The sequence below is a fragment of the Rattus norvegicus genome, chromosome 7 (genome assembly GCF_021556685.1).
Source record: "Rattus norvegicus strain SHRSP/BbbUtx chromosome 7, alternate assembly SHRSP_T2T, whole genome shotgun sequence".
Lineage (NCBI taxonomy): Eukaryota > Metazoa > Chordata > Mammalia > Rodentia > Muridae > Rattus > Rattus norvegicus.
Window position 1 is genome coordinate 142,056,229 of NC_141540.1, and position 140,232 is coordinate 142,196,460.

General features: G+C 51.1%; 4 protein-coding genes, 2 long non-coding RNA genes and 1 pseudogene across 11 annotated transcripts in view; 4 read left to right on the plus strand and 3 right to left on the minus strand.

Moving 5' to 3' along the window:
* Positions 1-23,287: 23,287 nt before the first annotated feature.
* Positions 23,288-29,922, plus strand: LOC148004991 (uncharacterized). Its single transcript, XR_015626058.1, has 3 exons — positions 23,288-23,350; positions 27,532-27,687; positions 28,327-29,922. It is a non-coding gene; the product is annotated as an uncharacterized LOC148004991 (long non-coding RNA).
* A 3,886-nt stretch (positions 29,923-33,808) lies between these two features.
* On the minus strand, positions 33,809-55,738 carry Krt80 (keratin 80). The gene is given in 9 exon segments (NM_001008815.2): positions 33,809-35,524; positions 35,653-35,708; positions 36,630-36,850; positions 37,314-37,439; positions 37,832-37,996; positions 44,175-44,270; positions 44,828-44,888; positions 49,873-50,081; positions 55,331-55,738. Coding segments are annotated over 9 exon segments (1,359 nt in total). The 5' UTR covers positions 55,631-55,738; the 3' UTR covers positions 33,809-35,399.
* LOC120093741 (uncharacterized) lies at positions 50,376-76,552 on the plus strand. 3 transcript variants are annotated; one of them, XR_015626056.1, is made up of 3 exons: positions 50,376-50,490; positions 74,065-74,173; positions 74,679-76,552. It is a non-coding gene; the product is annotated as an uncharacterized LOC120093741 (long non-coding RNA). The 3 variants fall into 3 exon arrangements; XR_015626057.1 differs by lacking the exon at positions 50,376-50,490 and adding an exon at positions 55,823-56,095; XR_015626055.1 differs by lacking the exon at positions 50,376-50,490 and adding an exon at positions 66,180-66,319 and having other exon boundaries at positions 74,679-76,393.
* A 15,058-nt stretch (positions 76,553-91,610) lies between these two features.
* Positions 91,611-92,518, minus strand: LOC103692999 (40S ribosomal protein S25 pseudogene; annotated as a pseudogene).
* Positions 92,519-99,449: 6,931 nt separating this feature from the next.
* On the plus strand, positions 99,450-115,727 carry Krt7 (keratin 7). 2 transcript variants are annotated; one of them, NM_001047870.2, is given in 11 exon segments: positions 99,450-99,529; positions 99,790-99,833; positions 100,300-101,032; positions 102,274-102,485; positions 104,365-104,425; positions 106,645-106,740; positions 107,794-107,958; positions 108,695-108,820; positions 111,604-111,824; positions 114,986-115,020; positions 115,416-115,727. In NM_001047870.2, coding segments are annotated over 9 exon segments (1,374 nt in total). In that variant the 5' UTR covers positions 99,450-99,529; positions 99,790-99,833; positions 100,300-100,726; the 3' UTR covers positions 115,568-115,727.
* Positions 115,728-118,506: 2,779 nt separating this feature from the next.
* On the minus strand, positions 118,507-125,686 carry Krt87 (keratin 87). 2 transcript variants are annotated; one of them, NM_001101675.2, is made up of 9 exons: positions 125,269-125,679; positions 123,502-123,710; positions 122,466-122,526; positions 121,660-121,755; positions 121,052-121,216; positions 120,745-120,870; positions 120,135-120,355; positions 119,407-119,438; positions 118,507-119,009 (listed from the first exon to the last, which is right to left on the minus strand). In NM_001101675.2, the coding sequence occupies exons 1-9, from the start codon at positions 125,650-125,652 to the stop codon at positions 118,816-118,818; spliced, it is 1,488 nt and encodes a 495-aa protein (NP_001095145.1). In that variant the 5' UTR covers positions 125,653-125,679; the 3' UTR covers positions 118,507-118,815. The 2 variants fall into 2 exon arrangements, with proteins under 2 accessions (NP_001095145.1, XP_087415151.1); XM_087559025.1 differs by lacking the exon at positions 119,407-119,438 and having other exon boundaries at positions 118,798-119,009; positions 125,269-125,686.
* Positions 125,687-136,647: 10,961 nt separating this feature from the next.
* Positions 136,648-140,232, plus strand: part of Krt88 (keratin 88) — a 5,930-nt gene continuing 2,345 nt past the window's right edge. Inside the window, exons 1-2 of one of the 2 annotated variants that reach the window (XM_087558545.1) lie at positions 136,648-136,762; positions 139,466-139,591. In XM_087558545.1, coding sequence (XP_087414671.1) covers positions 136,760-136,762; positions 139,466-139,591 — 129 coding nt within the window. In that variant the 5' untranslated portion in view covers positions 136,648-136,759. The remainder of the gene's footprint in view (positions 136,763-139,465; positions 139,592-140,232) is intronic. The other variant, NM_001014267.1, reaches the window with a different exon arrangement.

Here is a 140,232-nt window from a genome sequence, read left to right on the forward strand (position 1 = left end):
AGTGACTTGAAGCTGACCCCCTAGGCTTCAGGTGAGTGTCCCCCGGTGTCTGGCAAGCCATCCTTCAGGTTTCATTCCTTCCTACACATTAATGCCAGGTACAGAATGGCCTTCCAGAGCTGTCTCAGGTTCCATTCAGCACCTCCTCCAAGCTCACTGGCTCTGGCTCCTGTTCTGGGATGAGAGAGTTAGTTATTCCAGAGACCAGATCTGTGGTCCTTCAGGATGTCCCCACCCCCAGCACAGTAGCCACTAACCACCTGCAGCTATTCAAATCTAAATATATGAAAATAGAATCGTAATGTTAGTTCTTTAGTCTTTTTATTTTATGAATATGGGCGGTGTCATGATTTGAATATTCTTGGCCCAGGGAGTGGCACTATTTGGCGGTGTGGCCTTGATGTAGTAGGTGTGTCACTGTGGGAATGGGCTTAAGACCCTCATCCTAGCGGCTTCCACTAGCAGCCTTCAGATGAAGATGTAAAACTCTCAGCTCCTCCTGCACCAAACCTGCCTGGATGCTGCCATGTTTCTACCATGATGATGATGATGATGGACTGAACCTCTGAACCTGTAAGCCAGCCCCAATTAAATGTTGTCCTTATAAGACTTGCCTTGGTCGTTAAGAGCACTGACTGCTCTTCCAGAGGTCCTGAGTTCAAATCCCAGCAACCACATGGTGGTTCACGACCATCTATAATGGGATCCAATGCCCTCTTCTGGTGTGTCTGAAGACAGCTACAGTGTACTCACATACATAAAATAAATAAATACTTTAAAAAAAAAAAAAGACTTGCCTTGGTCATGGTGTCTGTTCACAGCTGTAAAACCCTAATGAAGACAAGCAGTTTGCCTGGTGTCCCCCCAAAGCCAGTGGAACTGGAGTTAGAGATGGATGTGAGCTGCCATGTGGGTGCTGGGAATTGAACTCTGGTCCGTCCATCTGGAGGAGCAAGCACTCGGTCCTCTAACCACTGAGCCACCTCTCCCACTCTAGCTCTTCAGTGTTTCTGGCCTTGTTCTGAGCCTCAAAAACCCCACAGCACCCAAAGCCTCCAAATTGGACACCAGAGCTGTTTCCCCACCACCGAGAACTGTGTTTGCAGTCTCTCTAGAAACTTCCACTCATCATTTGCCACCTCAGCAGCTCCTCTCCTCTCGTCCCCCCACCCTTACTCTTCCAGACAATCTGCAGAGGCATTCTGTTAGGTCCCCCATCTGCCTGTCTGGCATGGTCAGTCCCCAGCTGGTTCAGAGGAGGCTCCCAAGGCTCACCCAAGGCTCAGAGGAGGCATTGTCTCACCCCAGGCACTGCACTGGTACTGTTGCCCTCAGCCACACAGTACCCCAGTGACCTCTGGTGGGTAATTTGCTTCTCTGGCAGGTTCAGTGGTGTTTCCTTCTATCTGCATCTTAGATCTAGTGGGTACCACGGGTAGCTCTCTGGGACAATCTCTGCCAAGGTGTTGCCCAGGAAACAGTTCAAAGACACACCCCCTTTAAAGGGACACATCTTGAAAACTGGCTTAGGGTTCGGAGCTTACAATCATAGTCCGTCACTGAGGAAAGTCAGAGCAGGAACTCAAACAGGAGCTGATGCAGAGTCACAGAGGAATGCTGCTTACTGGCTTGCTCCTCACGCTTGCTCAGCCTGCTTGCTTAAAGCTCCAGGGCCTCCAGCCCATGGGTGGCACCACCCACGGCGAGCTGGACCCTTCCATTCATTTGCAAAGAAAAGCATCTCTCGCATTGTGTTGAACAGTTGACAGGTTACGCCAGTTTAGCAGGCTAATCAGTGTGGTGAAGGGTCCCAGGGTTGGTTTGACTCTCTGCCTAGGATTCTCTGGTTTCCAATGTCCCCCATACAGCACACGCCCAAGACTGGCGCCCCCGTGTGGTCTAAATGGCACAGTGCCTCCTGAGGCCACTGTTTCCTGGTGTCTAAAGAGTGGGAGGGGCTTCTGGAGGCTTTTCCTAGGAGACTCTGGAAATGGCTAAGATGCCCGCAGCAGAACTCTCTTGGACCTAGATGAGATCCCAGACCCATCCTGAGTTTGCTGACCCAAAGCATAGTTGACGCGGGCAAAAATAGCGATGATTTTGCCTGTACAGCCTAGAATAGGTGAAGACCTCAACAAAACACATAGGCTGTAAGTGTGTGTGTGTGTGTGTGTGTGTGTGTGTGTGTGTGTGTGTGTGTGTGTGTGTGTGTGTGTGCGTGCGTGCATCCCTGCAATGAAAGAAGAGACGTTTATCCCTTTCAAAGAGGAGAGTGGAGCGGTTGCTGGGGAGGCATCTGAGGGCTAGTGCTGCCCTCTAGTGGATACCACGGGTGGCTTGCTGGGACAATCTCCACCGAGGTGTTGCCCAGGAAACAGTTCAAAGACACACCCCTTTCCTACTCCCAACCCCACTCACACTGACTTGAGCCCTTGCCAGTTTCTTAGGGAGCTAGCCAGCCGGTTTGCATGTCTGAGGCCATTAAGGGAGCCCACCTCCTCAATTAGCTTTGAACGTTGTTGTGCTCGGGGTAACAGTAATGTTAAAGGAAGGGGTAGCATCATAGCGGCCATTAAAATACTATGTGAAAGGGAGGAGCTGGAGGGAGGAGGGATCTCTCATTAAAAAGGAAAGCTGTTTTGCCATGCTTATTTTATAGATTTACCTTTTATTTTTCTTTAATGTTTTTTAAAATTGCATTTTATTTGTGTGTGTGCTTGTTCTGGACTAGACCTCCTGATTTTAGGCTTGGCGGTTGTCGTCTTTTTTTAAAGATTTATTTATTTATTTTATGTGTGCGAGTACACTTCAGATACACCAGAAGAGGACATCAGATCTCATTACAGATGGTTGAGAGCCACCACGTGGTTGCTGGGAATTGAACTCAGGACCTCTGGAAGAGCAGTCAGTGCTCCTAACCGCTGAGCCATCACTCCAGCCTCAGTTGCCATCTTTTACCCACTGAGCTACGACAGCACAGGGTCTCACAGACCTGGCTGTCCTCGAACTCAGAGATCTACCTGCCTCTTCCTCTCATGTTCTGTCACACCCAGCTGCAAGATTTGGACTTCCAGACACCTGCCCCTTCTCTTGGCACAGCTCCTTATAGAGCCTCGCTTGAATTTGCCCACGTTCTGAATAGAATTAAATTTTCCTTCTCTCACTCTCTCCCTTGTTTTTACCCTCTGTAGATTACTGCTGTGTTTTGGTGAGCTGTGGTGGGGACATACTCTTCAGAACTACAGACCCCAGTGTGTGCTTTCACAGACCCCAGTGTGTGCTTTGTGAGCTCTGACACTCCACAGACAACACTGAAGGTCCTTGGCACACAGCAGGTCCAGCCCTGAACTGGGTGTGCCAGCTTCAGGATGCTGGGGCTGTGGCACAGGACTCCAGGTATTCACCTGAGCCCACAATAACAATACAAGGTGTTCTGGCTGGTTTTGTGTCAATTTGATACAGGCTAGAGTCATCAGAGGAGAAGAAGGAGCCTCCCTTGAGGAAATGCCTCCATGAGGTCCAGCTTTAAGGCATTTCCTCAATTAGTGATTGATGGAGGAGGAACCCGCCCATTGTGGGTGGTACTATCCCTGGGCAGGTGGTCCTGGTTTCTATAAGAACACAAGCTGAGCAAGCCATGGAGAGCAAGCCAGTAAGTAACACCCTCCATGCATCAGATCCTGTGTTGGTATTCTGTCTAAGCTCCACCCCCAGCAACAGCCAGGTATGCTTTGCCCCACAGTTACCTGGCAACAGCCAGATATGCTCCACCTCACAGTTACCTGGCAACAGCCAGGCAAGGCTGACTATAAAAGGGGCTGCTTACCACCTCCTCATTCTCTCATCTCTGCTCTGCTCTCTTCCCCTCTTCCTCTTTGTCCCTTCTCTCCTCATTCCCCTCCCCCCTTCCCTCCACCTGCCTTTATTCTTCTCCTCTTCTACTCTTCTTCTCTCATTAAATATTTCCATGTGGAACCATGTTGGTTTGGTGTGGTTTGTCGGGATGCCAGCCGAGATTTAAACATCCTGCAGCAGGATCCTGCCCCATTTGAGTTCCTGTCCTGACTCCCTACAAAGAGGAACAGCAACATGGGAGCGTGAGCCAAATAAACCCTGTTCTTCCCAACTTGCTGTTTGGTTCTTCGTCACAGCCATAGAAACCCTAAGGCACAAGACCTGTCTTAAGTTACTGTTCTATGTTTGTAAAGAGACGCCCATAACCAAGGCAACTTAGAGAAGAAAGCATTTGACTGGGGGTTTCAGAGGGTGAGTCCATGAGCACTGTGGCCAGGAGCATGGCAGCAGGCGGGCACGCATGGTTCTGGAGCAGAAGCTGACTGCTTACATCATGGTCCTTGGGTAGGAGACAGAGCTAACTGGACCTGGTAGGAACTTTTGAAGCCTCAAAAGTGACCTACCTCCTCCAATGAAGGCCATACCTCCTGACAGTCTCTAGCTTGTCACTCAGATCTTAGCCTGTGCCTCAGTTTCCCCAACGGACTGTGAAGTCCCTGGCAGGGGAACTGTGCTCTTTGAAGGTCGAGGCTGATTTTAGAAGAGCCCAGTGCCCAGGTGGCTTCTGGGAGGAAGGGTGACCGACACTATTTCCCAGGTGGCTCCTAAGGGAGACATGAGTCTGTGGGGTTTGCCTACTGCATTAGCTTCACAACAACAGTGGCCTAAACAGGATGGAGTCTTAGTTTTCCTCCCTCATCGGAAGGGACCATGTCAGCCAGGGTCTTCCACAGCAGCTCCCTGGGCCCATAGACTGATTGTCAAGTTTGAGAAAAGCCAAGCAGCTACCACCACCTCTGGAGAGGGACAAACAAAGAAGGTATATTCTTATCCATGAAGTCTGTTAACATCCTAATACCCAGCACTCAGTCAGGTGACTGCCCCAGATGCAAGGGGTGCTGGGAAACTGGGAGACTGAAACAGGAACAATATACCTTGCCTGCTAAGGGTTCTGTTTGCAGTTAAGAATATGCTCTGGTTTGTCCTGTGTTACATCTTTGCAATTTAAGGTTTCTCTTTGTAACTAAGAATACGGTCCTCTTTCTTAGAGCGGTTGTAACTGTTGTAGCAGATGTGTATCCTTCCCCCTCTGCCTTTGCCTTTGCCTTTCCTTGTTTCTTTCTAGCAGTGTATTAACAGCCAACTCTCTCCCCTGTGAGCATCTTATTTCTCATAAAAAAATGACCTCAAGAGGCTGGCAGGGACTGCTTTCCCAAACCCAGAGTTAGGGTGAGAAATGGCTGGCTAGTTATGGGTGTACAAATAAACAGTTGGTTTTATTGGACAATCGAGGATTTTGTCTTTTCTCCACAAAAGTTGTGAGTTTAACAAAACATCACAATGTTCCCTTCACCTTAAAAAAATGTAGCTTGGGCAGGCTTCACTACCTGACTCTCTCTCTATGCACCTCTCAAATAAGGTGTGGGCTCCCTCACCTGCTAGGGCTTATTACCTTTACAGAAGCAAAGAGCCAGCCAGTTGGGTTTGGTGGCTTATATTTGTGTTCCTTACACCTGGGACACAGAAACAGGAAGATGAGTAGTTCAAGGCCATCAAAAGCAAACAAACAGAAGAAAAAGAACAGGATGACGAAGAGGAGGTGAGTAGATACTGACTTGGTGTCTGCTTAGATCTAACATAAACCAAACATAACCCAAGCACCAGGTCAATGCAGATGACAAAAAAATAATATTGTAATCAAACTGCTACTGATCCACTGGGGCTACAGAACAGAGCTAGGAGCTGAACTGTGACTGGAAGGGACGTTACAGCAGATTTAAAAGATGATATCAGGAAGAGAGAGGGAGCCAGGTGGGCTGTAGCACTGTCCAATCATATTTTGCCATAAGAGGGTGAGCAAGGGAGTTTCCACCAATCAGGTTAGGAGTAGAGTCATGGGCCTGAGAATGTGAACTTAGTTTGACCCTGTCAGCAAGATGAAAAATTTGTCCTTGAGATGTCTGGAGTCAGGCAACTGTTCCCTTACAAGTTGTCCCTGAGATGACTGGACACAGACAACTGTTCCCTTACAAGTTGTCCCTGAGATGTCTGGATCAGGCAACTATTTCCTTAGAATAGAAGCTGTTCAGTTATTAGGAAGTCCCCAGCTCCCCAGGGGCCTGGAACCTTGAACTTAGTTTCTCCCTGTTTTTAAATGGAGTCTGAAAAATGAAATGGTAGTACTGAGATTTGCCTCTTCCCAGCAGATACTAGAGGCAAAAGAAGAACTGGTTATATCAGGCAGGAGGTGAGGCCCTTCGGCAGGCAAGGAGCGGGAACTGGGAGAGGAGGCAGAAAGCTTACAAATGCTGACAATATGTGCACGCAAGCCTCAAGCCACTTGTCACTGCTTAGTTAAACAGAAAAGCAGCAGCAGACTGGAAGTGTTATAGCTCAGTGGCCGGGAGCTTGCTTAGCATGGGCAAGGCCCCCCAGTTTGGTTTTCCAGTGCTGTAAAACCGAAACAAAAATCCCAACATCCTAGACACAAAACCAGAGGAAGCAGGTCACACTGACCCAGGTCCTCCTGGTATAAAACCATCTAAAGCTGACAGGATAAACAAGCAGTAAATCTGGTTAGCAACTCCTTTCTTTAATACCTACCCGTGGTTTTAGGACAGCAGCCTCTGACTGACTGCGAAGGTAAACCATCAGTAATAGAAGGTGGTTACTTACTGTCCTCAGTTGGCTTAGGAGGGTGAACTGAGCCCCGCTTTCATGCCCAAGGCTCAGGCCATCCTAGGCAGAATGAGGGTCCCATGCCTACTTCTACAAAAAGCCCTAGGCAGCAGGGTGGTGGTAGCACCCAGGAGGCAGAAGTAGGAGGATCTTTGTGAGTTCGAGGCCAGCCTGGTCTACAGAGTGAGTTCCAGGACAGACAGGACTACAAAGAGAAACCATGCCTGGAAAGTCTGGATGGGAATGGCTGTTCTTTCTCACAGTCTCCGAGAGGCTGATATCCTTTTACTGCTTCAGCGAAAACTCTGTTTAAAGGCCTGCCATTAAGATACTTCCTCCTTCTCTTGCTCAGTTTGGTTTTATCTGGTGAGAGGCCACAGGAGAGACCCCCACCAGAGGACCTGCATGGTTCTCCAGGTCCTCGATTACGAGACCAGACTCAGCCATGCGTGGCCTTCTTCACAGCATCCTAGCTGTGCAGAGTTAGAGAGACGGGAGAGTTCATTCTGCTCTCCAGGGCTGGCCAGTGCCTCAGAGCAGTATAGTATCTGTGCCAAGCACTTAGCATGGGTTGTCAGGCTGAGTTACCCAGCCAGCTCTGGGCACTCTGGGTCCTGAGCCTGACCTGACCATCCCGTTCCGAGAGTCTGTTTCGAATGCTGCAGGCTCTGGAGTACTTAGTGTCCCTGGGTGTTACGAGTGTGGTGTCCTCGGCCTCGGTCAACATTCCCATAAAATATGGTTTCCTTTTTGCTTTAAAAATGTTTTTCTTAGGGCACAGCCAGTCCACCCACCCCTCAGCTTTCTTCCTAGCAAGACCTGCGTGAGCAATTTTTATTGCAATGAGATAAAGACTTTGTGGCCACAGAGCAAACAGCCTGCTTCCTGCAGATAGTCCTGGGTCAGATTTCTCCTCCCCACCCGGCTGCCTGGAGACTTAGTCACAACGTTCTTGCCACCTCTGTTTCCCAGGGCTAAGTGCTTTTCACTTCTGTGTGTTCGTTGGGACTTTGAGATGGATTGCTTCCCACTTTGACTATTGGGAAGAAGAAGCAGGCTGTCATTGATGATAAAATTAAGAATGAGAACCCCCTAATTGTAAAGGAAATATCTGTGTTCCCGTGGCAGTGGGTTCCACTGCTGTACTTGAACATCAGCCAGGCAGAGTTTATCAGAGGTGGGGCAGAAAGAGAGAGGAGACAGCCTTAGAAGGCAGGGGATGGCCATCTTGTAAGAGAGGTACAGCTTTAAGGCTGGAGCTGGCCAGAGGGGGACCCTGAAGCAGTCCACTTGTAGGCTGATGGGAAACAGGGCCCTGACCCCAGTCCTATCATTCAGAGCTGTGTGACCTTGGGTGACTCACTCAGCCTTTCTAGCAATAGTGACTGTCACAAGGGATGTTGGGAGGACTAGGTGCTTAAATTATTATACATGAGGGGCAAGAATAGAGCCTGGCGTTTTAGTAGTGAAAGGATCTTGTGCTGTGGTTGAATGGGTGGAGGGAGGATGCAGGAGGAGGAGGAAGGCTAGGAGGAGGAGGGAGAGGAGGGCTTGCAGTGAGCACTGGGGAGCTTCGACTGACTGGGTGGATAGATGGAGGAGGGTTCACAGTGAGCGCTTGTGTGTGTGTGTGTGTGTGTGTGTGTGTGTGTGTGTGTGTGTGTGTGTGTTAGTGTTAGTTTGGAGTGAGCTGACACAGCTGTGAGGTAAAACATGTCCTGGTGTAAAGCTTCCTGTGGACTCTGGAAGGATTGAAGAGGGGGCAGTAAGGTGTTTTCTTTGCATGGACTGTCTAGGGCCAGCCACCTCCTTTTGATGCCCAAGAGGCCTGGATTCAGGATGTTGGGCAGATAGAGGGGGTTTGAGATGGGCACACCCCCTCTCTCCACTCAGCTGCTCTGACTTCCTTCTCTCCTTGGCTGGCACCCAGGAATTTCGACAGGGAGCTCACCGATAAAGGACCAGGATTGCCCTGTTTAGCAAACACCACTAGCGAGACCCTTAGCAATGGCTCTGTGACCATGCTGTAGGTCCAGCCTCCTTGTGACAATGAAGCTCACACAAGCTCGGGGGTGCCACCAGGAGGATCCAACCTGCAGAGACCGGAGGATGGCTAAGAACCTGGTGTCCCCAAGCAAAGAGAGGTGCAGCAGGCGCGGGAACTCCTCCGTGTGTTGTTCAGAACGATGCTCAAGAGATTAGGCAACTTCACCAGGCTCTAACCTGTGTGAATGGAGAGTGAAGGGGGTGGGGGTGGGGACAGGACGAGTGAGATAGTGATCTGAGATGCAGCAGTACTGACAGACACACTTCACAAAATCCTGCCATTAATCAGACATCTACAACCCAGGGAGAGGGGTCACCCAGACACTCTAGTCCTGTAGGACATGAAGTGACATTGGGGGACCCAAGGCATCACTGCCACCTAACACACTGGTGTGTGTGTTTCTCTGAAACATCTTGGTGGGGTCGGGGGGAGCTTCACTGCTATTTCCTGAGAGTGTGGGCACTCTAGGACTCCCTTCCAAATGACGAGAAGGACACGATGTTACTTCCAAGTCTGGATGAGGAGTTGGCAAACTTGGGATAATCTAGAGTCACTATTCTAATGGCCTCTGCTGTGACGGTGTAGCTGTGCCAATGATGTGAAGGGTACGGAGACACAGCTTGAGGAGAGGGTTCGGCAAGCTCCTGCCTGGGTTCATACAGGCACCATGGCTCCCCCAGGATCTCTTCCCTCTGAGAGGCAAGCTAGCTGTCACAGCACGGGGATGTGTGGGCAGCCAGTGGCGTGACCTACTTTGGGGAGGCTTAGGACCCGATGCCTCTTGCTAGTGGCCACACGGAGAGCTCTCTCAGCCATGTTCCTGTCAGGTAGTCAGCAGCTGCCTGGCCAGCACCTTGATCAACCTCTAGGGAGCTGAAGCCAACCAGCTGGGCTGCTCTCAGTTCCTACCACAGAAACGGAAACGTGTCTATTGTGGTGGTTGACAAAGATTTGGGACAATTGGTGGCACAGTAAAGGGATAATGTTTGGAGGATCAGCAAGAGCTAGGTAAGTGGATGTCCTAGCCAAGATCCACTTTCAAGTGTTTTATACTTTACCGGACACTTAACTGCTTTTTATTGATCTCTAAAAATGAACTTTGACAGTCCTTTCTTTTTAAATGAATTCATTCGTTTTGCCTTTTAGATGGCATCTCACTGTGTTGCCCTGGGTAGCTTGGAGTTCTCTGTGTAGACCAGGCTGGCCTCAAACTCACGGGGGCTCTACCTGCCTCTGCTTCCATATACTGACATGGGCTTGACATTCTTAGAGCAGGTACAACCCCTTGCTGAGTGAGCCAGGGCTCAGTAGGGCTGCCAGGGTAGGAAAGGCGGGTGGGGCTCTCAGGTGCTCCTTTCACAGCCCCCGAGTCAAGAGCGTCAACTCACAGGTCTGGAGAGGTGGCTCAGTGGTTAAGAGCATGTACTTGCTGAACATCCACATGGGGGCAATACACAACTACCTATAATTCCAGCCCCAGGAGATCCAGTGCCCTCTTCTGACTGGTACTCATAAGCTACCTCTCTCCCCAGACACAGCTACATACACATGATTAATATTAAAACTAAAGTGAATCTTTTTTTTTGGTTTTCTTTTTAAGAGTGTTGACTCTTGGTGGTGCATGCCTGTAATCCCAGCACTTGGGAGCAGGAGGCAGAGGGATTGAAAGTTCAAGGCTGGTTTGGGCTGCAGATCTATCTATCTATCTATCTATCTATCTATCTATCTATCTATCTATCATCTACCTGTCTATCTGTTTGTCTATCATCTATCTATCATCTACCTACCTGTCTGTCTATCTATCTACCCACCTATCAATCATGTATCTATCTATCTATCTATCTATCTATCTATCTATCTATCTATCTATATCTATCCCATAGTCAACCAATCAGACAAACTAAACTCAAGTCCGGGGAAGATGTTTCAGTAGGTAACCACTTGCCATGCAAGTCTGATACCTGAGTTTTGTTCCTGTAACCTACATAAAGGCAGGAATAGAGAACCCAGTCCATAAAGTTGTCCTCTGACCTCCACACTCATTCCAAGGCAGATGTATGCCCCACCTGGACATACAGGATAACAAATAGGACTTTCAGATCTTTCTGGAACTCAACTGCTCACAATTATATATCATCCCCATTTCCTGAATAAAGATTTTTCTTTTAAAAATTAATTAATTAATTGATTGATTAATTAATTAATGGTGGTCTTCAGACACACTGGAAGAGGGCATCGGATCCTATTACAGATGGTTGTGAGTCACCATGTGGTTGCTGGGAATTGAACTCAGGACCTCCGTAAGAGCAGTCAGTGCTCTTAACCACTGAGCCATCTCTCTAGCCCTAAAGATTTTTCTTAACCCTTTAATATTTACTAAACAAAATATAAAAAGTCTTTAAAAAACAGTGCAAATGTCAGCCAATATTTCCTCCCAGGAGCACAGATTATCAGTGCCACCCTTGGACATTGGAAAAATGCAGGGGTCATGGTCCCTAGGGCATCTCCATTAAATTCACCATCCTGATGGGCAGAGAGGTGACGGAGCCTGACAGGTGGATGCAGACAGCACATCTGTGACCAAGGAGGAGCCCAAGCACAGCTGTCCTAACGTCTGGAACATTCACCCAGGCTAGAGACTTAGCATAGAACATCAATTGTCAACAAGCAGGAGAGAGTTCAGGAGGGTTTTCATGTGGCAAAGTGGGCGGGTTTGTCCCTGTCCCTGTGGTGGTTTGAATGAGAATGGCCTCCACAGGCTCACAGATTTGGCTACTCCCTCCACAGTTGGTGCAACTGTTTGGGAAGGATTAGGAGGCGTGACCTTGTTGGAGGAGGTGTGTTCAGGGGCCAAGGTGTACTTGGAGGTTTCAAAAGCATTCAAAAGTCATTGCAGTTGGTGCACTTGTGGATCAAGATGTAAGTTCTCAGCTGCTATTCAAATACATGTCTGCTTGCCTACTGCCGTGTTCCCTACCACAGCAGTCATGCACCCTAACCCTCTGGAACTGCGAGTCCAAATGAACACCTTATAAGCTGTCCTGGTCACGGTGTCTTAGCCCAGTAATAGGAAAGTTACTAGAACAGCTCCCAGGACTGTTAAATCTCAGGACGTCTGCAGTCTGCAGAGTGAAGGTGACCCGTGTAATGAATGACACGATGATATTGTCAAAAGATCCCCCCACCCCGGCTTTGTCGTGCTGAAGACAGAACACAGAACCTCTGCTACGTAACGGCTCTGTTGCTGAGCTGTATCCTGGGCCTGAGCTTCTTGGAGCTGCCCTCCAAGGGCCTGTTCTACTTGGGAGGGCTAAACCCATAGTCTCCTCCCCTTTCCCCTGAGCCCATAGTCTCCACCCCTTTCCCTGGGAGGGCTGAGCCCATAGTCTCCTCCCCTTTCCCCTGAGCCCATAGTCTCCATCCCTTCCTGGAGAGATGGCTTGGTTTTCTGTGACTGTCCTAAGGGTTCACCAACTTGGTGGCTTAAAACGCCAGAAATCGATTCCCTCACAGTTCTGTGAGTCCATGTTTAAATCAAGGGGTCTGTAGGGCTCCGGCCCTGGTGAAGGCTTGGGAGACAGATCCTACACTAGCTTTTAGCAGCTTTGAGGATTCCACAGTCCACGTGGCTTTGCTCTGAGCTCCCCAAGTGCCCGTGTATTCTCCTTGTCAGTCTCTCACAAGGACACCTGTCATTAGATTTAGGGTTCACTTGGGAACTGGGGGGAGGGTCTCACTTGCATACCCCAGATGAAGTCATCCTTCCGGGTAGATTTTTCTGGGGCCATTGGTCAACCTACTTCAGGGTTTTTGATCTAAGCCATGTATGTTTCATAGGTGGGAGAATATTCTGTGGAATCCTAACGACCCCACGTGGAGGCCTGCTCTGGCCCGTTCTGGTGCAAGTTCCTCCATTTCTCTTGTGTATGCATCTGGTGTTAGGGTGCGGGTTGAATGGCTGCCTCTCTCTGAGTGGCTCACAGGGAGGGAGCTCCCTCAGAAGGATGTTTAGAGAGGAGGACCGAGTAACTGGGTTATATAGAGAGATCTGGTTAAGTCCCACTTCCACTGGCTAGAGGGGCTCCTCAGTTAGGCCCTCATTCTGTACAGACTCATTGACAGGGAGGGAACCCTTCCGTTGGTTCCCTCGCCTTTCAGCCCAGGCCCATGTCACAATCTCACTCATCAGCTTCAGGGTACTACTCTGCCGTCTTTTCTAGCTACAGTCCAGCCATCACTGAGTTGAAGGTAGACTCCAGCTGCAGCACGGCTGGCCTCTGTCCCCAGCTCACCCTCACCAACTGCCCAGCAGTGCCCCTCCTTTCCTTTCTTCTCCAGTTCTGGTTCGGCCTAAGGAGGTCTGGTCCCATGTTATCCACTGGGGGGCGCTCCTGCCTCGTAGAACTTGCCAGTTTCCAGTGGGGGCAGGGCTGCAGCAGCTTTTCTGCAGGAGGCGGGGGATGGGAGCTGTACAGCCTGCCAGGCAGGTCTGGGTGTGGTGTGAGGAAGCCACAGGCTTGGGAGAGCTGAGTTATACAGACATAGTTTAAAAGGTGTGTGTGTTGGGGTTGGGGATTTAGCTCAGCGGTAGAGCACTTGGCTAGCAAGCGCAAGGCCCTGGGTTCGGTCCCCAGCTCCGGAAAAAAACAAAAAAAAAAAAAAACAATAAAAGGTGTGTGTGTACATGAGGAGAAGGGTTGTCAGTGATGGTGTCAGTTGTATAGAAATGTCCTGGTTCCTCTGACTCCCTCAGGCCTAGGGCCCTCACAGTTGTGTTGTAAGAACTCAGGCAAAAGACTGGGCCTGGCCCTGCCCACCCTCTTCCCCAGGGCTCCACATTTTCACTCAAGGAGGGAGGGCTTTGGGGTCTTCTGTCACTCTACCATATGTGGATTCATCATTTCTTATAAGTGAGATTTGAGCAATGATACTCCTGCGACAGGACCATCATGGGAATGAGCTGGGAATGCAGGGGAGTGGGGTGGGGATCTAGCTCTGAGTCAGGGACTGAGGGGGTATCAGGTGGAGAGTCATAGGCCATCCCTGAGAGTTGGTCAGAGAACTGGACTGGAGAACCTGTTGCTCAGAGATGCAGATGTGAAAGAGTGCCCAGGTGTGAAGAGTGTGTAGGTGTGAAGAATACCCGGGTGTAAAGAGTGCCCAGGTGTGAAAAGTGCCCAGGTGTGAAGTGTGTGCAGGTGTGAAGTGTGTGCAGGTGTGAAGAATGTGTAGGTGTGAAGAGTGTGTAGGTGTGAAGTGTGTGCAGGTGTGAAGAATGTGTAGGTGTGAAGTGTGTGTGGGTGTGAAGTGTGTGCAGGTGTGAAGAATGTGTACGTGTGAAGAGTGCCCAGGTGTGAAGAGTGCCCAGGTGTGAAGTGTATGCAGGTGTGAAGAGTGTGCAGATGCAAAGAATGCCCAGGTGTGAAGTGTGTGCAGGTGTGAAGAATGTGTAGGTGTGAAGTGTGTGCAGGTGTGAAGTGTGTGCAGGTGTGAAGAATGTGTAGGTGTGAAGTGTGTATAGGTGTGAAGTGTGTGCAGGTGTGAAGAATGTGTACGTGTGAAGAGTACCCAGGTGTGAAGAGTGCCCAGGTGTGAAGTGTGTGCAGGTGTGAAGAGTGTGCAGATGCAAAGAGTGCCCAGGTGTGAATAGTGCCCAGGTGTGAAGAGTACAGAAGCTGTTGCTGGGAGTCTGAATGGGAGGAAGAGGGCCTTTGGAGCTGTAATCTGGGGCCTGCTTAGGGGTACAGGGAGGCTTAATGTGGGCTGAAGGAGTATGGAACTGGTCTGGGAGGAAAGATGGCTTTCACTGCAGAGAAGGCCTGGGCACCATTTTGTACATCATGGGGTCCTGCGGTGTTTGGGTGTAGGTGGCAGGCAGTGGATTCTTGGTTGCTGCAGTGGGTTGAGGTTTTGATGCTAGTGGTCACTCCGTGATGAGGACTGCAGGCTCAAGGTGGAAGTGTTTGGAGGGTTATGTTATCACACTGGACTTCTGGAAGACCCACGTAGTGACAGGGAGAAGTATCCCTCTGATCAACATGGGGTGGGTTGAGGGATAGTGGGGGCAAGAAGGGCAGGGACCTGGACCATGGTGTCTGCTGGAGAGCAGGGCAGGTTTCCTAGGAGGCAGAACCTCTTCACTGAACTGAACTGAGGGATCCGTGTGGGATGGCAGCAGGAACTTCCTGCATCTCTACTTGGGTCAGCTTGGCCTGGGACCTGGTCTCGCCTGTCCCTAAATCTCCTGTCATCCCTGGTTCCTAGTGCCCACAAGTGGCTGTGACTCCTGGCTAGGCTTCTGGAGTGAGCCCTGGTTATGTAGAGACCTGGGATTGGGCAGAAGAGCTTCAGCCTTAACCCCACTGAGTGACATGACATGATAGGGACTCGTGTATGTGTGTGCGTGTGCCCTTGGCTCACCCCCTCTGTAAGCCAGGGCTCTTGACATGACGGTGACAGGCCTAGAAAAGATTCCTCAGGGATGGTCCTGTCTCCTCAGGGCTGAGGCTGGGGGGAAGCTGAGGAGACTGGTGGTGGGGGTATTGTGGAATGTGGCCTCGGGCTAGTGGTCAGTATCCCCTCAGCTGGCTACCGTAGCTGGATTGGAAGTGGTTGAGGTTGTAGAGGCTCAGACCAGCAAGCTAGCCCCATTCCTCTCTCTACATAGCAGCTGGCAGGGGCTTTAGGATGGAGAGGGGATTTCTGTAGCAGGAAGAGCTGGGGTCTGGGAAGAACTCTTGGCTTTTATGCCAGGGGTCTGGACATGACCCACTGCTGAGGGGTGTGGTATGGGAGGGCGTTGTTACAGAGGGTTTCTTTTTTTTTTTAAATATTTTATTTATTTATTATATATGAGTACACTGTAGCTGTCTTCAGACACACCAGAAGAGGGCATCAGATCTCATTACAGATGGTTGTGAGCCACCATGTGGTTGCCAGGATTTGAACTCAGGACCTCGGGAAGAGCAGTTGGTGCTCTTAACCACTGAGCCATCTCTCCAGCCCTACAGAGGGTTTCTAGCTGTGAGGCAGAGGGCTCCTAGCTGTGAGACTCAGTGCACTTAACTGTGGGAAGATGGCAGGTTGCAGCAAGACAGTAGGTCTGGAATCTACACAACTCTTTGGAGTCCTGGAATGGAGCTGCTGGGAGCCCTAGGGGAAAGATTGTCTTGTCCCAAACCCTTGCTCCTCTGTGGTGACTCACAGCCTGGGCATGTGGGCATCTCTCCCACTGCTCTGGTCTATCCCAGGCACTGCTTTCTGAAGAGGGCTCTAGACAGCATATGTGGGGTGGGCCCAGGTGGGCAGTCGGGCTAGAAGTAAGGTTCATGGGGCAGCTTGGAGCTTGGAGCTTGGTGTCAGTGGTGGAGACAGTGTGCTTCTAGAGTATGGACAGGTACCATGGAGGAGGGGCTTCGGAGTAGGATCAGGGTTGGGCTAACATTGGAATTTGGGGTGTGAGTGTGTCAGTCTGAGAGTCAGGGCTTGGGATGGGATGGGTTTATATCTGAAACATGAAAAGAAGGAAATATTGTTTGGAGAGACACACCTGTCCCCACCCCTCTCTAATGGTCTCAGTTGACCATCACCACCACCACCACCACCACCACCACCACCACCACCACCACCACCACCTCCACCACCTCCACCTCCACCACCACCACCTCCACCTCCACCACCTCCACCTCCACCACCACCACCACCACCACCACCACCACCACCACCACCACCACCAACACCACCACCACCACCTCCACCATCACCACCACCCTACCCAAGTTCCTGCAGCAGAGGCAAAAGAGAGACAACCTCTCACTGACCAGGTCTGGCTAAGGAACTAGGAGCTGAGCCAGGAAAGACTGAATGGTTTGGGTCAGGCCAAGATGGCAGCCTACCAGGACACCCAGCCTGGGCATTAGAGTCCAGTTCCTGGCTTCTCCAGGGGCTAACCCTGACAGGTAATAAAGGCAGAAGAGAAATTCCCCATGAAGGAATGATCCAGCCCCAGGCCAGACTGCATAGGCATAGCCCTGATCCTCTGTCCCCCTGATCCTAGCCCCTCAGCCAGGCCCTTGAAAAGTGAGAGCCATGACAAGATGGGACAGCCATCAGGTAATCTTTCTGGTTAAGGTGAGGTGAGGTGAGGTGAGGTGCTGGCCCTCTCCTGGAGGTGAGAGAAGGAAAGTCCTCACTCTGCTGAGCCTGAGCCCACCAGTCATGGCTCAAAGGGTCCAGAGTGGGAGAAGAGGCCAAGGCAGAAGCACAGATAGTAAGGAGGACAGAGCCACAGCTCTCCCTGAAGAGGAGACCCAGACTCCAGGTCCATCGTGGGCCTTGTTCCACATGACGCTAGACCTAGTGCTTAGGGCTCTTTGCAATACCCCCTTCTGCATCCCACCCTGAACTACAGGGTGGAACAGACCCAGCCAAAGGGAGACAAAAGGCCCAAAGGGCACTGAAGAGGTATTTGAGGCCAACCCTGCCTACTGTCCCTCATTCAGAGACCCCTGTCATCCCGCATAAAGGCTAGCTAGCCCCAACTCCAAGTCTGAACCGTAGGGGCTCAAGACCAACAAACTAGCCCTGTGCCTCTCTCTAGATAGCAGCTGGCAGGGGGATTTAGGATGGAGAGGGGGAGGTTTCTGTGGTAGGAAGAATTGGACTCTAATGCCCAGGCTGGGTGTCCTGGTGGGTTGCGATTTTGGCCTGACCCAAACTGTCCAGTCTTCTCTGGCTCAGCTCCTACTTCCTCAGCCAGAACTGGTCAGTGAGGGGTTGTTTCCCTTTGCCTCTGCTGCAGGGACGTAGGTGGGCTGGTGGTGGTGGTGGTGGTGGTGGTGGTCAGGGGTAGGGAAGCCTGTGATCCCCTCCATTGGGACCAATAGAGAGGGGTGGGGTAGGTGTGTCTCTGAGTGATTCAGGTTAGATGCCGAGGCCCTGAGCTGGTGGCTTTTTTCTCCCACTGGCCTAGCAAGTTAATTCTCCAGCTCTGAGTCACCAGGGTGTGGCCAAGCAAACTGGCAGCACAGTAGATACACGTGGCTACACACCTGGATTAGGCCATTGTGTCCTGGCTGCAGAGGGGCCTGGCTGGTGGTGTGGTATTGTTGTTGGTAGTGTTGTGAGTGTTCCCAAGGTGTCCCTTAGTGACTAAGGGCCCCTGCCCCAGGGGCAACATTGGCTGGGTTCATCCTCCCCCCTGTTCCCTACCTGAGAACCAGGTGGGCTTATGGCAGGGATGAGAGGAGTTGGCTGGGGTTTGCCACCTGCAGGTGCAGCAGAGACCCCGAGAGGCACACAGGTTTTCCTAGGCACCCTGGAAAGGGCACTCGTGGGTTACTAAACGCTGATTGCTTTGGTGTCAATTCTGGGTGTTTCATAGCTCTGTGTGTGTGGTGGTGGTTTTCCAAGTTTCCATGTCACAGAGGAAGATCTGGGCTGTGGGAGGCTGTTGCTGTCCACTCACATGGCCAATGAGGCCTGAGCCAGATGTGTGGACATCAGTGTTGCTGCCCTGCCCCCTCCCTGCCCCCCGTTGGTCCACCTCACTGCTAGGCCCCCTCAACATCCTTGTTTAGGGTTAAGCTGGACTTGGCATTTGAGACTGGTTTCCCTGAAGAGTGTTGGGGCCAGCAGAGCTGCCCTGACTCCACAGGCTAGGAAAGGCCATGCCTGTCTCTGAGGGAGCAAGGGCTGGCCATGGCTGGCATGGTCCAAGGCTTTGAGTATCAGGCAGTGAGGGGACCCTGGTCTATTGTTTACATTTTCAATGTGTCTTGGATAGGAGAGGTCATTTGGCTAAGGTGACACTGTCACCCCGCTGACTGTCTTGCTCTGGCTGCCTCTGAGGTCTGCCCTGGAATCTGGACAGGCATGACCTGGCATTCTGTTACAGGAGGTGCCTTCTGGAACATCCCCCTTCTTCGACAGGGACAGATCACATAATGTGGGTCTCTAGAGGATCACCCCTTCTTCACAGGTGACTGTGTGATCCTGGGTAGGGGTCAGGAGGGCCAGCACAGCTATGAATCAGGTATGAGGAGGGGCAGTTCAGGTTAAGGGGCTTTAGGAAGGGCTCCTTTTCACTCAGAGGGCTCTTGGTGGCCAAGGCAGGCTCCAGGTCTCGGGTCTGGGAACCCCTAGAGGGTCCCCAGTAGGAGGGTGGCAGGTGAGGCTCCAGCTTGAGCACTGGCTCCACCCCCTCCACCCACACCCTGCAGGGTCTGTCAGAAGCTGTTCCAGCACAGGAGAAAGTACCTTATTAGGTAATCGGTGTCTCTGCCAGGTGGGGCGAAGACAGGCTTCCTGCCAGGCCTAGGCAAAGCCCAGCCTCTGTGGTGTCTCCGAGCTGGCCCTGAGCCCGGCTCTCCTACACCCATCTGCCTGTGCAGCCCCTGATGTCTTGCTCGAGACCCAAGGGGGCACATGGGAAGTAGGAAGGTGGCTATGTCACCCTGGCCACTGTCATATGAGTGGAGAGCCAGGATGCTTTCACTTTTCTCTCGCAGGCCCAGGCCATGGCAGCTAGGCTGGTGCTTCCTCCATGCTGGTGCTCCCTCCCTGCTCGTGCTCCCTCCCTGCTGGTGCTCCCTCCCCGCTGGTGCTCCCTCCCCGCTGGTGCTCCCTCCCCGCTGGTGTTCCCTCCCTGCTGGTGCTCCCTCCCTGCTGGTGTTCCCTCCATGTTGGTGCTCCCTCCCTGCTGGTGTTCCCTCCCTGCTGGTGCTCCCTCCCTGCTGGTGTTCCCTCCCTGCTGGTGTTCCCTCCCTGCTGGTGCTCCCTCCCTGCTGGTGTTCCCTCCCTGCTGGTGTTCCCTCCCTGCTGGTGCTCCCTCCCTGCTGGTGTTCCCTCCCTGCTGGTGCTCCCTCCCTGCTGGTGCTCCCTCCCTGCTGGTGTTCCCTCCCTGCTGGTGCTCCCTCCCTGCTGGTGTTCCCTCCCTGCTGGTGCTCCCTCCCTGCTGGTGCTCCCTCCCTGCTGGTGCTCCCTCCATGTTGGTGCTCCCTCCCTGCTGGTGTTCCCTCCCTGCTGGTGCTCCCTCCCTGCTGGTGTTCCCTCCCTGCTGGTGTTCCCTCCCTGCTGGTGCTCCCTCCCTGCTGGTGTTCCCTCCCTGCTGGTGCTCCCTCCCTGCTGGTGCTCCCTCCCTGCTGGTGCTCCCTCCCTGCTGGTGCTCCCTCCCCGCTGGTGTTCCCTCCCTGCTGGTGCTCCCTCCATGTTGGTGCTCCCTCCCTGCTGGTGTTCCCTCCATGTTGGTGCTCCCTCCCTGCTGGTGCTCCCTCCCCGCTGGTGTTCCCTCCATGTTGGTGCTCCTCCCTGGTAGTGTTCCCTTCCTGCTGGTGCTCCCTCCAGGTTGGTGCTCCCTGATCTCTCTGGTCTGAGGTTGTGAGGCTTTCGGTAAAGCTTTTTCACAGCAGGAGGGCTCGGCAGGGACCAGGTCTGAGTTATACTGGGCACAGCTTCTTGTCTTTCTTTTTTTTTTTTTTGGTTCTTTTTTTCGGAGCTGGGGACCGAACCCAGGGCCTTGCGCTTCCTAGGTGCTTCTTGTCTTTCTGATCTGCCACCTTCACTACCCCCTTTCTGGCTCTCTCCCAAGTTCTCCTTGGGAGGCTGGCCTCTCCAAATTCCCAGGCCACCACCACCTGCTCACTCAGTCCTTGATGGACCGAGTTCTGCGTCACCCTGTGCCCTGGCCTGTGTGTACCAGGGGCACCCTTGAAGGTTGGGCCCAAGATAAAAAGTACTACTCTGTAATGCCAGGGACTTTGGGGGCAGGATTTGGTTTGCTTTCTGTGGCAGTCTTAGCACAGGACTCTCTGGAAAGGGCTTTAACAGCAGTCTCACGCTCTGCTGACAGACAAGGAAGCCCTGGATGATCTGTGGGAAAGTGAGGGTGGGTGTAATTTCCCAGGAGCTGGAGACAGCTGGGAACTCAGAGTCTAGGTCACGCCTCCCATAACCCCTTGCCCTGGAGTCTAGTGCCTCTTACTACACCCACCATGATTGTTTGGGTCCCCGTCCCTTACCTCAGCTTCCCTGGCTTCTTGACTTGTACACTCTGAGGACCTTGGTTACTGAAATTTTTGCAGGGTGGCTTTTTGTGTGGAGACAAGCTGAGTATGTGAGTGCCTCTAATGCACAGATCCACCTCCTCCCTTCCCCAGTCTCCCATGCATGGGGAAGAAGGGACCAAGCTCCTGTGCTCATAACTGCCACAAGCTTTGGGACCCCAGGAACATCCCCCCACCCCCTGTGTCTTGTAGTTTTAGAAGTTAGATAATTCAAGCAGGCAGTTTGGCCCACTGCCTAGGCTCTAATCTTTCCATTATAACACACTCCTCTCTGCCCCCTGCCTCTAGCACAGTAGTTTTCAAGAACTTCCAGAAGCTTCGGCCTTTTAACACAGTTGATCATGTTGTGCTGACCCCCAACCATAAAGTTACTTTTGTTGCTACATTTTAACTTTAATCTTGCTACTGTTACAGATCACAATGTAGACATCTGTGTTTTCTGATGATCTTAGGCAACCCTGGTGAAAGGGTCATTTGACCCCAAAGGGGGTCACGACGCACAGGCTGAGAACCACTGCTCTAGAGGACAGGCTGCCTGGTGCTTCAGGCCATGGTATCCTGGAGGTTGGCTTAGAGGTGCCTTCTCCCCCTGGGCCCATCTGTGTGCCTTGGGGAATAAGTTGGTCCCATTCTGAGCTTATTGGGGTCACTCTTCTTTCTCTTTCACCAGCCTGTTGGGCCAGGAGATTTTTACCCTCATGGCTCTGCTCTTCAGGGGTGCTACCTGCTGCCCACCCTCTTGTCTTGACACCTGGCATTCCATCTGTGTCTCCTGCTAGCCTGACACTCAGTGTATCATGACAGCACCTGACACTAGTGGATACAAAAGCTGAGTAGTCCCCACTGCTGGGAGCTCACATCCTCATCGCGGTCACTTGGTGGGAAGCTTGATGTGGGAGTCGAGTCCTGGTGGTCTGGACCTGGTTCTGCTCATTTCCCAGTACCCAGCCTCTTAATCCTGCAACCCTTCACACACACACACACACACACACACACACACACACACACACACATGACCAGTCAACTCTTTTTTTTTTTTTTTTTTCGGAGCTGGGGACCGAACCCAGGGCCTTGCGCTTCCCAGGTAAGCGCTCTACCACTGAGCTAAATCCCCAGCCCCCAGTCAACTCTTTCTGTTGATACATATTCCAAAACAGACACTGCCGCTGCAACTCACTGGGACATCTGTGTCACCGTTTTATAAATGGGGCACCTGGCTATGTGTGAGCCTGGGCCATCCTTCTCTGCTGGCTACAGGCTCCTATAGGCCTTGAAGAATTAGAGGAGAACTCAAGTTGTGTCCTTATGTTACTCCTCCATTAATGGGGCATCTTGGGCCCTGGACAAAGTACACTTAGAAGGTTCTAGAAGCCAAGAGTGCCAAGGCATGAGTAGTCATTTTGTATTATCCCAAGAGAATGTGCAGCTCAGATCCATTTGCTTTTGTAAAATGTATATTATGTCATTACACTTCTCAAGAGCCCACTGACTGAGGAAAGCGAAGTCCATCCAGTGTGCCTGATCAGCTCTGATAACATGTATATGGTATGGCTTCTCTTAGGACTTGGACTCAGAGGAGGACTGAGAGAGCAGGGTCACAGTCTGTGAACAACGATCCATGTGTGCAGTTAGTGAGCACTTACTGTATACAAACAGTGGCAGGTGACCACATTGTATGAACTGAGTCCGTGTCTGGCGTGGTCCTTAGTAATGGCTGATGTCAGCCACCTCTGGTTAGGGCCAGAAATGGACACATGGTGTGTCACACAGCAGCTCATGGTGCCTGGGATTAGAATCTGTGCTGCTTCCTCAGCGTCTGTAGCCCTAGGAACCTCCCTGAGCAGTGCTCTGTCAGCAAAGGGAGGCTTTGGCTAGGGAATAGCTGACTGACTTAAAAAAATAAAAAAGAGCGACTTGTATGAATGCTTTGCCTGCAGTGGGCAGGTACACCATGTGTGTGGCTAGTGCCCATGGAAGTCAGGAGAGGACCTTGAATCCCTTGGAACTAAAGTTAGTTATGAACCACCCTGTGGGTGGTGGGAGACAGACATGGGTCTTCTGTAAGAGCAACAAATGCTTTTAACCATGGAGGTACCTCTCTAGCCCCTCCCTTTTAAATTAAAATTATTATTATTATTAATTATTAGCATTCACACGTGGAGATCAGGCATAAACCTTAGGAGTTGGTTTTTTTTTCTCCCACCATGGGCTCTAGGACTTGAGGTGCCATCTTGCTGGCATAGACTGCCCAACATTCTGAAACACAGATGTCCAAGGGCGGAGTGGGGGAGTGGAGATGGGCTGGAGGTAAGCAACCCACGAGAACCAAGGCTACAGGACTGGGAGGTTCCGTGTGTGTGTGTGTGTGTGTGTGTGTGTGTGTGTGTGTGTGTGTGTGCGCGCGCAGGGTGGCCTGATCAGTGTGTTTGAAGTGGGTGAGGGTCAGGGATCAGTACTGGTAGCCTCCTGGGCAAAAGGTTTCCCTAAGTTGAGACACAGTGGCTGGTGGGTAGGGACCGGTGAAAGTGGAGACCAAGAGTCTTAGCAGGTAAGAGGTCAAGGAATGTTTCTGTAAGCCCCAGGCTTCATCCTCCTCACCTCCTGCCCAGCAGGAACTGTCTAATGAATGATTGATGAGGGTGGTGGAACGGGGGTAGGGGGGAAGCCCCGTGGGGCTGGGGTACAGGTAGCAACCCCCTCCTTGTATTGAGACTTTCAGGCCTGTAGCAGCCTGCAGCAGCCTGGTAAGGGAGGTTCCATCTCAGCTTTGGGAAGCTCCTTCCTTGTCCCGGGCGCGGTGCCCTGGAATGCTATGCTCAGATGTGGCGGCACCGCCCGCGTCGCGTCCAGTCCCATCTTGTCCAGTCTGGGCCGCCCTGAGCAGCCTCCCTGCCCGGGCACGCGGGCTGCAGGCGGATACCAGGTGTCTGCAGGAATAGAAGCTGCCAGCCCCGCCCCGGGATCCGCCCTCTGCCCTGCCTCCACGGGGGTACCTGGGGCTCTGTCAGGGTCGCGAGCTCACTGCTTGAGTTGGTGGCTTCTCTATGGGAAGGAATCCAGGCGGCATGAGCCACACCTAGCTTAACTACTTCAGAGGTTTCTCACATGCCCGGCCTCAGTTTTCTCCTGTTAGGAGAAGGTCCTAGCTGCGGTTGTGCTAATCAGGAGAAAAAGCTTGTCTGTGTTTAGGTCTCTGCTAAGCGCCTTACAAAGGGTCCTTTCTTAGTGTCTTAATCCTCCTTCCTTCCTTCCGTGGGCTGTGGTTCTTAGGCTGGGGAGGGGGGAGGATTGGGGGGGGGGTACGGAACCAGGACTGTATTGAAACAGAAACCTTGGTCTGAGCTGGCCTGACCTCTCCTATCTGGTGGCTCTAAAAGGAAGCTGGGGGCAGGCTAGATGGCCAAGGAATGCTCACCCAGCCCTTGCTTTCTTTGCTTTGGCCCTGCAGGGCCTAGCCAGAGTGGCTATACGCAGGCACACACCAGGCTTTTGGAGGTAGAGGCTCAAACTAAAGAGCAGTCTCAGCACAACTTGACAGCTGGGGTAAACTGAGGCTGGAGTTCCTCGGGTTAGGGGCCTGAACAAGATCCTGGGTCAGTACTCTTTCCTATCTCTGTCTCACACTGGTAGGCAGGTGTAATGTTTTCAGGGCCATCGTTACCTGGCTGTGACAACTCTCTTCCTGATCCACCAGCCTGATAGGAAGCTCTAGAAGGGGCTCTGTTATTTCAGGCTGGCCCTGGGGAAGGCTCCCTACAGCCACTCCTCGTAGCAGAGGGAGTTTCATGGGTTTAGGGTACATGGTCCCTTTCCCTGTCTCTCTCCCATCTCACCACCAGCTGGGCAGTGTACCTGAGAAAACTCAGAGGGAGAGGTCTACCCTTGTCTGCTAGTGGGGGTTGGTCAGAGGTCCTCCTGCTGGCCAGTGGGCTGTGTAGTGTAGAGCCAGGCCCTTTCTCTGCCTGGCCTTCAGATGAGCAGACAGGATACACTCATGGTTCTGGGATGTCACCTTGTGAGGGAGGTCTGTGCCCCAAAGTTAAGGTGTCCATTTATAGAGGGAGATGGCCCAACAAGGATGGTACTGGCTATCTTGTGGTCTGTTTACTTCAGTGGACAGATGAAGGGGTGCTGGGCACGAAATCTGCTAGGTGCACCATTTCCTGGCACTGCCTGTCAGATCCTAAGGAGAGAGTCTCGGATAAGTTATTTGGGGCCTGTGTGTTGGGAGAGTTGTGGCTGAGATCTAAAGCCTCCAGGGGTGGCCTTGAAGCCTCATAGACCTTATGGCTGGCTTGATGGCTCTGAGGCTTTGAGTTAGTACATGAACCATGGTCCTTTTCCTCTGACATAGGCCATAGGGTGTGGGGAGGACATGGTGGGGTCAGACTCCAGAGCTTTGCCTTGCCAGAGCCATGGTCTTAGCACATGCAGCTTATGCAAACAGGGAGTGGGGGAGCAGGCTATAGAGCCCCCAGGAGAACCCTAGGCTCTCCACGTCTCAGGCCAGAGCCTCAAAGTATCAAAGCAAAGCCTTAGTGGCCTAGAGGTTAAGTGATCCCTAAGCTGTCTAGTTTGCACCCCATGTCTGTAACCAAGAGGAAGTGGAAGCAGCAGGAATGCCGGAATCCAGCCAGGCCATGTCCCAACAGGTCTGGGAGGGTTGGGCTTCATGGGCTCTGAGCACAGTGGTAGCTAAGCAGCCTCAGTAAACAGTACAAACACACAAGTGCCCCCAAGTGTGTGCGTGCTCCTGGTCACATGTGTGCCTGGGCTGAGGCCACAGTGTTTCACATCATAGATAGGCACCATGTCCCTTTCCAATCTGGTCCCACAGAGGCCTGGGATGTGTTCTGTCAGCCACCAAACACTTGCTCCATACCTGGTGAGCCACACACACATTATCCCCTTTAGACCCTATCTCCCTGGATGCAGGTACCCTTAGTACCCATTCTCACAGGAGGGGAAACTGAGGCTCTGAAAGTTGTACAACCCCAAGGGCAAGGGCAAAACCAGGCTTCAAACTGAGCTCCATCTCACCGTGGAATCATCTCAGCACTTTTGGGGTGTGTGCATGTGAGTAGTCCTGGTCAGGACATGTGCACACATTTGCAGAGATGGGTGCTTTGCTGGCAATCTGTGTCTGTAGGATGCCTCCACTAAAACATGTATGCTTACATCATTCATAGAACCCATATGTGTGTGCTTGCATATGCGTGTGTATACACGTGTAAGAACACGTGTGCAATGCATACCTGTGTTCACTAGTGCAAGTGTGTGATATGTATGTACAGTGCCATGTGGTTCTCTCAAAATGCTGACCTCCCGGGGTTGGGGATTTGGCTCAGTGGTAAAGCGCTTGCCTAGCAAGCGCAAGGCCCTGGGTTCGATCCCCAGCTCCGAAAAAAAAAATGCTGACCTCCTGTCAGCCCACGTGTCTTCTCTCCTTGGCTTGGGACACAAGTGGAATATGTTAATGTTTCATGTCGGGCTACCAGACTGGCACCACATGGGTGTGTGGTGGCCTTGTAGATGGCACAGGAGCTTTTGGGAGTCCACAGCTTGGTGGGAATGGGGTTGGGCCAGAAAGGGCAGATGTGTAGAAGAAAGGGAATTCTCAGCCTCCAACCAGGGACAGAAATCCATAAGAGACTCCATTATGGAGCTCCAAACCTGTACCCTTTACCCCTCTCTCTCTCTCAGGATTCAGCCTCAGAACCTCAGACGATTCTCTGTGATGCTGCAGGGGGTCCAGGGTCAGGGCACCTGTGGGCTCTCTCAGCACAGATCTCTGCCAGACAATCCCCCTTGGTACTGGGAGGAGAGAAGGGAGAGGGGGACCCCAAATGGTGCTAATCCTCCTCTGTGGCTCACAGAACAAGGGCAGAAGGGTGTTGTCCTAGTCCCTAGACAGCAGGAATGCACTCTTGCTCACTGTGCTGGTGCAGATGGGGTGATGAGCAGCAGGGGGCGCTCGGAGCTTGCAGATTGTAGATACAGCCTCACAGGCAGGCAGGGGAAAGGAGGGTAGGACTGTGTGTGTGTGTGTGAGAGACAGAGAGACAGAGAGACAGAGAGACAGATATAGAGGGACATAGATGTGTGTGTGTGAGAGAGAGACAGAGACTGAGAGACAGAGATAGAGGGACACAGATGTGTGTGTGTGTGAGAGAGAGACAGAGACAGAGAGAAAGACAGAGACAGAAAGACAGAGACAGAGACAGAAAGACAGAGAGAGACAGAGACAGAAAGACAGAGGCAGAGGGAAACAGATGTGTGTATGCATGTGTGTGTGTGAGAGAGAGAGAGAGAGAGACAGAGAGAGACAGAGAGAGACAGAGAGACAGAGAGCAAGGTAGAGAGAGACAGACAGAGACAGAGAGAGACAGAGGGAAACAGACAGATGTGTGTGCATGTATGTGAATATGTGTGTGTGTGTGTGTGTGTGTGTGTGTGTGTGTGTGTGAGAGAGAGAGAGAGAGAGAGAGAGAGAGAGAGAGAGAGAGAGAGATTGGGGTGTCCATACCCTGGCTCTGTTTGCTTTCCTTTGGACCAAAATTGAGTGGCTATTGTGACGGCCACCAGATTGAGATATCATAGCAGACACCCTGAAAGCTTAAAAAAATGGAAGCAAGCCAGCAGAGGAGGGCGATCTTTTATGTCTAAGTGGAGGCTCTGGCAGGGGACCTGGAGACATTTCTCACATTCTCTCCACCCCTCCCCCTGCAGGTCCAGAGTCAGACACCTCGTCAGAATGCCATCCAGCCTTCGATATTCAGCTGCCCCAGATGGAGGGAGGAGATTGTGCTCTCTCTAGTCCCATGACCTCAAGTCCAAGTAGCACCATGGTTTTCCCTGCTCAATCCTGCCTCCTTCAGTTCTGGGGTGACTTTCTGTGCTTTCTAATCCTAGGAAGTGACAGGCAGTCCCCCTTCACCTCTGTGTCTTAGTGAACTCCCCATCAGCCCTCTGTGGGAAATCCCAAGTGTGGTTCTCCTTTAAAATATTTTTACCAGCACATATTAATCATACCCAACAATGGGTTTCATTACGTTTTCACACGTGCATTGATTTTGATCATAATAATTTTCTTCTCAGGTAGCTCCCTTCCACTTTCAGATCCCCTCCCCCTTTTCTGAGACAGGGTCTTACTGTGTAGCCTTGGTTGGCCTAGAACTTTCTATCTAGACCAGGTTGGCCTCAACACAAAGACTGCCTCTGCCTCCCTAGTGCTGAAATCGAGGGCGTGTGCTGCCACATCCAGGTTTATGACAGGATCTCCAGGGGCCCAAACCTATGCTGACTCTGTGCAGGCAGTCACAGCCGGTGTGAATTCGTGAGTACAGCAGCCACATCGCGCCAAGAAGTCAGCCCTCACCCAATTCCCCATTTTCCCTAGGCCCTTACATTGTTTCTACTCTTCCTTTTCTCCAAGATGTTTCTTGAGTCTTGGAAGGGATGACACAGACGTCCCATTTATGGATGAGTGTCTGATGATCATTTCTTGTCTCTGTTTTCGACCAGGTATCAATCTATACAGCCACTGCTGATCACTAGAGTCGACAGGAGCAGTATTCTATGGACACAGAAGGCTCTTCTTGACCACATCTTGCCTATTTAGCAAGCCAACAGCAATAGTTTCCCCCACTAGGGTCTATGATCTCTTCGGCCACGGGCTTCTGACTGAGTTCGCAGTATCAGATGTCAATTCTCTCTGGTGGCGTGGGCCTCAGATCCGATCTAGCACGGTTCCTTATTTTGTCTGCATACCAACCAAAGCACAAGAAAGGGATCAGAAGGCTGTGCAGGCTATGCTGCTGCGTGCTGGGTGCACAACCCAGAGATGAACAGGGGACAGTGGAGTCTCAGAGGGGGATGGTACCTGGACAGGCGTGTCTATGGGGAGACGATGTTACTCCAGACTTGACCCTTAGGAAACAGATAGGCAGGGGAAGGGTTTCAGGTGAGTCACCACTGTAGCCACTGTGAGGTCTGGGCGTTGTGGCAGCCATTCAGTGGATGGTGTTGGGGAGGAAGCAGCGCAGGGAGGAGAGGGGCGTCGGTCCTAAGAGACTCTCAGAACTGAGGTCTAAAATTGGAGCCACGTATATGTAGTTCTGAGGCTGGCATTTAGCTCTTCCAAGCTCATCCCTAGCTGCTTTCTTTCTGCCTTTCCTGGAGGCTCCAGAGACATGCTGGTTTTGCCTCTGCCAGGAGAGGGCAGTGGTGGCTGCTACTCTGGTTGTCTGGGCGGGTAAACCTTTTTCCACTGGAGAGCAAGGGTGACTGCTTGAGAGAGAAGGGGCCATTTCTCTGACCCTCGCTTTCTCTAACTATATCTCCAAGAATGAACAGGTAGGCTTAATCGCTCCGACGGACAGGCTCCTGAGGCCTGATAGAAAGCCCATCTCACCTCCACTGGGGATTCGGAAAGCCGGTTAAGGCTTGTGGTGGCTGTTAGCAGCATTATTAAGCAACCGTTCTGTGCCAGGCACCGTACTGGATTCTTTTCTCACGCGTCATCTTAAAAAAAAAAAAAGAGAAGAAGATTTATTTTTATTTTATGCATGTGGGCGTCTTGACCGCGTGCGCGTCTGTGCGTCACGGAAGCCAGAAGGAAGAGCGTTTCACGTTTCCCTAGACCTGGAGTTAGAGATAGTTGTGAGCGGCTCCTCGTGGGCGGCTCCAACTTGGGTAGGAATCCAACCTGGTTCCTCTGCTAAGAGCAGCGGCGAGCGCTCTGGATCGCTGCACCATCTCTCCAGCCCTCGAGTCTCAGTTTTTAAAAGCCTTACAACAAACTATGCAAGTGTAATTCAGCTCTCGGAGAACGACCCAACCCCTCCCATCCAGTGCCGGGATACGATCAACTCGGTTACTATGGGCGCAGCCCCCTTGGGAGGGGTGCGCCACCCCCGGAACTCAGATAACCGAAAGCTCAAGGTGCCAACTGGTATGCTGAACTCGCCATACCTGAAACGCTGGGTATTTCAGCCTAAGAAGATTAGGTATTGACGAGTGATATTTGGGAAGGGGTTTTGTGAAGGACCCTTTCCTGCCATAGCCTGTAACTAGGCACTGCGATGGTGGCAATGGTTCAAAATAAACAGCTTACCCATCAGTCCCATCTTCCCCTTGCTCCCTGCACCCATAGGTCTCCGAGGGACTCATAAGGCCCCAGGATTTCCCTGTCAATCTGCTGTGTCAGCATGGTTCCTAGCATAGCTGAAGGCCCCACCACATCAACCCAGATGGATGGTAGGGGCGTCTTTAGCTCCCCCCTCATACAGAGACTTCACCTTCAGTGTCATTAAAACTCTCAGGAATGTCACAAGCCTGAGACCCCACAAAGCAATCACAATAGAGAGAACTTGGCACAATGGGGTCAGGCAGGGTAGGGACATGCGTGGATCCTGGCGTCTGCTCCAGGCAGACAAGACCCTCTTCCTCTCTCTCCTCACCAAACACGCTCCACGATGGCACTCTCTGCGGTTCTCAACAGCTACGGCCCCTGGCTCTCACCACCCACTTGTTCCGTCTTCCAGAATTTGGCACGCGCCAACAACATCCTAGACTCCCAGGGGACGCCAGGCTGCAGTCTGTGCTTTTGGGCTGTATCCTGGTGAGCACTTCAGGGACCCCCACACATTACAGAAGCTCATAGTTTTCCTCGTTCACCTTCAGGAGCCCTGCTGGTCGCTGGGCAGTCTTGGCCCAGCAAGGTCACTCTCTGTGTCTTCTGTGTCACTTCTAGTGCTCCTTTGACTTGGCCTCCCTTCTTCCGGGAACCCCCTGTGACAGACTTTGCACTGCATTGCAGCCTCCACTGTGATGCGGGTGTCAGTCGAGTCATCTCTGGTTTGCCTCTTTCTGCTTCTGCTTGTGTATGGGTCCCCTCCAGCAGGAGCAGAGATCCCCAATCTTAAGGACATGCCTCTTTTATGTGTGTCCCTCAGATTTGAACTTGCCAGAACTGGCGTGAGGGAAGGCAGTCTCACTAAACCTCAGCCTGCTGGGCCTGCCTGGATGCTGGATGAGGACTCAGGCAGACACCTCCTCTGGAGCCTCAGGGGGCACTGGCCTCTGCGCGCTAACCACCAGGCTGACCCGAGGACTCAGCTTGTGGTACCTGTCCAGCTCCACCCACCTTTTGTGACTTAGTCCACCCTTCCGCCCGCACCGACTATAGCCTTTTACATGTAGTGTGTAAGGCTCTGTTTGAGCTCCGGGGCTTAAGAGTAGGCATGACCTTTGTGCAACTGTGGGGCTTGGGGATGGTGACTAGGGGTGGGGTGGTCGAGCTGATATTTATTGGAGATCCATTATTATCTGATTCCTTCAGGGGAGAACAAAATTAGTACCTGCTCCCAGACACCCACGGCTCAAAGGATGACTTACCCAAGCTCATTTTGATGAGTAAAATGAGTTTATTAAGATCTACTTGTGGATTGGTGGATGACTAGGGACAGCTGCATTTTCCTGAAGTCTCCACCCCATACCAATCTCCTAGAATATGCCACTGTAAGGCCATAGCAGAGGGGTGCAAACCTAGCTCCGGGAGCTCCCTGGCATTAAGTCTAGAGGTGACTACAGGCTCAGCCTGGTGTGAGGCACAGCTGATCCAGTCTGTGGAGAAGCTAGATGTCCACCCTTGCCCTTTTTAAGGTTTCTGCTGGTTTTGACCTGTTGTCCAACTGTGGGAAGGATGGCTTGGGTCATCTGTGCTGCGGTCCGGCATGTAATCCCGTGACACAGTGGCTCACGGCAAGAGTTACTTTCCCTAGGGTCTGAAGACCCTGGAGACAGAGTGGGTCAAAATTTCTGCCCTCAGGATGCTTAGAGTTAGCCAGGACAAAGACAGCAAGGTAGCCACCTCCAGCCTGCTCGGCTGAGGTTCTAGGAGTGACGATTCTAGAGGTCAAACTGGGGGAATTTAGCATGCTGCTGTGCACACCTGGAACAGGGCCACACACGAGCTAAGTTTGTGTTTAAAATAATGCTTGTAGGGTTGGAGAGATGATGACTCAGTGGTTAAGGGCACTGACTGCTCTTCCAGAGGTCCTGAGTTCAAATCCCAGCAACCACATGATGGCTCACAACCGTGTGTAATGGGATCTGATGCCCTCTTCTGGTGTGTCTGAAGAGAGCAACAGTGTGCTCACATATATAAAATAAGTAAATCTTAAAAAAAAAAAAGCTTGTAAATGAATTACTTGGGTGTGCGTCATAGATTTCTGAAGAATTCACGAGTCAAATAAACATCGTTTTAACTCCACAGTAAAGAAAGTGCTACAAATGAGAAGTTTGGGGAGCAGCCAGGATGGTATGGATCAGGAAGTGAATGATCTTCAAAGAAAGTTATATTGGAAAAGGTGGCTGAAAATTAGTGTTTAGTCCACGCAGTTGGAAGCTGGTAAAAGATAATTCAGAGAAAGTAGGGGAATAGATACATCACAGAACCTTGGAGCATGAAATTCCGACTCATGGTTGGGAATCTGAACAGGAATTCAGAGGTGGGTAAAAAAAACGAAGAACCACCTCAGCTCTCTTCTCTTCTCTGGAGAGGACGTGGGGCTTCTCTGTTTATCTGCCTTGTGTCCCAAGAGCAGCTCCTGTCTATCAAAGTCCTGAGGGGAAGGGATAGAGTTGAACCCTATGGCCTGGCTGTGTTGTGCCCCCTGTGTGCCACCACGTGGTCTCCTTGCCTGGCTTTGGACCTCAGGCTTAGTCGCTCACCTATAACTCCTCATATCCACCCTACCAACAGTAGTGATGTCACTAGTGACCTTTCCCACTGCCTGGACTGTCACAGGATGAGTGTGGCAGCAGAAGATGAGGTAGCATTCCTGATAGAAGTGAACACAGCCCTGTCATCAGAGCCCCAGGCAGTGAGGAGAGCTGTGTGGTCCCTGACACTGACAGGGAAATTGAGGTATAGTTTGTCCAAGGTCTTGTGGGATAGGAAGTAGGTGGGCTACAGTGTGCTAGTTCTTGACCTTTCCCTGACCCACCAAAGGAGCCACTTCTGGTCTTGGCAGAGAAGTCTAGGTTAGTTATTTTGATTCTTACCTGAGAATCTTGACTGTGGGCTCCTGGTAGAAAAGAGAGGGAACTGTAGCCTTGGTCTTCTAGGATAGGGCTTAGAAAGGGTCATTTAGAATTGTCTGTCTGTCTATCTATCTAATCTATCTGTCTCTCATCTATTTATCATGTATCTATATCTATCTATCTATCTATCTATCTATCTATCTATCTATCTATCTATCCATCTATCTGGTATGTGTACCTATTTATTTATTTATTTATTTGGTATGTGCACACACTGCAGGAATTAGTTCTCTCCTTCTTCCGTGACCATGTAGGTCCTGGAGATCAAATTCAGGTCATGAGGCTTGGCCACTAGTCTGTTTGCCAACTGAGCTGTGTCACTGGCTCTTGGGGTTGTTGGCCCTTGATCCTTATTATTTGATCTGGAATTTGACTTGGCAAGATTAGGCCTGCTCCATCCAAATGTACTCTGGGTTGTGCCACCCTGCAGCCTGGCAGAAGTATGGGAGAAGGAACCCTATCACCCGCTGGGGAACCCCCATTTGTGTGTGCTGAGGTGGCAGTCCCTAGACATGGCGCTGTGAATGTGGATCCTCATTATAATAGTCTCCTGGTAGCAAGGAAGGATTGGGGACCTCTTGCATTTCAGCCCTATTGGTCTGAAGTTACAGCTCAGTCTGTTTATGGGACACTTCCCTATAAGTAAAGAGTTCGAAACTCCCCGAGGTCAACTAGGGACGTATGTGACCAAATCACCCCAACGGGGAAGATGAGATTAGATACTCAAGCAAGACATGGTGGTGTATACCCAAGGCAGAAGAGTCAAGGGTTCAAAGGCATCCTTGGCTGTATGAGTTTGAGGCCAGCCTGGGTTACCTAAGATCCTGTGCACACACAAAACAAAACAATGCAAGCCGGCAACCGACAAACAAAAATGAGAGTGCAGCAGCATCTTTATCCGTGGATGAATCTCAGTGTTTTATTCACCCCTTGCCCGAGTCATCAGCCAAGTAGGCGGCTGGAATGACTTCTCTAAGATCCTGATAGCTCGCTCAGCAATTATCATGCAGAAACAGGGAGGGAAGCAATAAGTTAAAAGCCACATAAGTTATGAAAAAATAATATATATGTTCTATATTTCATGTCCCTTGGAAACAGATAAATAGCCCGAGAGAGAGCAGCAATGAGCACCTGCTTCGGGAACTCTAGGTTAAGTATATTGCTGGGTTCCTTTGTCCTGGGAGAGTAGGTAGCCTACGGGCACTCCCTGCAGGCCTGGCGGGCCAGCGGCCTTGAGGATACCTGGTATGAGAGAATGAGATGCAGGGGTGGGAGACAGGCTAGGAGAGGAGGTGAGGCAGGAGCCAGGACATGGGTCTCGGGGATAAAGGGAGTCGAGAACGAGGCTGGTGGCATGGGGAGGCTGCCACTGCTGTGCTCCGCAAACCGCAGAGGTGAGAGCCAGGGCGGGAACACACAGACACCCTTGGTGGATGCAGTGCTTGAAGGCCTTTGTTGATGCTTCCCGGACCAAATTTACGTCTAAGAAACTTCCAGATCTTCCCAGGCTTAGCCTTCTTTATGACCTACCAGAGGCAGGGGGAGTAAACTTGGAGGAAGGGAGAGACAGAAGGGGGAGAACTGATCCACTGAGTGGGATGTCTTAGGGGATAGAACAGAGGACCCAGGGAGTGAGATTTGGGGCAAGTGGGCATTTCTGGCAGGGAGGGCTCTGGGGCTCTAGTGCATGCTGTTCCAAAGACACGTGTTGAGGTTGGAGAGACCTGGGCTGGAAGGAGAGCCCAGATTTCGGGATGGTGGCACAACCCAGAATGGCAGGGAGGGGAAGGCTAGGCCTGGTGTTAGGCTCTTATCTCTGGATTCTGCTCCTAGGGTGTTAGCCTTGGTTGGAATAGCTTTGAGGTCAGTTATGACATCTTAGTCCCTAGAAGAGGGTGCATTGGGGCCATTCTGCGGCTCAGGCTTTTGTCTAACACATCAGGCTTTTCCTTCCTTCATCCCCCAATACTGTCAGGTGTCTGGGAAGCCTGAAGGCAGGGGATCTAGGGGTCTTCAGCCCCCAGGCCCAGGCACACCGTATATGGGACAAAATCCGAGTATACCCTTCAGCCCTGACTGTGTCCTGGCTAGTTGGTGAGGATGCCAGCCTCGGTTTTGAGGCAGAGGCAAGGCAAGGCTGAGGCAGAAGTCAGGGCAAGCAGTGGGCAAAAGTCAAGCACCTTGTCAGAGCTCTATGGGAAGAGGAGCTTCAGAGGAGTGGAGAGGCGGCAGGTCCCAAGCTCCCCTTTGCCCGCCAGGACAAGCTGTGGCCAGGAGGCTGGAGATGGCAAGTGAGACACCAGTGAAGAATGGAGCTGTCAGCTCTCCCTGCCTTCGCTGACTGTCCAGAGAAACCGGGTCTCAGCTGGAACCCACTTCTCCCAGTTCCATATCTCTCCTCCTCCCTCAAGGCTCCAGGCTCCGCTCTTGAGTTTAGCTTAAGTCGGCTGCAGTGGAAGTGACTTGAGGCTCTTCCTGGGGTGGCTGTCTTACTCGGAGGCCTCCGACTCCTGGGAGAGGTATTTCTCTGACATTTCAGTGATTTTGATCACTGGGCCTCCGCGGTTCTTCTTCTTCCGGGAGGGGGTCTTGGAGAGGCCAGACTTGGAGGCAGCTACAGGGGACATAAAGGGTGCAGAAAGAAGGGCTGAAGGGTTCGAAGCCACTTACATGATGCCTTTGGGGCCCCGGTCCCCCATACCCCATGTATCCCCGTCTTGGCCTCTGGGCTGGTGGACTTACTGGTTCTGCATCGGGATTGCACAGCACTGACCACAGTGGTGGAAGGCAGGTCCATCCTATGGGAGGGAGATATGGTAGGGTGTGAAGCGAATGTGAGATTTTAACCCCGTTAGGATTGGGAGCTGGAGTCTGCTAAGTGCAGGGCAGTTCTTGGCCTGTGGTTGACCTGCCTTGTGACCCTGGCTAGCCTTGTCTCTGGAGTTCTTAGAAGTTAGGGAGCTGAGGAACCACAGCTACTCTGCTTTTGGCTCCTCAGAAACTTGATGGCGTTAAGGGGAGAGGGGAGGGGAGAATCTTGACACACAAACTTGGGCTTCAGATAAATCACTCTGCCCTTCACCCATGGTCAGCTCCAGGGGCTATAGTCCTTTCTTTGCCAAGCATACACAGTGAACATGGCTGGGCACTTAAACAAACAAACAAACAAACAAACAAACAAACAAACAAACGAATGAACGAACGAACCAGGATATCCACCTTGAGCTTTTAAAAAATTGCGCACGCGCGCGCGCGTGTGTGTGTGAGTGTGTACATGTGTGCGGATGTGACAGAGTGCATGTCAAGGTCGGACTGGTGGGAATTAGTTCTCTCCTTCCACCACGTGGATTCCAGAGATAAAACTCTGGCTGGGAAGCTTAGCCCTGAGCATCTCTCTGGTCAGATTTCTATGGTTTTCCCACCACAGGTGAGCCATGCTATCATGAGCCCATTTTCCAGCTGGGCAAACAGGCCATACAGAACTAGGTCCCAGTTCCAGTAAGTGACTGAGTGAGGCTGGATGGCAGGTCTGTCAAGTAGTTGGCTTTCAAGTCCTGCCCTCACCCCTATTGCCCCGCTATCCCCCCACCCCCACCCCCGGCTTGCTCTGCCCCGGCTTGCCCCCCCCCCCCCCGCTTGCCCCGCCCCGCCCCGCCCCACCTCACCCCGCTCCCACCCCGCCTCATCCGGCACTGCCCCGCCCCCTCCCCTTTCCTCACCGGCTTTCTTCTCCTTCCATCAGCTTGTGGTAGGTGGCGATCTCTATGTCCAGAGCCAGCTTGGTGTTCATGAGATCCTGGTACTCGCGCAGCTGCCGGGCCATGTCCTGTTTGGCCTTCTGCAGGGCAGCCTCCAGCTGGGCCATCTTGTCCTTGGCGTCCTGGAAGGCCAGCTCTCCTTGTTCCTCGGCCACCTTGATGTTCTCCTCCAGTTTCAGGCACTACAGTCAGGAGGCCAAAGGGAAGGAGCAGTGAGTGGCCAGGCCTGAGGTTGCCTCTGTCCCAGTGTGTGTGTGTGTAGCTAAGCAACACCATTTCTGGGTGTGGTGAGTGTACAGGGAGCTCGCTTAGAGCTGGGAAGTTTCACAAGCTACCACAAGGAGTCCAGAGCAGAAGCTAAGACTTAGGTCTGATTCTTCTGTATGATTGACTGGGCTTTAGTAGGGATGAGGGTCCTGGTTGTGCGTGACTTTCTGATGTCCCAGTAGCTCTGGGCACTTTAAAGAGGGCGGTTCTGTACCGAAGTCACGTGATCCTCAGAGCCATCTTGGCAGGTTAGGAAACTGAGGCCAGAGGCACGCAGGCCTATTCAGGGCCATTCGGACAGGTCTTGTGTGTACCCAGCGCGACCGAGTGTGTCTCCTGGCCCGGAAGTTCCCACTGGCCCTTCGGAAGTTTTCTCACATGGCTCTTGACTGAGACGATCTGTGACCGCAGCTTCTGGATGCGCACGTTGAGGTCTGCAATCTCACAGCGGCTGCTCTGGAGGCTGTTCCCGAACTCCGCTGAGCGGGCAGCTCGCTCCTCAAGCTGAAAGGGTGCGGAAGAGGAATGGTGAGGGTGGCCTGCTGCGGCTTCCTCAGCATCCCTCCCGGCCTCAGCTTTTCAGTCTATTCCCCCTCCCCCTCCAGACTCAGGTTTTTCTGGTGTCATTTTTCTGGCCGCCCCCGGGAAGCTACAGCCACACCTGTCCACACTGTTACTCCAGGAAGCTTCCCCTCCCACTGCCCCTGGAGCCCCGGAGCCCTGGAGCTCTGCAGGAACCGCCTCTCACATTTTCCATGCTGTCTGTGGACTGGATTCTGCAAGACTCCCTGCGTATGCTCTCCACTACTCCTCAGAGACTCTCAGGGCCCAGAGCCACAAGGCCTCAGCCACCTCCTATCTAGTCCTTGTCCCTCCCTGCACAGCCGGTCCCTAACTTGGCTCCGTGAATAGGCTTCAGCCTCCTCCAGGCTTCGAGCAGCGATGGCATCGTACTGGGCCTTCACTTCCTCCACGATGCCGCTCAGGTCGATGTGGCAGCGGCTGTCCAGGCCCACGGTGACCGACACGTCCTTCACTTGGGCTGTAAGGTCTTTCAGCTCCTGGGCAGCACAGAAGTGGAAGGCTCAGGGCTGCTGCAGAGGACTCAAGGTCTCTTGCATACAGTCCCTTTGTCCCCTCAGGAGGTGGAGACTACGCTAACTCCTGTGATTTCCCAGGAGTCAGGTGGCTCTTACTGCCCTTTCTGCCTCCCCATGTTCTCCCTCTGAGTGAGGGCAGAGGACAGGGGTGGCTCTGACTTTCATACTTAGACTGGGACCCCTCCTCCTGGCTGGTGTTGAGGTGGGGGGTGGGGCAGGCTTTCCTGCTCCCTGTTCCTCATTGGATCTCCAAGGAGCCTGGCAGGGTCATCTTGTGGGTCCCCACATTTGTTGATGGAACATGTAAGTTTAAGTTGGGCCAGAGGGGTTGGAGAACCACGCTAGGCAGGGTGGGGGCAGAAGGTATGAGGTTAGGCCAGGTGGGTACAAACCTCTCTGGACCCAGAGTCACCTCTGCTATCAGAATCATTGGCTCCAGAACAAGCTGGATTAGTAATGCCTCCCTCCCCCAGGCCACACTCCGGGGCCAACAGAGTGCTCACCACAAGTGCCCATAGTCTATCCTTCCTTGATCATATGGGGAGGTGGAAGCAACTGCAGGGGAGTGGAGCTCTATCCGATCTTATGTTTCCGTGTTATCATAGCTTAGCCCAGAGGACCTAAGCTATCTAACTATCTGTAGTGCCAGGCCAACTTTCTACTGTCCCAGCTGGCTTTCCCACGGGAAACCTCAGGACTAAATAGTGAGACGTGTGGGAACAGGGGTCTCTCAGGGGCTGTAAAGCATTGCCAAGAACCTGGGCTGCTTCCTCTGGAGGTGCTAAATAACTTCCCAGGCCTTGGGGTACCTCAGGGTGGAAGGAGGAGGAGGAGCAGACTGTGTGTCAACAGAGCGTGGCTGTTATCGTTCTCCATAGACAGGTGAGTCTGCTGGCCATAGGGGTCAGGCAGGGAGCCAGCAGAGGTGGCTGTGTGTGGCTGTGGCTCACTCTGTGGGGGTGTGGCCTGCCTTCTGCCTCTTCCACAGATCCTGACTTTGTTTCAGTCCCAACTTCCCAGCTGATGTTTCTGGTTGCCGACAACCTCCTACCCTTTTAAAGCTTGTGTCAGGCAGGATACAAACAAGAAGGGTGAATGGGAGTTGGTGAGAATCACTAGAAGTCTCCAGTTTCCTGTTTCATTTTTTTTCCTTACAATTTTTTTATTGAAAAAGCAGAATCCCCCAGGGTCTGACTTTTATCCTGTGCTGATGTGCAAGTAACACACCCGTCGGTTTCTCCCTGGCTTCCTAGTGCTGATGGCACTTGGATCTGGAAGCTGCTTAGGTCCTGATTCAGCTGGTTCACTCATGGCCGTATACCTTGACCTTTGTCACTTTTGGGGCCCCCTCCCCTTGTTCATCATTACACCTAGAGAACTCATGGTGGTGCCTCTAGTTTCTGCCCCTGGCAGGGGCTGGGACTTCTTACTGGTGGCTTCTATTCTAGATTCAGAGACAAGGTGGGGTCGGATGAGCTCTCTGAACAATGGATGGTGCCTTTCCTGTTTGCTTGCCTGCAGCCTGGACCACCAGCACCTCCTAGAAAAGCTCAGGTGCTGCAAGGATTCTGGAGGCCGGTTCAGCTGTCAGGAGCCCAGCCTAGGGACTATGAGCTGTGGGGAGTCTTTGATTGATCTTCAGATGAATGGAATATAAGTCTCTGTGTAAAGAGACTGAAGGCGCTGAGTGGCATCAGGCAGACAGACACCACAGCCCCATCGTCATCACCAACACGGCTCCCTGTAAATGGGCATCTGCTAGGACAGTTTTAGAGAAGTGGTTCTGGGCGCACTGTGGAAATCAGTAAGTGAGGATCACGGAGACAGCCCCACACCCTTCATTTCGGGCCTGACTTGGCATCTGGCCCACAAAAGCCCAGGGCTTGGCCTGGAGATGCCACCGAGGACAGGTCTTCCCTGTCGGGGCTGAGGATGGCCGACACTGATGGCACCACCTCACACCTTTCTGGAAAGAAGCAGGCAAGGCAGAGTGAGATAAACAGAAGCGGGAAGTGGTATTTGGAACAGCTGTGTACCTGTCCAGACACGCTGTCCCTCCGGGAAAGAGGGTATAACAATGCTTACTTGTGTGGTGAGGTGCCACCTTGGGGTGGGCCCCTGACACCCCAAGTTGGCAAGAATTGCGCCACAGTATATTTTAGAGTTTCCCTAGGGAGCTGGAGTTGGAGGAGACGGCTGTGTATGAGTCTGTCTCACAGTATTAGCCCCTGGGGGCACTGAGGAGACAGTGGCTCTCCCAGGGTGACCGAGAGCTGCTTGGTAAAATTGCTCTCAGAATCACTGTATTCTAAATGCGACCACCTTGGATTCATAGGTGACTCCGATCAAGTTTTTAAACACCCCCAACCTCCATTTCCCATCTGTAAAATGGTGCCAGACAGAACTAAAAACGGTTAATGCTTTTTAAGTATTCACTCCATGGAAGACATTATTTTAAGTGCTTTAGGATCTGTTAAGAAATAATGTCTGGGGGTTGGGGATTTAGCTCAGTGGTAGAGCACTTGCCTAGGAAGCACAAGGCCCTGGGTTCGGTCCCCAGCTCCGAAAAAAAAAGAACAAAAAAAAAAAAAAAGAAATAATGTCTGGGCTGGGAGGTGGTTAAGTGCCAGGCAAGGCTAACACCTGAATTTGAATACCCAGAACCCATGTAAAGCTGGACTTCTTAGTGTGTGTCTGGAATCCTCTTGCTCCTAAAACTTTTGAGGTGGGAGACAGAGACAAGAGTGTCCCTGGAAGAGACTGAGGGCCACCTAGACCACCATACTCTGCTTTGAATAACAAAATAACACTGGTCTCAAACTAGGTGCAGGGGCAGAACCGACACCAGAGATTCTCATCTGACCACCACAAACACAAACCTACAGACACACACACATGCATGTGTGCGTATGCACATACTCACAAACCCATGCGCACACACATGCACACACACATGCATGCACATACTCACAAACTCGCAAACATGCACACACATGAACACACATGCACACACATGAACACACATGCATACACACAGACACACATGTACACATACACTCATGTACGCACACACACATACACATTGTGCTTCCTATTTTATACTTGGGGAGATTGAAGCACAGGGAGAGGAGAGAGAGAGAGAGAGAGAGAGAGAGAGAGAGAGAGAGAGAGAGAGAGACTAAGGCAACCTGCTCCAGCTGGCTCCCAAAGTTGATGAGCCAGGATTTAAATCTGGCTGTTCTAAAATCTGTACTCACTCGGTTGTTATCCAAATCCACAGAGTTTTCAGGAGCATTAACGGAGAATTAGTCTGGAGAACACTTGGCACAGTACCCAGAGGATAGTAAGTAATCAATACATGGTAGCTAGTGCTACAGTTGCTGTGATTGGCGTGGGTAATAAGGCTAGGATATACATTGCAGGGCAGAGCAACCTGTTCTGGACCTGTCTCCCTGCCAAAGCTGTTTAGACGGTGCTGGCCCCTCTACAGCCTCCCAGGAGACTGGCTGCAGGGGGCTCTTATCCTATTTTGCCCAAATCTCCCAGGACCTAGGCCTTCTGGGTGTGGTAGGCAATATTAAGACTAGATACATGCAGATTCCCTGTTTTGGAAATCGATAGGATATAGGTTTATACCACAGGCTTTTCTGATTGGACCCAAAGTTGAAACTCAAGTGTCCAGGCCTCTGAGAGCTACCCGTAGTCCACTGTGTTTTCCTGTCATGAGAGGGAGCTGTGACCTCTACTTCCCTTTGCTCAGGCCTACTCTATCCAGGAAGGGAGCCAGTCTTTATTAGTGGTCAGGAAGCATGTGGGATGTGACTCACCTGACTGGGTGTAAAGTGTGCTTGAGACTTTAAACTTTTTGAGTGTGTGTTTTATTTCTTTTTGTTTTTGAGATGGAGCTCATGCAACCCTCTAGCCTGAAACTCACTGTGTAGAGGCTGGGGCCTTGAACTCTTGATTCTCCTGCCTCTCTCTCCTTGGTGTTCAGATTACACCTGACTCTGAACATGTAATAGAAAGAAAAGTAAAATAGTCCACTAATATTTATATTGATTATGAGTCAGAATACTCATATTTTGGGTGTACTGGGTTAAGGGAGATATGTTATTGAAATAATTTTGTCTCCCTTTTTGGGGAAGGAAGTACTAGAGGTTGAGTTCTAGGGTCTCGTGGTACTAGGAAAGCACCCTACCAAAAAGTTATAGCCTCGCCCAGTTTCCTGCTTTAAAACATGGGTTCTAGAAAGCACCTGCATGTCTTTGACTTTATTTCCAACAAGCAGCCGCAGCTTAGGGGCTCACTGGCATCTCTTTGGCAAAGGTCAATAGGCTTCTTCTCAACAGAGGCATGTAGAGCAGATCATAAAGCCCATTCGCTGCTCACAAAAGTAGAAGCAACCATGTGTAGCTGCCCTCCGCGGTCACCTGCTTCTCAGAGGATTCAGCCAAACACAGATGGGGTAAAATTGCCCCTCTACTGACCTGGGTAGGCTGTTCCCCTGGCCATTGGTCCCTCACACAAATGGTGCTAGAACTACTGTTTACATTGAATTTGGCAGGATAAGGTTCTCTACAATACAGGGGGAAAGGTGCTCAGGTTACATGGAAACAATGTGTCACTTTATGTGACACAAATGGTGTGAGAACTACTGTTTACATTGTATTTGGCAGAGTAGAATCTCTACAATACAGAGAAAAAGGTGCCAGGTCATTTGGAAACAATGTGTCATTTTATGTGAGAGACTGGAACATCGGGTGATTTGGGTATGTGTAGGACTAGGATGGCTAAGGCTGCTATGGTGGTTTGAATAAGAATGGTCCCCATAGGCTCATTCATATATTTGAATGTTTAGTCATCAGGGAGTGGTGCTATTTGAGAAGGATTAGAAGGTGTGGCCTTGTTGGAAGCCATCATGTTAATGGCCTAACTTTTGAAGCTGTAAGCACAGCCCTAGTTAAACACTCTCTTCTCTAAGTGTTTCCTTGGTCCTCATGCCAGGCTGCTACTGTTGTTCTCCTTAACTTACAAATGTGGAAACCGAGGCACAGAGAGGCCTTGGCCAAAGTTACAGAAATGCTAAAAAGGAGGAGTCAAAACAGAGGCCAAGAGCCGCGACTCCATCTGAATGGAGTTCACAGGCCTGGCTATTTGACAAGGGAGCCAAAATGTCTCTTTAGTCATATCTCTGGCAATGTTTGGTCAGGCTAATCTCCTTCTGACTGGGCCTCAGTTGCAGGACCTCCAATTTGGCTCAGAGCTCTGAGTTTGTCAGGCATTGGTGAGCACAGTGAAGCACAGAACGTGAAGCACTGGTCCCCGATGCCCGCCTGGCCCACGCCAAGCCAAAGGGAACCTGGGCAGAACAATCAACCCACTCCTGAGGATAGGGGTTCTCTCTGTTACACTCTATCACACACTCACAGATGTCCGTGAGTTCCGTAGGGGTCCTAGGATGCTGAGCCTGATGGAAGAAAGGCTCAACACCCCCTACCAAGCTGGGAAGCTTTGCTCAGAAGTCTGTGGGGTCAGCGGCAGAACTCTGCTTGCATTGTGGCCATGACACTGACCTCCGCTCCAACCTTGGCTTCTTTGCTGTGGCTTGGCACTGGCTGCTGGCAGCATTTGGCTTTGGGGCCTGTCAACCCCAGCAATGGCTCTTTCTACTTCTTACTAGACGGTAGATGTTTGTCTGTCAAAGATCACTCCTGTACCCCTTGGCCATGAGACAGGTGCTATGGAAAGAGATGATAGATAGATAGATAGATAGATAGATAGATAGACAGATTGATAGATTGATAGATTGGTAGGTAGACCATGGTAGGTTGCCCAGGAAGGTATAGTGTTCCTGAAGAGCCAGGGTCAGCTGAGGACCTAGGAGATAGATGGGGCTGTGTTCTAGAATCTCCTCTGTCTGTATTTGCCACATCATGTTTTAGCCAAGAGTGGGAGAGGGTGAAGTTCTGTCCACTGGAGCCAGAAGACCTATGGCCTGGACTGCAGGGCCCAAGTAGCCTGTGTGGCAAAGGGGAATGTAAGGATTGTTGATACCCAGAGAGCACTAGGGAAGCTGTGATGTCATTGGCTGGAAATAGTGACTGTTAAACACTCCACGACCTCCCCTTAGGTTTCTCACCTGCTCATAGACTGTCCTCATCAGCTCTACGAAACCCTGCAGGCCCTTGAGTTTGGTTTCCAGTTCAGTTCGTCGGAGACACTCAGCATCCAGGTCCTGGAGTTGGGAGTGGAGGTGAGAGTAGAGACTAAGAAAGCCATGGCTCAGGGTGAGAGTTGGGTGGGACAGCTTCAGGGGAGGGGGATGATACCTAGAGGAAGTCTGCTCTGAGCCTGGAGAAAGGGGCAGGTTGCCCCTGGGCCTTTCTGGCTCTTGGTCCCACAGCCCAGGTGCCTGGGGGATTTGCTTAGGTATCTAGGTAAGTGGATGATGCTGGTGACAAGGGCAGGAGGTCATGTTGGAGGGCCATGAAGGAGGGAGGGTAATGACAGAGGGTCATGTCGGAGGCAGGGTCATGATGAAGGGGCTTGATGGAGGGAGGGTCATGATGGGGGGTCATAATGGAGGGTCAGGATAGAGGGTCGTGATGGGGGGTCATAATGAAGGGTCATGATGGAGGGTCATGATGGGGGGTCATGATTGAGGGTCATGATTGAGGGAGGGTCATGATGGAGGGTCAGGATGGAGGGAGGGTCATAATGGAGGCAGGGTCATGGTGGAGGGTCATGATGGAGGGTCAGTCATGATGGAGGGCCCTGGGCCCTGGATGTTACCTTCTTCAGCTGGACAAAGGTAAATTCCAGGTCTGTGCGCTTGGAGATCTCATCCTCGTACCTGTGGGGAGAGACAGTCCTCAGCAATGTTGTAGAACTTGGGGTTTGGTTAACTGTTCCTTGAGGGGTCCAGGTCTCTGTTAGACCTCCGTGCTTTGTGGCAATTAGAGAAGGTGGTCATTTTGGATGTGGAGGCATATATCTATACTTCTAGTACACAGGAGGCAGAGACAGGGTTGTACAAGCTTAAGACCAACCTGGACTGCAAGTTCTAGGCTATTCAGGGCCACATAGGTCCTGTTAGGACCAAAAACAAAACAAAATCAAACAAGAAAACCTGGCCCTTCCTTTTGTGGACACAGTCTCAGACTCTACTGCACACCCACTGGGAAGCCTTTTTGATCGTGCATGCCTTTCAAGGTGGCTCCTTTCTCTACCCACCCTCCAGAATCACAAGTGCAGGTGGGCCATGCCTGTGATCTGTCCTCTTCCAGCACCTAGCTCATTCCTCTTGTTAAACCTGAGAGTCTCGAGGAGAAAAGACCAAAGCTATGATTGTCCATTTAAAGCAAGCTCCATTTTGGGGTGCTCCCAGGACTGGTCAGTTGTCTGTTTCACCCTAGTCAGGATTTGAGAGCAGCCCTTGCTGGCATCTTGAAGTCCCCTTTGTAGGAGAGACGAGTGGCTCACAGGGGCAAGAGAGTCAGTTGTTCTATGTTGTTTGAAAGAGGCAATGAAAGGGAAGGAGCAGAGGTAAGCATACACATCATGTGAATGGAGTGCCAAGCAGTCTGCCTCAGATCTATTCTTAGTTACAAATGGAGGCTTTAACTTGCAAGGACTTTATACATGACAGACAGCGACTTAGACTTTACTGTCTTAACTGCAAACACGAAACCTTAACTTGCAAGGTATATTGTTCCTTTTTGGTCTCCCACTAGCCTACAAGGTATGCTGTTCCTATTTGGTCTCACACTCTCTTCCCCAGACCCACCTCTTCCCTGGAGCCTGTTCTTGTTCCTTGGCTTCATTAGCGAGTGGGACACCATCTTAGCTTTTGACCGCCAAAGGGGAAGCAGGGAGAGAGATCTCCAGTGTGCATAGTGGCAGCTAATATCTCCCAGCCTTCCTTACTGTCTAAGGCTTCCTCTCTCTCTCTCTCTCTCTCTCTCTCTCTCTCTCTCTCTCTCTCTCTCTCTCTGTCTGTCTCTGTCTCTGCCTCTCTGTCTCTCTCTCTGTCTCTGTCTCTGCCTCTCTGTCTCTATCTTTCTGTCTCTGTTTCTCTGTCTCTCTGTCTCTCTTTGTCTGTGTGTGTGTGTGTGTGTGTTGTGTGTTGTGTGTGTGTAGGCTGACAGAGCCTGCTTGCTACAATTACATTAATCTGTGGCCTGTCCTGCCCATCAACAGCACCCCACAAAGCTTAACTCTCTTCCATGTTGCTTCCCTCTTGTGTCAGGCTTACCCTGTAAATAGGACACTGTTGGGTGGGGAGAGGATCCCTTGGTGCCTCACTTTACCCTCTTCTAGTTAAAACACTAGTCTTGGGCCAACCCCATCGGGTAGATGGCATCTGCCAGCCTCAGATGCCCCACCCAGGCCCTCAAGGACAGCCCCAGAGGATGGACATGGAAGTGGGTTAGTTTCCTCTCTCCTTTCCAGGAATGCTTGGCTCAGGGCTCTAATTACAGACGCCTGCTGCCCCAGTCTCTGACCTCCTGGTAGGGCAGTATCACAGTGTCCCTGCCAGCTGACTAGACTCATATGTCTTCTGGAGGGAAGTGGACCTAAGGAAGGCAGTGTTCACAGGGCACCAAGGTCTCTAGATCTCTGGGGATGGGCTGCATTTGGCCTTATCTTGTCTTCCAGGAATCTGTGAGGGCCTCTGAGGGCCATAGTGGGGCTGGAGGGGGTCATGCACCAGGGAGAACAAAATGCTCAGATGTTCTGACTACAGGTGTGCTGGCTGATGTGTGCAGCAGGCACCTCAGACTCCTTTGCCTGGTGCTCCCTCTCTTGTGACCCTCAGAGCTTCCAGCTAGGGAGGACCTCGGGGTCCTGTGACAGAGGCTTCTGAGGAGTGCTGGCTGGGTAGAGGGCTCAAATGCTAGCTCCCCTGAGGAAGATGCACAGTTTAGTTACATCGCTTATGTGTGTGCTTTGTCTGTGACCATGGACATGGTGTGAAGTCCCAGTGTTTGCTGCAGATCTGTCACCTAGCATCACTTGGATCTCTCCCATGGCCTCTAGTACTTCCACAAGCATGCCTCTGGTGGCCCTGGGGAGAGTGGGGCTGGCTCCCTGACTGTCTTTAGGTTGTCTGAGTGAGGCATGCGTCTAACTAAAATCTGGGAGCCCTTGTGAAATTCCCCCATCTTGGGGCTGAAGCCAGTGAATCCCCCACCCTGCTGCCCTCTAAATGCAGGTAGCTGGCTAGCACCCACATTTCCCCTGGATAACGGAATCCACCAACCTTGGGGAGGCATCTGGTGGGACCCCCGGGTGTCAGGTCCCTGCTCAGTTCTTTCTGCCCTTCACATCCCCTGGGCAGCCTTCTTGTCTGCTTCCTCTTTGGAGGCCATATCATCCTGTCTCTGTCACTGCCCTACCTGTTCTTAATGGCCTAGAGCCACCTCCTTGGTGGCTGTGTCCCCTGAGAAGGCTTAGGATGTCCCTAGTCCCCACTGAGCACTGTGGAGCTGCCTACCCTATAAATATGGCCTTCGCCAGGGACAAAGGGACTTAGCTTCTAAGTGTTTCAGGCAGACATACCAAGTAAGACCCACTGGAGACCTGGTGAACACACACACACACACACACACAGAGACACTTTAAGGACAGCTCTATGGCCTTCCCCCAGTAGGGAAAGACAGCAGAAGAGTTGGGGCTAGAGGGAGTCTGTGTAGGTATTCTGTTTAGGACCTTGAGATAGCCTCCCAGGAGGGCCAATGCTTGGGGCCTAGGCTAATGGTCCAGCAAGAGGTCAAGGGCTTAGCATGGGTTTCCAGTCTGGGGCTGGTACTCAGTCTCTCTGAGGCCCTTGGTGTTCATTCCCAGCTTTGGTGTGAGCTGGAAGAACCCCTTCCTCAAAGGGTAGACAATCTCCTCAGTCTGCCCCAGCCTGCCCTCTGAGGCTTAGCTAGATTCAGCTGTCCCTGAGCCATGCACTTCTTCTCATCAACCGACTTGTGCAGCTCTGCGCTGTCCTGAGTCTCCCGGGTAAGGTTGGGCACCTTGGTTCCTCTTTCTGGGCCTTTACATTGTTCTTAGTAACTAGAGAGTTAGACTAGCCAGACCTCGGAGACCTCTGCAAGTCCCCACCCACTGAGGCTCAGCTTATATCTATTTTCTGTCCCACCCCCAATCTGCCGCCAGCTCCTGAACCTGTTCTCAGGCCCTTTTTAGCCTGTCCCCCACCTCCACCCCCTTGCTTATTTCTGGGAGTAAGACTGAGCTCATCACCCTGCAGAGGCAAGGCACACCTCCTCCCTGTCTGGGCTCCACCCCACATCAACAACTTCAGCTCTAGCCTGCAGATCCCAAACTCCTGCAACCCCACTGACTCTCTTCTTCCCTCCCCAGAGGAGATCAGCCTGAGTCTAAACAGCAAGGCAGGCAGGAAGTGGGTCAGCGGCTAATTGACAGCAACCATTGGTGCCTGAGAGGGACTCAGCTGCAGGTCCCCAGGGATGCCACGTTGCTCAGTCACGGCCACTGAAGGTGGCAATTTCGTTTAGTAGTTTCTGCCTTGGGCCTCCTATGAGGCGCTCAGACCTATTAGAGAGCGGTGAAACGGGATGCTGCCCTGGTGAACGAGTGTTGGTCAGTTCTGAGTGATCAATGCCCACGTGGGTTTCCTAGGATTTGGGAGGGCAGGGCTCTCTGGGAGGGGTGGCCTATGTGGAGTTTCAGCTCAGGAGCCTTCCTTACTGTCTGCCCTACCCTCTGCTCCACCTGGATGCTCCCAGAATGCTGGTACTTGGGTTGGTAGGGTGTGGACCACACTGCAGGACAGGGATCAGCCATGTTTGGTTCCCCATGCCTACCCCCACCCTATCCTGGGTGGAGGCCCCTCAGAAGGAGTCCCAGACCCGAGGACAGACTCAGGGTATTCGATGTTTATTTGCTCAGCCTCAGCAGCCTTGTCCTAGAGGGCTTGCCCACTACTTAGAGGGTCAGCTGTCCTGAGCCTCCCAAGTGTTTATTCTGCTTTCTTAGCCAGGAAGTTCAGCCAATTTTGGTCAGCGTCAGCCTTCTTGGGGACAGGAAAGTCACTGCCAGGCACCAACATGAGCTCTTGATCTCTTGCTCATGGCTCATAAGGTTAGTATCAGCCACTGTGTTCACTCACTCAGAGGCCAGTCAGTAGGCTATGCTTGCCTGAAGTCACAAAGCTAGGGGCCTGGGACAAGGACGAATACTTCTCACTTCAGTGCCTAGGCCGGACCTGTGATTACTGTGTGGCGCTTGCCCATCTTCTGTCCGTCTGCCCCTCTGCCCCAGTAGCTGTAAGAGCATCGTGTGAGCAGGGGCTATAGTTACCTCATCTTCCTGGCTCCCCAACTACCTTGGTACTGAGCAGAATTCTCTACAGGGCGTTGCTGCTTTAGGAAGGTAAGCCTTGTCCTGTGTGTCCCCTGCCTGCACTTCAGTGTCCCTTCTTTCCTGAGACCAAGATCACATCCGAAGTGTGCCCCAGACACGACTTTATGTTGCTTTGCTAGAGGCAAGATGTCCTGTCCCAGGGTAGTACACAGGAGCTGGCATGCGTGCAGGCTTAGGAGAGGCTACTGGAGCCAGGCCTGTGTTGTGCCAGCACCCAAGGGCTTAGCTGTAACTCAGTGTGGCTGAAGCTTGGTGGATAAGGATCAGCACTATTTCACCCCATACCTGCAGTCTTTACACATGTGACATTCTCAAGAGTCATATCTAGAGAAGACCAATGCTCTACCCCACACTTCCTCTTTCTCCACCTTGGGTGCACCCCACCCGAGTCCGGCCTGGCTCCCACTCTCGGGCTCTACCCTGCTTCTCAGCGTGATTCCTACCTGACGCGGAACTCCTCCACCTTCTCTAGCACCTGCAGCAGGCTGGCCTCCAGTTGTCCCCGCTCCTGGCTCACTTTGCGGAGTTCCTCTTGCAGCCGGCCCTGGAATGTCTCGTAGTGGTGGCTGAGGTCGAAGGTGGCTGATCCCTGGCCCTGCAGGAAGCCCCACCGGGTCTCCAGCAGTTGGTTGCGCTGCTCCAGAGCTTGTACCTGCAAGAGCAGGAGGGCACTGAGTAGGTCGTCGTCATCGGGTGCGGTACTGGGTTCCCTGGACGGGCTGGGGGACCCCGAGGTGGGGCTCCCCATCTCAGGGCAGCTCATCTGCACACGTTCACCGACACTGGCTCCACTACGTACGCAAAGCCACCTCCAGTTCTTGGCTGTTGAGTCGAAGATGCCAAGATAAGGACAGGGTAGAGGTGGAGACAAGAGACTGAAGGCTTCCTAACCTGGGCAGGGCCTCCATTCAATGAGGGAGGGGGGCAGGGGTGTGGAACGCCTGCTGTCATAGGCTGGTGCAGGACTGGGAGAACCAAAAAAACAGGGGCACGGGAAACATCAGGGTCCTACCTCCCTCTCATGGCAAATCTGATCTCATTCGGCCCCGAGACCCAGCAAGGTAGGCTTGCTTCGTATTTTAGTGTTACTCCTCCGGACCCAGACTTGCTGATCCTTTGAGCCTCAGTTTCCTCAGTTAAAAGTTGAGGTTGATGGGACTGCCTGTCAGGGGGGCAGGAGGAGGGAATGGGCTCGGGAGAGAGGTGGCTGCTGGTGAGTATTAGCTGCCAACCGTGTACCAGACTGGTTCCAAGTGCTTCGTGTCCCAACTTCTTTGAGGCAACACCGGGTGGAGTGGGTATTGCTATCAGCACGATTTCCAGAGGTGGCGGGGGGGGGGGCATCCAGCCCACGGAGCCGTGAGAATTGCCTGAGGTCACCGAATTAGCAGGCAGCGGGGGAGTCAGGCCTGGCACCTGGAGTTGTGTTTGTTTGTTTTGGGACAGCGAGGTCTCACATGTTACCAGACTCTAGCTCATTCTGGTTCTCCTACCCCTGCCTCTCAAGCAGGGGGGTGGGGGGAGACCACAGCTCCTGTTTGTACAGTACTGGGAATCTAATCTGGGCCTTCACGCATGCGCGTTAGGCAAGCGCTCTGCCACAGAGCTGTGTTCCCAGTCTTGTACCGAGATCATTAACCACTATAATGTGCCTCCTGCGGGTTGGGCATCGCTGCCCTGAGGCCCGGGGCCCTTCTGAAGTGGGCTTTCCTCCAGGCAGAGTCAGGGTGGCCTTGAGAATGGGGACCTGGAAGGCTCTGAGCCCTGTGGGTTTTCCCAAGCTTTGGCTACGGCTCACCTCTTCTCTCTCCTACCAGCCTCGGAGAGTCTCTTGTTTCAGCGGGTGGAGTTAACCATGGCCTGCTAAAGGCAGAAAAGCTCCTCCCTGTTATTTCTACAGAGGCACTGACAACCTCTGGATCACAGCTAGGCCCCCAGAAGGCTGCCTACTTCTGTTCTAGCCTCAGCTCCCACGCGATCGTACCCCAACATGATGGAGACTTCCTGGCTTTGTCCTCATCCTGCCTGTCCTTTCGTGGGTCCTCTGCCTTCCTCCGCTGCATGCATTCTCTCTTTTCCCCCATGAAGGATCAGCCAGACTCAGCCTGGAAGCCCTCACTCCTGCCCCAGCTTCTCTTTCAGCCTGGGAGCCCTGGGTGGCCACAGAGGTGAGAGCTGGCTGGACCATTCCTGGATGGCAGTGGCTGTTCTGGCCGTGAGGATCCGGTGCTAACCGGATGGTGATATACTGAGGGTGCTGGCCTTCTTTCAGGACCACAGCAAGAGAGAGCTTTGGCACTTTTGTTTCTGTAATGGAAGGGATCAGAAGCATTGGATAGAGGCATGGACTGTGACTCTGGTGAGCAGTCATCCCCCTGCCTCACACCCATCTCCCTGGGGAGTTTCTGCACGACACTTGCCTTGAACCTGTGCCACAAGCAAACTGGTTCAGTCAGGCTGGAGGTCAAGAAGGTTCTGCCTCTCTCTCTCTCTCTCTCTCTCTCTCTCTCTCTCTCTCTCTCTCTCTCTGTGTGTGTGAGAGAGAGACAGAGAGAGACAGACAGAGAGAGAGAGAGAGAGAGAGAGAGAGAGAGAGAGAGAGAGAGAGAGAGAGCATGCGTGGGGAGTATCAGTTCACCCCACCTTCCCTCCGTTTTGACAAGCAGGAGTCCATGTTTACACTGAGGGTGCGGTGAGAGGAGAGACATGAGGCTCTTACCTCCACCCATGAGCAACAGAAAAACCTTTATACCAGGAAGTTCTTCCCTTAGTCTAACCTCTGTGGGAAGATGCTGTGAATTGGGCCAGCCAGTATGGGTAGAGAGCATGTGTTCTTGGGGGACCAAGGGTATACCATCTGACTTCTACTAACCTTGGGGAGTCTATTGTCTCCCCATTGGGTGGAGAGGAAAAGTCATCTCTAACCACGGCCTGCTAAAGGTGGGAAGGTTTCTCCCTGTGGGAACAAAGACCTAGGGAGGACCAGCAATCCCTGGTCCCCAGAGGAGCTCCTGCATTCCCCTCTAGCCGGTCCCCCTGCCCTAATGGGGCACAGTGTCAACTTTGGGGGTGGCTTCCAGAGCAAATTCTTGGTTTGTTTTCCTCCTCACTCTGCAGGTGGGGAAACTGAGGCTGGGAGCTGCAGGGAGCCAGGTCAGGCTGGACCGAACGTATGGTGTGAGATTTTTTTCCCCCATGTTTTACAGGGGACTCCAAGTCACCTTTTGAGCTCTTTACTGAATCTGGTATGGACCTAGGGGAGGGTCCAGCCACTGAGAATGCAGGGAGACATTGACAGGGATCCCCAATGGATGTGCTGGGAAGACGTCAGATCCCAGCTTTAGCCGAGGCGCACAGAGCCCTGCCGGAAAGCTGACCAGTGTCTGATGCCAGCAGTGCTGAGAACAGGGACATCCAAGACCTTTAGAACTGGCATGGCTACCCTTGTCTCCAACTGTTCACTTCTGCTCTAGTCCTTCCCCAGCCCCAGAGCCCCAGCGCCCCAGCGCCTAGGCTGTCTGCGTTCGCTGCAGTAGCCCTGATAGAGAGGACTCTACTCAGATCGGAGGCCTCCCTCATCTTTCCCTGTGACCATGGCCTTGTTAGTCCCCCACTGGCAGGACACAATCTGAGGCACAGCGAGGGTAAGCCACTTAAGGAAACACAGACTCTAAGGGAAGCAAACACCACAGCGGGAGGCCTCTCTGCTGGGCTCCAGAGGAACTACTCCCTTCCCTTACACACAGACAGACAGACAGACAGGCATGCATGAATGCGCGCGCATTCTTAGGGCAGCAGAGGGCCCTGAAGGGGGAGATGAGTGGAGTCCTCCTTCCTCTTCTCTGCTCAGCGCCCCAGCCTTGCTCTGGGCCTGAAATCCATCTCTTGTGCTTTCCCTGCCTGTACCTCTCTCTGAAGTCTGGGCTGTGCCCTACCCTGCAGGCCCCTCCCCACCCTTCCTTACTCTCCAGGCCTGGGGTGTGTGTGGTTAGAAGAGGGTAGCTAGCTCTGGGAGCCCCTAAACAAGGCTTATTCACTTTCTGATCAGAAAGCTGGCACCATCTACTAGATGTGTTCTAACTCATTTTCAAAAATCGTCCCTTTTGATTGACAAGCCCATTACACTGATGTGCACCGAGGCCCAGAGAGGTTCAGCAGTTCACCTGAGGTTTCACAGCGGGCTGGTGGCGGGTCCAGGATTTAACTCAGAAATAGGGCTCTAATGCTTTTCTAGTCTCTCCAGAGCTCTCACAGCCTCTGTTTAGCACAGGGCTCCAATAAACAGGGCTGAAACCCATAGTTTCCTGTACCCTACAGTGAAGGGCACCCTGCCCCAAGGCCAAATTTGAGAGCTGGGAGGCTAGAGCTCTGAGAAGGACCTTCAAGAGTCTGAGTCCAGGACCCCAACAGTGAGGGCTCTTTCCCTGGGCCCACACCCACGGTTCCCACCCCATGCCCACGGCAGTGGCACAGAGTGACATCAGCATTGGCAATCGTTCGAAGGAGAAAAGCCACCCATGGGAGCCAAATTACATAGTTCAGCGAAGCACTCCTTTTAAGGGATTAGCCAGGCATGTCAAGGAGGCACCTCTGCAGGGCCTCCCTCCCGGGTCGGGTCGTGGGTTCCAACTGTGCATCTGTGGGAAGGGCTGCTTGTTCCTTCCCCGACCTGGGTACCTCGGGTGTAAATGAGGAGACTGAGCTAGACACACACACACACACACACACACACACACACACACACACACACACCTGAGTTCAAATATAAACTGTACCAGTTGTTAGCTCTGTGACCGTGGGCAGCGCAATGAGCCTCTCTGGTCCCATTGCCTCATCCGTACAGCTGGGAAAACAATGGCTGTAGCGATGTTAGCACTGGTCCACCACCCCATTGCTAAGCTCCCATGGGGTTCAGGCACCCAGGTCACACGTGACACACACTTCTCTCTGCCTGTCTATACATTCCCACAGCTCAGGACCCCAGAGATGTGCCAGGCTTTGCAGATTCAGAAACCGAGAGGCAGATAAGGACTGGCCATGGTTCCCTGTTCTGTGCAGTGTCATTCTTTATGGTTAAGGGGTTCGAGGCGAACCTGTGAGGTGCCCTGTGGCTCCTAGCATGCCAGCATGCAGTTCAGTCAGTAGGACTCTGACACAGGAGGAAACAGAGCCAGGATGGCTCACAGAGGCTTCTTGGAGTGGTTGAGTGGGCACAGGCTTGGGAGGTAGACAGGACTTCCTGAAGCCCTAGGCTAGTTGCAGGCAGCGAATCTAGGAAGTGTGGGGGCTCTGTTGTTAGGGGCCTGTTCCTTCCACCTAGGTGAGTGTAAAACAGGCCAACTGTTGGCTGCTGGCTGGATGCTGACATGGTCCTCTACATTCCTTTCTCCTGACGAGCCAAAGTTGCGTCTTTACTCATACAAACTCCGTGGCAGCCTCCTCCTGCCTCCCCACACCCCCTTTGGACCTGCCGGCAAAAGTGATTCTATGCATGAACGGGAGAAAGCCAGCAAGGTGGGAGGGAGATGCTTCTGGACCAGAGGCTTGGGGTCAGGAGGACATCTCCCATCCACACCTGGGCAGAGGTCAGTAGGTCACACTCCATAGACCTTCCTGAGAAGCACCCCTTGACTGCTACAGGGGTGCACTGACCCCTCCCAGCCCGAGCTACGTGGCGCGCCCTTATTCAATATCCCTTAGAGTCATCCTGAGGTTCCTTCCACCCCAGACACCAGGATGTATCAGGACTTCCTAGCCCATCTCTGCAGATTTAACAATGCTGCATCCCCATTGGCTGGGATCAGGGGCGGGGCATAATAACCGATGTTCAGGGAACCACCGGCTAGGTCACCTGGGAAGCCTGGGGCCCTCTGTTTTGGTGCCCTCTCCCGCTCAGCTCACCTTGCCAATGAGGGAGGCAAATTTATCATTGAGAACCTTCATCTCCTCCTTCTCTTGGTTCTTCTGCTGCTGAACAGCTGGATCCACCTTGAGGTCCAGAGGCACCAGCAGGCTGGGGTTCACAGTCACCTTGGGGATGACACCAGCTGGCCTACAGCTTGTGAGGCTTCGAGAGCTGAAGCCAGGCCCAGGGAGCCCACAGCTGCCCCATCCTGAGGTCCCAGGCTGGGAACTACCCGCAGGGGTCACCTCACAGCCACTGTGGCTACTGAAGCCAACGACGCAGGAGCGGTAGGCCATGGTGGCCCCCCTGGGCCTGGGAGCCGGAGGGCTCACCAGCGAGCTAGGAAGCTTTGGAGTTGGTGGCTGGCAGCTGCCTCCTGTCACATCCAGGGCCGGCTGGGGACTGAGGTGAAAAACACCTGTTGCATAGTGTTCATTAGCTACAGGAGGGCGGGGCTCTTCCAAGCCAGACCAACCTGTTAGTTAGATGATGTGGATCCCGCCCCTCTCCCGGTACCACGGCTTTCTGCTTGCCCTACAGGGGCTCTGCCTTGTTGAAGGGGCTTGTCACAGTCCCCTACAATAGGGGCCTGACTGAGGAGGGGGCCTGAGGCTGGGCTGGCTGGGTGGGGCAGGGTGGTCAGTGCCAAGAGGGCAGAGATCCAAAGGAAGAAGCAGGGAGAGAGGCAGGCGGCCAGCCACAGATCGCTGCATACCGGAAGGCTGACGTAGCTGGGCTCGCATTCTTCTGGAAAAGATGAGGCAAGTGTAGCCCTGAGCTCCAAGGGTAAGATGACTGCCCTGGGCGCCATGCCAGGGCTGGCGTTGGAAAACAGCTCCTTTATTATATATCTTCCATCTGTCAGTGTCCCTTGCTGATTCCCCCTTTTCCTTGCCTTATTTCCCTTACTGAGGACCAACTGAGTGCACCCCACTGGCTGGAGGATGCAGGAAACACATGACCAAGGCCAAGAGCTCTTGGCTTTTGGAAACATGACACTGGGTCATGTGAGGAGTCAGCTTGGTTGTTCCCACTGGTGGAACCTCAGCTATGTGGCTAGATTTTTTCTCTCATCCGAAAAATGGGCTGAAGGTTTCAGTCACAAGCAGATAGAGGACCCACTCCAAATAGCTAGTCTGGGTTCAGAGTCCCCTGAGGGGCCAAGGTGGTCTCTGATTGGCTGCAGCTCTGCCTCCAGGTGCCAACCTCCTTGCCCTGCCTTCTCCTTCACCCTTCGTCCCATTCCTCCTCGATGGCTACCCGTACACCTATCTTCTTCATGGAAAGTCTGGTGCAGAAGCAAAGTGCCCAAGGAACTCCCAGAAACTCTCATCCCAGGGCTCAGCCAGGGCCTGCTTTTCCCTGTCCAGGGATGACCTCCTCTTACCCACTCTGCTAGGTCCAGCACAACCTCCAGGAGGAGCACAGAGAAAAATGTGTCTGTAAAACCCAAGGGGACTCAGCCCCTGAGGAGACTGAGGGAGTTACAAATCTGAACCAGGCAGGCTGACTGAGCCACATGACCTATGTCTGCCTGGGGTCCAGGCTTGGTTTCCACTCATGGGCACTTCTGGTTCCCTTGGACACAGAACTCTGCGTCAGGAGTCCATCCTGATCCTGGATTCCAGGATCTGCTGTGGGTGACTGGGTCTCCAGGACAATGTATGCCCTACTTCTGCGGCATGCTATGTACCCCACTCAGCAGCCCGGTGTGTCTGGTATGGCTGCCCCAGCCTCCCACCATCTCCTGCTGGCCTGGTATCTGAATGGCATGTGGTCAGATCTAGTGGCATACCCTCCCTGGTCAGCCCGGAGTGCTCTGAGGGGCAGCCGGTGGCGTCTGCACTCAGAATGGCCTGAATGATCTCTCACTCCTCGCTATAGCCTCCCTTTAAGGTCCATGCTGAGTTCACCATCCTCAGTACAGATGGTGGCGTGATGTGCCTGGTTTCAGGGCATTGACTGTCCATGGTGACTTTGGATGCCACGGGAAGGGCAGGGGACAGAGAAGGAAGCTGTTTTTGTCTCCTTCTTGTTGGCTTCGGTCAGGTCAGTTCCTCTTAACGCTCAGTTCAGCCTGTCACGTCCTCCTGAATTTGACAGGTTCTTGGTAAGTCACAGTCAGCTGCCCCTTCCAGCTGGCATTGAGGTGTTTGTCTCTGAGAGCTTTCCTTGGGGGTGCTCTGGACTCCCTAGATGAATGGCAGACATGGTGGCTATGGGGTGGGACATGGGAGCTATCTGGTGCCTCCTCTCAGCTTTGCACTCTCTTTGGACACTATCTGTAGAGGTGCCTTTGACTGCTACAGCTGTGATTGTCAAACAGGAAGAGCAGTCATAAAAAAAAAGCCCCAAATAAACAAACTCTTCAACTCTGCCCCACCTACTCCATGGTCCTCCCCTGAGTAAGTCCTCCCATGACCCCTGTCCTCCCCCGGCTGTACTTCCTTCTCCTCGGCACCCCTGAGACACATTTGAACAGGTTGCCTCTCACCGTAGGCTTTCCCTCACAGTCAGGGAGGGCATCTACCTTTGCTGAGCTCACACAGGACCCTCTCCAGGCCTTGTTAGGAGCCAGGGCCCCAGGGACTGAGTGCCTATCAAATCTAAGTCTGCTGTAGTAAGGGCAGGAGATGGGGAATATTGAATTTCGTTGGAGACTGCCCAGGCCCTTCCTGGATATGCTCCAGGCACGCATGGGTCTGGACAATGCCAGCTGGCAAGGATCTTTGTGGCCTAGAGATGTCCTTTATCATCCCCAGTGACCTCTGACCTGTCTCCCTTACTCCTGCCTCTCTTCCACGATTTCCTGTTGTTCTCTCTGGTCTTCCCTCATGCTTAGGGAGGAGGGACATCTGGCTGGCTGATCTTATAGGAATGATATTCATGTCTATGTCATAGTTTCAGTGTCTCTTCTCTGTTTTGCTCTCTTTGGGACGGCCTGAGACAGTCCCGTGCACTGGCAGCCTCTCCCTGCATGAGAGTGGCGAGTGCTTGCTGTGTGAACTTTGGTAGGAGTACTGGCCAGCCTTCAAGTCAGCATCAGCGAGTCAGGGGAATATGGGGAGAAAGAGTGTCTGGGAGCTGCTTCAGGGCAAGATGGGAAGGCCTCCATAGAACCGCTCAGGTTCTGTCTTCGTCTTGGTTCTTTTCAAATGATGTCATTTCAAATGATGTCAGTTCCATGATGTCATGACAGAGGAGGATGCTGCCTGCTCTGTGCCTAATCCCTTTCTCGGGGTCTTCCCTGGGAGTAGGGTTGAGCTGAGGCCGCAGTGGAGGCAGGGACAGGGGAGTGTGGCTCTCTAGCCTCTTGAGCATCTTCGTCTGTAGAATCTGAGGATTCCAGAGCGGGTATGGGGAGCAGAGCGTGGCTTTGGGAAGGGTGCAGGGCGTAGAAAGGGTAGAGAGATGAGGTCCCTTCTGTGTGACAGGCAAGCTTCATACACCCTTGGCAGAGGCGCCAGTCAGGGTGAGGAGCCTTCCGGGAGGGGCCTGAGGACTGGAGGAAGAGGAAGAGCTGTGGGGGTGGGGTAGAGGAAGGGTGCTCCAAGTACCAGCTGGGCGGTGCAGATCCGTGTGGGATGGTGACTGAGGTGACAGGAGCTGGCATCACTGGAGTGTCGACAGGTGCTGTGGAGCTCAAAGGAATCCTGACTCCCCAGGAGCCCAGAGGCTGCAAACCAAGCATTTCACCACTGGGCTAAAGTCCTTTGGTGGCTCCGTGTGTGCCCCTCCACTTCCCAGCTCTTCAGTTTCTTTCCCCTGACATTCTACCCCCTGTAGCCACACCTGGATAGTGGCGAGCGGCCACGCCACGTTCGACATGGGACATCTCAGACGTGAAACATTGACATCACGCAGCTTGACTAGACAGTGTTCAGAGCCTCTGAGATGAGTCAGGATGGTGTGGATCGCTGGAGGCTAGCTACATCCTCATACAGGGCAGGCTGTGAGGATCTCGAGACTGGAGGATGGGTGGGTGCTACGGGTACCATTGGCCCAGAGTTGGGACATCTGACTTCTTGTCTGGTTCTCTGCTGCTTAGCAGCTGTGTGATTTGGTCAAACGCCTGGTCTCTCTAGATTCATAACATTAGGCTATGCTGAACCCTTTTTTTTTTTTGAAAAATTTAATAGTTTGGTTCAATAAGGGCTCCTTAGCCAGTTGTCACTGCCCCCTGCTCTGCCAGGCTCACAGGCTGCAGTGTGAACCAGGGCCCATAGCCAGGGAACCCTGGGAAGGGCCGGCATGCCCGCCTGTGTAATGAGGGCAGACCTTAAGGGCTGGGGAGGCCGCAAGGCTAATTGCGCTTTCCCTGTCCTCAACCCACTTAGCCCAATTTGTAGTTATTTATTGTTGGCTGTTGACGTGTTTGTGTCTGCCTTTCGGCTGAGCCAAGATCTGCAAACACAGGGGTGGGTGAGGGCTCAATTCCTTTGATGCCACACTTCTTCATATAGAATCTGGCACACAGTAGGTCTTGGCACTAGTCACTTCTAAGCAAAAGGTCGTCTTGTACACAGAGCATTCGTTCTGCTTTCTGGAACAGAGACCTAATCACCAAGAGCTGTGGGATATCTCGGAGTCCCAGACCCTGAGTGGTCTGTGCAGGAGTCTGTGTGTGGACATAGTGAGAGGGTAGCCTGTGAACCCTGCTTTGCAGTATCTGGTTGTTTGCTTGCCTGGGCTGATTTGGATAAATCCCATGTAGACATAGGGTCCTTGTCCTGGAGTCTCATGAAGGTCACAAACAACCAACTCTCAGAGGCCCGTATTATACTGAGTCCTAAATATCCTATCCCTTGTGTTTCCCATCTGGTATCTGGGGAACCCTGTTATCTCCTTGTCATAGCTGAAATCTTGGTGGTTGGCTGAATATGGCAGCTCACGCCTTTAATCCCAGCACCGGGGAGGAACTCTGTGAGTCTGAGGCCAGCCAGAGCTATGTAGCAAGTTACAGACCAACTAAGGTAACATAGTAGCACCCTGTCTCAATAAATAGAGGCAAATTAAAAGAAACAAAAAGCTTTGTGGTGGAGAAGGGGAGGGTGTCTCTGCAAGCTTCCTCCGATGACTAGAAGTCTGGGTGGGTCTAGAATGCAGAGAAGCATGTACTTGGGACCGAGCAGGGATAGCTCAGACGTGCTAGGCTCATCCTTTGTGCATACAGGACCCAGCATGGAATATTTAGCTTTCCCTGGTCCAAGCTTCAACTGTCCAGTCCTCCCTTGGGAAAACCAGCCCTTGGCCAGTTCTTCAGGTGCTGGGTTCATGCCAGAGGCCTCTTGGCATAATTGTCAGGCTTGCCTCTGGGTGGAGAGGAGCAGGAAGAAGGATTGCACAAGGGGAAACTGGCAGAGGGCCCCTGCTTCCGCTGGCTGCTGATGCCTTCAGGGGAGGGATGAGGGGCTGCAGGGCAGCATAGCATTCCCCAATAGCATCCTTCCATCTGCTTGCCCAGTCAGGAGGAAATGACAGTCTGAGAAACAGTGTCTCCGGTGTCCATCCCTGTGCCCACTTTGCGTGCCACCCACTATGTCCAGCGCACGTCCAGCCCCGAGGATGACTCCTGCAGGACACACACACACACACACACACACACACACACACACACACACACACACACTCAGAACTTGCACCTTAGTGCTGGTTCCATCTGTTCCTTCCTGCAGGAAGTCTTCTCTGAGACTCCGCTCCCGATGCAGCCTTCGCTACAGCAGGGGTATTTCTTCCGTCCATGGTTCTGTAGCTTTGGGTACAGTGAGTGAGCAGTTGTGGGTTGGTATTGGTTTCTATGACTCCTTCGGGCAATGGTCTCTTTCTTCCCTCTCTGAGGACCCCACTTCCCTTCTCCAAGCGCTTCTGGAATCTGGACCATCAGAGAAAGCACCAATCCTGCTCTCCCCTGCTCTTTGGTCAGGAAATGGTTTCGTGATTCTGTCCTCGGTGCAAGCCCTGGGCCAAGCAGTAGGACAAGACCAGGCAGAGTTTGTGGCTGGAGATGCACCCTCTAACCCCAGGAGTGAGCATACTGCATGGTCCCCAAGACCAAGACTTTCTGAGTTCCAGGATCGCTTTCTATCTAGCCTCAGCTTCCAGCCACCCCTGTCTGGCTGGTTCCAGCCTTCTCACCTTCCCCACCCCCTCCACAGCACAGGAGAGTTGTTTAGGAGTTGTCCCTCTCCCCCGGGCTGCTTTTAGAGTGCAACAAAGAGTCATTGGGAGGTGGACAGCTGACAAAGGAGACTGGGGGAGTGGTGGGCATGTTGGAGATGCTTATTTGTAAGCCCAAATCTCTCCCCCAAGCTCTGGAGTCTGCCCTTTATCTGGCCTGATAATAGACCGAAACCATGCCAGGTGGCAGCAGCCTACGGTGACACTAGGCTCTGCTCCAACTGACAAGCTGGACAGATCTGGTAAAGAGCAGCTAGGCGGGGAGCCACCAGGCTCTAGGTAGCTCACACGGAGGACAGTAGTCCTCAGTGCCCATGTAGGAGATGTGCAGAGGTCTGGAACCTGAAGCCTCAACTCCAGTTCTTGGGTCTCTGTGTTCCTAGCATTGACATGGTCCCAGCATCTTCATGGTCCGCCCTCGAGTGTTTATGACACCTGCTTTGCCACTAGTGTCCTGCTGCTGCTAGGCATCTGGATGGCCTCCTCTTCATCCCCTAGTGTCTCCCCATTGACATCTGTTGGGGATGCAGAGAAATGTGGGAATTTCCACAGTAGCTGGTATGTAAATGCCAGCCTGCTCATGGCCTCTTCACTGTGTCCCAGGAAGAAAGTAGGAGTCCTTTCTTGTGTCTCACAATTCTTAGGTCAGTGTTCAAGCATGCTACCATGTCCAGACAGGCCCAGTGCTACTGCACCCCATTTTGTAGCACCCAGCTTCTGCCCCTACTCCAGCCCCCATCATGTTTAGGGGCTCAATTCCTCTGTTCACTTCTGAGTTTCTGGAGGGAGTTGGGAGGCAGGGATAAAATATGAGCTTGGCATAGACCGAGGAGAGGTGCTGAAGGGTCCTGGGATGATGCAGGCAAGAGGGCGTGACCGACGGGTGCAGCTGGGTTTCAGATATGTCCTGCAAGACTGGGCAGCAGGAATCTGATGACCTCAGTTCTTCTCTGAGGTGCCTTCGGCTGTGTTGAGAGAGGACAAACAGCACCCGGTACGGCTGGAATCTAATGACTGTTTGCAGTGAACTATTCCTCCACATGGGGTCTGTGTGGTTGGGCTATCTCTCTGCAGTCTGTGTATCCTCATGTAATAGGAGCCCAGGCTGGGCTTCCTACCCACCTATTGGCCCCAGGGCCCTGCAAACTGATGGTAGCAGATGAGGAGAGGAAGGCAGTGACACACAGGAACACGGGAGCAACACGCCTCACCCTGTCTGTCTCAGATCTCTGCGGTGTGCACAATCTCACAGGGGACAGCCCTAGAGACACCCACACTCCCTCACAGTCCTCAAGGCCCAGGCCTGCATGTGCCTTTCAAGTCCTTGAGGGACCTTACCTCCACTGCCTGTAGACAGCCCCTTCCAGGCTTAGGGAACTGAAGGTGGCCTGCGTGCAAGCCTCACAGGTTTTCCACATCCCTGTGACCATCCACAGGGTGGATACTGTTTTCCTTTAGCTACTGGAGATGTCATGGTGCTGCACCTCAAACCACTTACCCAAGGTTAGCCAACTTGGTTGACAGAGTAATAGTAACCCCACTCCTCACCCCACCCAGTGATGTCTGTGTCCTAGTCAGAGCAAAGGGGACTTGGTCGATGTAAGGGAAGGATTTGAGTTGGGGAGGCAAACCTGGCTTATCTGGGTGGGCCCAGGGTCATTTCCTGAGCCCTTTAGATTGCAGATGTGGTGAAGACCTCCCTCTCGAAGCTGGAGGAACCTAAGGATTGTGGCTGGCAGTTACCTTACAAGGTCACGAAACAGCCTGGCTAGCGGACATCCTGACTTTAGCCCACCGAGATTCATGTCAAACTTCTGACTTTCAGGACTGCAGAAATGAATAAAATTTGTGCAAGATAGTAAGTAAAACACGTGGGAAGCCATGGACCTCGTGGCGATTTTTATAGCGGCATCAGGAAACGAGTGTCCAAGACCCCGTAAGCGGCACAGCAAGAGACTGACCCTGGATTTGGTTAGATAAGCTCTGCCTAGTTGTCTGTCTGTCCTCTCTGCAGTCCACAGGGGATGGAGAAGTGCTGTGAGAGAAAGGGACAGGGAGTGGACCACACACTGGGGGAGAGTGCCAACTCCTCTGAGCCCCATCTCCTTGCCAGTCTCCTGCCATGGAGGTCAGGAGGCCTGAAAACCTGGCCACGGTGACCCATTTTGATTTTGCAAGAGTTTTAGTGGGGAAGGGTAGGAGCTGGCCTTCAGGGGGTTGCTTGGATTCTATTTCTAGTTTGTAAGCTATTTGTAGTAGAGGTAGTGGGGGTGGGGGCATGTGGGAACCTCCTGTTGGATGTGTGTGTGTGTGTGTGTGTGTGTGAATGTGTGAATGTGTGTGTGAATGTATGTGTGTGTGAATGTGTGAATGTGTGAGTGTGTGTGTGTGAATGTATGTGTGTGTGTGAATGTGAATGTGTGTGTGTGAATGTATGTGTGTGTATGTGGGTGTGAATGTATGTGTGTGTGAACGTGAATGTGTGTGTGAATGTGTGAATGTATGTGTGTGAACATGAATGTGTGTGTGAATGCATGTGTGTGTATGTGTGTGTGAATGTGTGAATGTTTGTGTGTGTGTGTGTGAGTGTGTGTGTTTGCTCCCCTGTGTGAACACGAGTGTGGGTACCTAGCTTGTCCTCCGGGTGTGTGTCTGTTCACATTCCCTCATGAGTAGACACGTCTCAGCATCTGCTACAGCCCACCTCTGGGTGTGAACGGGCGAGTGTCCGCTGATATCCCCCCCCCCCCCTATGGGAATGTGTGCCACCATTGTGCACGTGGGTGTAGAACATGTGTTTGAATGTGTGGAGGAGATACAAGTGTGCCTTTACACCCCTAAGTGGAGGTGAGGGTGGGGGTGCCTCCACTCACGCCTCTGCTCGTGAGCGAGTATCTGGGTGAGTGTACGTTTCTCTTTGTGTGCATGTGTGCATTTGTGTGGACCCAGGGCCGTCCCCTCCCCCACAAGGCGGCATTGCCTCACCCCGTGACACAGCCGCTAATGACTATTTGCTATTGTCTGTGCATGGTGGCATCACCTGCTCTAATGACAGTCTCCCTGCCTAATGACTTGGCTCCTGCCCCATTATTTGTCAGCCATAGGGCCACTGGCCTGGTGGCTAGAGAGATGTTGACTAGCTCCATACATTTCCTGCTGGGTGTCTGTGGGGGTGGGGGCAGCACCGATTCCACCCCCTCCCACAGCCCTCAGGGTGCTCGCGTGGGCCAGGATTTCAGCTGGCAGGTAGCATTCCTAGGCAGAAAGCCCCAGGTGTGGGCTCTGCCTTCTTTCTGGGCAGGGCTGGGTGTCTGCTGCTGAGCTGATGATAATTCTTTCTCCGCTGCCCCTCCCGACAAGGTGCCCTGGACCTCAGCAGGCAACCTGATCTCCTTCCGTCACCAGACAGTGCCTGCCAACACAAGCAGAGATGTCCTTTCTGAGAAGGCTTCTCTGAGCCCAGATGCTCTGGTCTGGGACAACCTCTGAGGAGCAAGGGGGGTGTGGAACTGCCTGGGAGTTCTTGAGACCCTGGGCAAGTTCCCTTGTAAGAAGGCGGCCAGCCCTTCTCCTTGTATCTCAGTTATAACTGAAATGATGTTAAAGTGGCCTCTGGATCCTGAAGGAGGAAGCAGAAGGTTTCTTGTTCTTGCTTGCTGCCCCTTCAGTGAACGTATAGCCTCTTGTTTGTATTCTCATGGCTTGGAAGTGGTTTTATCTTCATTACCCTTCTTACAGGTTTGCTTCCCCGACTTGGAGTTTGCTCAGATGGCAGGGGAGCCCAGGACCATGCCTCGCTCATAGAGATTCGCTAAACGTTTCCCCAGTCTGGGAGATGCACACCCGGCTGTAGATGTGGGTCCTGAACTGAGTGCCAAACTCATCTTACATCTTCACAGTCTCCCTAGGTCTTGACCCAGCGTAAAGGGCTTCTGGTGCTCTAGTGACTGGGAGGAGGGAGACCGTGTGCTGAGAGGCTGTCACAGAGGGACAGTCAGGGTGACTTTCTCTCTGCACCCTCAGCTTATGAGACCTTATAAGTAAGGAAGGGAGGAAGGAGCTGATGTGACGTGCAGGCTCTCTCACCTGTTGAGTTGGTGTCCCTGTCCTGGTGGAAGCACTTACTCCCTTGAGCTGGTGGGAGCACTTACTCCCTTGAGCTGATGGGAACACTTACTCCTTTAAGCTGGTGGGAACACTTAACTCTCTTGAGCTGAACCTTGCTCCCATTACCTGCAACAGGATTCCTCAAATGTTTGTTGGTGACTCACTGGAGGGTCATGAGGATGGAGAGCTCATGTATCACAAAGCACAGTTTCATGACAATACGTATGTGCCGGCCTCTACGTAAAGTATATTCTGTACTGTGGGCTGACAAGAAATAACCCGTGACAGATAATCTGCCATTTGAGGGAAGGACTAGGGACAGTGGGGACTTCCCTCCAGAGTCTCTGGGAAGCCAGAACTCTATAGTCTGTCCTGGTGTGGCACCTCCAGCAGAGGCTCACCCCTTCTTACCCCAATTCTCAGAACCCCTTCTCTCCACATTTCCCCAGAGAAGGTCTGGTTTGGCATCCAGTAGTAACTAGAATGTGGTTGCTAGGCAGGCAGAGAATAAAGGAAGGCCTTCCAGGCACACCTGTCCCATGAGCCATTGCTCTGTCTCCTGCAATCCTGAGCCCTTAGCCAACCTAGCTCATGGCTGGGGCAAGGGCATCAGAAAATGCTTTTCATAAAAGCAGATAATGGGCTCAATGGTAGGAGTGCCAGCACTCAGGAGGTTCCAGCAGCCCTCACCTCCAGCCTGGGTGAGCTGGGGAGTTGGGGAAAGGACTTGGTTTCAGGGATTCCGTGTCTTCCCATAAATACCTCCCACACTGGTCTGATTGGTGGGGTGTGAACGTTGTGTGGTGTATGCACGGGTATACATACTTATGTTCACGCTCACGGAGGCGAGAGAGACTTGAGTATCCTGCTCTGTCCTTTTCTACTGTACTCCTCTGAGGCTCACCCCCTTGAGGGAGGGTATCTCACTGAACCTAGAGCGAGGCTGGAAGCCAGCAAGCCTCAGGGACCCTCCTGTCCACTTCGACAGTGCTGGGTTACAGGAGCGTGTAGCCACACCCAGGGTTTTGCATGGGTGCTGGGGGGTTGAACTCAAGTCTTCATGCTTAGACAGCAAGCACTCTTATCCAAGGCACTAACTCCCCGGGCCCATTGCTTTTATTAAAAAACCTTCCTGATTCCCTGCTCCCTTGTAAGCCATGTTGGCTAAGGGCTTGGGGTTGAAGGAGGAGAAGCGGGGTCCCTGGCCCAGGTGCAGGGAGCGCCTACCTTTGTTCTCCGCCCAGCCTGTACCACCCTCTCCTACCCTCTTTCTCAGCTCCATGCTTGGTACCCACTTCCTCTCAGGCCTCTGATTTCTGTGCTCACCGCACGGATGGTGAAATAAAGGTGCAAAGGAGTCAAGTTCACACAAACAGGAGGTACTAGGACCAAGGTTCCTTCCCAGGTCAGTCTCTCCCCATAGCTTCCTGTGGCCATGTGGGGAGCCCACTGGGTTCTGGTGAAGATGCAGCACCTACAAACAGCTTGGTTTCTGGGGCTGAGAGGAGTGGACCTGGTCTCGGAAGGGTTTGCAGTACACCGAAGGACGCTGCTTTCCTTTGAAGAGAGACCGACCTCTTCCAGGCTCTCCAGAGACTTCTGCCCCCATATGACCTTATCTGGGGCCTCCCCGAGAGTCCAAGGGAGAAGTGGGGAGAAGCTGCTTACCGAGGGGAGTTTCATCAGGGAGATTGCTTGATTATCAAGAGGGGAAAAAATTGCAGCAAGAGAGATGTGGCTTCGATTCCAGAGTGTTCCTTGGCACTCCTTAAGGGCAGGGACTAATCCTCTAGCAAAATGGACTTAATTAATGCTCGAGAGCTGAGACCTATGAGAACATTTGCAAAGTAGCATAAGCAAGGTAGTTGAGCACGCAGTAAATTTTGCATCTAAGCTGCTGAGGGGACGCGGAGTAAGCCATGGTTAGAGCAGGGTGGGGTCTGCCGAGGAAAGCTTCCCGAAAGGGCAGTGTGGGGATAAGCTGGGAAAGACCAGGCTCTCTCTGCGGTGGTGGGAGGCAGCAGGCAGCCGGCTTCTCAAAAGCATCATTGTGGAACCCTCCAGTCCTGAGGGACCCCACACCCTCGACCCGACTCAGTGACTGGCTACTTTGGGAATTCACCCTGCCTCCTGGGTGGGGACTGTCCAGTAACATGCCTGCCCAGCCCTCTAGGTGACATGGAAATGTGGTATGGCCTTAAGCCAGATCCTCCTCTCTGGAAAGTTTGGGGAAATGGATCACCTAAGTGTCTTCTCCATGGGAGAAAGGAGGGACAGGAGCTTCCTGTGGTCAAACCAAGGGAGAGTCTGAGAGGAGCTCAGAGACACTTCTAGAGCCAGCTACCTGTCTCTTCAGAGTCAGAGTCTCTCTTATCCCCAGCGACCTTCCTCCAGGCTTCACTGCTTCTGGGCTGCAGCCTGGGCATTTGCACATCTGAAGTGGGACTTCAAGTAGGAGACAAGGATGGGGAAGAGGGAGCCTCTTGGGTAGCAGGATGAGGCTAGGTTGGGTAGCTGAAAGGTTGCAGGCTTGGCTGGGGCTCTCCATTGGAAAAGGCTCTGAGAAGCATTGGTGTATGGTAGCTCTCTGGACCTGGCATGCAAACCAGGATGTGGTGGTTGTCCCTGGTAGTCCAGATCCTGGCATTTCTGGGTAGGCCACCTGTCCTGCGATCTGAAAGCTGCAGCCTGTCTTACCAAGGATTGGTGGAGAAGGTCCTTGACCCCAGTGGCTCAGTTGTACCTGGGCTTTACTTCCATTTCGCCCTACCTCTAGGGGTGTGCTGGTACCGGGACCGAAGCATTTATTTGGGGATTTATAGCCACTTTATAACTGGCGTTTAGGTGTGTGCCTACAACAACCTCAGAAATGACAGCATTTGGTGATCATCGCTTGCCCAGCAAACTCAACACAGGGCGACTGTCCAGAGTCCCGGGGGAGACACAGTAGGGTGATAGTCACTGGGTAAGTAGAGTGACCTGCCCTCCTCCATCCGTGATCTCCAGAGAGAGAAGACTATGAGACAGAGGCCGTGCCCAGAGTCAGGGACCTGAGGAGGAACAGAGATGGTGGGTCACAGGTGGTCAGAGGTAACATGTGGAGGTCAGAGGTAACATGTGGAGGTCAGAGGTCACACTTGGAGGTCAGAGGTCACACACAGAGTCCAGAGAGCCGCTGCATCTGAGTCTTGTAGGGTGGCTTTGCTGCTGGCCCTCACTCAGTAGCTTTCCCGCCTTCCCGTCCTCAGCCCTGTGCCTAGGTTCTGTTGTCAGCACCTGCTGCCCTGGGCCAGCGCCTGGCAAATGTAACCATGAGCTCATGGGGCGGGGTAAGTTGGCAGGTCCCCGATCTCCCTGGAGCTGTGGCAGGTGCATGTCACAGCCCTGGGCCCGGCGCCTTAGTAATCTCTCTTCTGGCCTTCCCGCCTGTAAGGAGGCAACTCTTCCAACCAGCTAGCTAAGCCTCTGCCACCTCAGAGTCCAGATCAGTGGTGTGAGGCCCTAAGATTAAACTACAGAAAGGATTTCCTGCTGGACAGATGGGATGGGTGGGGGGGTTAACATCGGGAACAGACCACAGGGCTCTTGCACATCCACTCCCTCCTTCAGTTCGCCTTCTGTGGTGAAGGAGACAGGAAAGCAAGAGGCCAAAGAGGCTGGAGAGAGAAGGGCTACATTCACCTTCCAAGAGGGAAGTAGCCACGTGGAGTGAGTGGACTGTTTCTGTCAGGTACCTCTTGAGTCTGAAAGGAAAAGCAGCAAGATGGGGCAAGGCAAGACAGCAAGACTGACTTCCCAGGTGGAAGGAAGTGTCAGGTGGGGCTGTTTGAAAGGCTGTGCTGAGAAGAGATGAGTGACCCAAAAAGGGCTTTGATGGAGCTCCGAGTAGCAGCCTCTGTGTGTCCGCACACACATACATGTCCACCGTCTGTAGTAAGAGATATTCCTGCCCCGATGGCTCTGAGCTCACAGCCTCTGGGCTGTCGAACTGCAGGCCCTCGGGACGGTCGGCCCTTTGCTGATGGTTTGGAATTTATTTAAATTTAGGTGCCACGCAGTTTCGATTGGGGACTAACTCGATCTTCAAATGCCCTCCAGTTTGCAAGACCCCTTGCCTCCGTTCTGAAGTCTCCATCCTTCTAGGGGTTTTTCTCTGACCCTTGTCCAAGGACCCTCTCCTTTACCCGAGGGCGACCAGGTATCACAGACGTTAGGTAGTGGTGGGCATGTTCCATTTCATCCTCGTGAGCCTACGTCCTTGTTTGGACCTCTCACCTTCATGTTCCAGCAGCTACAGGCTGGGACTCCTTAGTGAGCTCACACACGTTCCTTAAGATGGTGCGGAGGGGCTCACTCAACGTCGCACACCAAGTTAGGGGGACACACGCAGTGACCCCCATTCCACGGCTTCTCCTGCTGTGTCCCCATGTCTCCCTAGTTTGGACAAGGCCCCTTGCCGTCTCCCTTTCTGCCCTTCTCCATAGTCTTCTCACTCTTCCCGCTCTGACCATGCAAACCTGTCCATTTCTCCAGGCCCAGCGGCCTTCGTTAACTCTGGAACCTTTCTCCCCAGGACCATTAGCAGCACGGGATGTTAATTCCCCTTCCCTAATGGGTGCGCTAATGACCCGACTTCTAACCGGGCTCATTTGTTTCCTGGGATGCGTGACCTTGGGCTAGTTACTTAGCATTCTCAACCCTCTGGCTTCTTATCTGTAAAACGGGGCATGCGGTTCATTCGGAGCACAGAGGAGACTTGGGAAACTCCAGGGTGAAGCCTAGGACGTGGTGGGTGTGGGTGGAAGACAGAGGTGGCTGCTTCGGCTGTGGTTTAAGGGGAGCCTCACTGGGAAGGGCTATGTCGTTGGTAGCGGCGAGCCCCTACTTGGAGCTTAGGGTGGCCAAGGAGTGAGAAGAAAGAGCGAGTGCGAGCACTGGAGGATCTCCGTTTGGATCCTCGCCCCACCACTGGGGATGAGTGGAGCTCGGTCTCTGAAGCTAGCACCCTGCCTACTCCGAGGCCTCAGGGGTTAAACGGCTCAGCTCGGAGGGTGAACGGGGACCAGCCTTCTCACCACTCTGTCTGTCATCTCTACCGCGTGTGTGTCTGTCTGAGAGGTGGGCTGGCCTTAGTACCTGGGTCTTCCTGGTCCTGGGTGTTGCTTCTCATTTCCTAACTTGGAAGCTTCCCAAGGGCAGGGCTGATAGTATTACCTTGTTGGTCTAGCTACTGTTGAGAAGAGATGATGTCATTCCTTGGAGCCTCTGGGCTGCTCTGCGGAAAGCCCCAAGGATTCTGGCAGGATGTGGGGGAGTCATAGGCCCTCTGGTGTGCCCAGAGGCCTTGTACTATCCAGGCGACTCCTGAGCTCAGAGCCTGGTGTGGATCCGGAGTGTAACTATCCTTCTTAGGAACTATCTAGCCAGCAGTCCCTGGTGCAGTCCTCAGGCCCCAAGTCTGTGATGGTTCTGCTGAGGCCTGTGAACCCCATGGCAAAGGCCTGTCTAGTGTCAGAGAGAAGGAGCCTTCAGTGGAGGGTTGGGTAGTGGCTTCCAGCTGCCTACCCCAGCTGCCCTCTGGGCAAGCACAGCCAGAAATACAACATGATGAAATTACTGGTGTTTAATAATCATCGGTGACATCCATCAACACCTCTGAGGTGTTGAGTGGCGTGTGAGGCGCTAAAGATAATAATTTGGCTGAGATACCCCGAGTCCTCACAGTAGGGGGAGTTGCAAAGTAGGAGAAATTCAGATAAATATTCAGGGGCAGTCTGCTCCAGGAAGGGCTTCCAGGGTGCTGCACGCTCTGAGGTACGCGCCTGACCCACTCACAATGGCGGGGTGTGGTTGTACACCAGCACAATCAGAGACCTGAGAACAGTCCTGTCATTTGGGAGCAGGCAGGGCCTCTTGCCATCTGCAGATAAAGTCACAAAGGAGTAGAGGCAGGCAGAGGAGGGTGCCTCCTGTCTGGGAGAAGTGAGCAGCCATGGAAGGGGTCTTTGAGCAGGGCAGATATGGGCTAGAGTGCTATGGGAGGCTCGCCTTCTGGTTTTGCCAAGGAGGATTGATGGGAGGCACGGGAGGGGAGTGAAGCGGGACTGTGAGGCCGGTCACCGACTTGCATGGGGTGGAGGCTTTGGTATAAGGGCTCTGATACTGGGGGAGAACTGAGGGCCACATGGGCACCGTGGCTCTCTCAGCAACTCCTTTATAGGCCTCAAAGGCTGATCCTCCTCACAGTGCCACCTCCCCTGACCTCTGGGAGTGCTTGTGTGCTGGAGGGACAGGGGATTCTGGGGATGAAGCCATGACAAACAGCTTGTCCCAGAGGTCTCTCTTCTCGGTGCCAAGAGGTCTCTCAGACCCTCCCAGGGCCCCAGGGCAGAAAGGACAAGGATAGATGGTATCGATGATCACTGGTTAGACCTAAATGACAGCCCTCACCTGCACCTCAGAGTAGGCCCAGCAGCTTCCACTTTGTTCAGCTTTGGTACCAGGCACAGAGGACAGGAGGGGTCTAGGCAACAAAAACTTCTGGCCCTGTCCGCGGGTCCTTACTGTCTGTACGCTTGGAGGAGACGTCTGAGCGGGGCTTGTGCTGTGGGAAGCACTCACCCTCCAGCACTGCTCAGCCACCTCGGCCTGAGCTCTGGTACACATTTGCCTACCACCCAGGACTTGCTGGAAGCAGTATTAGGCTACTAGCCAGCCTGTGCCAAAGTGCTGAGGTAGCGACAGCCTCTGGGCCAGAAAGTTCTAGCCAGCAGAGGTCAGCGGAGAGAGCCAGCCCCAGGAGGGGGAGGGGGAGAGAGAGAGGGGAAGAAAGAGAAGGAGAAGGGGAGGAGGATGGGGAGGGAGGGAGGGAGGGAAAGGCACACTGCCATACCCTGTCCATGCACTAGGGTCCCTGCTTCTGGAGTCTGGCTCTAGCAGGCTCCCTGCTCCCTGCTCCCTGCACTTCATGTGATGTGGTGAACTCTGCTTGTCTGCAGGGCCCTCCAATACAGGTATCTTTGGATTGCTGCTCTGAAGAAAGAAAAGGGGCATAGCCCAAGCTCTGTCTGTCTGTCCTGGCCCAGGGCTCGGCTGGCAGGATAAGGGAGCTATGTCTGGTGATAGATGTCTATGTGATAGCCATTAGGTATCTATGTGGCAGCCATGCTGTCCTCTCCCAGTGTCTTCCTGCTCTGCTCTGTCCCTGTCCGGGGTCCCTCTTCTCTTCCTCATTCCTCTCAGCCCATTCCTCTCCTGCTTCATGTTCCCCATCTCCTCGCCCACCTTCTCTTTCCCACCACCTCCAGTGTTCGCTCACCTCCTCCTGGGGCTCAGTCTCCCCGAGTTCAAGCTGTCTGCCTGGGTAGGAGATCATCCCGTATCCTACATGAATCCTGCCACCAGCATGTCCCTCTCCTGCCACCTCTAGGACAGCTGGGTCCTAATCAGCAGCCTAGTGGTGCCACCTGCTGCCCACCTGGTAGGCAGTAGGGCTGAGGGGGGAGTTTGGTCCTCAGGCCTTCTTCATCCTTCCTGTCTCAGAGCCCAGGTTTGGGGCAGAGAACTTGACAGTGACTCCTAGAGGTGAGGCTGGGGATTGTAGCTTCTGGCCAGCGGCAGCCCCTTCCTGTTGGTAGTCTCACCCCAGGTTCCTGAAGGGTCTCTCAGGTTCGTCTTGGAGTATGTACTATTGTGTGAACACTTGGGTATGCACTTGCCTGCACTGGGTGTGTGCACACTTGTGCGTGTGCATGTTCTGCTGCCGTGCACTGTAGGTTCCGTGTCTGACAGCAACTTGGAGACACATAGGTGCCTGAGAACTGAGGATAGCTAGGGCTTGTACGGGGTCCATATACCCATGAGGGCCTGGCTGTTTGCCCAAGTTAGACAGATGAGCACACTTGTGTTCTCACACGCTCATGATGGAGACAAGCCCCTAAGAAGGCCCTTGTTGCCCTGTGAACTCTGGGAGGTGTGCTGGGGAAAGCAGTGTGTGCCCTGTGGTTCTGAGGCATGGCAGCCGAAATGGTAAGCACACAGATATTTGTAAGCTTTTAAAGAAATGCCAGATTGACCCAGGACACTATGAGTCCCCAGTCACTTAAAGTCTGACTCAGTGGCCACTTGAAACCACAGGAATGAGAAAGAGGCTAAGTTGTCCCTGCACCTCATCCACCCACCCACCCACTCCAGCAGGGCCGGGGCCCAGGAGAGTGAGGACACCTCCCTGCGTAGCTCCTTCCGTGTGCAGCCTGTGCAGACTGACTCTGGACCATGCTAGCCCCACCCAGTGGCTGAGCTGGGGCTGTAAGGATCTTATCATGATGACTGATGTCAGAATCCCCTCTAAGAGCAGCCAGACCTGGCTCCTTCAGGAGAGCTGGGTGGGCTCCCTCCTTGGTTCTCATTTCCTCCTTCGTAAGGGAAGATGCTTTTACCTCCCCAGGGTCGCTATACTCATGGCCATGCGTCGGTGCACAGGAAGTGATAAGCAAGTCTGTTTTGAGAGCTGACAGCTGCCACAAGCCCTTTCTACAGCATCCCCTGGATGAGATGTGAGTCACTTGTGTCTGGGTAGCCAGAACACTCAGGTTCCCATTCTGGAGGCATGAGTCAGCCCAGGTTGGGGAGGAGGGAGGTCACTGTGGGGTCAGATGCTGTACCCAGGCAGGAACAAACACAAGCTGCCCTTTTATCGTGATACCCATTGCCAGTTCCTGGATCTCTGAGTGCCCTATCGGTGTGTGCTCAGGTTAGAATGACAGGGGCTCTGGGATGTGCATACCTCTTAGACAGAACGTCTGTGAAAAGGCCTTACAAGCCCCCATCAGCTGTTGTTCCATCCCTGGTCTGGTTCAGCCTGAAGAGCCTCTCACTGGCGTTGGACTTCCAGAGCTCAGCCTGGGCACAGCCTTGTCTGACTCCTTAGTTTTTCATGCTTTATCTTGGTCTAGCCTGCCCTATGGGGACCCAGACACGCAACTGCCTAGGATTTGGTGAACATTTGTAGGGGGCGAATTCCTGTTAACCCCTTCATCTAACCTCCACCCTCTCTGACAGGGATCCACCCAGCGGTAACTAAGGATGCTCCTTCAGTACAAAGGACAGTGCCCGAGGGCCGGCTGCTGACCCCATCTCTATGCCTAGCAACAGCCACCATTTTGTTTTTTTCTTTTTCTTTCTTTTTTTTTTTTTTTCGGAGCTGAGGACCGAACCCAGAGCCTTGCACTTGCTAGGCAAGCGCTCTACCACTGAGCTAAATCCCCAACCCCAACAGCCGCCATTTTAACCTCTATTTTGTGTCCCTTTAGCACCTGGCTTCTCATCCTAGGAACCAAGAGCTTGTCAGTTCTTCCGATGTCACGTACTAAAGGATGAAATGCCTTGGAGAGGCCTGTGCAGGCTGAGGAAGGAAGGAAGGATGAAGTATGGTGACAGGCCTCTCTTTGCCTTCCAGGCATGCAGACAAAGGCTCTGAGCATACACCCACACGGGAACACATGGGCAGGGAGTGGTGGCTCACACCTATGTTCCGGGACTCCCGAGCTGAGGCAGGAGGATTGTGAGTTCCAGGTCAGCTTGGGTTATCTAGTAAGACCCTGTCTCAAAAGTGGAACAAAACGAGAAGGGGAAGAACAGAGTAGAACAAAACCATCAGGCAAACAAGATGGTGGGAATGATCTGTCCATTCCTGGGATCACAGCACTAGACAGGCTGAGGCAGGAGCCAGCATAGGCTGCATACAGGGGCAGAGGCTGGTATGGTCTCAGTCTGAATACAAAACAGGAACGAATGAATGGAAGCTGTGAAACCTCCTTCCCCCGCCCAACAAAAGGCACATAAACCCATAGAGAAACTCAGCACCCATCGGGCATCCTCTGAGGCTGAGCCCTTGACAAGCACTGGGAGACAGTGGACTCATGGGAAGGGCGAAGCTGAAGTTGCCCAGGCCTGTGGGCAACAGCTCTCAGACACACAGGGAAGACACACATCGACCGGCATTTAGTTCTTTTTCCATCCTTGTTGGTTTGTTTGAGGCAGAGGCTCACTATGTAGCCCAGGCTGGCCTTGAACTCTTGATCTTTCTGTCCTAGCCCTCTGGGTGCTGTGATCATGAGCTATACCCCTAGCCTGGGCTCTTTTTCTTTTCCTGACTTTTGTAAAACTATCCCAGAGAAAAATCAAGCCTGTTGAACTTTGCAAAACGTGGACCAGCAGCTTGGCTGGATGGGGAGGAGGTCTCCTACTTCACTCACCCTTGGTGTCCGCCATATTTGATCCCTGCCTGCTCTTGTCTGAACAGTAACACTAGGGACATGGCAGAGGGGTCCAAAGACAATGAGGTGTGGAGACTTAAACCAACAAATATGTACTTATTATTGTCAACCCAATGTGGCCACGCCAGTGGGCAAAGGTTCTGCTTCCTGTTTTCTGTCTCCTCGAAACCTTCACCTTTTCTGAGCCTCTGGGCCTGAGGGAAGGTCTTGGCCACAGTGCACTGTGGGAAGAACCAGCCTGCTTCTCCTCTGGGCCCCAGAGGCCATAGGCTTCCTGAGTGTTTAATGCTGAAATTCCTCTCTTAAGCTTTGACTGTGGCCTTGGTCTGGCCCTGCCCAGCTAAGCCTTGGGTCTGAACCTCTGGACACAGAGGTGTGTGCCCAGCCCATGCCTGGCACTCTGTCCCTGACAGTCAGGGTGAACAGGTTTGGCTGCTTGAGTTGACTGTATGGCCTTTGCTTTCAATGAGATAAATGAAGTCGGAACTTTTGGTGGCAGCCGATGAAAACGTTTTGAACCCTGTTTGTGGAGTCCTTTGTCACTTGTGGAGAAGTCAGGACCTGAAGGTCCTTACTTATAAGTGCTATGTGTGTGTTTCCTGTAAGCAGACATTCTCCTACTTAGTTACGGCACAGCCATTAGATCCAGGAATTTAATATCAATGTGTTACTGCCACCTCATTGCCAGACCTCATTCAAGTTTTACCAGTCAGCCCAACAGGGCCCTGTACACAGCGAGAGGAACTGGATACAGTCATGTGTTGCTGTCCCTTCTCTTTTGCCTTTCCTCTTCTCCCTTCCCCACCCCTCTCCTCTCCCCTTATCTCCTCTTTTCCCCTTCTCTTCCCTCTGTACCCCTCCTGTGTCCTCACCTCTCTTCTCCTGTCCTCTCCACTCTCCTCTCTCCTCCCCTCCCCTTTCCTCTCTCATTCCCTCCCCTCTCCTCCCTTCCCCTTCCTCACCCCCCCCACTTCTACTTCCTCTCTTCCTCTCCCCACCTTTCTGCTGGGGACCAGACTCGAGGAGGGGGTGCTTGTCTATATAAACCCTTTATTCTCCCTAACCTCCATCCTTCCTCCCTTCCTCTCTTTCCTCTGCCTTCCTTGCTTTCTTTTTTGTATGCTGGGGATTGAACCAAGGGCCTTGTGCATACTAGACAAATGCTCGCCCACTAACCTGCCACTTCTAGCTCACAGTTACCGGGTCTTGTTAGAAACTTTTTAACCTGGGAAAGTTTCTCCCTCTTGGCACTGGTGAGTTTGACACTTCCCTGAGGATAGTGGAAGCCTCCCAGTCTGGTTTCGTCTGATATTTCCTCCTGATCAGATTCCACTCGTGGGTTTGGGGTAGAGTCATAGAGTCAGCGCCACAGTCTTCCTGCGGTGGCCTGGCAGGCAGTAAGTGACTTCAGTTTGTTCCATTACTGGAGATGTTAACCTTTGTCCCTTGGTTAAGACGGTGTCTGCCAGGTGTCTGCATGGTAAAGTTTTTTCCTCTATGTAATTAGAAAATGTGGGGAGAGACTCTGTGTCTATGTAAACATCCCAGTCCTCATCAAACTTTCTCCCATCTCAGCATCATTGACAGTTCTCGGCTTAATGAATATGATGGTAGTATCCAAGTCCATTATTCCCGCGACGTTCATGTCCTCTCAGCACTGGGAGTGGGGTGGCTTCAGGCTGTCTTTGGTACCGTTCGACGTACCTCTTCCACCCTTTAAGTATTTCCTAACTCTGGAACAAGGTGTTTCTGCACCAGTCCTGGAAAGAGCCATTTCTCCACAGAGTGGGTAGTGTGTTTATTTAGATGATATTTTCATTTGCTTTCTGTTGCCCTGAGAAACGGCATGGCCAAAAGCTACCTGGGGAGGAAAGGGTTTATTTCGCTTTATTTCCACATCATAGTGCACCAGGAAGAGAAGTCAGGGCAGGAACCTGGAGGAAGGAACTGAAGCAGAGGACACAGAGTAACACTGCCTATAGGTTTGCTTTTCATGGCTAGCTCAGCCTGCTTTCTTATACAACCCAGGCCCAGCAAGGGGGCAGCACTGGCCACAATGGGTTTGGCCCTCTTACAGCAATCATAATCAAGAAAATGTCCAGAGGCTGGAGAGATGGCTCAGCAGTTAAGAGCACAGACTGCTCTTCCGGAGGTCCTGAGTTCAAATCCCAGCAACCACATGGTGGCTCATAATCATCTGTAATGGGGTCCGATGCCCTCTTCTGGTGTGTCTGAAGACAGCAACAGTGTACTCACATAAAGTAAGTAAAAAAATCTTTAAAAAAATTAAAAAATAATTAAAAGAAGAAAATGTCCCACAGCCTCGCCATTCTGAGGGAGGGAGCCTCTAAGCTGAGACTCTGTCTTCCCAGATAAGCACTGTTTGTGTCAAGGTAGCAAAATGTAACCAGCACATGTGCCAAGATGCAGACACTGGCGGTGCTCATTGCCTTTGAGGATTTGCTGTTGGATCCTTGATTCAGGAAAAAGGATACTGCTTCAAGCTTTACTAGTTCAAAGAAGTGGTCTTAAAATGTGTTCAGTTGAAAAGCAGCATGGGACTAATGGGGGTTTTAAGGGAAGATGAATCATGGTTATCTACTAGTGTTCCCGGGGGACTGGTTCCAGAAGTTCCCCTCCCCCATCCCAGACTCGGAAATCCAGGATGTTCATGGTTTACAAAGAATGTTGGTCAATGAATTGTTACTTTCTTGATGTCGCAAATATTTTGCTCAGGGCAATGGCTTCTAGTTGTCTGGGACTTAAGGGTATGAGGTCCTGCAGAGTGAAGATTTTAGACCCAGGTCGGGGTGAAGCTTCCGAAGTTCATTGCTGGGACTGTGAGGGCAGGAAGGCAAGAGGGAGGTGCGCACACACTGGGTGGACTCACTGAGGATACTAAGTTGTATTTTTCATGTAGTGTTTACTTAAGACAACAAAAACATCCAGTGCTTGTGAGGTGCCAATCCAACCCTGTACCAATTGTTCTCTTCTAATCCTTGACATAATCTTGCAAAGTAGGTGCTTTCTTGACATTGCAGATAAAGAGTCTGAGCCTCCCACTGAATTCGCCAGGAGCACGGATCGGGACTCAAGTTTGACCCCACATTTGTTTTGTGTCTATTTTGGTGACCAGTCTCTCCAAAGTGGAAATATTTTTTTTTTTTTTGGTTCTTTTTTTCCGGAGCTGGGGACCGAACCTAGGGCCTTGCGCTTCCTAGGCAAGCGCTCTACCACTGAGCTAAATCCCCAACCCCGGAAATATTTTTATGGTATAATTCTATCCTCATAACCCTGATTCTAAGTGCAGGCATATTATAGCCAATGAGGAACTGTCTCATTAACTTATTGTCATATCAATATATCATACCAATCATATCATCATTGTACTATTGTATACTAAATGTTCTCTCTCTTCGTGTGTGTGTGTGTGTGTGTGTGTGTGTGTGTGTAAAATGATGGCTATTTTCATAAACATTGTTTAACTGAATTTTTTCCTCAAGGGTTACCTTAATTTGACGGCCAGATTCAAAACACAGTGGCTTACAAAATAGGCAGCATCTTCTTTAACATAAAAAACCTAGCATGTATTTGAACTTATATGATTTATTGAAGGGCCATCCAAAGGGCTTGTTGTGTACCAGAGACGATGGCGGCACTAGAAGCTGTTCTGTGATGTGGAAACTCTAAGGCCTTAAGATATCTGTGTTATATTTTTATTGCTCAGTCAGAAAGCCAGAACCAGGGCACCTCAGTTACACAAACCCACATTTCAGGGGCTGGGCAAAGCTGAGGGGAGAGTTGAGGGGAGCAATGCTTAAACTAAGGGTTGGTTCACTCAGCTCAGGGAAATGGGTGTGAGGTGGATAGGTCCACGGGCTGGCTGATGTCTGCGACAGTTCCTAAGTTCATCTTAGCTCTAAATATATAGTCACTACTTTAAAAAGGAAGGGCACATTGAATCACATTTTTTTCTTTGTTCAACACAGGGTTTCATTTTGTAGCACAGGCTGACATGGATCTTTCAATTCTCCTGCCTCAAGCTCACCAGTGCTGGGGGTACAGGAGTGAGCGGCCAGCAGGCTTTCATGCTGGAAGCTACTGGAGCTTGGATGCTAATTCACACCTCTGTGTTCTGTGGCCTTCACCGAGGCTGGCCAATAGGGGGCGCGAGAGGGAGCCCAGTTGCTTGCTCTCTGTGGGCTTCCTGGCCACTAGCGTGCTGTGTGCCTTGCTTGGTCTGACATCCAATTGGCAGTCTTCCAGCACCCAAAGAGAGTCACCCTGAGAGCGTCTGCCTGCTCAGACCTACCAGGACCCCTGGGCTTCAGCTTCTCCCACAGGTCACAGTTAGACACCCTCTGACCTCTCTGTTGCCTGAACTTCGCTGTGGCTGCTTCGCCTACTAGTTCTGCCGTAGTCTCCCTCTGTCCTTCCATGGCCATAGCCAGTAGTCCTTTATCTAGTTAATTCTTTACACTGACATCTCTGGTCCTTTAAGGGGAGCAGTCGTTGTCCCTCAGGAGAGACTCATGGGAGGCCCTGAGCTGTTGAGGCCCTTGGGACCACAGGATTCATTTTTATCAGTTGATTGAGACACAATCTCATTGTATAGCCCAGGCTTACCTGGAAGGCTTGATTCTCACCCTCCCGTCTTCAGAGTAATAGGATCACAAGCACGTGCCTTTCATGCCAGCAACGTGCCAGCGGACCTGTTCCTTGTTGGCTGTGGCTTGTTCCAGGGCTTTCTAGATTGTTCTAGCTGGGTCGAAATAATATCCAGCTGTCCTGAGAAATTCCAACCAGGATGTTTTGGGAGCTACACATCCCATAAAGTCAAGGGTATGTGCTAAAGGGAGTTCATTTCGAATAGTCTCTTGATAAATGCACACAAGTATTTTGATTCGATACATTAAACGGCCAGCCTTTTTCATTAGTGAGCATTTAGTAAGGGTCAGGTGCTGCTGCGATAGACAGTAGGGCGTGGGGGAGGAGGTATTAGTCTTTACCTGGGGAGTCTGCTGTCTAACTGGGAAAGACACAAAATACGGCAGACGGAGTAAGCACAGGCTCTTACTGACGTTCCCTTCTGAATTCTGCAAACTTGGCAGTGACATTTACTTATTTAATTCACACACACAAAAAATTCTACATCAGTTGGTTGTTTTGAAAGTGGGGCCTGGTTTTACAGGATCTACCTACAGAACAGCATACGTGAAGAGGATTGTGTGAGTTTCATATTTGCTTATGTACAGTTTTGTCCATATGACTCTGGAAGCTGCACCTAATACTATCCAGCCAGATAGGAACCGTAAAAACGCACGCTTTGAACATCTGCCAGCGGCTTCCACTCACTACCCACATTCTGTGTGCGTCGGTATTAAAGCCTTCTGTTGTTGGGTCTCAGGTCACTGTCCTGCCACTGCTGGGGAACACCTCACAAGTCTTAGCGAGTTTTACCACATCCACTGCTACAAAAACTTGAACTTTATTTTTTTAAACGAAAAGACCCCGCACTAGCGATTTCTTAATCATTTAGTAAAGAAGCTGCCATTTTTGCTTGGCTCCCGTCTTTTTTTTGGCTGTAACCGATGAAGTTTTTGAAGATTCATGTTCCGACCTTACTTTTTCCTCTCTAAGCCCAGCGGTTTAGCAATTGCCTGGGTTTGTGGAGCTTGGTGCTTTTTAGGAACACATCTGTGTTTTTATAGCAGCACAGCTGTTATTTTATGGCTGTACCGACCGAACACGGCAGCAGTGTTCTCAGCTGTCAGCATGTGCAATGGACAAAGAAAACAACAAAGGAGATGATTGCAGAATGCTTGGAAAGGAGAAAGTAGGACAAGTCGAGACTTAGGCCTGAGAATGCTGACTCCGGAGGCATCTGTGGGAGAGGACTGAGAGAACTCTAGCTAGGGCCCTGGGCCTCCTATTCTCTTGCTGAGTAACGTGGTGTAGATGTATAAAGCAGACCTGCACCAGGCCAGGCAAAGAAGAATGGCTGCCGCAAAGACTGACAACTTACAGAGCTCAAATTGGGTGAAGAGAAGTTTCAAGTCCTTATTAAATAGCCAGGGCAGAGACCCTTGAACGGTTGTGCTTTAACAGGAGGCCCAGGGTCACCTAGAAGACAGACTCACCTGAATGTACCCAACGGAGCTCGGAGATGGTAGTTGGAGGCTTTTAGCAAAGCTATATATAGCTGGAGAGACCCAGGTGGTTGCACAGCTGGAGAGACCCAGGTGGTTGCACAGCTGGAGAGACTCAGGTGGCTGCACAGCTGGAGAGACCCAGATGGCTGCCCAGCTGGAGAGACCAGGTGGTTTGGACTAGGCAGAAGAATACACACAGGTCACTAGAACAGATTAGAATCTAGACACAGTCATGGTCAACTGATACTCTGTAAGCTCACAAGGCAATCCTATAGAGCAGGAACAGCCTTTCAAAAAATGAACTGGATATTCAGATTTAAAAAGTAATTTAATACATTTTACACAAATTGCACAAGTGTAGATCACAATTGCCCAATAAATTGCCCAATTAAAGAAAAAAAAACCCACTAAAACTATAAAACTTCCAGAACAGAATGAGAAAACAACTTTGTAATTTGAGGTAGGGAGAAATTTCTTAGATAAAACACAAAGACATGGGGCATAAAAAAAATTGGATGAATTGGACTTGAAACCCTTTGGTTTTTGAAAGGTGCCATCAGAAAATTGAAAGACAGGGGACACCGATCCGTGGTAGGACAGTTGAGTAGCCTGCCCAAGGCTCTGGGTTTGACTGAGTAAAAATATTTCACAATTTATATATCTGACTGAGGGCCTAACTGCAAAATATACACAGGATACACTTCAATAAGAAGACAAATAGTTCAATTTAAAGAGGGGATGGGCTATTTATTATATGCATCCTAGGGTAAGACATAAGTGGCCAGTAAGCACGTGAAATAGATTTGTTGATAATTACTTGGAAATCAAATTACAACTGTCCTCGCTGTGACTGTACTAGGAGTGCTGATAATATCAAGCGTCTACTAAACTGCTCATATCTTGCAGGGTGATGGTAAATGATATGGCTACTTTTTTTTAATCTGGGACTGACCTTGAACTTGCCATGAAGCTTGGCTGACCTTTATTTTGGACTTCTTCTGTCTCAGCCTCCAAGACGCACACTGCCTTGCCAGTTTTTTTTTCCTTTGTTGTTGTTGAACATTGTAATCCAGAAATTCTACCTTTAGATACTTATCCAGGAGAAATGAACACTCTAGGGATACATTTTTTTTTTTGCAACATCTTTCTAGTAACGGTTCAACCTCTCCTCTAGCCCACCACCCAGCAGAGGTATTGGGAGAGAGAAGTTATTAGGATATCGGGGACATGGACCTGTTCAGCAATAGTTCTTTGGGGGGTGAGCTCAGTCTTTTTTTGTCAGCAGTTCAGTCCCACAGCAAACATCAAATACGAACCAGCAGCTGTCGCTCAATCCTGAAGAAACTGCAAGGCTCGTCAACCGTCCTGAGGTGGGGCTGCGGAAGTGGCTAAGCTGCGGCAGGAATGTCATGGGGGATTCTCTGCCGAGTTTCTCTTGATGGCAGCATTACCACAAGTGGAGCCCAACAATGCCAAGTGAGGCAAACCAATACATGCGTGCTGTTAGTGAAGAGTAGTGAGGCAGAGCAAACCAAACCAGTGCTCCATCTCCCACTGTCCGTGGGATCGGATTTATACCCCTTCATTGCGTGTTCCTTCACATGTTTGCTATAGCAAGACACCCTTTCACCTGTGCACCCCAGCAAAACATCATTTGACATAGCTGACTTTCCAAACAAATCAGAAGTTTCTATTTCAGAACATCGATGCATAGAAAAGCTCACACGGGGGCTGGAGAGATGGCTCAGTGGTTAAGAGCACTGACTGCTCTTCCAGAGGTCCTGAGTTCAAATCCCAGCAACCACATGGTGGCTCACAACCATCTGTAATGAGATCCCATGCCCTCTTCTGGTGTGTCTGAACAGCTACAGTGTACTTACATATAATAAATATTTAAAAAAAAAGTTCACACAAATGTCTATCAACGTTAATTATAGCTGACAAGGATGGGGAACACTACCAAGGTCTACTTGTAAACAACATGTACTATACATACATGAATGCTATCCAGCAATTATAAATAATAATGATAACAATGATTGATGCAAGCCACAATATGGCGGAGTCTCCAAAAATTTAACATGGATTAAAAATCCAGACAGTAAATAGCACTTATCGTTCAAGTCTATTGATGTGATATTTTAGAAATGACAAATTCAGACGTGACAGTGGGTGAGGGCACGCTTATGGCCTGGGCTGTAGGCATTGATGGTAAAGAGGTGCAAGAGAATCTTGGGGTGACGGATAGGCTGTTTATCTTAAACAACACATTTATTAGAACTAGTCCAACTGTGCGGTTGAATTGTATGTAGCGTGTACTCCAGTAGGTTGATGTCTACAACCTGTTGAGACTGGTTAAGATCTACTTAGAAAGTGATTGGGACCTTCTAGCCCACTCAGAACAGACAGATTCTGTCCCTTCACATTTCAGCACAGGCTCGGAAGTGTATTCTCTGGAGAGAGTGAAACGGAGTCTTTATTCCAGGGGGCAGTAAACCCTGCTGTGGGCATAGAACCTGCAGAAAAGATGGGGGTGGGGGAGAGTGAAAGGTGGTAACGGAAGGCTGAGACCCCCAGTCCCAGTCTTTCCTCTGGCTTCCAGAACACTGGAACCAGGCAGACAGCACCAGCAGCTCACCTCTCCACCAGCGTGTCCAGCCAGCCTTTAGTGACGACCCTGAAATGTGAGGCAGCCACTGGTCACTGATCATCGGTCACCTGAGGAGGGCCACTTAGACAAAAACCAGAGCCTAAGGTACAGATAAGAAGATAAGCAATAAACCCCATAAAACACACAAAACCGCACAAAACCCCCAGATTAAACAGGAAGGAAGCAGCTAGTAAACAGAGATGGAAATTCTGATCAAAAGAGATACCACAGTACAGACGGTACTTCATCCATGAAGCAGGAAGCAGAAGCACACATGTATTATGTGGAGATACGGACATGCATTGCCCGTGAAAGAGCTAAAAGTTGAATGTGTGGGGCTGGAGAGATGGCTCAGAGGTTAAGAGCACTGTCTGCTCTTCCAGAGGTCCTGAGTTCAATTCCCAGCAACCACATGGTGGCTCACAACCATCTATAATCAGGTCTTGTGCCCTCTTCTGGCCTGTAGTTGCATACATGCAGGCAGAAAGCTGTATGATGTATACATAATAAATAAATGTTTAAAAAAAAAGTTGAATGTGGTTGGCTTTGGGGAGTAAAAATTCTCAACAGAAATTTGTGACTCCGTGATTTTGTGTGTGTGTGTGTGTGTGTGTGTGTGTGTGTGTGTGTGTGTGTGTGTGTGTGAATGCACATGCACATGCTCACACACGCCAGAGGACAGCCTTGGGTATCATTCTTTGGTGATATCCACCTTTCTTTGGAGACAGCGTCTCTCACTGGCCTGGAATCTGCCAGGGAACCAGGATAGCTGGCTCCTGGGTCCCAGGGACCTTTCTGCTGCTGTCCCCAACCTTGGGATTATAAGCACACTACTGTTGGCTTACAAGTGACTCCTTTAGGCTCCTTGCAGGGACCTAGCATCAGAGTCTAGCAAAATCTTGCATCATCATCTGCCTCCATTGCCTGCCTGAGTCAGTTGTGGCAGCAGCAGCTATAATGCTACCCTAGTCTGTCTGTCTGTCTGTCTGTCTGTCTGTCTGTCTGTCTGTCTCTCCCCCTCTCTACTCTCATGTGTTCCTGGTCCACCTCTCTTTTTATCCTTCTCTGTCCCCTCTTCTCTGCCTCTACTCCTTCTCCAGGACTTCACTCCCCTCCCTTCCAAACAAACTACCCTTATACTAGGCCGGTAGCAGGGTGTGATTTCTCAGGGACACACTTTGGCATGGGCCTGCCAGGTACCTCCTTACCCCACCATTGGTGCATTATATTCCATAACAAATACCAGGCTTGCCTGGATGTTATTACATAGGTTCTGGGGCTTGAACTCAGATCCCTCAGCTTCTAAGGCAAGCACTTTACCAACTGCGCCATCTTCCCAGCCTGCATTATAAGCTTTACATTTGCCTCTAAATCTATTTATGCGCTACTTTAGCAAGAATTTGTAGCAATATATCTGTCTGTCCGCATCCATCTGGGAACTTATAAAAATGGTGGGTGAAGTGGATAAGGGCGTGTCTACTTCATTGTGCTCCTGGGACACTAAACTGAGGATGGGAGCAGGTAGGGAGACTTGGCTGCTTGCTGTAGTCCCGAGCAGATGCAGGAGGGGCTTAGGATTCTTAGAACCCCAGGAAGGCGAGGCAAGGCACCCCCGAGTAGACTGGTGAATCCCCTTCTTCAAAACCAGAAAAGGCTGCTCTACAAAAGGTCTTAAGCATGGGCCATGCTGCCGCCAGCCTCCCAGGATGGAACTCACTCTGCATGCCCTTTTCTGTTGGCCCCAGAGGCAGCACAGAAGCTGTCCCCCCTCTTCAGTCAAGAGGATCCTACCCACCTGCCAGTCAGAAAGAGGACCCCAGCAGGACCTATCAGACCACCTACTTCCAACCGAGGAAAATTTCATGGGAATTAGAAAGACAGAATTTAAGAAAATGTCTGCAGCAACAAATACACCCCTAGGGGCTTCAACTAAAGTGATAAAGTATGACTTGGAAATAAGAACATTCTCACAATTACAAAGCTCTAATTTAAAACCCAGTTAAAATAAGTAAACTCTCTTGCTGCTTTGAGTGAGCAGGGACTCTCTTGAGGCTTTGAAAGTATCAGGGAGTGAAGTTACAACTGAAGGAGCAAGGACGCTGAAGCTGGGAAACTTTGTATCTGAGTGTTGCTCTAAAAACAACACAAGCAGTAGAAACAACAGAAAAAGAGACAACAGCGACAGGTTTGTATGACCCAAAGGAGACTTGAGGTCAGGCACAGGACACAGGTTGGTGATTCTAGCACTTGAGAGGTGGAGGTGGGAAGAACAGGAGTTTGAGGCTAGCCTTAGCTCTATAGTGAATTCGAGGCCAACCTGGGCTATGGGACACCCTGTATCAAACAAACAAACACTTGAATACTAAGATCAAAATAAAAATAATAAACATTACACGAATATTTGATAAATATTAAATTAAATATTAAATTAAAATGAAAATAAATAATAAAGATAAGACACATATGTAGTCCTTAAGACTCCAGAAACCAAACAACAAGCTGTAAAGGAAAGAGAATCTAACCGGCTCTGAGAAAACCCGCTGCTGTGTAGACACCTGAGGCCGTGGAAACGCCTCCATGCTCAGACTCAGAGCCAAGAATCTTGGCCAAAGAACTTAACTGTGAGGACTCCAGAAGAGGAGACATTTCCAGATACACAACGTTATCCCACGAACTGTTTCGTAAGGTAGCCTACGCAAACCAAGCTTAAATGTGAAGTATAAATAAGTCCCAAACTTGCAGTAACAAATTAGACAAATGCCGTAAGAAACATCGAACAGCAACACGCCAGTAAACTAAGTGGGTCGTGATAAGGTGATTTTAAGTGATCATAAATTGGAATGGATGGGAGCTACGATGTCAGGTTATTTCAGCCAAGTCCAGGGTTTGGAACAGGGGAGTTCGTGGGATTGGGAGAGGGACCAGGGAAAGGGGGGAGTGAAATCTGAAGTCATCTGCTCTGAGCTGCCCTGAGCTGAAGGGTTGTATCGCTATATTCTTATAATCATGAATTCTGGGTCTAATACAGCTTGGAAACGAAAAGTAACTATTAGTAAACCCAGATGAAAAAATTTCCCAAATACCCAAAATGAGGCAGGGAAAACATGAGAAGCTCCCGCAGGATGGGAGGATGTGGGAGATAAAGGAGGAATTAAGCCGTCCTCCCCAGAGGCCCCTCTTTTAAAGACAGCGTCTCACAATGTTACTCCTGGCTGACCTAAACTCCCTGTGCAGACTAAGATGGCTTTGAACTCAGAAATTTGCCTGCCTCTGCCTCTTTAGCGTGCTGGTCATCATGCCTGGTCCTTTGACCTTTGATTCTCTGTCTCTCCTTGGCTCTCTCTGTTCCTCTCTGTCTCTCTCTGTTCCTCTCTGTCTTTCTTTCTCTCCTTGCCCAATCTCTCTCCCTCTCCCTTTCTCCCTCTTTCCCTGTTCCCTCCCTCTCTCTCTCCATCTCTTTCTTCCCCTTATCTCCCCCTCCCTCTGTCTCCCTCCCCCTCTTCTTCTCTCTCCATCTCTTTCTGCCCCATCTTTCCCCCTTCCTCTCTCCCTTCCCCTGTTCCTTTCTCCCCCCTTCTCTCTCTTTCTCTCTCTCCCTCTCTCCCTCTAAACAATAATCCTATGTATCAAATGCTTTTATAATTAAAAACAAAGCTGTAAGAAACCCCACAAGGACATCATGTGCAGACTCAAGAGGGCACCATGCATAGCTCGTCTGGAGCCTGCTTCCCACCATGGCTTCTTTTCTTTCCCAGCATGCCTACCTCCCTTTCTCTTCAGAAACAATGAGTAATGCTTGTCACTAGGGAAAAGAGCTGGAGAGTGATATGTAGATAGCCCTGGGAGGCCCCAAGGAACATGTGACAAGCAGAGATAGCTATCTGTGCACTTACAAGTTTATATTTGTTGATGAAGGGTGCTGTTCTGGCTTGTTCTGTGGGGGATTTGTTGATCTCATCTTCTGGAAAAAAAAATTGGACTGTGTTATAAGATTCAGAAGATGCCGCATCAGAAGCCATAGGAGCAGTGGTTGTCAACCGTCCTGAAGCTGTGATCCTTTAAAACAGTTGCTTGTGTTGTGGTGACCCCAGAACCATAAAATTACTTTGTTGCTACTTTGTAATAGCAATTTTACCACTGTTAGGTATTGTAGTGCAAATGTCCGTGTTTCATGACGATTTTAGGTGACCCCTGTGAAAGGGCTGTTAGGCAAACCAAAGGGTCTCGACCCGCAGGTTGGGAGACACTGCATAGGGAGATCAGTGTTTGGAGAGACTCCTGACTCAGAAGTTGAGGTGGCTGAGGTCAGAGGTTAGTGTTGGGTATCTTCCGTGGTTATTCTCCACTTTAGTTTTTGACACAGGGTTTCTCACCGAACCTAGAGCTCTCTCGCTGTCCAGTCATATCCGCTGTGTCCTTTTCCTCCATAGCCCGGGGACGACAGGTGTCCACTGCACCCAGCTTTTTATGTGGGTGCTGGGAATCTAAAGTAAGGTCCTCACGTGGATACGAGCACTGTAGCAGCTGAGTCACTTCCCCAGCCCCGTGGCTCTGCCATTTCTGTGAGCTACATATCATTGTGCGTGTAGATGACACTAAAGCACAGGGCCGCTACATTGCTCACAATTCTCCAAGTATTCGTTGAATAAATAATGAGGTACTGCTCGGTTGTGTGACTAAGGTTACTCTCAATGTGAACTGTGCCGAAACCGTCTTGAGCTGGCCTGGTGCCCTGTCCGGCTCAATACTCAGCATGCCCTGAGAATTTTCTCCTGGTGCTCCCCTGAACACAGACAATCACGTCCACAGAGCCATCGACTACCTGGTGTTCGTTCTCCAAGGCCAACGTTGTGACCACCATGAAGTGCTCGAACTGCAGCTGTGGGTTCTCTCCATGATGCTCTTGAAATGAACTTCTTCAAGTTGGGATTGGAGTTGACCCGGGGCTCCCCCTGCACCCAGGAAGTAGAACTTGAAGTTGGTCCTGATGCTGTAGCTCAGAGACAGCTTCCCCGAGGAGCCTGTGAACTCCTGCAGGCTGCTGAAGGGCTCCTGCTTTCTGTTCTCCATTTATTTGTCCATTTTATGTCAAGGTGGACCTCAGCAGGAAGTAGGAAAACCGTGTTTTGTATAACCAGTTCCAGAATATTCAGCAAGCACATGGGAAACGCCAGGATTCTGATAACCGGAAAGTCTTGTGAAACTGGGAATAAAAAATAAGAAAGGTGGTGCCCCAGATGCCAACCTCTGAACCTTTACTGGGAAAGAGAGGCTGGGAATGTTCACCACAGGACAGATGTGCCATTGATCAGCTGCCGTGGTGACATCTCTGTTTTTGGGTCTTTGTGAGGGGTGCAGAACCTGAGCACACTGTATTGTTCCGTTCATCAGTGCTTAAGCCCCATGGGATAGAGACTGCTGAGACCCACTTTACAGATACATAAGTAGAGTCTCATAGAGGTCAGTTACAAGGCTAAGGTGACAAAGCTAAGTTACAAAGCTAAGGTGAGGCTGCTCCCCTATCCCTTCCACTGGAGACCTGTGCAGCTTCCCCCGAGGTGACTGGACTCTTACAGTGTGGGATGTCATGAGGAGAGAGACTAGAGAAAATTTACATATGGGATGGGGAGTGAGGGAAGCCCTCAGTGAATGAAATCCAGAGTGAATGTGTGCTGTTGTTATAGGCACCGCGTGTCAAGGACCCGGATATCTGAGACCCATGGGAAATGTTAAAACCACCATCAGGATAGGTATAGGCAAAGTCTTCCCTTCCGTGTGTGTGGAAAACAAACGCCCTGGCTTCCTCTGCTCCCAGATACTTACAGCCTGGAGACGACTGCTCCTGTACCTTAGCGGACTCCGCCTCCCTGTTCAGCTCTATCAGTGACCCAGTCTCCCCGTTCAACTGCTCTAATAAACATGCTGAGCTTCCGGGGTACCGTGACATCTTCATCAGGGAGCCCAGAGCACCCAATGCCACCGTTTCTGTCTCTGTGTGTTTGTCTTTTCTTCTTCTTTTTTTAAAAATATATTTATTTATTTTACTTATGGCAGTGGGGGGAATTGAACTTAGGACTTCACAGTTGCTAGGCAAGCACACACCACCAGTGAATCATACTCCCAGCCCTATTTGTCTTTTCTTTATCCCCTCAATAACCCAGATAAGCAAAGAGGAAAATGGGAGGGAGGGAAGTTGATTCAGGCACAATGGCTCCAATATGTAATCCTAGCAATAACTTGGACAAGCAAATCCCTGGAGCTGTGCTGGAGAAGGCGGGATGCGTCTGCCAGAAGCAGACCTGGACAGCCTCTCTAGAGCCTCACTTGGCCTGGGCCACCTGCCGGGAGCATCTGGATACATGAATGATCTCTGCTCTCAGCTTCTCTTCCTGTCATAGATCTGGGGTTTTTCTCCTGTGCTTTGCCACGTCTCTTATGCACATTCCTTTGGCTCCTGCTGCATCCATTTGCATAGTCTCTCATGTTTAAGATTCCGTGGGCATAGGTCTCACCTGTTGTAAATAGGCCTTCCTCTAAGCTTGCTTCCTGCTTAAGACAACTTTTCTGTCACTTTTCCTTCCTTCCAAAGGGTCCTTCTGGAACTGGAGGTGGCTCTGTGGGTAAAGGTGCTTAACACCAAGTCTAGCTAGCTACCTGTGTTTGATCCCCGGAACCCACATGGTGGACAGAGAGAGATGACTCTAAGCTTCCTTCCGACATACACACCGTGTAGCATATTCTCTGCTTCGAACTTACGATAATAATAAATAATGGCTAAATATGTAAAATTTCAAAAGGTCCTTTCAATTTCTGCTTCCTCATGCCACTGAAACCTCATCCTACTGATGTCTGACTTTTTGTTTTTCATTCAATAAAGTTTTATTTTCCCAAATGTACAGCTGATTGAATCTGTTCATGCATCTTCACCCGCAGCTGGGGCGTCGCTACCCTTTGTGTTTCTGGTGCAAATTACTTGGGCTCTTTGCTTTGAAACCAGCTTGATAAGTCCTTCACTAAGTAGCTCCTTGCCCTGTCCAAGGAACCTTGAATCTCCCGTCTCTCAGAGACCACGGCTGGAGTAATAAGCTGTAGTTGGGAACTTCCTTATAGAGTTTGTCAGATGTAGCTTTGTCAAGGTTGTTCAGCTTGTCCCGAACTTTGCCTTTGGACCACTTCTTTTTGGCTTTGCCACCAGATTTATTTGCTGGATCTTTGTCTTTTTTGGCCGACTTTTCGGCATCTTTCTTCTTGTCGTCTTTGGGCAGCACGGCGAAAATCAGAGAGTAGTGTGGATCACTGCGGCCTCACTAAGATGTCCGACATCTGACTTCTTAACCCTCATCAGCAATGAGGGTGCACAGAGACCATGGTCCAGGAGGGAAGGCTTATGTAATAACAAAAAAGGAGGTGGTTAGAGCAAGGACAAGGGTGGAGAGGGCATGGGAATTCTAGGAAGAAGAGGTTGAGAGTGGAGTGGAGTTCTGGAGATGACAGCAACTGATGTCCCAGGGACAGGAGGAGCCACTTTGTCCTCATTCTGGAGGGATGGATGGATGGATGGAGGGAGGGAGGGAGGGAGGGAGGGAGGAGGCCATTTGCGGAGGCAGAAAGGTGGTGGAGTTTCTCCCAGAGGGCCTTTCCTCAGTGAAGAAGAACACGATGATTCTCTGTGGAGAGGAGGGGACAGGGGTAGGACCTTGGACAGAAAGAGGGCCCTGAAGCTGTCTCAAAGCAATGGAGATGCCTGGCAGAGGCTGCAGCTCAAAGGGCTGGGAAGCAGCACCTACTAGTCGCGTGGAGGATGCAGCTAAACTGGGTCATGGTATTGGTGGTGATGTGCTGTGTGCGTATGTATATGATTGTATGTGTGTGTGTATGTGTGTGCTGTGTGTGTATGTGTGTCTGTGTGTGTGTGCATATGTGTGTATATGTATGTATGTGTGTATGCATGTGTGTATGTATGTGTGTGTATGTGTGTATGTGTATGTAGGTGTGTGTATATGTATGTGTGTGTGTGTATATGTATGTGTCTATATGTATGTATGTGCATACATGTGTGTATGTGTATATGTGTGTATATGTATGTGTGTGATTATGTGTGTGTATGTGTGTATATGTGTGTAGTGTGTATGTATGTGTATGTGTGTATGTGTGTATATGTGTGCATATGTGTATATGTGTGTATATGTGTGTATGTGTATGTGTATGTATGTGTGTGTATATGTATGTGTATGTGTCTATACGTATGTGTGTGCATACGTGTGCGTATGTGTGTATATGTGTATATGTGTGTGTATGTGTATGTGTGTATATGTATGTGTGTGATTATATGTGTGTATGTGTATATATGTGTGTATGTATGTGTGTGTATGTACGTATGTTTATATGTGTGTATGTGTGTATTTGTATGTAGGTGTGTGTATATGTATGTGTATGTGTTTATATGTATGTGTGTGTATACGTGTGTGTATGTGTGTATATGTGTGTATGTGTGTATATGTGTGTGTAGGTGTGTGTATATGTGTGTGTGTGTATGTGTGTATGTGCTTATGTGTATGTGTATATGTGTGTGTATGTGTGTGTATGTGTGTAGGTGTGTGTATGTGTGTATGTGTGTATGTGTGTATGTGTGTAGGTGTGTGTATGTGTGTATGTGTGTATGTGTGTATGTGTGTAGGTGTGTGTATGTGTGTGTGTATGTGTGTATGTATGTGTGTGTATGTATGTGTGTGTATGTATGTGTGTATGTGTGTGTATGTGTGTATGTGTTTACGTGTATGTATGTGTATATATGTATGCATGTGTTATGTGTGTATGTGTATGTATGTTTATATATGTATGCATGTGTTATGTGTGTATGTTTATGTGTGTGTGTGTATGTATGTATGTATGTATGTATGTGTATGTGTATGGCCTTCCCTGCTCTCTTCTCTTTTTCTTAGTCCAGGCTGGTCTATCCCAGCCTTCCAAATGCTAGATTCCATGTAGATATTTCTATTTCTGGCTATGGTGCGTTTTCCTTCGTAGATGCTAAGCTATGCAGTTTAGGTTCTGTGGTTGTTTGAATATGCTTGGCCCAGGGAATGGCACTATTAGGAGGTGTGACTCAAGAATAAAGATGAAGGAGAAAGTTGCTGGGATTGAACAGCTTCAGGCATGAGGAGGGCGGATCATGTGTGGAGAACCAGGCTGCTGGAATAGGTGGGAGCCGAGGACCTTCCTGCAGGGTCCTCGCGCATGGGAAACAGTAGTCAGGAGGTTAGAAGGTAGCTGTGGGCTGTGTAGCCACAGCTGAGGGAGGGAGGAAGGCATGGAAAACCTTGGGGGATATTTTAAAGTGTTATGTTGGTAGCCAGACTCAGAGGCAAAACATTGCATTTTCACTTGTATTTGAAACTCAGATTTTTGATTGTGTATGTGCATGTACATGCGAGAGTGTAAGAGTGTGTAAACCAGCAATCTAGGAAGGGAATTGGCAGGGTGTCTGTTTGCTTTCTGCAGCTGTGATAAGCACTGGCCCAAAGCAACTTGAAGGAAAAAGGGTTTATGTGAATCTCTAGGCCACATGGCATCAGTGAGGAGATGGGTAGGGGATTGAGACAGGGCCCTGGAGGCAGGCACTCTGGTGCAGGGACTGAAGCAGAGACCACAGAGGAATGCTGCTTACTAGCTCGCTTTCCTTGGCTTGCGGAGTTTCTGTTTTAATATGGCCCAGGCCCATCTGTTCAGGAATGGTACCACCCACAGTGGGCTGTGTCCTCACAGGTCACTCAGGAATCAAGACAATGCCCACAAACTTGTGCGCAGGCCAACTTGACAGAGGTAGCTCCTCATAGAGTGTCCCTCTTCCCAGCTGTGTCTAGGTCTGTGTTAAGTTGATAAAAATAAGCTATGAGATAGGATAATGGAAAACATGCTTAGAAAGATGAGGGGACATCTAGGTGAAGAGAAGGAACCAGCTGAAGGTGGGGGGGTGACATGAGACAGGGTGTGAGAGAGGGGTGTCATGAGATGGCAGTGGGGGAGGGGAGGCATGAGAGGGTGGTGGGGGAGGGGAAGCATGAGAGGGCAGTGGGGGAGGGGTGGCATGAGAAGAGAGTACAATGACACACACGAATGAAGAAACCCATCACTATAGAGGCAGAGGTAAAGAATCATTAAGATGGGCTGGAGAGAGGGCTCAGCAGTTAAGATCATTGACTGCTCTTCCAGAGGTCCTGAGTTCAAATCCCAGCAACCACATAGTGTCTACAACCATTTGTAATGGGATCAGATGCCCTCTTCTGATGTGTCTGAAGACAGCTACAATGTACTTACATATAATAAATAAACAAATCTTTAAGAAAAGATCACGCCAGTTTTGCTGCTGATATGTAAAGATTAAAAACTCAGGGGAGCTGGAAAGGTGGCTGGCTCAGCAGTTAAGAGCTCTGGGTGCTCTTCTGGAAACGTGGATTCCATTCCCAGCACCCATATGCCAAACCATATCAGCTGCAACTCCAGCCTCAGGAGATTTGACCTCCTCTTCTGGCTTCCTGGGTACTTCATGCATGTGACTGCATGCACATATATGCAGGTAAAACATCCATGCACATGAAAACCAATTGATGAATTAAAACTTCTAAAACCCCGCATAGAAAGGATGTACTAATGTCACTAAACGACGGCCCACTGAATGCTGTTGTGGTGGTTTGAATGAGATGGTCCCTGTAAGTCTTACTGGCTTGAATTCTTGGTCCCCGGTTGGGAGCCGTTTAGGGAGACTTAGGAGGTGTGGCTTTGCTGGAGGAAGCATTCACTGGGACAGGCTTTGGGGTTTCAAGGCTGTTTCCTGCTTGTAGTTCACCTCCTGCTTCCTCTGCCTCTGCCCACCATGGTGGACACTAACCCTCTGGCACTAATGCTGCAGAATAAACCCTTTCTTCTGCAGGTTGCCTTTTAGCACCGATAAAGTTGTCACTAATATAGCGGCCAGCTCAACTCATCGTCAGGGCTCCCTGTTGACTGGCACTTAGGTTTCCAGTTTTTCCTGAACACAAGACCGTACAGAAGGGACCGTGGTGTATGCGTGCAGTTACTGTGAACTCCATGAAAAGAACCCAGAGCAGAAAGACTTGGCCAAGGGCTGACGGATTCGCCTTGTTTTGCTTATTCATCAAAGGTTGAGGGCCATATTCTTAAAAGATTTATTTTTTAATCTTATGTGCATTTGTCAGTGCCTGCATGTATGCATGTGTGTGCGCCTGTGCATGGCTGGTACCCACTGAGGCCAGAGGAGGGCGTCAGACCTGGAGTTGGAGCTGCAGATGGTTACAAGCCTCCATGTGGATGCTGGGAAAGGAACTCCAGCCTTATGCAAGAGCATCTTGCCATGGAGCCATTTCTCCAGCCCCTGCTGATGTCGCTTTTGATTCTGAGATCTTCTGCCAGCTTTCCCTGCACGAGGAGGTGACAATCGATAATCCCAGCAGGAGAGCACACGACTGGAGTGCTGCTAACATGGTTTCAGTCTTCAATGGCTTGACAGGCACAAAAGGGTTTCCTGTTCTACTGTTTGAGACAGACTCTTGCTATGCGGTTCTGGCTGGTCGTCAGGTCACCAACTTACTCTGTCAGCTCCATCTTGTGGGGTCATGGGCATGTTCCAACATGCCTGGCCTGGCTTTGTGCTTCTATTCTTTCTCCTACCCCAGTTTGAGAGGTGTTGAGCAGTCCATATTTGCAAGTAATTTTCTTTCTTACAGTTGTATTTACTTTATATATAATTTATTTAGTGTGCATGTGTATGTGTGTGTATGTGTTTGTGTGTATATATGTGTATGCATGTACTTGTATGTGCATATGTGTATATGCATGTATGTATACATGTGCATGCATGTGTACATGTGCATGTTTATATATGTGTATGTGTATATGTGTGTATGTGTGTTTGTGTATAAGTATGTGTATATGTATGTGTGTACTTGTATGTGTATATGCATATGTGTGTATATATGTGTACACATGTGTACATATGTATGTGTATGCGTATATGTGTATATGCATATGTGTGTATATATGTGTATATGTGTACATGTGTATGCATATATGGGTACACGTGTATGTTTATATATGTGTATGTGTGTACATATGTGTACATGTGCATGTGTATATGCATGCATTATACATGTATATGTGCATGTTTATGTACGTTTACATGTATGTGGGTATATGCATGCATGTATACACATGTATGTGTGCATGTGTACATGTATACGTTTATGTATGTGTATGTATATGTGTATATGTGTGTATGTATATGTATATGTGTATATGTGTACATGTGTATATTTATGTGTGTAAATGTATGTGTGTACATATATGTATGTGTGTATGTGTATGTACATGTGTGTATGTGTATGTACATGTGTGTATGTGTGTGTACAAGCAGATGCCTTCAGGTACTCAGAGAGACTGATGGTATTGGATCACTGGAGCTAGAGTTGCAGGAAGATGTGAGTCACTTGACATGAGTCTGGGAACTGAAACTGGGTGCTCTTAACCATGGATCCATCTCTCCCATCTTCCCACAGTTGTTGTCGTCATCATCATCATCATCATCATCATCATCATCATCATCATTTTTTTTGCAAGTAATCTGGTGGTTCTAACTACTGGGGTTCAAGTCTTAGCTTCTCTACACTTTAGCTGTGGGAGCTTGGGCAAGTGACTTAAATTCTTTGTGCCTCAATGTGTTCTCTTCAAACGGGGTCAATAACTGGGTTTGGTGACACGTGTCTAATAATTCCAGCACTTAGAAATCTGGGAGAGGACCATCAATAATCTGAGGCCAGCTTTGGCTACATGTGACAGCCTGTCACAAAGAGTGGAGGGGTACAATGCACCTCTGTGTCATAAGTTGTAGTATACATACAAGATGGTTTAGTAGGTTAAGCCAGCACGCACTCACAAGGTACCATGTAAACTGCAGCCCACATTCTCTATGCCTGTCATGTTCTTCTGGATGGTGGTGTACAGTCAGGAAAGTAGCCTACTGTCTGCCACATCCTTCTCAGCCTGTGTCTCTCGGTTCCTTTGTAAGTGTTAAGCTCTTATGCTCTGGGCTGAATTTTTTGTGTGGCGCTATTAGGGATTGAACATAGGACCACATACATGCCGGTCAAGCACTCTGCCATTGACTACCTCCCTCAGTGGTTTGTGCAGAATGCTAAATGGCTTTCAGTATGATTAGAAGCATGCTGTTCAAGCACTCTGTCTTGGCCTGCCTCCCCCAGTGTCTCATGCAGATTGTTAAATGACTTTTAGTATGATCAGAAGCAGTCACATTTCAAGATAATGAAAAAAATAGCCCTTTCCCCCCCTTTAAGAATCAGAATGTGTTTTACATTGCTGGGCTATGAATACTGGTTATGAGTGTTTCCCCTGCTCTGTGGGAGGAGCCGCAATGTTCACTGGGCTTGGATGGCAGAGGCCGGGCTTCCAGGTCAGGATTGGTGGATACGGGTAGGACTAAGAATCTGGGCTTACTGCTGTTGGTGGTTAGGTTCCAGAGGATGCTTAGCCTAACAGCCAAGAGAGTCAGAGGACAAACAAAGTTTATGCCTGGCGTGGCTTAGTATGAATGAGTGTGTGTGTGCAAGTGAGTGTGTGACATGTGTGAGTGTGTGGTATGTGTGGTGTGTATGAGTGTGTGTGTATGTATGTGTGTGTGTGAGTAGGTGTGGTATGTGTGACTATATGGTGTGTGTGCATGTGAGTGTGAATGAATGAGAGTGTGTGGTGTGCATGCATGTGTGAGTGTGTGATGTGTGTGCATGTATGTGAGTATGAGTGAGTGAGTGTGTGTGGTGTGTGCATGTGTGAATGTGTATGTATGTGAGAGTGAGTGTGTAAGTGTGAGTGTGTATGTGTGGTGTGTATGCATATGTGTGATTGTGTATTGTGTGCATGTATGTATGTGTAAGTATGTGTGAATGTGTGTGTGTGTGGTATGTGTGTGTGAGATGTATGTGCATGTATGTGAATGTGTATGTGTGAATGAGTGTAGGTATGTGTGTGTGTGGTGTGTATAGCAGAATGTTGTCACTGAGTTAGGCAGACGACAATGGAGGAGTTTGTGGGGCTAAGGCAGAATCTAGGAGGTGGTCTCTGCAAGGCTTGCATGTAGAGAGAGGGGAGGAGAGGGAGAGGGAGGGGGAGAGGGAGAGGAAGAGGGAGGGGTAGGGGGAGGGAAGAAGGGAGGAGAGGGAGAGGGAGAGGGGAGGAGAGGGAGAGGGAGGGGGAGAAGGAGAGGAAGAGGGAGGGGTAGGGGGAGGGAAGAAGGGAGGAGAGGGAGAGGGAGAGGGGAGGAGAGGGAGAGGGAGAAGGAGAGAGAGAGGGAGAGGGAGAAGGAGAGAGAGAGGGAGAGGGAGAGATTGGCTGAATCACTGGACTGTGAACTTCTTTGGGGCAGGAATTTGATGGAAGGTGTCAGGGGCTCGCATCCCTCTGTGAAACATTTCAAAGGACATTTGTGTGTGTGTGTGTGTGTGTGTGTGTGTGTGTGTGTGTGTGTTGCCTCCACTTGGCACTGAGTAGCCTCTCAGGTTGGTCTGGGAATGTCGGGGCAGGAGGAATCTAGCTAGCACTGGAGTTTTAAAGAATGTTCCAGGGAGGGGTAGGAGGCCCAGGGCAGATGTGGGGTAGGCTCAGGAATGAGGAAGTATCTCTCAAGGTTGTGGTGGTTATAGGGGGCTGAGGCCTGGGCACTTCTGTCTTCCCAGTACTCTGCTTCCCAGCTCTCACTAGACACGCTGAAGGAGCTGTGGCTGAGGGGGCCAGTGACTCGTTCAGGTCAGCACACTAGCTCTGCCCTGCTGGGACTCTTCTCAGCCCATCTGGAGAAAGAGGGAGCTCTTGGTGTAGGCAGGACACAACCTCCAAAGTTGGGGGTGGGTGGCAGGGGCTGTAGCAGCAGGGAGAGTGGGGTACAGAGGGGGACAAAGGGCGGAGGAAGCACCTTGAGAGGTAGGGAGTCTCCTTGCAAGCTTAGGGGTTTCTACCTGAAAAGGCAAAGCAGGAAGAACATTCCACTCACACCCTCTTCCACCTAGGGTGCCCCTAAAGGACCAGTGAGGCTCATTGCATGGGGCCAGAGGTAGGTTAAGGGTTGACCAAGTGAGTCTGGGAAAAATGGAAGTGGGGAGCACTGCATATATATATATATATATATATATATATATATATATATATATATGTGTATATGTATGTATGTATGTATGTATGTATGTATGTATGTATGTATGTGTGTATGTATGTATGTATAAGCACACTGGTGTGTCTAGGGGTATGAGGGCACAGAAGGGCACACAAGGCATCCCAGGAACCCATGCAGGAGTTTGAGGAGGGGGTGAGGAAAGCCCTCTGAATTTGGATGGTGGGGAGGGTGCAGTTACTGAAACAGCTCATCCCAGTGAGGCTCATCACGGGGCCAGGTTACTGAAGAACTGAGCTGAGCTCTCCAGGAGCAGCAGGACTGGGAGGGAGAGTTCTAGAATGCCTGGGGCTTCCCCAGCCAGTGGGTGAGGGGTTTCAACTTTCTCAATAGACACTTCCTCTTGTAGCACTTGGCTTTCCTGCTGGCCCCAGGAATCTCTGTGTTCACTCCCCAAGCCTGCTCCAGAAAGCCTTGCTCTGCCAATTGTAAGGTGGTCTCTTTGAGATCTAGAGATTTCTGAGCTGTGGGTATCTTGGGCAACTTGCCTCAGGTGTGGGTGTCTCACGATGGCGTCTGGGTCTCCTGCAGACACTTCCTGAGTGGACGGGGAGACTGGGCGGTGGCTGGGGGCGGTGCGAGGGCAGAAGGCAGGCGGACAGGAGGGCCCTGGCGGCAGAGAAAGGTGGCCAGCGGCCAGCGGCCAGCCCCGCCCTGTCCCCACCTGTGTGCGCTCAGCCTCCGCCCCTCATGGAGGGATAAAAGGTCTCAGACTGCCTGAGGTCAGGGAGTTCGCGCTGCTTCTCTCCTGGTCCAGCCAGCCCTGTCCAGCCGCTATGTCCATCCACTTCAGCTCTCGCTCCACTGCCTATCCCGGCCGCGGGGCTCAGGTGCGGCTGAGCTCGGGCCGCGCGGGCTTCGGCAGCAGGAGCCTCTATGGCCTGGGCACTTCCAGGCCTCGTGTGGCCGTGCGCTCCGCTTATGGGGGCCCGGTGGGCGCCGGCATCCGTGAGATCACCATCAATCAGAACTTGCTGGCACCTCTGAGTGTGGACATCGACCCCACCATCCAGCAGGTGCGCCAGGAAGAGCGTGAGCAGATCAAGACCCTCAACAACAAATTCGCCTCCTTCATCGACAAGGTGAGGCCGTTGTGACCCAGCCTCAGACAAACCCTAGCGGTTCTTTCCGGCCACGCCCTGTCCTGGGAGACCAGTGTGGATCTCTTCCTTTTGTGTCTTCGGTGGGCTCTTTGTAGTACCTCTCCTTACACCCTCTCTTCAGTCTCTAAGCTCCTCTCCTCAAACAACTGGCCTTGGGCCCCTCCCTTTCTTCAAGGACTCACAGATTGTCCCCCAAGTTCTCTCCAGCTTCCTTAGTTGACTGAGATCTCTGGGTCTTTGAAGCCACTTTGTTACAGGTGTGAGGCTAGAAGCTCTGGAGGCCAAGGCCAGAAGTTAGTTCTTTGCTGTCTGGGTCCCTTTCCCTGGGAGGAAGTTACGGGGAGTCATGAATTGGGTGGGGTGACCTTCCCTTTCCGGATGGGAGAATGATGTATCTGAGGTAGATGTTGAGAATAAAGGCCTGGGGGAGGAGGCTTCTGCCCTACTTACCTGCCTGTTCCTCTACTTTCCATTGTTGGTAGGAGGTAAGGCTACTTCTGCCTTTGCAGATGGCTCTGTGGGAGACAGGGTCTTGGTTGAGGGACCCTTTGGAGGGTATGCTCCCTGGCTGTCGATCCGTGCCATTCCTGGGCTTCTAGGAATGAGAGGCAGATTCGAGTCTCACAGAAGGACCCAAATCAGGGGAGCTGAGACCTGCAGTTCTGCCTGGCCCTCTGGCTAGGGCCCAGTCCCCTGTGTCCGTGTCTCCCTTCCAGTCCTCTTGCCCATACTATTCTGCCCCAGAAATCCTTAAAAGAAGCCTCCTAGGCTTCTCTAGACCCGTTTCCTGCCTTGATGCTAAGCTGTACCGTCCTAACCCAGTTCCTAGTTCCTCAGGCTGCTGGTTTTCTTGCCTCCCACCTTTAAGGCCGAGGAAAGAGGAAGGAGAGAAGATACTGAGGAAGAAAGAAAAATTCCAGCGTGGAAGGAGGGGGTAGTCTAGTCAGTTCCCTAATACCCTCTCAGCCCCAGCTTCAGGGAAGAAAGGGGCTATTTAAAAGGCAGAGGTAGAGAATACCATTGAGGCAGAATTGGCTAGAAACCCTGTACACCACCAAACCAAGCTCAGCTACTCCACGGCTTACACTTGAAATACGGTCCTAGAGATGGGGACAGGGCGAGCACTGGGTAGACGGGCTCTGCCTCACAGTGGTTCCAGACTTAACATCTGTGGTTGTCCAGCCTGGCCCCTCAGTGCCTCCCCTTCCACACCCCTCCAGGTGCGCTTCCTGGAACAGCAGAACAAGATGCTGGAGACCAAGTGGGCGCTGCTGCAGGATCAGAAGTCAGCCAAGAGCAGCCAGCTTCCCCGCATCTTCGAGGCCCAGATTGCTGGTCTGCGGCAGCAGCTTGAGGCACTGCAGCTGGATGGGGGCCGCCTGGAGGTGGAGCTGCGGAGCATGCAGGATGTGGTGGAAGATTTCAAGAACAAGTAATGTCCCTGGTGCCTCTTGGAAGATCCAGGGGTCAAAGTGCATGGCTGCTCAGCACTAGAAGGGCCTGAGCAATGGCCTTTGCTGACACAGTCCCTTCCTCACCTCTCCTTCTTGCCCCCAGGGGCTATTGCTGGGACATTCTGGTCATTTCCCATCTGGATTAGTCAGAAATAACCCTGTCTTCCTTGACAGTCTTGCTTCCTTTTGGGTGACTGACTAAGTCCCTAGGCGCCATGAGTAAAAGGTATCCTATGAAAGGAATGCTTCAGAACTTATAGCCCTCACAGATGATTCCAGAACAGCCCCTTTCCCCCTCAGGCAGATGAAGAATTGGAAACCAGACAGTCTATGGGGCTTAGTTGAAATCACATAGCAGGTCACAGGAAACTTGGTCTTGAAGGTGGGTCCCTAATTCCCAGGAAAGGCCAACAAGCCTGATGTGAGAAGGAAAGAAACAGATGGGGTTGATGGTTTTGAATGACACAGCAGGGATCAGGGCAGACCAAGGACGAAGCCACCAGAGACAGGAAGCCTGGGATTTGTGGGCACCTTTGAATGTCCCTGCAACCCTTTCTTCTCACTGAATAGAAAGCAAAGCCTGAGACTTGACCTCCCCCTTGCCACTCCCACCCCACCCCATCCCCCGCCACTGGGCACTGGGGACAGCTAGTGTGCTCTATGTGTGGTTGTGTGAATAAGAGGGACCAGGCATACCAGCTCTGACCGGAGGAGAACAAACAGGACCTCTGGGGAGTGTCTCCCACCAGCTGCTTCCTTTGAGCAAAAGTCAACAGACAATCTCATGGCAGGTGGAGCCAGACAGGTGCAGGGTGGAGAGGATTCTGGGTAGCCAGCCAGCCCCTGCTGTCAGGCATTCAACCCACAGCCATCTCCCCTCATCTCTGTGAGCACTAGGTAGAGGATGAATGAGGGACGGGCAGCAGGCACAGGGAAGGGGAATGGCTGCTCTGAGAGCTCAAGCCCAGCAGCCCCGCTCCAAGGTGGAGCTTCAGAGAGCCTTGCAGATGTAGCTTCTGTGGACTGAAGAACCACTCTGGATGTGTGAATGTTCGGAGCCAGCTCCTGGCTGGCACCCTGCTTCTTCCAAAGCTGTTCAGGCCATTCTCCCGCCAGTCTCAGCAGGCAACTCCTGCGTCCTCCCTCCTCCCCACCAGCTCTTAAATTTCCTTTTGATCCTCCACATATACAGTAGAACAGGCAAATGCATACTCTTTCCTGTTGCCCTGCTTGCAGAGATCCTCCCAAAGCCAGCTGCCAGCTCCTTCAGAGGCAATGGGATTGGGGGGAAGATCCAGGCTATACCATCCAGTGTGGCCTGGATCTTCAGGACTCCATGTGGTCTGTCCTGATTCAACAAGCTTGTCCCCTTTGAGCTTGCTGTTCACACCTCAGGAGTCGGCCTACCTAGTGGTCTGGTGCGTGTGGTGGTGTCAGCTGTAGGAGCTAAGCCAGGGATTGTCCCTTTGCAGTACAGTGACCTGGGCAGGTGACGTGCCTCTGTGTTTTCAGCTTGGACAATTGCAGTACTGTATTGTGGGACTGTTGGGAGGAGGGTGTGAGTTACCCCACAGGAAGTGCACACCAGTGCAGGCTCCATCAAACAGCCCCTAAGCAGGGCTGTGCTTGCCCTCCCGATCAGTAGCTGCAGCCTTTGGTTTCTAATCCACATACATTTTCCGTGCCCCTTCCCTCCGTGCCGAGACTCAGAGCCCTGGGACGATCTGCATGGAGGTGGGAGAAATTAGGTTTTGTAGCCCTGACCCCCTGCTCTCTGAGGTGTGTCACTGAGGCAAGTGTTGCATTTGAGTGCTTGGAGGTTAAGCTGTGTGTCACGGGCCCCCTCTCCCGCTGCAGGTATGAGGAGGAGATCAACCGACGCACAGCTGCCGAGAACGAGTTTGTGCTGCTGAAGAAGGTAAGGAGCAGAGGTGCTGGAGGGCTCCTTTCTCTCTCTCTCACAGGATGGGACTGGGCTAGGTCTGTGGTCAAGGCCTGCCTGGGACTAAACGGGGAATGATAAGCTTGGGGAAGTCTCAAAACCACACCAGAGGAGCACAGCCTGTGTTCACATGCTGTATGTTCACGTGTGCTTGTGTGTCTCTGTGTGAATGTGTATGTCTTTGTGTGAGTGTGTGTCTCTGCATATGTGTATGCCTCTGTGAGTGTATCTCTGTGTGTACATGTGTCTATATCTGTATGTGTGTGCATGTTTGTGTGTGTCTGCATATGTGAGTGTGTGTTGAGTGTGTGTATTGTATGTGTGTCTCTGTGTGAGTGTGTATATGTGTGTGCCTCTGTGTGTCTGTGTGTGTCTGTGTATGTGTGTGTATGTATGTGTGTCTGTACATGTATGTGTATGTATGTATGTGTGCATGTGTGTCTATATGTATGAGTGTGTGTACTGTATGTGTGTGTCATTGTGTGTATGTATGCTTGTATGTACCTCTGTGTGAGTGTGTATATGTGTGTTCTGTGTGAATGTGTATGAGTGTGCCTGTATGTGTATGTGTATATGTATGTGTGTCTGTATGTGTGAGTGTGTGTGTGGTATGTATGTATGTGTGAGTGGTGTGTGTGTGTGTGTGTGTGTGTGTGTGTGTATGCACCTGTGCATATGCATATCTCTGGTGACTGAATAGAGTTGTTTCCAGACCTTTAGGATTAGAACTAAGACCAGAAGATGGACGTTTGAAAGCCACATCTTAGGCTCACAAAAGGAAGTGTCCACTAGGGGTCAGAACATTTGAGTCCAGACCCCGTGGCTCCTGGGTGGCCTCAGATGTTTCCAGAGTAAACAGTGAACTGTCTTGAAGCAGGATGGGCTCTCTGACCCTGGAGACATGGAAGTGGCTTTGGAAAGCTGTGGGAGCATCTCAGGGGATTTGTGCTACCTGTGTGTTAGGATTCTGAGTCCAAGCTCTCTCATCAGGCAGCTCTGCCTTCCAGGCCCTGCTGTAGGCAGAGTGGGGCCTGGAAGACTCAAGAGTCTTCCAAGAAAGTGTAGGTCAGAGAGTGAGAAGGTTAGTCTCCATTGCTGGCCTGACTGAATTTGGAATCACCCAGGAGCTGGATGTGGTAGTACATACCTTTAATTCCAGTACTTGGCTGGCACAGGCAGAGGACTGCTGCAGGCTCGAGCCCAGCCTGGGCTACTTGGTAAGACCTGCTTTTCAGTAATATCACTATTAATCACTTGTAAGTTTGGTGAGGCATACTTTTGGGTGTGTCCAGAGAGGGCTAAGTGAGGGAGGACCATTTGCCTTGAATGTGGACAACACCATCTGAAGGATGGGCTAAGACCCTGGGCAGAAAGGACAGAGAGACAGAGAAACACACACACACACACACACACACACACACACACACACACACAAAGACACAGAGAGAGACACAAAGATATATAGATAGATAGAGAGATAGAGAGAGAGAGAGAGAGAGAGAGAGAGAGAGAGAGAGAGAGAGAGAAAGGAGAGAGCAAGAGAGCAAGCAAAATTCCTTCTTCCTTCTGAGCAGCCATGATGTGAGCTGTTGTGCTTTTTTGGGCTTTCTTTGTTGGAACTTCTGAAATCTGGAGCTTAAACAAGTCTTTCCACCCTTACATGTTTCTGTCAGGCATTTTGGTCACAGTGATATAAATGCACTAACAGAGACCCTAGCTCCCATCTGGTCTTTACCTGTGGCTCACCTGCCTTGGAGTCACCCAGTGATGCAATAACACAGGCCAACTAGAGTTGCTCATCTTAGGAGGGCGAAGGGGGGTCTGAATGATTGACACTGTGCTCACATGGACTGAGAAATTAAGGCTTTCAGTGTGGACGTGACTTGTTCTAGGTCACACAGCCAGTTGTAGCTGAGTCAGGATTGTGTCCACGACATGAAGCCTTGCCTTTGGGAGTTAGACATATGTTTGGTTTGGGGCTCATGTCCTTTGGACTGCAGGTGTTGGTCCTGGGGATGCATGGAAATTGTCACCCATCCAGCAAACAACCTGGAGAGCCAGGACGGAAGTGTCTGGGGAAACAGGAGCATTTTGTCCTGGAAACTTGGGCAGGATTGGCTAACTTGTCATCCTCTCTGCTGACCGTTTTCTGTCTTGAGGACTTGGTGTCACTCTGTCCTGTCTCCCTTCCTCAGGACGTGGATGCTGCCTACACAAACAAGGTGGAGCTGGAGGCCAAGGCAGACAGTCTGCAGGACAAGATCAACTTTCTCAAGACCCTTCATGAGACAGTGAGTTCCAGGGTGGGAGGTATGTCTCCTAGGCTGAGAAAGGGGCTAATGGTGGATATCATCCGGCATCTTAGCCTTGGGAAGGAGGTACAATGGCATCGTCTGACAGGGGTCTTAGTACTGAATGCTTCTTTGGTCCCTCCGGTGTAGTCTTGACGGGACCATCCAGCCTCCATCAGGTCTAGAGCTGGTGTCTACATGCATGTTTACTATCAGGAGTGGGGATCTTTCGGCTGCTCATGCAATCAAGCTCAGGGTCGGTCTTCCCATCTTTGGCTTGTGTTACATATAGGTAGCTGGCTATATGTATATAAACATAAAACTACATTCTATAGGACACGGTCTCTTCTCATCGGCGAACGCAGAGTTCGTACTCATTGCAAATGATACAGAAAAGCAAGCCATGGAATTGAAAACAGATTAATCAATAAAACATGTCTGTATTTACACTTTTTGGATCGCTGTGCGCCTGGACGCATGTACGCAGTCAGACGTGCGTCCGCACGTTTTGAGATAGAATCTGATTGTTTCACCCAGACTGACCTCGAACTCATTCTATAGCCTACACTGGTCTCAAATGTAGGATCCTCCAGCCTTAGCCTCCTCAGGGCTGAGATTATAGATGCGAGCCACCATGACTGGCTAAAATATGTACTCTGTGAAAATCAGTCCCGTGTCCTTTCAGGGGAGGGCGTACTGCAGACATGTTTGCCTGCCTGTACGCACAGCTGTATCCCAGTTTCCAAGGCGGCAGGATGTGCCGTCACATGGTGGAGTAAGAATGGTTTCAGCATCTCCACCGGCTCCTGTCACGTGTGACTTGTACCCTGAGGGGGCCATATTGTCTCTTTATCTCTTTTAATCCTACCAGACTCAGATATTGAGGTGCTGGCAGTCAGGGTGGGCAGAACTATTTGGCATGTGCTTGGTCCTTGCCCCCTCACTGCCTGGCCATTCTGCCCACTCCAGCTTGAGTAGGTTCCACTGTGGTCTGGAAACAGGGATAGATCATGTCCCAGGCATGTAGTCCAGTGTCCTGTCTGGTCCCTGCAGGAGTTAGCAGAGCTGCAGTCACAGATCTCAGACACATGCGTGGTGCTGTCCATGGATAACAGCCGCTCCCTGGACTTGGATGGCATCATCGCTGACGTCAAAGCCCAGTACGAGGAGATGGCCAACCATAGCCAGGCAGAGGCTGAAGCCTGGTACCAGACCAAGGTATGTGCTATCTGGGGTATCTTTCCTCCTTCTGCTAGGCTCTGGGCGGCTGCTACCTTTCTCCTCACCTTGTCTCCAGCCTTCAGGACCTGGCAGACACCAGTGGCTAAGGCCATGGTATACTCTGAAGTTCAGGATGAAGAAGATGGCAAGGCTGGCCCCTCCCTTGGGTGAAAGCCAGGCTGAAGGGGCACAGGAAGAGGAACGAGGCACATACTGATTGATGGCACTCACTTTCATAGTGACGATCAGGCAGGGCTAGGCGGAGTGTTCAATGGCCTGACACCTCCACACACTTAATCCACAGAAAAGCCCTTTTATGTGTGCAACACTATGATCATCGTTCTAAACCTGAGGAAGCAGGCACAGAGACACAGCTGGTCTGTGGAAGAGCAAGGGACTAGATCCTGAAGTCCAGGGTTCCAGGCCCAGGAGACTTAATTGTTACTACAGAGTCAGAATAGCCGAGAGCAAGCTTCTAAAGAAATGGGAGAGACACTGGAGGAAGCCAGAAGTCAGGTGTGAAGGGAGCACAGGGCGTGGATCCTTGTAGCATGCACGGGTAAACACACACGCATGCTCTCAGATTCTGACTAGGAGGGGTCAGACTGTCCTGTAGTGTGACCACCCTTCCCTGGGAATGGAGGCTGGGAGGGGCTTTCTGTGGATGAGGAGGGGTCCAGTGACTGGCAGTGATGGCTCACCCGGCTGTAAGTGCATGCTCTCCGCCTTCCAGTTCGAGACACTCCAGGCCCAGGCTGGGAAGCACGGGGATGACCTCCGAAACACCCGGAATGAGATTGCGGAGATGAACCGCTCCATCCAGAAGCTGCAGGCAGAGATTGACACCGTGAAGAACCAGGTGGGAACCCACCCTCCTGCTGCCTTGTCCCATCCTGCTTCGAGGGGGAGGCAGCTAGTCAGGTCAGGGGCAGAGTGAGTCTGGGAGGCCTGGGCCCAGGTGGGTGCAACTCACACCTCAGGTCCTTAGTGAGGTGATTTTTGGCCCGAACCTGGCTCAGGGCTGAAGATGAACCTCTAGGACACAGAGCACTCTGCCTCCGGCTCTGGGGCTCACAGCGCACTACCATATGTGTCCCATCCCCGTCTTCACTCTGGACAACGCCCCTCCTCCTTTTGCTCAGGCCCTGCTTTCTGACTCTTGCTTTTACTAAACATTCATGCTCCAAGGCCTTTCGGTCCAGTTGACTCTCCCAGTTCTGCCTGTGGCCACTGCTTTCTCACTACTAGGATTTAGGACCAGAGTCCCCCTGTGGAGGTTGGCTTCTTTAAACACCCAGCACCACACCGACAGCCCATCTGAAGTTCTTTGAAGCACCCTCCCCTGCCTGGAGGGCTGGAGGTTATTACTAAGGTATTGGCAGTTTTCGCTTGGCTGGAATGACATCCTCCTTGAGAGCAGAAGCCATCTGTCTGTCTCACTGGCCCTGTCTTCTAGAACCTGTCACACCACAGGGATGAACATCTAGGGTAGAGGCCGAGAGCACGGAGATGGATGGAAGTCGGAAGTGGGGGATGTTGATGAGGGAAGGCTCCCCTTTGCCCTGGCAGAGATGCTTAGAACGGTTCAGTCCAGTTCAGTCTGAGTGGGTGTCTGCGATGAGGGCGGGTGTCCGCGGTGGGGGCGGGTGTCCGCGGTGGGGGCGGGTGTCTGCGATGGGGCGGGTGTCTGCTATGGGGGTGGGTGTCTGTGATGGGGCGGGTGTCTGCGATGGGGGCGGGTGTCTGCGATGGGGGCGGGTGTCTGCGATGGGGGCGGGTGTCTGCGATGGGGTCGAGTGTCTGCGATGAGGGCGGGTATCTGTAATGGGGGCCGGTATCTGAGATGGGGGGCCGGTGTTTGCGATAGGGGTGAGCAGGTGATGCCCGCAGCAGCCTTAGCAAACTTACTTCACTGAGTTGCAGTAGGGATCTGGGGATGATTTACCCAGAAGTCCCTGAGCCCTGTAGGCTGGTTTACACACAAGGCTGGCAGCTGCTTTCTGGCTTAGATGGGGCGTTGTCAGTAGCCCCGCAGTGAAACAGTCCAGACTCTCTTGGCCAGGACTGGAAGCTCAGAAGAACAAGGGTGCTTTCTCAAACCTTGTCGTCTTCGTCATATCCATACGTGCGGGTCTTAAGGGGCTGGGAAGGGTCTCTGGAAGCAGTAGGCTGGCACTGGCCCAGGGGATATTAGTGTGAGAGGAATCCACTGAGCGGTGCCCATGGAGTAGAGAGGCACCAACTACAGCTGAGAGAAGACCGAGAGGTGTCCTTGAGGAGGGTGAAGAACCTCTTGGCTGGAGTGTAGGGGATGGGAGGGCGAGACCACTCTTGTTAGTGGCTGTGCTAGCCAGCTATCTACTCATGTGGAAAAAGTGCCTGAGAACCAACTTAGAGGCAAAAAGAGTTAGTTGTATTAGGGTTCATGGTTTTAGTGCCCAATCATTGAGCATTATTACTTTGAGGGGATGGCCATGCAGAATATCATGGTGTGTGTGTGTGTGTGTGTGTGTGTGTGTGTGTGTGTGTGTACAGAGAGAAGAAGGATCAGGGTTCCTCACATTCCTTCATGGACACATATCTCCAGTGACCTCAGCTCATCTACCAGGGCTGTCCACTATTGATCCTTCCTCTCCCCAACAGACACCATCAGCTGGGACCAGACCTTGAACGCATGGGCTTGTGTGGCACAATCAATACCCAAACTATGGAAGCACCCAAAGCAGGGGCAGCCGCAGTGCTCAAGGCAGACCCCAGCCCGTGGGCGCTGTGTCACCCAACCCACATGATACAGGCTCTGATCCAAGTCTTCTATTTGGACTGTTCCCACATGCTTCCTGTTTTATCTTATTTTTAAAAAATCCCCTTTAATTAAAATATAATTACATCACTTCCTCCCTTCCCTTTCCTCCCTCCAATATTCTCTGCCCGTGCCCTCTTAAATTGCTGGTTCCCGTTTTAAAGATGACATTTGGTTCCTGTTCTCTGCTGGCATCTGTTACCCAACCAGCATCCCATTGCCTCAGAGTGCTGTGGAGGGGTGGGCAGGTGCTAGGGTGGTATGTTCCAGGAATCACGTTAAGACTTCGCACGCCTTTTATTATATATTTTTTAAAGCCATTTAAAGTCACAATTAGGCTCATATCTATCTGCTTTATTTTGTGTGCACGAGGGCCATGCTTACATGTATGTGTGTGTGTGTCACACGCATCCTGTGACTGGCCTTTGGGACAGTAGTGAATGTTCATGTGGGTGCTGGGAATTGAACCCAGGTCCTCTGCAAGAGTGGCAAGTACTCTTAACCACTCTCTAGCCTGGCTTTGTGTGTCTTAGCTTATCTTACCCTCACAGTAACCCTATGCGATAGGTGCTGTGACCATTACTATTTTAGAAAGAGGAGACTTTGCCTTGAAGGGGCTAATTCACCCAAGGCTACATCATTAGATAGTGGCAGAGTCAGTACTAGACCCTAAGCGTCGGACCTCATATCCTTGTGTCTAACCTTCAGCACTCCCTGGCATTTGGGGAAGTAGGCGGGGCCAGTAAAGCCGTCTTGATTGACAGGTGCTTGCTGCAGCATGAGCACGTAGGAAAGTAGCGGCCAGTTGGCCTCTCATCTCACGGCTTCATTACTGCCCTCAGCGTGCCAAGCTGGAATCCAGCATCGCCGAGGCTGAGGAACAAGGGGAGCTGGCACTCAAGGATGCTCGGGCCAAGCTGGCTGAGGTGGAGGAGGCTCTGCAGAAGGCCAAGCAGGACCTGGCCCGGCTGCTGCGCGAATACCAGGAGCTCATGAACGTCAAGCTGGGGCTGGACATCGAGATCGCCACCTACAGGAAGCTGCTGGAGGGCGAGGAGAGCAGGTGAGAGATGCAAGCTAGGCAGGGGGTCTTGGGGATCCGTGAGGTCTGTCTTTGTTATTAATCTATCTACAGGCATCTCCTAGGTGCCCCTTCTTTGTAGGGCTTAGGGTGAGAGGGACAGGGTGCACAAAACTTAAATGATTGTTTCTTAGCCCTGGAGGAAATGTCCTCCAAGAACAGTGGCTCTCAACCTTCTAGTACAACCTTTTAGTACAGTTCCTCATGCTGTGGTGACCCCAACCATACCATTGCCTTCATTGCTACTTCATAACTGTGGTTTTTGCTATTATTATGAATCATAATATAAATATCTGATATGCATGATACATTGACCCCCCCAGAAATGGGTTCCTTGACTCCCAAAAGTTCATGACCCACAGGTTAACCACTGTTCTAGAAGGAAAGGCCATGTGTTAAGTCCCTTCCCAGATGGGGCCATTAGCAGGACTTTTCAAAGATAGTTTATTTCTTGGTTATATGTATGTGTAGATGTGTGTTTGGTGCGTGCATCTGGTGTAGGCTCCCACATCCAAGCTGATGCTGGATGCCTGGAGGCCAGAGGAGGATGTCAGTGTCCTGCTCTGCGCACGTGCGTCTGCCTTAGTTTGAGAGAGGGCCTCTTACTTATCGTGTTTGGTGGCTAGCCAGCCCCAGTGATCTTCCTGTCTCCCAGCTGCTCCCTCATAGCTGTGCAGTTACAGGGATGTGCTTGGCCACACCTGGCTTTTTATTTCTGGGGATCAGACCCTCGTGCTTGCTCAGCAAGTGCTTTACTGAACTGCCTCCCCAACCCCTAGCCGGGCTCTCTTAGTTCTCAGCATGTATTCAGGAAGGCAGGTCATGAGCATTTGCCTCCAGGATTCACAGAGGGACATGGTGTGGTTCAATTAACCGTGGGACAGGGTAGCATGCAGTTGAGGCCTGCAGATTCCCGGTCACGGACATCCACAGGGCCCACGGATGCCTACAGGGCTAGGCTGCTTCTCATGGCTAACTGGGCTAACCACATGGCACTCGGTGTGCTGGGAAGATTTCCTGTGTCCCCAGAGCTGTTTGCACAGTCACCTGCCATGATAGCAGGGGCTGGCAGGGGCTGGGCTGGCTTCTGGCTTCTGGCAGGGCAGAGAACTTCAGTCTGAGGCTGGTCTCGTTCTTACTCCTGCAGTGGCTGATTGCATCTGCTGGCATACAGGGCTGTGCCTTGGGGATGGTTGGAATTTGGAAAGGCAGAGGCATGGGAGTAGACTTGTTACTTTTCACTTGTTAGGACCCAGCATAGAGTCAGATAATATGTAAGCCATGTTTCTGCCCTCGGGGAGGAAGTGCATACACTGTGTAGATAAAACACCTGCAAAGGGAGAGTGTTTATAGACCAGGAAACTGTGCTTCAATATCTTATTGTTATTATTTTAAACATTTATTTGCTTGCACTTAAGAAATCCTAATTTAAAGAAATCCATTTATTTATTTATTTATTTAGCATGTGTTTGTGTGTGTGTGTGTGTGTGTGTGTGTGTGTGTGTGTGTGTGTGTAGGTCAGAGGACAACTTTTGGGAGTAGCTTCTCTCCCTCCACCATGTGATTGAACTCAGGTTGTCAGGCTTGGTAGGCACATTCCCTTACCTGCGGAGCCATCTCATTGGCCCCAGGAACTTGCGGTTTTTTTTTTTTAAATGCTAAATTTAATGGGGGAGCCTTTTCTTTCCTGAGCATTACTCTTGAGCTGTATGTGTGCAGGTGGGAGATGAATGGAATGGATGGGAAGGTAGGGATGTGTTGGGACAGGAGTAGTGTGTGTTGGGGCAGGAGACCTAGGTGTTAGGAGTAGGGGGAAGCATGGTTGAGAGTGCAGGTCAGATGTAGAAGAGGGTCTGTGTTACCCTATTCAGTATAATTTATTACACGATTTATAAGTACTTTTATTTACCTCCCTGGCTTCTTTGTGGGAAGAGGAACCTAAACATCAGAGGCCCCTGGAAGGCAAGGTGACTGCCACACAGGCAGCTGCATCTGAGACACCTCTCTCTGAAACTTCTACCTATCCATATAGGGCCCTGATTCTTGATTTTTCCTGTTTTAAATCCCTCAACCCTTCACTGCTTCCTGGGTACATCAAGGACTGTGTATTTCTGAAGCTTTCATAATTGTTACGAGTTTGTTTTCTTTGAGATACAATGTTGCAAATATAGTCACAAATCAACACATACATAGAATTAGAAAGGAAAAAAAGCAAATCAGTCACTCTAACTTGAACATTAGGTCTGTTCCCACTTTAGACAGTACACTGGACATTCTGACATGGAATTGCTGCTTGATGGTGTCCTGACCTTGACTAATCCAACTTCTAGCATTTTATACTATTTGATCCAGTATCCTGGAAGCGTCCAGAAAACCTGTCTTTTCTTCCTGCCTCAGTCTGAATCTGCTGAGGCCAGTCAACCCTCACTGCCTCTCCCTATCAACATAAGGTGTCTCTTCCCCTAACCAAGCAAATTGAACCCCAAGGCCAAGAGCTTGGTGACAATGGGCCTCTGAGTCACCAAACAAACACACCCAGCTGTCTCAGACAGATTTTTAATTTCCACTGCAAGACCTGTTTCAGGCCCACGGGCTTCTGAAAGCCACCCTGCCTGCCCCCACCCTCTCAATCCTGGCTGGGGCTGAAGTTAATCAGTCAACAATTCATTAATTATTTCATCACCTATTAAGTAATTGTTTATTCCAGGCCTCATGCTAGGGGCCCGACACAGGAGTCTGCAGGCAACAGCCCATTTTGAGAGCTTCTGGTGAGGAAGGGCAGAGCTGTTTGCAAACAATAAGCCTGACAGCTGTTTCCCAAGCCCTGGGTGCTCAGGGCTGGTAGGGAACTTACTGAGATGCAGCAGTCTTCACGAATAGACCTGCCACCTTAACTCTGGGGGTGGGACCAATTTAGAGGCAGGGCATGAAGGGACTTTGGTACATGACCTGTAGTTGGCTGGGAGAGGGGTCAAAGTGGGTCTTTCCATTCTACTCCTCAGGCATTTTCAAACAAGGCTAAGGGTAAGCTGGGAACAAGGAGGGAGGGATGGACATTCTGCTTGGGGTCTGGAAGCTGGTGCCAGGCAGTGTTAGTTCAGCACTGAAGAGTGGTGTTCTCAGATCTGTCCTCTGCTCCGCAGGTTGTCTGGAGACGGAATGGAACCTGTGAACATCTGTAAGTTCTCGGCCACACCTTGAGCTGTGTAGACTTAACTGGGCCTTTAGCAGGGTAGACTGGACCAAAGGACTGGCTTATGTGGCTGGGAGCCCCCTCCCTCCAACTCCATACACAGTTCTGGCAAATTCCACGGAACTCATAGCCACCCCTCTCAGTGGCCCAGAGTAAGATGGTAGGGTTGGGGATAGTGGGAAGCCAGGTGAGACAAGGCTTTGAGTCCCTCTGGAGGGGCTCCTGTCACTATCAGAAGTTTCTTTTGGGCTGTTGAGTTGGTGGCTGTTAGAGAGGGGAGGCAGATGGAGGAGAGGGGCAGCTGTGGCGGGAAGGCGGGTAGAGGAAAGGTGGGCCCCTGGGCAGGGGAGTGTGTACTAACAGACTCTCTCTTCTTCCAGCTGTTGTGAATTCCACTGGGGCCAATGGCAGTAGGCTTACCATCGGGGGAACCATGGGAAGCAACGCTCTGAGCTTTAGTGGGGGACCCGGAGTCCTCAGAACTTATTCCATCAAGACTACATCTACCGCCCGCAGGGGCACCCACCATTGAGCACATGCGACTGAGCTGTGGGCTTGGAGAGACCCCATACCCTTTTGTCCACATACAGAAAGACCCCTCCTGCCTCATGTCCCTGTCCCAAGCCTGGAAGACGGTTTGAAACTGTCATTGGTTTTAATAAAGGGCCTCTCGGAGAGAGCTTCATCAGCTAGTTAGGAGTGGTGCTCACAGGGAGCAGACGGTGTGATGTGATCAGGACTGGGGTTCAGACTGACGTGGGTATGGCTTTAAGGCGCTGGACCCCTATCCAGGGTGCCATCTTGGCCCTTGTCCAGGCTGGGACTGGTTCCAGTGCCTCTCCTGAGATCATTTAATATGGCCACTGGGTACATGAGGTTGAGGTAACAGGTGGATGTTGAAGTCTTTTTCCCTTTTAGAGGGTCTACTTGCACCCCAACACCCACTGTTGCCAGCTTGTGGTCTTGAAGTGAGATCACACACATTCAGCTCTCCCAGGCCCTGGACTTTGGGGGACTAGCAAACCCCAAGACACCTACAGTCTTCCTGAGGCCTGGGACTTTGTATTCTGATACTAATAAGCGGTCCTCTGTATCTGAGATTCTCTGGGGGATGTCACAGAGGGAAATCTGGTTATAAGAGAGGTCCCAGAGCCTAGGTTGTGGGGGAAGGGTTTGTGCCTGGATCCTTGGATGGAGGAATGGCTGTGTCTAGATCCCTAGGAAGGGAGGAGGGAACCTCTGTGCTGGGGCTTCCAAATGTCTGGTCTCTGATGTAGAGGTTCATGTGCCTGTGTGGTGAGGGTTTTATGCCAGGGCAGAGTGCATATGAGGGGTTCAGGAGAGCTGGTTTGAGGTCTCCGAGTATGAGGTCTGCAGGGTAGGGGTGGAAGCAGCATAAGGTGGTTTTAATAAAAATCCTCTGAGTGGGCTTCATTGGCTAGCTAGGCATGGGTGGGCGCAGGGAACAGAGGATGGCGACATCACCAAGGACATGCTGACGTCTGAGGTGTCTATGTATTTAACCCCATGGGAAGGAGTATTGAACTTGGGTGTGGTGTAGAACAGGGCATGTAGGAAGTGGATCACTGGTGTCTTAGCAGTTCCTGGTGGTGAGGTCCTAACTCACCGAGGATGTGGGAGTCTCAGGCCCTTCCCCTGGGGGGTACAGTCTATCCCTCAGAGCCTTTGTGGTTCTGTGAGTTTGGGGCCTCCCAGCTCATCCCCTGTGCCTTGAGGATTAGGCTGTGCAGGATGGGTAGGTACCCAGAGACAACTCTCTTCATGAGACAGCCCTAAAACAGGGAAACCTGGGCAGCAAGGCCAAGGGGGTCGGGGTCGGGGTCAGGGTCGGGGTCGGGGTCGGGGTCGGGGGAGGCACGGTTAACAGAGCAGGAGCTTTGTGGGAGCCCAAGCAGTTGAAGTTGGCCCCTGGGAAGCTGGGATGGATCCATTACCACAGCTAAGATTGGATGAGGCAGGTAGGGTACACAAGAGTCCTGGGGCCAGTTAGTCTAACAGAAGCCAAAAGTATCCAAGCCCCCAGGGCATCCTGACTCAGAACTGCCCCTTTGCCCAGAACAGTGAGGAAACTGGTCATTTAAACACAACCTCCATTGTCTGTACCGCTCTCAACATTCTACAAGCTCCCACACAACAGCCCATGGAGCTGTCAACACTCAGTGGCTTTTCTAGCTTAAAGTTCCAAAGGGCTTCCACAATCCTCCCCACAACACGATCAGTTTTGCCACAGTAATACCTCGCTATCCTGGTGCCAATTTCAGTCCTATTAAGGGTTGGACCTCATTCCGGGAGCCTAACTGGATAACGTGAAGAGTCATCCAAGTGGTGCTGGTTTGGAAAGGCATGAGGGCGTCTCGGAGGAGGGGAGAAAGGGAATTGTGGCTTTAACAGTGACATGTTTGAATGTCAAGATGACAAGGGGTTAGTTGTGCTAGGTAGTTTCACACCAACTTGTCACAAGCTAGTGCCATCGGAGAGGAGGGTGCCTCAAGTGAGAAAATGACCCCCATAAGTTTAGGCTGTACGCAAGCCCGTAGGGTATTTTCTTAATTAGTGATAGATTGGGGGAAGGGCCCAGCCTGTAGTGGTCCTGGGTTCTATAAGAAAGCAGGCTGAGCAAGCTGTGGGAAGCAAGCCGGTAAGCAGCACCCCTCCGTGGTGGCCTCCGCTTCAGCACCTGCACTGGTAAGAGTTCCTGTCTTGGCTTCCTTCAGTGATGAGCACAATACAGAAGCACAAGGCAAATTAACCCCTTCCTCCCCTAGTAGCTTTGGCCAAGGTGTTTCATCACAGCAGTAGTGACCCTAACAAGATGACGAGACGGCTTATTCTTAGGGAGCTAGAGTTGGGCTCCAGGCTGGCATGGAGAGAAGACAAATGGGAATGGACAGGGAAAGGAGTCACAGGGGTGACTGGATAAGCCCCTTGTGGCTGACCTAAGATTGCTTGGCTGGTACAAGCACGCAGGTGCGACATTGACACAAAACACCAAACCCCTTGCGTTGAAGCAGCATTTATTGAAACACAGATGGGTTCAACCCAGGAGGCAAGGCACCCATAGACAGAAAGTGGTCATAGTCCCCATCCCGCCAGTTCTCCCTTGGACAGTTCCCTGTGCACAGGCAGGGGAGGCCTGAGCAAGTATGGGGCCTTTGAAATGTGCAAAGGCTTCTTGAACAGCAAGACCTGTTCAAAGCTCCCTAGATAGGGGCTGTAGGTAGTAGGCCTCCTCAGAGCATAGACTGTTTCCTGGGAGGTAACCCAAGAAGTGTGGTTAGAGCAGGTTGCCCCAAGGAAGGCAGTCAGCCAGGGAGGTTAGCAAACCCAACCAATGATGGGCAGGTGCTTGCTGCCCCTGTACCTGGGGCCAGAAGGGGAAGCTGCTTGGGAAGGGTTCTCCCTGGTTCTTGGTTTTTGGGGGCATGGCTGGGTGGTTAGGTCATGCCTTGACCCAAGAAGGCCAAGTGTTATTGTCACCCTGGGTGACTGGTAGTGTCCCAGAGAGCTTGGTGAACGATACAAATCATTTACAAGTATTTGAAGACATGTTAGGGTTAAGGGACGGGTTGGGAATGAATGACCTTCTAAAGTAAAGCCAGAGGAGAACTGGGAGACAACTCCCTAAAAGGAGAAGGCAGAGGAGAGTGGCCCTGAACTCTTTCCTCTAACAGGAGCATCTAGAAGATTCTCAAGCAAGCACACATTTTCCATTCACACACCACTCCACTCTGGGGCAGACAGGTGGCTCATTTGCTGGCACTAAGCAAAGCGCACAGAGCGGCTGCTCCCACAGGTGAAGCTGGAGGCACGGGGCTGGCAAGGAGAGCAGGAGTCAGGGGCCATCACTGAGATGCTGCCCCCGGTGACAGAGGGTCCAGAGGCAATCTGGCGCCCTGGGGTAGTGCCATAAGTGAGGCCCCCACATGTGACTCCTCCACGGGAGCTGCTGACACCTGTGGGAAGAGGAACAGGAAGAGATGAGAGGCTTGCTGGGGTGTCACCCACCCACCAGAAGTCCCTGAGGGCTTCACACACAGGACCTGCCTTTTCCTCAAGGGGTCAGTGGTTAACATGACAGGTTCTGCTTTTTCAGCCTCACAGCACATTTGGAGAGCTGTGAGGATGCCTAGGCCCATCTCCCTGGACTGCAGTTCCTGGTGACCACCAGCAAGGGACATTCAACTTTTTGGATACCCTTTCCCACCCCCAGTAGTCCTTAGAGAGAAGCCTCAGGAAGAGGAGGGACTGAGGAAGTTGGGGAACATTGGGGTTCAGTGGGGGTAGGCCTGTGATCAGCTTTGCCCATCCCCAAAGCTATTTTTTTAGGGGGCATTTCCAGCAGATACTTACAGACATTCACAGAGCCCACACCTTCACACAGCCTAGGGGAAAGAAAGTGCCATTAGTTTCAAGCAGTGAGCTGGATTCCTTGAGGCAGTTGCCTGGGGACAGACAGGGTCAGCTTTTGTTCTAGGTAAGTTCTATCTCCTGAAAGGCAGGAAAGTCTGCCTCAAATCCTCATCAAGTGATGACTTTCTTTCTTTGACCCCACGGAGACCAGCTCTCCTGATTTTAGAGCAGCAGTGAGTGGAATTGTGACTTTCACACACTGCTTGCAATCAGTGACTGACCCTGCTGAATGCCAGTAGTGCTTTCAGCAAGGATTAGATTGGGCTAGATGTATACAGGGAACATCATCCTTATTACACATGAGCTTAATGTCAAAGGAAGCTATGAACGGGCTCTAGGAGGCCAAGTGTAGGGTTCGAGCTCTGCAGCTTAGTAACTTTGTGTCCTTGGGATATTGAGCCAATCTGCTTCTGTTTTTGGATAAAAAATGGTACCTTCCTGACAGAATGGAGGATTAAAAATGGGCACTTGACATAGAGCATGTGATATGTGATAGGTAACCATTAGTACTGAAGCCTGGCCCGGAGTAGGGTAGTCAGACTGTGTGTCACATTTGGGAACAGACAGTTCTGTGGGAGGACCAGGGTCATCTCCTTCCATCCAAGGTCTGACAGGCCTTAGACAGCTTGTCCCTCACATCAATTCCCACAAGGTTCTCCTCAGCTCACCTGTGCTCCTCGCCCTCCAGCAGGCGCCTGTAGGTGGCGATCTCGATGTCCAGCCCCAGCTTGGAGTTCATCACCTCCTGGTACTCCTTGAGCAGGCAGGCCATGTCCTGCTTGGCCTTCTGCAGGGCAGCCTCCAGCTCAGTCAGCTTGCCTCGGGCATCGGTGAGGGCGGCCTCTCCCTGCTGCTCTGCCTCAGCCACAGCAGTCTCCAGCTTTGCTCGCTGTGGGGGTATCGAGGGGGTATCTTGTTAGAACATGATATGAGTCGGGCGGGGCCCCAGCTGGGCTCCTCCTAGTGTGTAGAGCAAGAGAAGAGAGAGCCCTAGAGAGTCCACGGAAGGTAGTTAGCTCTTTTGGCAATCCAAAGAAGAGAAGGAGGCGGGGGATTTTCAGCATTTCGCTTTGCTGGTGGACAATGGCTACCGGATGTCAGTGAACGTGTCACCCCAGTGTAAGGGCTGTATGAGACGAGGGAAACCCTGCCTTCTCTCTAGGTCCCTACTACCTCTCGAGCTTTATTGGAGCCATGTCATTTCATTCTAGCGGGCCAAGGGCCTGGTGATGCTGCCTGTCTCTTCTTATCGCTTGCTTGAATCTCCCTTCAACCCACCTGGCACTTGGCGTTCTCTATCTCAGCCGTCAGCCTCTGGATGATGCGGTTCAGCTCGTTCATCTCCTCCCTGGTGCGGCGGAGGGTCTCCCCGTGCCGGATCACTGTGGCCTTCATCTCCTCACACTGAGAAGGGTGGGAGATGGCATGAAGTCCAGGATGGGACAGCCACCCACCGAGCACCCCTGTGCAACCAGGTAGCAATGCTCATCCTACTGTTGGCTCTTAAGAGTCAGAATACTCAGAAAGGAGCCCTCTCTCGTAGACCCCTCATGCCCTGTCTATTGCCATGTCCTGAATCACTCACCTTGGTGCGGTACCAGGACTCGGCCTCTGCGCGGCTGCGGCTGGCAATGTCATCGTACTGAGCCTTGATCTCAGCCACGACGCAGTCCATGTTCAGGTCCCGGCTGTTGTCCATCTTGACGATGACGGAGGTGTCTGAGATGTGGGCGTGGAGGAGCCGTGTCTCCTGTCGGGGGAAGAGGGAAGAAAGTTCTTTTTAGTTCTCACCCCTACTCTTGGCAGCCTACCTTCTCCCCTGCCCTGTCTGCTTCCTCCCTCCTTCCTTGGTGGCCCAGCTACGTCACTGTGTTCCTCTCCACCCATCCTTCAATGCTCTTCACACAAACTTCCAGGTCCAGAGGAAGAGACAGGGTCGATGTCTGAGACCTCAGCTTTGTGCTTCAGGTCTAAGTGTTCCCCACCTGTGAGCACTGTGGTCACCAGGGAATCTAGCTTGTGTGGGGAGTGGGGTGAGAGATTCTCCTCTTTGGGATACATAACCTGCCTCAGATCTCCCCAATATTTTATACCATGTGTCCACTGGGGAGCTTAGAGACCAAAATGGTCACAAGTCCATTCCAAAATGTTACGGTCTCCTCCTGGCTGCCTCACTGCCCCGAGTCCCCTTACCTCTTCGTACAGTCGTCGCAGGAAGTCGATCTCCTGTGTCAGAGCTTCCGCATTGGCTTCCAGGTCTGATTTACGGAGGTAGGCACAGTCCACATCCTAAATGGGGAAGACAAACCAAGAGTCTCACGGGTAAGTCACCAGATTGCCATTCTTCCCCCCTCCTGAACAGTTCGTTCCTGGGAGACTTCCCATAGCTGGCCATCTCAGGGCCTGGTGCTATGGTGTGTGAGCAATCCCTTTTATAACATTGGTGAGGAGTCAGTGTGTGGGGGGGACTCTGAGGATCTCAGGCACAACATTGTTACAACTGGGATGGTTCTTTCAAATCTACAGCTGGCGTCTCTGCCAAAACCTGGGGTCTAGTGTGGACGTGGGGAATGGGTCACTTCTAACCAGGTCCTGCAGCTGTGTCCTGGATCTTATAGGAGAACCAGGCCTGTCAGAACTGAGGACCCCGGGCAGTCCCCTTATCCAGGAGGCTGTCCTTGCAGAGTCATGTTTAGGAAGCAAGTGACACCAGGCCTTCTTCACCACTAGGTGTTTCCCGCTGTGGCTGTCCAAGGTTGCCCAGGCAACTAGTGATCCCTTCTTCTCTACTGTGTATCAGGTGCCTACTGTATGGGAGGCCCAGTGCCAAGGGAGACTAGAAGCCTAGGTCAATGAGCATAAAACATCTGCTCCAAGTGAGGCTGGCAGTGGGCTCTGTGGGGTTGGGCTGGTGGTTCTGGGGAGCAGTGGCCTTCAGTGTCCAGTGAAGGTGTTAAATGCCAGCTCTGGATGAAGGATGGCCATTCTGCGTCACTCACCTTCTTCAGGGCCACAAATTCATTCTCAGCAGTGGCCCGTAGCGCCACTTCCTCTTCATACCTGGGGACAGAGGACACAAGGCTCAGAGTTGAGGAGGGGGAAGAAAGAGACAGGCTAAAGGCCCAGATGATCATTTGGAGCAGACATGATAGCTCCTTGTGCTCCTGGATTCTCCTAATCCAATGCGGGTCAGGCAGGAGCCTTGCACCTTTCAGAGGCCCCTGTGTCTGGGCTGTGGTTCTCTGGGGTCGGCTGGGCCTGGCTTTGGAGCCTCCCTTTGCTCAGTCACCATTTAGGGCCTAACTCAGTACCTAGAGCATCAGCAGGCACTCAACGTGTGAGTTAAAAAAAATGAGTAAAAAATAAATATCTTAGAACCTCTGAAATCTTTATTTAATTTCTTTTCTTTTTTTTTTTTTAGATTTTATCTAGTTTTCTTTATGTGTGTGAGTGTTTTGCTTGCATATGTGTCTGTGCACTGTATGCATGCAATGCCCATGGAGGTCAGAAGAGGGTACCAGATCCCCTGGGGCTAGCTTGAGTTACAGATGGCTGTGAGCTGCCAGGTGAGTTGCTAGGATTTGGACCCTGGTCTTCTAAAAGAGCAGCTTCTGCCTTTAACCACTGAGCCACCTTAGTCCCTCCAAAAATCTTTAAATTCCCAGTCTAGAAGAAAACTCCCTCCAGAACAGTGGTTCTCAACCTGCAGGTCATGACCCCTTTGGGGTCCCATGCCAGATACCCGGCATATCTGCTATTTGTATTATGCTTCGCAACAGTAGCAAAATTACAGTTACAAAGTAGCAATGGGGTAAACTTATGGTTGGGGGTTAGCACAGCGTGAGGAACTGAAGTGAAGGGTTGCAGCTTTAGGAAGGTTGAGAACCAGTGATCTAGAGGCATGTGTCTTGCGTGGTCTTCTACTCTCTTTAGGGAGGACATCTGGGGAGCATCACTTTAAAGTCCTATCTAAACACACCGTCTTCGACTTAATTTCATTTGTTTCTGCAAGCCCTCCTCCCCAATGGCCCTCACCTCTTCTTGTAGCCCTCCATGGCCTCCTGCACATGGTTGAGCTCAGCAGCCAGCCTGCCACTGTCGGCCTCCACATACTCAGCCTCTCTTCTCAGCGTCTCAATGTAGCCCTCGAACAGAGGCTCCAGGTTGCTCTCACAGCACTTGCGGTTCTGGTAGAACTGCCACTTGGTCTCCAGCAGCTTGTTCTGCTGCTCCAGGAAGCGCACCTGTTGTGGGAGAGGGAGAAAGTCTGTGGGAGGAGCCCACCTGCCTTGCCCTCCTTAGGGAATAGGGAGAGGTGGGCGGAGCTCATGGAGGAGCTGTGTAAATGGGTGGGCAAATGAAGGTCTGTCCAGGTGGGGTGAGAGGGAAACCGTGAGATGTGTAGCTGTGCTGGGTACCTGAATGACTTTGGGTAAGGCAGAGGAAAGCAGGGAAGGCTCACTGGAGGAGAGAACACGGGGCAGTGAAGGGAAAGGAGAGAAGGGAGCCTTTCACCTCGAGCTAGTGGTGGGAGGGTTGTGACTTATCTGATGTCCTTGGTGACCAGCTGAGCATGGACAGAGTAGACAGGGAGTCCTGGGGTGTGTCAGAGACATAAGTGAGTATTCTTGGGCTTTTGCCACATAAGAGACCTGCAGTCCCAAGTGAGACCGTGCTTGCTAGTCTCTGGAAACCATGTGGATAATGTAGACTGGAGAGGATTTTAGAAAACAGGCCCACGGGGATGTGCCGGTTTACTGTCAGTCAAGTAGACCTGACTGCGGATGTGGCCAAGGCTGAAGAATGGCAGCAGGTCTGACTGGCTCTGAGCCTCTAACTCTGAGAGTTTCCTCTCCCCGAGTCTGGGCTGGAGCCATGCTGCCTCTCGACTGCAGGCCTGGGCCCTGTTCACCTACTTCCAAGAGTACAGCTGAGGCCTGGAGTGTTAGAACTTCCAAAAATGGCCTCTGGGGTCCTTGGTACTATGTGTGCAGGATGGTTTTGGAGGCCTTAATAACTAGGGTCCCTGTGGCTTTCTCAGCTTTACCTGCCTGTTCAAGGGTGTAGCTGGCTCACCCACAGCCACTGGCGGGAGGCTGCTGAGGTGGAGAGAGGAGGCCTCCATGCCTTGTCACCCAGTGAGCCAGAGGAGGAAGTAGGTGTTGGGTAAAAGCCACAGGCTTTTGGGCCCAGGTTCCTTTCTGCTTGACTGTGACTACTTTACCCCGGGGTAGCTTGGCTAGAGCGAACTGCAGCTCTGGGCTTTGGCCTGAACACTGTGCCTGGGTCTGATCTGACTCTGGTGGGATGGTTCAGCTCCATCGCTGCCACTTTTTCTATTCCCTGCATGAAGGACTGTGCAGGAGGCATCAGTCTTCACACACTCCCTGAGGCTAACTGCAACACTCTGTCCTCACTGGAGACACCAAGCTGCTCCACCTAAATACACATGTGTGCGTGCACAGGAATCTGCACGTGGGCCACACTAAAACAACGAATTCACGGTGTTGGGAAAGCAGCCTCACTAGGAAGGTGTCAAATGATTTCACAAAGCATGGCATTCTAGCTGAGACTGTCCCACGGGGCTATGAACTTCCTTCTTTAAAAGTGGGAGAGAAGGCTGCATTAGAAGGGAGAGAAGTTAGGACCAATGACCTTTCTCCTCTTAGGCGGTGGAGCATAAAGATGTGTGACTTTTCTCATCAGCTAAAGTTACCTAGAAGCTCCCTTTCTGATGACCTGCTTGGGGATCGCTCCCAGCAGGTCCTTAGGCGCCAGGAAGGGCTGGTCCAGGACACCCACCTTGTCGATGAAGGCCGCGAACCTGCTGTTCAGGCACTTGATCTGCTCCTTCTCCTCATGCTTCACGCACTGAGCATTGGGGTCGATCTCCAGGTTGAGGGGGGTGAGCAGGCTCTCGTTGACAGAGACGGTGGTGATGCAGGGGGGGCTGGGTCCGCAGACGCCTCCGGATCGGTATCCGAAGCTGCGTCCACAGGAGCCAGAGCGGAAGGCCCCACAGACGCTGCGGCTGCCGAAGCCCCCTGTGAGTCCGCGGTAGCAGGAGATGCCCCTGTAGGGAGCTGCAGTGATACAGCAGCGGCCGGGACGGGGCCCACAGGCTGAGGCACAGCTGAAGGCGCGGACCCCACAGGAGGCACCGAGGCGGGAGGAGAAGCAGGACATGGTGATGAGGCGATACAGAGCCAGGATGGATCCCAAGGCTCGCGCTGAGCCTTATATCTTGCAGGAGGGAGCGGGCCCGCCGCCCAGGAGTTTATGAGCTTGCCTGTCAGAATCAAAGCAGCCCCGGCTACCTTGCCGCTCCCATAAAACGGCGTTCTTCTCCCTCCCGCCCGGGGTTTATGGTGGCAAGAAGCGCCTGGTCAGCTCCGGGGCTGGGCACTGTGGGCATCGGGCGGGACCCTCCTGTTGCGCTACTGGGACTCACTGGGCCACTGTCTCCTTCCCAGACTGGTTCATATCCCACCTAGTTCTCCACTCTGAAGGCTAGGAAGCCCTGGCCTTGGATGTCTGGTTATCTTTGAATTCATGCTCTGGGGGGGGGGGGGGGCGTGCGTGCGTGCTGACAAGGTCTTTGAAGTTATGAGCAAATTCATGTCCTACTTTGGGTGGGTGAATAACCTTCTCGAGCCTTAGATGTCCTATGAGGAGCAGGGATAAGGGGATAATAATGATAATAATGATGATGATGATGATGATGATGATGATGATGATGATAATAATAATAATAATAATAGTAACAACCAGAGAGCTGTTGAGAGGACCTAATGGGATAATGGACCAGAAAGCCTACAGGGCAGGACCCAGCACTTAAGAGCTCTAAAAGTGTTTGCTTGTTTATCTATTTGTTCTGCTATTGTTAACTTGTTATTCTTCCTGTATCCCTTTAGGCAGAAACTTTCCCTTCTCTCTCTCTCTCTCTCTCTCTCTCTCTCTCTCTCTCTCTCTCTCTCTCTCTTTCTCTCTCTCTCTCTCTTCCCCTTCCCTCTCCCTCTCTCCCTCTCTCCCTCCCTCTCTCCCTCTCTCCCTTTCTTCCTCTCTTCCTTTCTCCCTCTCTCCCTCCCCCCAGCTCCTGTTTCCTCTAATCCTTCTTCTTCTACCCTTCCCTATGCACTTTGCAGAGAGAAGCCACTGACACTGATGGCCGCTCTGGCTAGCTCACTGTGGAGGGATTTTCGTTGTTTTGGAGACATGGTTTCACACAGTCCAGGCTGACCCCAAATCACTAGCCTGGAGCTCAAGATGCTACTGCCTCTGTCCCCCCAAATGCTGGCACAGCAGGTGTGAGCCACTGCATTCCCCCCTACCCCCCATGGAGGGTTCTTTGACACATGATTTCTTCCAGTTCAAAGGCTTTCTTCAGGGGTTGGTATCACTGTGCTCATTTACCTGCTTGGGACAATGACCTCATAGTGGCACAGGGACTTATGTGGAAGACTCCAAGGACTGGAGTCAGATCTGAGAGTTCTGAGAGATCAGGACTGCTCCAAGGGGCTGGAGTCTGAGTAAGGCTGAGAGCTTGGAGGCAGGGCTGCTTCTGATGGTCATGGACACTGACACTAGGCAGCTAGAACCATCATAAAGGAAGTTAATTATGTGTCCCATCACTAACAGCGGAAACTGGAGTGTGTGCTCAGCAGCCAGCATTAAAGAGAAGCCTGCAGGTCACTTGGTGCTTCCTTTGTTTTAAAGCTGTGGTATTATAGTGCATGCAATAATTAAATCTGGGAACTCCAAGGTCATCATAGCCAGGCCTGACAGCTCACTTCCAAGGAGTGTTGGATTGTCACCAACTCTGTCCTTTACAACTGTCTTTCTTGGGATGGGTTTACTTGGTCCAGCCTGGGTTTGCTTCCTCTCAGTTTAGCCCAGACATGAGATGGATCCTCCACTTTAGTGTCTTGGCTTTAGGTCTCTCTCTCTCTCTCTCTCTCTCTCTCTCCCTCCCTCCCTCCCTCTCTCCTCTCTCCTCTCTCCCTCCTCCTCTCTCCTTTCCTCTTCTCTCTCTCTCTCTCTCCCCCTCTCCCTTCCCCCTCCTCTCCTCTCTCTCTCCCTTCCTCCCTCTTTCTCCTCTCTCTTTTCTCCTCTCTCCCTCCCCCTCTCTCCTCTCCTCTTCTCTTCTCTCTCCCTTCCTCCTTCTTTCTCCTCTCTCTCTTTTCTCCTCTCTCCCTCCCCCTCTCTCCTCTCCTCTTCTCTTCTCTCTTTCTCTCCCCCTCCTCTCCTCTCTCTCATTTCTCCTCTCTCCCTCCCCTCTCTCCCCTCTCTTCTCTCTCTCTCTCTCTCTCTCTCTCTCTCTCTCTCTCCTCTCCCCTCTCTCTTTTCTTCTCTCTCCCTCCCCCTCTCTCTTCTCCCCCCCCAAGGTCTTACTCTGTAGCTCAGGCTGGCTTTGAACTCTTGATCTTCCTCATGAAAGCATGTGCTACTACATCTGACTAAAGAGTGTATATGTTTATTCCTTTGAATTTTCCATCTGTGTTAGGGATAAAAACCAGGACCTCATGCACGCTGATAACTTAATCCTCCAGGAAGCTCCCATTCCACCTTTCTTTTGGGAGAGGTAGACTTGATGGTCCTCCCTGGGGTTGTTCCTTGCCAAAGGGTCACACTTCCTCTGAGGTTTGAGGATTTAAGTTGGATGTGTGGTAGTGCTTGCACAGTTCTGGCTCAGAGATTTTCTGTTTTGAACAGACTGTCTGTGCTAGCACAACCAGACAGGGTGTTAACAGCCAGTCTCTCTGCACAGAAAATTATGTGCATGTGAAATCCAGAGACTGGGAGGGCTGCAGGCTGAGTTGAGATTACTAAGTACACAACCTGAAAAGGGGTACCTTGACACAGTGGCCACAGTGGTCCCCCCAGATGTTCATGCCTGACCCAGCCTTTGGGTGAGCATCCCCTTTGGTGGTCCCTTTATTAGTCTTGAACTTGGGAGAGAAGTAGGCTGAATCTCGAGAAATACCGGATGTAATCCAGGACTGACGTCCTCATCAGAGCGTTAGTGATGACAGGTGTTGGGGAGGGGAGGCTTTCCCCAGTCTTAGCCCTGGGAAGCTCTGGAAGGCCTTTTATCTCCGCGCCTTCATCTCCGGCCTTTGGGTGGAGCTGCTGTCTTGTCTTGGTCATCATGCCCATCAGGAACCAGGGTCAGAGAGTGAATGAGGAGGTTCAGCTGGGGCAGGCATACACAGGTTCTATATAGGAAGCAGTAGGGGTCTGACCATGGGACCCCAAGCTATACAAACTTTTGACTGGATGAGCTTCAAATTGGGGTTTTGAGCCAGGTTAGGGCAGGTCCTTAGAGCAGATGGCTCTTTGGTTAGATCTGGAGAATGCAAAGAATTAGAAAGTACCAAGAATAGAGAGGAGTGGGAGTACATTGTATGTGTGTCTCTCTGTGTGTGTGTGTGTATGTGTGTGTATATGTGTGAATGTATGTGTGTGTGTGGGGGTATATGTTTGTGTTTATGTGTGTGTGTATATGTGTGTATGTGAGTGTGTATGTGTGTATATGTATGCATGTGTATGTGTGTATATGTGTGTATGTGAATGTATATGTGTGTATATGTATGCATGTGTGTGCATGTATGTGTGTATATGTGTGTATGTGAATGTGTATGTGTGTATATGTATGCATGTGTGTGCATTTGTGTGTGTTGTGGTTTGCCCTGAAGTTGTCTGGATTTTGATGCTAATTCCACTGCCCCAAGGACACTGCCTAGTCAGGAATCAGGTGACTTCACCAGAAGCTTCTCCCCATTGCATTTGTAAAGTACAGGTGAGGGGCAGGTACAGGATAGAAGGAGGCCTGTCATTGGAGGAGAAGGAAGGATGGGCAGGAGAGAAGTTTGAAGGAAGAGGAGGAGACTGAGGAGAAAGGAGGAGAGACAGGAGAGGAGAGGGTGAGAAGCCATGGCAGGTGATGTTAAGATTCTGCTCTGTGTATTAACAGGTTGTTATTAATGTTCCTAAGAGATGGATGGTACTGGGCTTTGTATGATTAAGTGGGCAATTATATCTTACCAATTGGGTCAAAGATTATTGTGTTGTGTGTTCTTTTATGTGAGGGTTTGAGTGTAGGAAAGTGTGCGGCTGGGATGTGTTTCCGCCAAGATATCTAACAGATATCTTGGGACACTGCGGTGCGGACCTAGTGGGTAAAAGACAACAATACCTTTTTTATTTTTATATTTTTACAACAACATGTGTGTATGTATGTATGTGTGTATATGTGTGTATATGTGCATGGATGCACACGTGCACTATTTCTGATAACTTCACTCTGAAATATCTTGAACATCAACGCACCCACTTCAGAAACACATTTCTCCAAGGCAAGTTCCCTGAAGTCCAACACCACTCAGCTCCACCATTACTGCCTGAGAGAAATCACACATAGGATCCCATCCTGTTTTCTCTGTAGCTGGCACTGGCATAAACAAACTTGTCAAGAACACCAAGAGGCTAGAGTGAGGAGTGTCCCTACAGGAGCAGCGATCTGATCCCTGATGGACAACAAGCTGTCAATGTATGGCAGCTCTTCTTTTTTCTCCTTCACCCGATGGTCACTCCAGGTGCCTGCCCGGGTCATTGCTCAGAGGTCACCCTCACCTCAGCCCCCCACCCCAGCCACCTGCTCTCCCGGGTGGCCCCAGTTTTGCCTTGTAGTTGGTGGGCTGGACTCAGAGAGAAGTTCTCTGGAAAGGAGCCCAGGGTAACAAAACCAGTCTGCGAGTAGGCCCTGGGCTTTTGTTCACACTAAGGGAGAGGCATGGAACAGGGTTGAGTAATCTTCGTAGCACGTAGGAAGGATGGAGACAGGTGGTCCAGTTGGAGTACTTTAGGACACAGATATTTGGAACTCTCAAATCAGATGCTCACACAGGGTCCCTAAGCCCATGGTTCCTCAGGGAGGAAGACCTAACAGAGAACAATTTTGGCTATGAGTAGGACTGTCACTCTATGGTGGGGGTTGACACATTCCCCAGGCCATGCCAGGGTCCACGTATCCCAGGTTACCTAGAGAACTTGACCTTTGGAGCCCCTGGAGAGCTCCTAAGAGGTCCTTTGTCTCAGAACTGCTAAGGTACAGATTGCAGAGTGAGGATGGCTCGTCCTTTTTTCTTCGCAACATCTTAACCTGTGGCCCAACGGAAAAGCCAGGGTTCAGAGACTGGGTAATAATTCAAAGCAAACAGCCTAATGTGGCCTTCCTCTGGGCCCCGATCCCTCCAGAGTGCAGTGTGCACAAGCCTTGGTAAAGCTTGACAGACAGATACCCTCAGACGCTCACCCAGGGAAGAAGCCTGCTAAGACTTCAGAGCTACTACAGCATAGGATTGGCAAAGCTCCATCTTCACGGTGAAACCCCAGAGGAAGGGGAAATGCTCAACATTCTCTGAACCCATGTGGCAAAATGGTGTTTGGACCTAGGGAGGCAGAGGACCCTCCCACCTGGTCTTATGAATGGTGGCGTCGAGGGAGATGTTAGGGGGCTCTTCTTCCTCTGTCCCCGTCCTTTCTGGCCCAGCTTGGAGTCACCACCAGAGGTGCGGTTTCGTCTGAATTCTGGCAGTGGAGCCCACTAGACCAGGGTCTGGATATGTCTTCAGCTGCATTTTCTCTACACAAAATCTCAGCATCTCTTGCCAACTGTGGCCCCTCTTGGGGGGGGGTGGATTTTACAAGCTGGGCTCCTATGAACACAGCTTCAGATAGTGCAGGCAGCCTCAGAGGACCCAGCCCTTCTGCACCATCACCACCATGTCACTCATTAATCATGTGGTGTCCTGGGGCATTGTGGGTGGTAGCTTCTCAGTTGGCCATTTGCAAGACTCTGGGCTCAATATCCAATTATGAAAAAAATAAGGAGTTGAGCAATTGTCCTGGGCTGAATCTTTCCCAGGCTTTTGTTTCCATGCAAGGGGGACTGAGAGACAGGAGGGATTGATTCGAGAGCATCCCCAGTCCAGTAGAGGAGGCAGACAGACATCCAGGAGACATAAAGATGAGGCTAGAGCAGCAGGTTTTAAAGTATGTATGATTTTTGTTATTGTTTCTTGAGACAGAGATTCTCTATGTAGTCCTAGCTGTCCTGGAACTTGATATATTGACCTGTCTGGCCTTTGACTCGGAGATCCGCCCGTCTCTGCCTCCTGAATACTGGAATTAAAATCATGGGTCACTATACCCAGTAGACCAGTGGTTTTTATATACAACCTCTATAAAGATGCAGAAATCGATCAATCAATCAGTCAGTCAATCAATCAATCATACAGCCAGCCAGCCAGCCAATCAATTAATCAACCAGCCAGCCAGCCAGCCATTCAGTCAATCAACCAAGCAGGCAAGCAATCAAGCAATCCAGGGGGCCTTTGTTTTCCCTTTGCTCTTGACTGTGACTACCTACATGAGTTCCTGCCCCAACTTTACCAGAAGTGACGGGCTATGATTTGATGCTATAGACCAAGTAGATCATTCTCTCACCTCAGTCGAGATATTTGCCACAGCAACTGAAATGAACAGGACACCATCTACCCATCCATGTGTGTGTCCTGTACACCTCTTCTGAGTGCTGACTGTAGCCTGATTGTACTTAGTCCCAGGAATGCAGAGACAAAAGACACCGTTCCCGCTCCATGGTTCCTGTTGTACTCTTTCCCCCTGATCTAAGCTCAGGGAAGCTAATTGTTTACTGATGGGGCTGAATCTAGGACCTTTGAACATGGTAGGCAAGCACTCTACCCCGAGCCTGGGAGAGTTATTATACTAAAATAACAAGACTGAAATCTTTAAGATGAATAACAGCTGTCGTTAGTGTGCATTAATGTACTGCGGGGATGGGTAAGTCCCTTGTTCTCACCTCTTTCTTCTTCAGGTTTCGGTAGGTGCTCAAGGACTGCAGGTCAGAATCAAGGTGAGTGGGCATATCCAGCAGGCCCCAGTAGACCCATAGGTTCTTTGTATCTTCCGTTACTGAGGCACCAAGAGGTGGACTCCAGAATGGCAAGATGATGGATTTAGCAAATGAAGACTTTAAGGAAACTGATGCAAATATGTCCAAAGTGCTTGCTTAATCTCTGTCTCAGTTAGGGTTTTACTGCTGTGAGCAGACACCATGACTAAAGCAACTCTTATAAAGACAGCGTTTAATCGGGGCCGGCTTACAGTCCAGGATCATCAAGGTGGGAGCAGGGCAGCATCTAGGCAGGTATGATATAGGTGGAGCTGAGAGTTCTGCAGCTTGTTCTGAGGGCAAACAGGAGAAGACTGACTTCCTGGGAGCTAGGATGAGGGTCTTAAAGCTCACGCCCACAGTGACACACTTCCTCCAACAAGGACACACCCACTCCAATGAAGCCACACCCACTCCAACAAGGCCACACCTCCTAACAGTGCCACTCCCTGGGCTAATCATATTTAAACGATTGCAATCTCGATGAGTAAAAGAAATGAAAATGGAACAGAATAAAGTGGACATTTTAGAACTGGAAACTACAGTAATTACTGAAAGAAAAAGTACAAGAAGTGGACCCAAGCAATAGGTTGCAGATGTCAAGGATGGGCCCATTAAGAGCCCGCAGGGGTTGGAGAGATGGCTTAGCAGTTCACAGTGCTTGCTGGTTTTTCAGAGGACCAGAGTTCCATTCCTAGCATCCACAATGAGCACCACACAACCTCCTCAAAGCATAGCTACAGGAGGTCTGATACACCCTACTGGCCTCTCGAGGCACCATACATGTGTGGTACACTTGTTTGAATTCACAGACAGACAGACACACATATACAGACACACAAACACAGACAGACAGAAACACACACACACTCACACACATACACTCACACACACTCACACACATACAATAAAGTAAATCTTAAAAACCAAGCCCCAGGAAAAATTAGGCTTATACTATCAGAGTAGATAGCAATTCTTCCCTCAGAGAAACTGGAGGGAACCAGAGTGTGTGTCTTGCAATGCGTCTTTTCCAGGATTCTCCTTTAACTGGCAGATATCCTTGGGGGATTTATTTTTTTTTTCTTGTTTGCGTTCAGTTTATGTATGACTTGACATTGCTCTGGCCTAAGTCTAACTTGGTACCTCCCCTCACTGGTTTCTGGGAAAATCCTGGCTGGGGAAACTGTTTCTTCCAATGGAATATGTAAATTAAATTACTATCGCAAGAGATTACTACTTCTAGACCTGAGCGGGGAGGGGTGAGTACCATGAGGGAAGTCCCATTCCTGGGTCCTGTCAGGCATGGAGGATATGCCAGGTATGTGTGGGTAGTGCAAGAGGTAAGAGGCAGTTAGTACCATACACCAGGGAATAGGGTGTGTGTCTTCTTTATGGTTAAGTGACTTAAAGTGATGGGGGAGCTGTGAGCCCAGGTGGGGAGAAAGGAGGCTTACTCCCTGGGACCCAGTTGGCTTTGCTGTGTGACTATCTCGGTGTAATTCTGTTTTTATTTGTGGGAGTGGCCCCTGGCGGCTTTTCCCTGATTCTTCCATGGTTGGTTCTGTCTTCCACACCCTTATGCTTGTATCCTCTTCCCTCCTTCTCCCTGGCGATGATTCTCCTCCTTCCTGTTTTGTGTTTCCCCTCTGGGAATCCTCAAAGTCCTGCCTCTGTTCCCCTGCCCAGCCATTGGCTGCTGGCTCTTTATTGACCAGTCAAAAAACCCAACTGTTCCCAGGGACCTGCAGCAGACAGACGTGCAAATTCCCATGTAAGCACAAATCCAGTCCTCGACAGAGGCAATTTTTTTATGTGTTACCAGTAAAAATGGAAAACAATTTCCTATCATTTTGTGAAATTGAATTCTCTGCCTACCTTGTAACTCTACCCCTAACTGTATACACGGGCACCATCTTACATTTCTTATTTTTAGGTTTATTTATGTGTATTAGCGTTTTGCTGGCATGTATATTCATGTGCCACCTGTGTGCCCTGTGTCCACAGACATGCGCCCTGGAACTGAAGTGAGTGGTGGTTATGAGCCACAATGTAGGAACTGGGAACTGAACTCAGGTCCTCTGCAAGAGCAGTCGATGCTTTGAATCACCAAGCCATGTCTCCAACCCTATGGTCATGCCATCTTTGTAAGAAAAAACAAAAATGAAATAAAAACAGAATTACACTGAGATAGACACTGTACTGACTAGTTTTGTGTGTTAGCTTGACACAAGCTGGAGTTATAGAAAAAGGAGCCTCAGTTGTGGAAATGCTTCCATGACATCCAGGAGTAAGGCATTTTCTCAATTAGTAACCATTGTGGGTGGTGCCATCCCTGGGCTGGTAGTCTTGGGTTCTATAAGAAAGCAAGCTAAGCAAGTCAGGGGAAGCAAGCCAGTAAGAAACATCCTTCCATGGCCTCTGCATCAGCTCCTCCTTCCTGACCTGCTTGAGTTTCAGTCCTGACTTCCTTTGGTGATGAACAGCAATGTGGAAGTGTAAGTTGAATAAACCCTTTCCTCCCCAACTTGCTTCTTGGTCATGATGTTTGTGTAGGAATAGAAACCATGATTAAGACAAATTGGTACCAGAAGTGGGGTGTTCTTGTGACAACTTGACCATGTTTTGGGGAGGACTGTGGAAGGACTTATTACTTTGAGTTAGAAGAGCTATTGGGATGTTAAGAGCTCTATAGGAGCTTGGAAGATAATGTTGAGAACAGTGCAGACGATGGAGACCTGGCTTGAGAAATTTCAGAGGGAAGACTAAAGACTCTTATCAGGGCCATGTTGTTTTGATTGTGAAGATTCTGTGGTTTTGGTTAGCTGTGATTAACAAGAATCAGCTGTGATTAACAAGATACCAGAACTACTAAAATGAACCTTTGAGTTACTGGGACTATTGATGCTGGTCAGCTGGAGCTAAGAAATTAGTTGATGATTAAGAAGAGACCAGCATCACTGAGGTGAAATCTTCTGGGAAGTGTTTGAGAACACAAAGAGGGTGTGTTCCAGAGATAGCCAAGGTTGTACCTTGTGCTGTGTGTGGCTGGACTTGGTAATGTGTAAGAGTTACCCAGGTGGTACTGGTTTTGAAGGCATGAAGGGGTCATGAAGAGCAGCTGAGGCTGGGCACTGTGAGAGGCCATGGAAGGCCATTGGTGAAGGTGCAGCCTCAGTTGCAACTGATGGCCCAGGACTGAAGGGGTCATGCAAAGGAGTTGAGACTTGGCACCATGAAGAGAGCCTGTGAGAGGCTATTGGTGAAGCCAGTTGCAGTGGAAGACAGCAGTATTTGGAGATGCCAGTAGCATGAGATGAGCACCAAGAGCAGCAGCAGCAGCAGTAGAGTACAGCAGCTGGAGCCTAGAAGACAACGTGTGTGCTACAAAGGGCAGAGCTGGAGAAGTGACCCAAGCCCTTGGATGAGCCTAGGAGATCTTGAGTGGATCCCAGACATTGGACGGTTAGTTTGATTTCGCTTTTGACTGTGCCCTGATATTTTTCCCTCCTGAGGTAAGAAGTATTTTAGTGGAGTCCACAGTTGAATTTTAAAGACTTTCAATTTTAAAAGGTATTGGATACTTTAAATGGATTGATCTTTTAATATGTAAAGACTGTGGAACTCAAAGTTATTTAGATCTTGGGGATGAATAAAAAGTAAAGGTTGAGGCTTAAAGCGATGTGTTTGTGTGTCAGGTTGACACAAGCTGGAGTTATCACAGAAAAGGTGCCTCAGTTGTGGAAATGCCTTCATGAGATTCAGCTATAAGACATTTTCTCAATTAGTGATCAAGAGGGGGAGGGCCCAGCCCATTGTGGGTGGTGCCATCCCTGGGCTGGTGGTCTTGGGTTCTATAAGAGAGCAAGCTGAGCAAGCCAGGGGAAGCAAGCCAGTAAGTAACATCCCTCCACGGCCTCTGCATCAGCTCCTGCCTCCAAGTTCCTGCCCTGTGTGAGTTCCTATCCTGACTTCCTTTGGTGATGAACAGCAATGTGGGAGTGTAAGCTGAATAAACCCTTTCCTCCCCAACTTGCTTCTTGTTCATGATGTTTGTGCAGGAATAGAAACCTTGACTAAGACAGTCACACAACAATGCCAACTGGGTCCCAGGGAGGAAGCCTTCCTCCTTCCTGCCTGGGCTCACAGCACCAGCTCCTTCCATTCTCTGTCTCTAAAAATTCCAATTGGAACCTTGCAACTGTAACCAAGTGAGGTCACAGAGCAGACAGAGACAGAGATGAGGATTTTGTGAGCACCTTAGGCTGGAGCTAGGCTGTGGTACTCGAGAGGTTTGGAGGCATCAGGCGGCCCTTTACCATGGTGAGACTTGCCCATGGCTCATTAGTCACATGGGTTGAGGCTCTTGGACTCTACCAGGTGCTCCAAGTGCCATCAGCCACAAACTGCTGTATTCCACTTACCATGGGCACACTTGACAGGAAGGGGTACAAGAGACATTTGTGGGAGATGCTCTTTTACATTTTGACCCTGTGTCTGTTCCCCCTTATCCTGCCTGTGAAATTTGCACTGTGTTGGTGTGAACAGTGCACAGTGAATGAAGTTGCTGGTTAGGATGAAGGCATGGGTGTTTCCTCTGTCCTGCAGAGTGCAGAGCCAGTGGCCTGGGCTTACGGCACGATATGGGCAGCTGAGGGAGAGATCTCAGTCCATAAAGCAGATGCTTGTTCCAGAAGCTTGAGGACTCTAATTTGACCCCTAGAACCCAAGTCAAAATCTGGTGTGTGCTTATAATCTTAGAGCTGGGAAGGCAGAGGCAGGGGGAATCCCTGGGGCACTCTGCCTAGCTAGCCTAGCCTAATTGACAAAACCTAGACTCTAGCACTAGACTCTAGCAAGACCCTGTCTCAAAAAACAAGGTGAAAAACACACACACAGCTAATGTTTCCTAGGAGAAACATTCAAAACTGACCTCTGACCTCCACACAGACTTACATAGACACACACACAGACTTACATAGGCACACACACACACACACACACACACACACACACAGAGCTAATGTGGACAGCTGTCCTAGGGAGAACATTCAAAATTGGCCTCTGGCCTCCACACAGACTTACACAGACACACATAGACACATACAGACACACAGACACACAGACACATACACAGACACACAGAGCTAATGTGGACAGCTGTCTTAGAGAATGACATTCAAAACTGACCTCTGGCTTCCACACAAACTTACACACACACACATGGATACACACACATACATGGATACACACACATGGATACACACACATACATGGATACACACACACACACACGCATACACACACACGCGCACATATACACACAGCTGTCGTAAAGAACGACATTCAAAACTGACCTTTAGCGTTCACATAGACAGACACAGGCAGGCAGATGGACAGAAAACACACACACACACACACACACACACACACACACACACACACATACCTACACACACACTCCTGAAACTCAGTCTGGCTTGGGCTGACAGTCTCCCTCTCCTTTGGGTCCCTATTTGCTTGCAGGTGAAAGGTCTAACTCTGGGCCTGCTCCACAGGAGGTGGCGGGGTTCCAGTTGAGATGGTGATTTAGTGCCACTGTTTCCATTCACTGGCTGCTCATGTGTCACACATGTGGCCAGACACTGACCTCATCCATTAGGGACAGCACTCTCCACTACTGTGTGCTGCAGACAGGATCACTGAATTCTGATCAACAGTGCTCATTAAGATATGGACATGTGTTCACATGTCTAGTGATGTCACATGTCACTTTAGTACAAAAATCAAATGGGCAGAGTTGGTAAGCTTCTCTCCTGAGCTACATACACCCCGGCTCCCTACACCTGGGCTTTTAAAGTCCTTTTCAGACAGACTTGGCAATTCCTTCTCGCAGTCCCCATACGTATAAAACTGAGGTGTGTGAGCTCCAGGTTGGCCTTGGCTATCTATTTTGACTCTGTATTTAAAAACGTGTTTGAGGGTTCCTGAGCTGCCTCAGCAGGAAAAGACACTTACTGCCAAGGACTCATGTGGAGTGTCTTAGTTAGGGTTTCCACTGCTGAGAAGAGACACCATGACCAAAGCAACTCTTATGGGTTGCTCCGGGGCTGGCTTACAGGTTCAGAGGTTCAAGTCCATTATCATCATGGCAGGCCTGGCAGCATCCAGTCATGCCGCTGGAGGAGCTGACAGTTCTACATCTTGTTCCCAAGTCAAACAGGAGAAGCCTGGCTCCTACGTGTCCAGGGTGCCCTGACATTGACACATACATACACACTTCCTCTAACAAGGCCGCACCTACTCCAAGTCCATACCTCCTAAAAGTGCCACTCAAACCACAGCATGGAGTAAGGGGAGAACTGACTTCTACAAGTTGTCTCTGACTGTCACATGCTCACTCACCATGGCATGCTTGTATCTACACACACACACACACACACACACACACACACACATGCACACACAAATAAAATAAAAATGTAAAGTTTTTAACATTAAGAATCGCCACTGGATAGGCTGGAGAGATGGCTCAGTGGTTAGGGGCACTGACTGCTCGTCCAGAGGTCCTGAGTTCAAATCCCAGCAACCACATGGTAGCTCACAACCATTTGTAATCGAGATATGAATACATATATACATATATAGTATATCTACACATATACACATAATACACACACACATATATATACATATATAATAAATCTTTAAAAAAGAATCACCACTAGAGTTCCCCAAACGATAGCTATATGTGGTAAGTTTCAGTGTTTGGCTCCACAGAGCTTACCTCTCCCTGTTCTTGAGATGAATCCTGGATTGCCCAGCCCCCAAAGTCCCTGGACAGATTCCCATCCCGGGACTGTGCACCAGGCTCGGTTTGCTATCTGCAAGTCTGGCTGTGGGATACGCTGACTTCTCTCAGTAACAAGGGCAGAGGACTGGATGTTTAAAGAGGACCTGGCTGGGACACCAGGTCTGGGTGGGCGTTTGGGTTCTGTTTTATCCTTGTCTTCTCTCCCCATCCAGTGTGAGGAAACAAAAGCCACTGTGCAGAAATGCGTGCAGACCCCTAGGCACAGCAAGGAGACTCTGAACAGACTCAACCAGGCGATTCAGCAGTTGAAGATGGAGGCAGGTGGTGCTCGGAGTCAGGTGAGGCACTGGGGCTGGGGGTGGGGTGGGGTGCCGTTACCTGTGCCTTTCTAGACTCCCTCATCCTTTGGAAGAGGTGATGTGTGAGTGTGTGTGCGATTGTTCACATGGGCGTTGACTACACGCGTAGCTCTCGCTTCCCTTGGCCTGGGCTCTGTTTGAAGTCGAGAGATAATTAGCAGAGAGGATGTATATCAATACATATGTCCTTTTATACATCTTTGTATATTTTTTAACGTACCCTTTTTTGCTGTTTTGCCTTAATATCAATCCTGAGCTCACAGTCAGAAATGACAAGATCTACCAAGTTTTCCGTTTTTTTCCTTAAACACATGAAACACACACATCCAGCACTCAGAAGATCTCAGGTTCCAGGCCACCCTGTGCTATGGAGTGAGTTTAGGGGGAAAGTGTGAGTTACAGGTGTATTAGTTGGGGTTCTCTGGAGTCACAGAACTTATGGAATGCCTTTCTGTAGATTAAGGGAATGTATTGGGATGATTTGCAGTCTGTAGCCCAACTAACCCAACAATGGGCAGCTGTGGATGGGAAGCCCAAGAATCCAGAAGCTGCTCAGTCCCATGAGGGTGGTTGTTTCAGCTGGTCTTCCGCATAAGCTAGAATCCTCAAGTAGGTTCAGA

Excerpts from the sequence above, each read along its gene's own strand:
- Krt87 (NM_001101675.2), bottom strand. The coding sequence starts at position 125,652 with ATGTCCTGCTTCTCCTCCCGCCTCGGTGCCTCCTGTGGGGTCCGCGCC. Across the intron at positions 121,217-121,659 it reads TGCGACGACTGTACGAAGAG|GAGACACGGCTCCTCCACGC; the intron begins GTAAGGGGACTC and ends TTCCCCCGACAG. Across the intron at positions 120,356-120,744 it reads TAGAGAACGCCAAGTGCCAG|CGAGCAAAGCTGGAGACTGC; the intron begins GTGGGTTGAAGG and ends ATACCCCCACAG.